At 48.2% G+C, this 142,360-nt stretch overlaps 2 protein-coding genes and 1 long non-coding RNA gene across 3 annotated transcripts in view; 2 read left to right on the forward strand and 1 right to left on the reverse strand.

The window, feature by feature from the left end:
• Positions 1 to 722, forward strand: part of NPM1 (nucleophosmin 1) — a 12,421-nt gene extending 11,699 nt beyond the window's left edge. The window contains exon 11 of the mRNA XM_063413544.1: positions 375 to 722. Within this exon, the coding sequence (XP_063269614.1) occupies positions 375 to 413 (39 nt within the window). The 3' untranslated portion in view covers positions 414 to 722. The remainder of the gene's footprint in view (positions 1 to 374) is intronic.
• A 10,315-nt stretch (positions 723 to 11,037) lies between these two features.
• Positions 11,038 to 77,689, forward strand: FGF18 (fibroblast growth factor 18). The gene is made up of 5 exons (XM_063413354.1): positions 11,038 to 11,291; positions 11,554 to 11,590; positions 33,907 to 34,087; positions 59,683 to 59,789; positions 74,995 to 77,689. Exons 1-5 carry the CDS (start codon positions 11,260 to 11,262, stop codon positions 75,259 to 75,261), a joined length of 624 nt encoding a protein of 207 aa, XP_063269424.1. The 5' UTR covers positions 11,038 to 11,259; the 3' UTR covers positions 75,262 to 77,689.
• Positions 77,690 to 130,013: 52,324 nt separating this feature from the next.
• Positions 130,014 to 137,883, reverse strand: LOC134559112 (uncharacterized). The gene is made up of 4 exons (XR_010082456.1): positions 137,762 to 137,883; positions 136,707 to 136,828; positions 135,649 to 135,784; positions 130,014 to 130,729 (listed from the first exon to the last, which is right to left on the reverse strand). It is a non-coding gene; the product is annotated as an uncharacterized LOC134559112 (long non-coding RNA).
• Positions 137,884 to 142,360: the final 4,477 nt, after the last annotated feature.

The raw sequence follows: 142,360 nt of genomic DNA on the forward strand, positions 1-142,360 counted from the left end.
TCAGTTGTTCAAAGTAAAGTAGTAAACTTGTCTGATGGACAAATTTACATGTTCCTGAAGGAGTGTTAAAAAGCAAAGGGCCTCAGCTACTGGAGCTGCTGTGGCATTAGCCAGGGTAGGCAGAGTTCAGCCAATGTCTGCCCCACTGGTCCACACCCATTCTTTTACCTTAACTGAAGTCTTACTATTTTGACCTAGTATGAATAACAGTCTGCTAGCAGAGGGACCTAGTGTCATCACTTGATTTTCTCTGAAAGGAATGTACTTCTGTTTTAATTTAATGTCAGTATTTTAAGGAATAAGCAGAGATAGTAAACTAAAAAATAATTCTAAAAAATGGATTTCAGTTTCTAACTTTTTGTGTACACTTCCAGGTCATTCAAGCTCTCTGGCAGTGGAGACAGACTCTGTAAGAAAAGAAAAGTTTAAACAGTTCGTTAAAATCTGCAGTCTTATTTCTGTAACCATTATTTGGCTGTTCTTTTTACAAATGCTGAAAGAGCTTTCCCTCCTGTGTCTGATAAATGTCATCCAGATTACCTTGCCAAGAATGTGTTGTCCAAAATGCCTGTTTAGTTTTTAAAGATGGAACTCCACCCTCAGCTTCATTTAAAGTATGTATGGAATGTTTTGATAAGGCATGGTGGTGGTCAGACAAATGGAAACAGTGGGGAGACTAAATGTATGTGGAAAAAAATAAAATTTAGTATTTTAATAAAGTACTATTGTTTCTTTTTTTTATGCATGGGGGGGAGTCAGCATACAGAACCCAGAGATAATGGGGCTTTAAAGTTCTCTGAGGAACTACCTTTCAGTATTTTAGCTACTTCTCTTTACCAAGTACACATAAACTATCCTTGTGTGTTGTCAGCTTCGAAAACAACTCCACTTTCATGAGCTTTAGAGCTGCTGAGCAGATGATTGGTGAGAAGGCAGGAGTGGCAAGCAGGGCTTTATTGTCTGAAAGTGACCACTAATTACATAATTGCCTAAAACAGCCCTTCCTGCATCTCAGTTTCTGACCTGCTTCATTGGCTTTGGTTTATGGTTTCTCTCTTAATTACTGGGTTTAGAGGGCCTGGAACTCCGCTTGTAAAATGCAATACTTTTGATTTGGGATTTGCTGGCTGTGCTGATCCTCTGAGGAGCTGCACAGTCTGAGGCTGCCTCTGATAATGACTCCTGTGAGGGTTTTGTGGAGAGAAGAATTAGCTTGAATGCTGTAGGGTGTGCCTGGAGAGCTCATTGAGTCCAGAGCCTGTGGATAAATTCCTGGGAATGCTGAGACTAATCTCCAGAAAATATAAAAGCTTAAATGAGCAGGACGTCCTCTCAGGTCCTCTGGCCTACACATGATGCTAAGAGTCAGAGTTAAAATTTTGGGCCATTCTTGTTACATGAAATAAAAACATCAAAGGCTGTAAGGGCTTTTAGGTGAAGGGAAGTATGGATGAGACTCCTTGTTGAGACTCCTCAAGTCTCCTGTCTCAGTGCTGTGTCATTTCCAACGCTTGACTGTTCCAGCCTGTGTCCAGTAACTGCAGCAACAGGATGGAATCTGAAAAAATACTCAGAAAACAAACAGTTGTGTGGTAACTATTAAACTCTGCTTTAATCCTTGCTGTGTTTGAGAATTAACGCAACTGATTTGTGTTCTCACAACAGGGAACCCCCTGAGTAAAGCAAGTTGAGGTTTTCCCCACTTGGACACTTTAGTCCTGCAGCAGGTGGCTTTGCAGGACATGTGAACACTGGGTTGTGCTGGTTGGGCATGGGGTCTGTTCTGAGCATTCTATACAAGATGTATTGGTAGGATGTGCAATTTGATCAGTAAAATTGCCACTGAATTTATTTTTTTATGTTTGCCATTATAAAATCCTTAGTTCCTATAGTTGAGATGCTGGGTGCAATGGAAAGCAGAGCAAGTCTCCAGAAACAAATAGTTCTTTCTGGGAAAACAAAGCCAAGTGAAGTGCATGTTAGAGAAGCAAAACGGTGCAAGTCTTGTGTCAAAGATTTGTTTAAGCTTGAGTATAATTGCAGCATGTGAAATGGCAGAGTATAAGGGTTTGAAATGCCTGTTTTGGTGGGGTTATGTCAATAGATGATGTCATATGTACAAGTGAGAGCAGATTTCCCTGGTGAAACAGGGCTAATGGCACAGACAGGCTTATTTAAGCAAAATTGCCCTCAATTTTGGCTGAAAGAAGTGAAAATTGTACAGTAATTTCAGAAAGAGACTTTCTAGGCAGTAAAATATTCTGATTATTAAAAGTTTCGAGAAAAGCTAGGGTGTTGTCTGTCTGTAGGTGACTGACCAAAGCAGCTCTGGGGTGCAGCTGCACTCAGCACAAGCATTGGAGGGGGAAGGTGAAGCCTGTATGGGCAGCTCTGAGTGAAATCATGGCTGCACTGCTGCTAAAGTGTAATCTAGGTCAAGTTGTTGTCAGGCTGCTGTTGAACCTCATGGGGCATCTTTGAGGCACCCTCATGGCATAAAAATAACTTCCCTTGGCCTTGGTTAGGTCCCCCACTGTTTTCTGCCAGTTTATGGAGTAGTGAGGGGTGGTCACTGCCCCCCTTCTGGCTGTAGGGCCTTGTCCCTAACTTTGCTGTTGTGTTGGTCATGTCTCTAAACCCTTGTTCCTTTTGGGACTGGCCATTTGATGACTGGATGCAGCTGTATCCTCCTGGATATTCACATGCAGCTGCCAGTTCTTTCACTTTGAATGGAGCCTCAAAGGTTGATTTAAAAAAAAAGCTCAGATGTGAAAATACCTATTGAAAAGAGAAGACAAATGCCAGATGTGGGTTGTTGAAGTACTGCTCTTGACTTTCTGCAGAGCTGAAACATGTTCTTGCAATGGTAATGATGGCAACAAAGCTGGAGTGTTTTGATAGCTGTGTTGAGGGTTCTAAGTCTCTGTGTGAAGCTGGTCCTTGAGGATGGCTTATCTCAGAGCATGGAGCTCCACAGCCAAATGCACTGATACTTCCTCACACTGATGGGAAAACAACTTCCTTTACAGGGTGGTGAAATGCCTCTCCAGGTAGTGGTGCCTTCGCCTTTCCTTTGGATGTGAATTTCCCCTACTGCTGCCTTTCCTGTTGCAGAACCCGTCATGGCTGTTTTCATGTGTCATTTCCGTCTGTGAGTGTTTCATTCCTTACAGTGTGCAGGGAACTGGTGTCACCCTGTGTGGGACAAAGGGAAGACCACCCAGTTGAGGGGGTGTGTGCAACCATGCAGGGTTGGCTGCTGATAGGAGCTGCTCCTTACGGATCTACTTTGTCTACAAGTCTCTGTTGGCATTTCACTGCAGTCTTCTGCAGTGATAACAGAAGGTGATAACAGAAGGACACCATCCTGTCTGTGCCTTATTCCTAGGGGTGTTCAAGAGAAGTGCTTGTGGCTGCCTTAGGTCTGTCCTGGGGTTCTGCTTGCTCCTATGATCCAGCAAATAGGCCAGAGTGGCTTTTCAGAGTCCAGGGGCTTGTGATGAAGGCGAGGCTCTTATTTTGCCTGTGCTCAGCAACTGTTGCAGCCTTTGGAGAGAAGCAACTAGAGCATGGCTGGCAGGAGGGTGGGAGTGTGTGTGGGCTGAGGTAATGGAAAACAGGGCCAGGATGGGTGGTGGTTCTGGGCTCCTTGCCACCCAGACGGTCCCTCAGGGGCTAAGTTCATGCTCCTACCCAGATACCCCAAACCATGTCCTGTCTCTTTTGCGTGTGCCATTACTGACTAGCAGCCAAACTCTCTCAACTTTTCCTTCCCCCTCTGTAGAACCAGCACCTAGATCCTTATTCTCCTTGCTGTTTTCCCAAAAGGGCGTTAAAGACTGGATCCTACTCAGAAATGTCAGAAAAAGCTGCAAAAGAATGGGGTGGTTTGGAGCTCAGTGTTGGATGGAGCCCAGCACCTTTATTCCTGCCCTTGGCTAGTGGGCAGTAGGTTCTGGCAAGCAGCAGCAAGTGCAATCAGTTGTGTTGAGTGGGGTTTGGAGGTTTTGTGATCTGGTATTTATTAAGGATTGCTTTGTCTGAGCCTGGTTCTCATTGTGAACAAGGAGAGCTGAGCATGTGTCATGGGGTACAAGGAGAAGTGATGCTGGACTTGCAGGTGTGCCTGAAGGGGCCTGAATTGTCCTCCCATTTTCAGGTAGCACAGGAAAACCCTGCTGGCTGCTTGCTGGTTTACCTGCATGGACACTTTTGGGAGCAATTCTGTGTTGTGTAAAATCAGCTCTCTAGTGGCTGGCCTTTGGATTGTCCTACGTTAATGGGTTTTAAACAGTGCCTAATTGGGACCAAATAAATCAATCAAATATATCAAATGTTGATTAGGATGTATGCTGTGTCCAGCTGTATGAAGATGACTTTTGCTCTTATCCTTTTTGAAAAACTTTCTTCTCTCTTTCCACCACTTCTGTCACCTCTCCCTGACCAAGCTATAAGAGCCTCTATGGGAAAAGGATCCTGGGAGAAAACAAGCAAGAAAGGGCAATGAATAAAAGAAGTGGGGAAAAGGTGGCCAAGGATCGAAAGGGAGAATGGGAAAAGCAAAGGCCCTGGGAGAGATGCTCAGCAGGGCACCTCTGACAGTGCCCACCCACACTGAACTGGCTGTGCCATTGCCCTGTGCTGCTGCCCAGAGCCTTCTCCAGGACAAGGGCGTGGCTGCCACCCTACTTGAACTGCAAGTGACAGAGGGAACAGAGCTAGGCCACTCAGAGTTAATGCACCTGATTCACCACAAGTGATTAGTTTATGCTGGTACTAGAAACACTCTGGTTTAATTGAAGGCAATTTTGTTAGAAGGGTCCTGCAGTCCCTTCTCAGGGACTTACTCAACCAATTGCTGAGCCTGAAGCCTGCTGAGCCCCATCCAATTCTATTACTTATGGTATTTAAGAGAAAATAGTTCTCTTGCCTGTTTTAAAATTAAGCCTTAGGTTTTAGATTAATTTTTTTGATTTTTTTTTTTTTTTTTTTGATTTTTTTTGTGTTTTTTTTTTTTTGGATGAATAATAATTGCAAAGAGAGTTGAAGTTGTATTGTAGTTGCTGAGGTATTTGGCATTTCATCACTGCAGCCACCTTTATCTGTATCTGTTCATGAAACTTTTCTCACTACTCCTTATATTTGTCCCAAAGCTTGTAATTGTACTATTTTCCCAGGAATGTCCTTGATGAAAGGTTCCTAGCAGCCCTTATCGTGCTATTTTGAGGCCATGAATGTTATCTGGGCACTGCTTGGAGTGATGTAAAGCTGTTCCCTGGGTATAAATGTGTGTGAGGACACCAACAACAGTGCACTGCTACAGCTAATGTGTAAAGCTTTCAGTTTAATAATAAGGCCACCTCTGGTACTTAGGACATTCTTCCCTGTTCCTTAAATATTTTTCCCATACTTTCAAGCCTTTCCTTCCAATTTTCTACATGGAAAATAGATTTTAACTAAATGGCTGTAGCTAAGGATATGTCATGGCACCACTACAGTGCAGGACCCAGCCAGTCCCTGTTATCTCCAGAGAGCACAGGACAGGGAGATTCAGGGATCTTGACTTGATTTTTAGGGTCTTGAATTAGGAGAGATGCTTCTACTTGTTCCCTCTAGCTTTATGGTTCCAAATAGTTCTTTCCAACTCCACATCTTGCCACAAACTTTTCCTTGCTTAGTCCTCCACTGCTCTTCAGACTTTTCAGTCTTCTGATCCTTTTCAGTTTCTCCTCCAGTCTTCCCTAGCCACTGCTTTTGGAGCAGCACAGCCTTTCCCTGGTCTCTAGGAAAAGCTTGGGCACCATTGCAAACGTGGTCTCCTGCATGAATCTGTCCCCTTTCTGGGTTGCTTGGCAGTGTCCCTGAGAGCGCAGCAATGGCTGGTGTCCTCATGGCCGTGGTGGAGAATGCTGATGAAAGCCCTGCTGCTTTACCTCTGAGGGGTGGAACTCTGCTTGTAGGAGATGCTTGTGCATGCCCCAGGAGAATAGGACTTCCAGAAATGTCTCCTTACTGATCTGTGACATTCATTTTCCAGAAAAATGCCATTTTCTGATATATTTTTGTGTAAATCGAGCTATATGATATTTTTTGGATTCTTGCTCTGATGCGAAGTGTGACTACAGTTCCTCTGCAAAAAGATTAGTGGAAACACAAGTTTTCCAGCGGTGTTTTCAGAAACTGTCCTGTATCCCAGCCCACCCTGAGTTCCTTCAGGGTCACTCATTCACTGGTGCCATCACTGAGGACAGTGACACAGGGCATTGAGAGGTCGGTGATGTCACTAGTCAGTGCCTGCGTCAGCTCTGAAGTGGCCCTGCAGTGGCACTGCCAGCTGTGGGGACAAGGGTGGTTGTGCAGGTTGTGTGATGTCCTGCCCTGAGCCAGCAGCTGGGGCAGAGGATGGGCCCAGCGTGGTGGTGTGGGAGGGATCGGTCATCCCAGACAGAGCTTGAGATGGTGACTTGCTGGAGACAGCTTAAATCAGGAGACTTAAGTCAAAGAGGTTTATGTTTAAGAGCTGTTGAGCTGAAAAGCTCCAAGTTAAGGAAATATCAAGTTTTGAAGCTTAACAGCTTGTGATTTTTTAAATTTTTTTTTTTTAGGGAAAAATGAAACCATAGAGGAATATAAATCCAAGGAGCCAAGCCTTAGGATTTAATGCAGTGCAAAAGGTGGAAAGTGGAATTTCCCACTGGTTTTTGTAGGGTTGTCTGCAGAGGTTGGCTTGTTCTTGCCTCCCTTCAGAAGCATTCTAGTAGCTGCCACGTGCTTTCAGAGGGGAGCTGCAGTGCTTCTGGGCACTGGGATCAAGGAAAGCCCATGTGTGTCTACCTTGTGCCAGACACTGGAACAGGGTGGCCAGGCTGGGGGACACAGGGTAGGGGCAGGCTCTGGCTGAAGGGCCCTGGGCACTGGAGAGGGGCTGGATACCCAGGAGAGCAGGGTACTAAACTGGTCTGCCCTTTAGCTTGAGATGTCCATAATTTTCAGGGATTTCATTTGCCTCATTGCTCTGCTGATAAAGCACTGGGATTTGTTTATGAGTAGGCTGGAGCTTTTAGAGGAATCTGAGGTTTCAGTCCCCAAATCCTACTGAAATCCAAGGGATGTTCCAGTGGAGTAAAACCTTTGGAAAATCTGAAACCCTGCCTGCTGAGTAATGCCTGTCTCTCTTGGGTTTCTTTTCTCTTGTAAAGTAATGATACACATCAGAATAAGGGCTGTAGCATGCTGGGTTCTCCCTCTGCAAGGAGCCACAAGGCATCCCTGTGGTCAAGAGCTGGAAGGGATGCTGCGGCTGCCTCTGTTCCCAAGAAGTCCAGGCTGTGATGGCTGAATCCAAGTCCTGACTATTCTTCACCATGTTTCTTCTGCAAGACTGTACCTGAATGTGGTGGAGCTGAGGTTGAAGTCTTGTCCTCCTGGACAGTGCAGGGTTGTTTTGAGGTGGCTCTTCTGTCAAATGGCAGTAAGTGCAAAGCATCCCTCCCTCCCTGTCTGTCCAGACTATGTGGCAGAAGTGTTCCTTACCTTGGGATGAAGTTGTCTTTTTGCGTGTAAATGGGATAAAGACCAAATGTGCTACCCGGTCAGTCTGAAAGCTGCCTTTCCTTTTACCAAGGCTTTCAAATTAAGAAAACCTCTTCAGTTGGATTTTTTTTTAAGAAAAGTTTGCTTATAGGAACAACCCAAGGCTGGAGATGCAGATGACAGGAGCAAACCACACATGGATTTGCTCACTGGCAGCAGGGCTGAGATGTAGAGCTGAACTTGGTCTTCGTAAAACATCAGCCCAGGCTTTTCATTTTAGTTTAAATCTTGGTGTGCCAGATGCAGCAGGGCTAGATCCTGACTATTCCTGCTGGCTTCTCTTTCACATTCCAAAGGGGTGTCTGGGGTGGGAAGGTTTCCCACTCAAGCATACTCTTAAGCCCTTGGCCCCATTGAATGGGCTCCATGCTCTGTGAAATGCCCACTCCTTGTGGGATATGGACCAGTGGAGCAGGGTGAGCGAAGCTCATTTCAGTGGGAGCACCTTCACTGCCCTGCAAGTGAAAGGTCAGGCTGCTCAGACTTTGATTTGAGCTGCTGAAGGGCGGTCACTAATCCAATAAGCCACTGGGGCACTGTAGGACACAACCTTAATTCAGGCATTTGCAAGGGTGAGTGGAAGATAGTAACCCCAGGAACTCACAGGGCATGCTGCTCTCAGGGCAGTGCATAAGCCTACCTGGCCCTGTCTTGCTTTATAAAGTGTTGAGAACATCAGGCTCTTGGGAATGTGCTGTGCCAGCCTTCACACCCTGAGCATGCTGTAGGAAAAAGAAACAGCCTTAAAGGTTTTTCCAGTGGGCATCGGCTGCTCTGGCTGGATTTGTGCTGGGAATCTGATCATACAAGAGCCTTCAGCAGTGGAACAACAGGTCTGAGTGTGGAGCTTCTGATATTAGATAGATAGATAGATAGATAGATAGATAGATAGATAGATAGATAGATAGATAGATAGATATGCATACACACACTCCCATATATTCATAACAGCATACAGCTAAATGATGTTTCTATTTTTTCAGAGACACATATGAGTTGCCTCTTCACTATTCTGTGCCCCATCTGTGTTCAAGACTGGTAGTGTGAGATTCACCCAGTATTGGTATTATTCTCCAGGTAACTATTTGGATATTAAAGATTAAGGGGTTTTACCAGACTACTGAGGCACAAAGAATGGATCTATTTTAAATAAAGAACTCGTGTGATTACAAATGAAATAACTGAAAGAAGAAAGCCCTCATGTGCCCTCTTTAAAACAACCCCTGGTGTTGCCCTGGCAGTTCTTGCTGTTTAAGGTGTCCAGGTCCTCCTGGCCTGTGTAGATCCAAGTCCTTTGGGTCATGGCTGTGGGGGCAGCTGTGCTGCCAGCACATGGCTCCTCAGCACGGTCTGGGCCAGAGTCACCTGGGATGAGTTTTTCCATGCGTAGCTCACAGCTCTGTTCTAGCTGCTGTAATTTTACCTCCTGTTGGGGCAATAAAAATGATAAATGTTAGCAGCAGCTTCACAAGTTCCTTTTCTAGCTGTTCTGCTTCCAGCCAGGTGCAGCAGCCCTGGGCTAGCTTGGGTGTTGGGCAGAGCCATCAGTTGCTGTCGGAGGAGCCTTTCTTGGAGGCAGGTGATGGGGCTGCCACAGTGAAAAGTCTGAGGAGCAGTCAAAGCTCACACCCACAGGTGACTGTGAGGGTTTTGGAGGAGTTAACTGCCTCTGGCTTTGCAGAATTCCTGTGTGCGTTGGGCAGCAGATACTGGACTTAACAAGGTGAGTGGCTGGTGCATGTGGAAATGCTGGCCATGACCCTGTGCTGTGGGTACCTTTCCTGTGGGACTGAGCAGCACTTACTAGCATCAGATGGCACAGGCTGGGCTTCTGCCACCCAAACCACTTCCAACAAATGAGGTATTGGTGATGATTAGGGATATATGGAATATTTTCACATCTCAGCTAAATACTGTGATCTTGTGAGTCCCCAGAATCTATATTGTTCCAGTGCTGGCATCTCGGTGAGCTCAACTTGTAGGGCTCAGGATGGTGGCTCTGATGTTCTTGGCCATGTGTGAAAACAGCTTTCAGCTGTGGCAAGGTGCCGTGACACTGCTGGGACAGGGATGCATGGGGCCTCTGATGTTGGTGACATCAGCACCTGACAGCAGTTTGGGTTTTTGGTTTTTTTAAACTTGTATAACCATAAGACCAGAAGTGTGAAATCTGTTAGATACATCACAGACATGTGCTAGTGCTGGAGGTTTTATAAGGACTTGCTTTGATCACTGTTTTAAAATTTAATGTTTTCTATGCCTCTTGGGCCTGAAACTATGGGGCAAAACCCCTGTGAATTGATACCTGAAGGCTCCCAGTGATGAACTCCAGGGATTAAAGAAGCTGCTTGATTTGTGGCTGAGAGTGCAGGGGGACAAGCACCTCGGTGCCTGCAGAGGTGGGAGCAGCTGGGCCCGACATGCTGCATTGATGTACGCTGTTATTCGAGTGAAGAACTTGGAAAGCTCAGAGTTCTGAGCTATAGTTATGTTCTTACTTAATAAGGTGTTAACTGAAGTTGGGTGCTCTTTGGAGAGTTTGGCTATGTGTGAAGGTTAACGGTTCCTGGCACTTTGTCTGCTACAAAGGTGCTTTCAGACAAGAGGAAGGAGTTACCACACACTATCCACGCGTGATTTTTTTTTTTTAAAGCAAACCCCCAAACAAACCGAAAACCTCCCTAAAGTTGAGGCGGAGAAATTGCGGGCTTTCCCCGGGGCTGCGGGAGGTGCGGGGCGGCGGAGCGGCCGCTGGAGGGCAGGCGAGCCGTGCGGAGCGGCGGCGGCGGCAGCGCCGGCAGCCCGGCGCTCTGACCCCGCCGTCCGCGTCCCGCCGGGGAGCGGTGCCGGGCCCATGGACCGGGCGGCCGTGGCTGTCCCGGCCCGCGAGGGGCCGCTCGGCTGCTGCCGGGCCCCGCTGCCGCCCGCCCGGTGCTCGGCGGGCACGGGACGTGCTCCTGCCCCGTCGGAGGTAAGGGCGCACCGGAGCCCGGGCAGCCGCACGTGTCGGGGGAACGGGGCAGCGGCCGCCGCGCCGGAGATTCCGAGCCCCTCGCGCCCCGGGCGAGCGGCGGCACAGCCCGCTCTGTCAGGCCGGGGAGGGCTCTGGGGAGCCCGACCCCCTCCCTCACTTTGTAAAAAACGCTTCTCCGGCCGGCGCTGCCCGCAGCCGGGCGGTGCCCCCTCCGCGCAGGCGGTGCCAGCCCCGGGCCCGCCCGGGCGGGTCCCGCCTCCCGCTCCGCGCCCCGCGCAGCGCTATGCCGCCCGCCCGGAGCGCGCAGCGCGGGGTGCGGAGCGCAGCCCCGAGCGGGGCGCGGCGGCGGCCGAGAGGCTCCATCCGCCCGGCGGGGCTGGCCCGGCCCGGGGGGACGCGGGGGGGCACTTGCTGATGATCGGAAGTTACTGACAATAAGCACCTTCATCCCCCCAAAGGCGGAGAGAGGGAGAGGAGGAGGAGAGACAGGGGGAGAGGAGAGCTGATGCCTGACGAGTCACTCGGCGGAGGCAGAGCGGGCGGTACCACAACTTCCCGGCTGCGCGGAGCGGCGCGGAGCAGCGCGGCGCGGATCGCAGCTCGCCGGCCGGATCGCTCCCATGTCAGCGCGGCGGCGGGGGACTGCGCTCCGCTAGCGACCAGCCGCCGGCCAACCCCCTCCTCGCCCAGCGATGTATTCACTGCTCTCAGCCTGCACTTGCCTGTAAGGATTATGGCATATTTCTATTTTTTTTTCTAATTTTTAAAAAATATTTTTAAAATTTTAAAAACTTTCATTCTGGAGGTTCTGCTTGCATTTTCCTTGCAGCCAGGTGGTAATGGGGACCTGAGCCTTTCTATAAGCAGAGCATCGCTCTGAGCCCTTTAAAAAATTGCAAGCAAAAACAAAGAAAAAAATCAACTTTAATAATTCTACCGCATCATTTGATCTTTTGTTGCCTTTTTTTTTTTTTTCTCCTCTCCAGATGTTTACATTTCCTGCTGCTGTGCTTTCAGGTACAGGTACGTGTCCTTTCTGTCTTCTCTCGCTTTTGGCTGTAAAATAGAAACAAAGGCGGCATGCTGACCTCGAGTGCCAGGCAGGTTTGGCTGGGGGTTTCACTTGTTTCCCTCTAGTTTTTATAGCTGTTTTAAACCGAACCCCCCACTAGATGCTGGAGTGTCATTTGCCCTGGACCGGGGCTTCCCCCTGTGCTCAGCTCCCGTTCCGTGCCCGGTTGTGCCCGGCCGCCGGTGCGGGCAGGGGTGCAGCCGGTGCGCTGGTAGCCTGCCGTAGCGGGATCCTCTGGAGCGCATTAGCCCGGCTAATGATGTGAGAGGGAGTGCTGGACTCTCCTTGCACAATGTTGATTGATGCACTTGCCTTGGGAGAGCAGGCACTCTCCTGTTCGCCCCTTTTTCCCTTTCTTTTTTGCTCCCCTCCTTTTCTTTTTTTGCTCCCCTCCTTTTTTTTTACTTTTTTTTCCCCTCTTCGGGAACTCACTCCCAAAAACTGATGCTTTGAAAAACACAAGTTTTCCCAGCCAAGAGAAGGAGGCTGCGAGCTCCCTCCCCATTATTCAGTAGAACGCCGTCCAAGTCAGCTCCAGCCTTTGATCCTGCCTCGGCAGGAATGAGGCCGTTGAAGCAACACCCTGAGCGCGGCTCTGCAGCCCCGGTGCCCGCGGGACGGGGATGGAGCTGCCCCCACTGCCACGGAGTTTAGCGGGGCAGGCGGGAGCGGACCCACCTGCGGGGCCCGGCAGAGCAGGTGCCGCTTCTCTGGTGGCTCCAGCCACCCTCCCGCAAGGACTGGGGGACGCTTGTGCCACCCTTGGCCCTGAGTTCTGCTTTGGCCGGGATTGCACCTGCTCACCCTCTCCAGATCTGCAACGGCAGCAGGGAATGGTCCTGGATGAGCAGAGCCTTGGAGGGGGGGTCCATCCCTCTGGCCAAGCTAAAACCTGAGCCCATCCCCTGCTCTCCCACCCATCCAAAAAATCCCCGATCACATTTTTTACCTCATCCCCTCCAAAAACTGCAGCTTGAACCCGACACCAGCAGAGCCTCCCCTGGTGGAGCAGCCTCCCCAGCAGGAGAGGATCCGCAGCTGTAAATTACGCTGCGGTTGGAAGGTGTTTGCTCTGTTTCTCTGGTGCCTGTTTTTTTCAGCCCGAGGAATCACAGGCTGCGCAGGGCTCGCAGCACCGGAACACTTTGCAGCGGGGAGAGGGTTTTTGCGCTTATGCGGTAACTGAAGTTAATCAGCCCTCCAGCCCCCTTCCTCTCCCCCTCCCTTCGGTGCTTTTAGTGAATCAGAAAAAGTTTGGCTGGCTGCCTGGAAAGCACTTGCTAAAATCTGATCTCTTACTTCAGCAGCCTTAAAACAAAGTTATTGGCATTTATACAGTTGGAACTTGCAGCCTTCCAAAGCAATAAAATAATAATAATAATAAAAAAAAAAAAAGGAAAAAAAGAAGAAAGCCCTGTGCTCTGGTGCTATTAGAACCATACTCGCTCCCTTTTGTGCTGATTTTGCAGCATTTTGGGGGCTGTGAGGTGGGATGGCTGCGCTGGGCTCTGCGGAGGTGTCTTGGCTGCAGCCGCAGGGGCGGCGGAGCTCGCCGGGTGTCACACGCAGAGCGGAGCTCCTTCGGCGATTGGTGTGGGGAGCCAAAACATTAGATTAGTCATACTCGAGGGCCTTCGAGTGAGTGTTTACAGTATTAATGGTAGATGAAAAGATGTGAATGCTGTAAGTTTTTATTGCCCATTTTGTTACACTTTCTTTCTGGATTTATTCACGGGATTACATGTTTTGAGCCTGAATGGGAGCGAGGGATTATAGGATTTCTTTAGTAATGATCAGTTTGGATAGGAGTTAGCCTTTGGTGAACTGGAGTAAATTAATGCATCACTTAGGTTTAATATTTATTTAGTCTAAAGGAAGTTGTTTAGTTTTGCTTAAAGGGCTCTGGGTTGTATTGGGGAGATTTAAGAGCTCCTGAAGTGGATTATATTCTAAGGCTGCCTTTCACCCTGCGTTCAGGCTATGATCTGCAGCTTGTCCTGTGTGCTGGTCTTAGAATTACCCTGCTCTGCTGCTGCCTGGTACCTGTGGTTCTGTGTTTAGAGGTAGAAATCCCTCCAGTGTGTGTGGGGCTGGAGGGATTCTGAGAAAAAACACCATGGTTTGGGCATGCTCTGTGTGTTCTGTTGGCTCCTCGCGTATGAGGGCTGTGGTACACTGATGTGTGAGCTGCTGCAGTTCTGTGGTGGGGGCTCAGCTTTGGCCTAGAGCTTTCTCATAGATCCCATGGCCACCCTGCAGCCACCAGTGGGGGACGGGACAGGTGTAGCATCTCCTGTGGGCAGGTTATGGCAGCACTGGGAGGTGTTCCTCAGCCCTGGCCACAGGGAGGTTGCAGGGTCGGGAGTTTCTAGGATTTAGACCCCTGGATGAGTCGGACTCCTCCAGGGCTTTGCCATCATGTGACAACTCCACCAAGGAGCACAGGGACTAACACATGGTGGGGCAGAGGGGAGCACTGCTGGAGCATGGGTGCAGCACAGCCCTGGGGTGGCCCAGAACCTCACAGGGCTGCCTGGAGGACAGGTCATTCACCAGTTCCTTTCCCTGTGACAGCAATGCCCCGTCTTGTTTTCTTCTCTTGCCTCTTAAGAAGAAGCTCTGATGTTTGGGGTTGCTGCAGTTCCAAAGCAGGGACACTGGATACCCTTGCAGATCCTGGAGACATTAATTTATTTATGCAGGTTGTTCCTAGGGATGCCCTTTCATTACTGAACTTAGGGGTGCCCTGATGGTTGCTGAACTCTCCCTCTATCACATCTTTAGCATTCTTCAGTGTATTCTCCTACCTTTTCACACTTGCAGGAGCAATTTTTCTTCCATGTTTTTTTTTGTTCTGTATGCCCCAGAGTGGTTTTGGATTTGGCTTTGAGGTTGATTTCTGCTCTTCAAGCAGGTGAGAAATCCCAGAAGCACATTTTGGGGTTGGAGGGGGGTTGCCCCATGCTGTGCTGGCCCTGGCAGCACCAGTGACCCCGAGGATAACAAGTTTGGGGACACAGGACTCGGAGGGCCCCCTTTGCCAGGGCAGGTGGGGGCTGGAGGCAGCTTCAGTATAAGTTGAGCAGTAGGATCTGAGGTTCCGAGTGCTGTCCTGGTTTGCAAAAACTTCCAGCTCTTCTGTCCTTAAGCCACCTTGAGCGCATGGGCAGGCAGAGCACGGGGCGATGCCGGCCTGTGCTGCCCTGGCTGTGCTGCAGATCAGAGGGTGGTCCTGCCTCAGCCTCTTCCCTGCCTGACAAACCTTGCCGTGTTCTCCTACACGGAGTGCATCTGTCTTAGATTATGAAGAGGTCCCTGATAGGGCCAAATCCTTTGTTTTTATGGCTCTTGTAGGTTAAGATCCAGCTTTGGAATCTGATCCAGAAGCAAACAGGAGGTCAGAGGAACGCACCAGGCAGCACTGGGCTATTTTCACATCTGCTGGTGTTGTGTAAGAGGAAGGCTGCTGTACGCCATGCCAATAGCAACTTATGTTTCTCCTAAGCTCCTGTGCAGCGACAGACAGTTATTGTTTGGGGCTTTGTAAAGTGAGACACAGAGAAGCGTTGCTTCCACACGTTCAGTGAGCCAGATCCTGTGGTCTGGCGAAGCCACACGCAGCACATGTCAGAGGCGTGAGCCTGCTGAGCAGCTCCCTCCCATCTCCCTGCCTGCTGCTCCATGGCCATCCTCCCTGGGACAAGCAGGACGGGTGGTGAGGGCTACCAAATGGCTCTGGGCATTCACTGTGGAGAAGCCAAGAGGTCCTTTGGGTGGTCACAGCCCGCCCAGCTTGCCTTGCCTGGCCACTCGTTCTGTGGGTGTGCAGCAGCTGTGGAGTCACAGCTCCCTGCCTGCCCTGCCCTTGCCCTCCTGGTGACAGCACCAAAGGCAGGGTGCTGGACTGCACATCACCAACAAGATTATTCTCATGTCTACTCTTCCTGCAGATGGGCACCCACCTGCCTTTGTCCTCTTTGGGTGGCACAATGTCTGTCTTGAGGCGATGCCAAGGCTGCTTGTGCTGCCAGGGATGGAGCATTGCTCCTGAAGTGCTGTGGGATGGGGCAGGTGGTGCCTCTGTGGGCTGCTCCCTCCTCGTGGTCAAGCCCTCTGTGCCAAGACTTGGTGGCACCCAGAGCCCTCCAGGCTGGCTGATCCCATGCCTGCCTTCTCTGCTTAGCCTGGATTAGGAACACCACATCCTCAGCCATCCTTGGGCCAGCACCTGCCTCCTGCTCCATGAGGGTGGAGAAGTCATGCTGAGAAGGACAGAACATGGCAGATGTGGTCTGTGAAAGGCTGGGCACCTCTCTGTTGATTTTTTGGATTGCACCTGCCTTGATTACTAGGCAGTGAGAAGATCAAAGAAACTGCGTGACCAAAGGCTGAGCTAACGAGCAGAGGAGCTCAGCAAAGTGGAAGTGCATGGCCCCATCATGGGCTGGAGTTGATGGGATGGTCCCTGGCTCTGGCTCCGTGCTGTGCTGGACTCATGGTGGTAGATGCAGCTCCTGATGGTGTGGCTCTGCTGGCCTGCAACCTGCAGGGCCGTGGTCCTCTTGCACAAGAAATCATTTGTTCCAGTTTCAAATGCCCTTGGCTCTCCAGGAAACAACCATGTGGCTTGCCACAAAGGATTTTTATTCCCTGCTGCTGACTCATTGTACCAGACTATGAAGTGTTGTGTCCTGAAGCTGCCCTGTGTATCCTGCTTCTGCCTCCTGAACTTTGGAGAGCTCAGGTTTGTGGAGGAAGAGGAGGCATGTTGGAGCAGGGAAGCTGAGTGGCAGTGGGCTGGTGCCTGGGCTGATGTGTACTGGGGTTCTCCTGTGGGAGAGGCGAGGCTCAGCTTAGCTCACGTGAGTGTAGGTGTGGGTCTTGCTCCTACACAGATGGGGATGTGCAGTCTGTGCCCCACCAGCAGCTCCGGGCTGCCTCCCTGGACACACCCTGCCTTTACTTCTCACTGAAGGTCCCCAGCCCTTCAGAGTGCTGGGACAGGTTCTCTGCCACAAAAATCCCTCAAAGACATTTAGCAGGAAGATTTGCAAAGCTGTTTCCAGATTCTTACGCCAGCGAGGCTGCCACAAACCTGAGCTGCTTCAGCGTTTGGGGGCTTGGCTTCCTGGATGTGCTGTGGCAATGGGCAGCAGAGCAGAGCTGCCTGGGGACTCTGCTCTGCACCCCTGCGTGAGGGCAGTTTGCTTTTCCAGAGCTCCAGAGATGTGTGAGGTGCTTCAGATGAACAGAGATGGACATGGGCGTTTTTGAGGAGAGTGCCTAGAAGGCCACCATGAGGTTCAGATTTTAATTGGATGCAGCATGGTGGTTGTATTGTATTTTGGTTTTGCTTTCCTTATTGTGCCTGGCAAGTACCAGGCTGGATGGAGGCGAGGGGTGCAGGGCTCGGAGTGGTGCAGGATTGGAAGTGGCGCAAGGTTCAGTGCAGGGTTCAGAGCAGTGTGGGATTCTGAGGGCTGCAGAGTTCTGAGAGGTGCTGGGTTTGGAGCAGTGCTGGGTTTGGAGTGGATCGGGATTCACAGGAGGAATTCCTGCTCAAACTCAGAATTAGGTTTTGCTTGTAGAGCAGCTTGGCTGTAGTGTACCAAGGTGGGAGAGAAAGGGGGCACTGCCTGAGCTCTGCAGGTGTGGCTGGGATGTGGGATACAGCTGGTGTGAGAGTAATTGCTGGGGGTTGCAGGAGGCTCAGGGAGGATGAGCAGCACTGGGGGGCTTGGAAAGCCACACTGAATATTTGATTTTCTGTAAGCTGATAGCACCAAGCTGGCCAGCTAGGCGAGTGGGTATCCCCCTGTGCTGTGGGAGGCTGAGCTCAAGAGAGAGACTCCCTGGGACTGAAAATCGTTATTTTGGATCTATAAAGCTACTTCCCAGATCCTTGGGAGTATTTTTATGTATCTTTTCATTTCCTTAGGACTCTGTTGTGCTCTCTCTTCTTCTCCCTTGCAGAGCTGCTTTTGTTTTGTTTTTCCACAGATTTGGATACTTTTTTTATGGTAAGTGCAGGTGCAAAATGTGTTCATGGAATGTGACTTAAAAAGAGAAAAGAGGAATGGCTGCTGCTGGTGCCTGGACAGGGATGGGGGTAGCTGCCTGGGGTGTGTGAGCTGCTCTGGCCCTGGGAAGCCTGGGGTGGGTTGTGCTGGGGGACTTGGGAGCTCTGGGCCCAGGGAGGCACCTAAATGCCCTCCTGCCTGTGAGATGCTCTGCTGCAGAGCATGGCCTTCCTGTGCTCTGATGCTGAGACAAGGGGGCTTCCACCTGGGTATTTGTGGCCTGGCAGGTCCAGACATGATTGTTTTTCTTTCCTTCCCTGAGTTTTTGTGTTTTGATCACATGCCATACCATAACAACAGGTAGAAGCAGAAATCATGCAGAGCTATGCAATGTGCTGCCTACCTAGCATGTCGCCTCTGTGTCCTGGTACCTCTCCAGATGTCCATGGAGGATTAGACATCCAGCAAAGCAGCTGGAAGGAAAGTAAGAAAAAAACCCCAAAATATAAAAGGCTGTCTGGCTCTGCCAAAGTATTTCCCTATTGCCATTCAGCCTCGGCATAGCATGAAGAGAAAAAAAAAGGGAACAGAGGAAGGAGGAGGCTTAGCCTGTCATGGTCTGTGTGTTTCCCTTTGTGCTACCTCCTCACAGCCCCAGGGGCTGCAGTGGGTGGGAACCAACGTGCCAGTCGTCCGCCTGCAGGGGCTGGGCTGTGGGTCTGTGCCCCTGGTGCTTCCATGTGGGGCTGCTTTCCTGGGCAGTGCTTCCTCAGCCCCCTGCCTGCTCTGCCCACACCAATAGCTGCATTTCAGGCTGAACTGCACGGCAGTGTCGTCCTAGTGACAGTGCATCCTCCCCTTTGCCAGGCTCTGCTCACACCCTGCTCACTGTGCTTGCTTTTTCATGGAGTTCCTGGCTTGGTTCTGCTGCAGCTGGGAGAGCCAGAATGCCTTTAACCTCAGAGCTCAGAGTGCAGAACAAGCCTCTGGTGATCTCCTGCACAAAGCTCCTGCCAGGGCTGGTGCTGCTCTGGCTGCAGGGCTGGAGCTGTGCTGGTGCTGCCGTGTTTGCTGCTGATGCTGCCAGATGTGAACATTGCTTTGGAGGCTGTGGGAGGAGAGAGGAAGATCTGAGGCTGTGGCACTGGGGTAAAAGGCCTCAAGTTACGCCAGGGAAGGTTTAGATGGGGTATTAGGAAAAATTTCTTCAACAAAAGTGTTGTCAAGCACTGGAAGTCACCATTCTGGAAGTGTTCAAAAAATGTGAGGATGTGGCACTCAGGCACATGGTTCAGCCATAGGCCTGGCAGTGCTGGGTGAACATGTGGATTGGTGATCTTTGAGAATTTTTCCAACCTAAATGATTCTGTCATAAGAAGTAGGCAGTGGGGAATGGCCCAGCACGTCTTGCTCACTGTTGTGTGGCTCGTGATGACACGAGATGGGGCAGAGTCTGCCCATGGGCTCACCCACCTGCAGATGGAAGCAGGGGCAGGCTGGGAGTGCTGGCCCTTGCCCCAGGCAGAGCCAGAGCCCCTGTGGTGGCCAGGCTGAGGGCCTGGATCTGGAAACAGCGAGGGGCTGGCACTGAGGAGAAGCAGGGTGGCGAGGGGCACAGTGTGCCCTGTGATTCCTCTGCTTATCTTTTAAAATCCAAAGGGGTGGATGCTAAACCTTGGTGAAGGTTCCAGAGAAGTGCATATTGTTCAGATACAAATGTTAGGATGAAGCAATTAATAACGTATTGCTCTTCCTACAAAGTATTCCCAGCTTTCCTTAGTCCTCCCCATTCCTTTTTCTCCTGCTACGTCTTTCAGATCCCTTTTCTCCTGCTGGAATACTATCTTTGGCATCATTTTGAAGGAGACCTTGTCAAAAAGCTTTTCTACCTTTTGGAATACCCTGAGCTGCTCTTGCATAGAAATCCAGAATTAACAGAAAAATGCAGGGAGCAGTAGTGAGCCTAGTCAATGACTGTGTTTGCTGGGTGTCTGTGGGCATGGCTGCTGGGATAGCAAGCCCTGGAAGTATAAATTAGAAAGTGGCGTGAAGATTTTTGATAGAAGGGCATTTTGCTACTTCTCTGATGCCTTTTATCCATTTGAGCAGAAGGGTGTCTGGAAAGCTGGCAGTGCTGTGACCACAGGGACCGGGATCACTTCCTTCCTGTCACACCCTGGGTATCTCCTCACCGTGTGGCTGCATTGCCTCTCCCGTTGGAGTGTCGGGTACAATCCTGATCAGATAACCGTATTTGCTTTCCCAAGCTGAATTCAAACCATAGCTGGAATTTGACTAGGTTGTAGGAATGTAGGAATGAACAGTGAGTGGAGTATGTGCTCCATTTCCAACCGTGTTCTCCAGCTCTAACATCCAGCTGCTTTTGCCCCCCTGCCTCTCCCAGGCCGCAAGGTTATGATCCCACACGAGCAGCCTCAGTCCCTGGGTGGGAGGCTGCACCGTAGGACTGCACAGGCAGTGCAGTATTGATTAGCTGTACAATAAATTATGATCTATATAGTGCAGGTTTCTGACCCCGTGGTCGCGACCTTGCGGTGATTGGGGAGAGTCCTGGCCAGCTGAGATCAGAGCAGCAGGCAGCCCCCAGCAATCGATAGAAAGCAGCAGCTCTGCTGCAGGGACAGCGCTGGGTGCTGCATACACGTGGCACCTTTGTCCCAGGGAGCAGGCACTGCTGCCAGCTTCCCCTGGAATTAAACCTGGAACTCTGTGTTGGGAGCTGGGCCTTGCCAGCCTGAGCCCAGGCTGTGGGGGCAGAAGGGACTCTGTGTGTGTTTCCATCAGGGTTCTGAAAGCTGGGACATCTCAGGCTGGAAGGGAGGAGTGAGGGCAGCTCTGGCCAGCACGGAGAGTCTGCCTGCTCATCACAGAACCAGAATGGTTTGGGTTGGGAGGGACCTTAAAGCCCATCTCGTTCACCCCCTGCCATGGGCAGGGCCACCTTCCACTGTCCCAGGCTGCTCCAAGCCCTGCCCAACCTGGCCTTGGGCACTGCCAGGGATGGAGCATCCCCGAGGCTGCAGAGCTCCAGGAGCATTTGGACAGCACTCCCAGGGATGGACAGCATGGGATTGTTGGGTTGTCTGTGCAGGGCCAGGGGCTGCACTGGGTGACCCTAGTGAATACCTTCCAATTCAAAATATTCTGTGATTCTCTGGGCAATCTGTGCCCATGCCTGACCACCTCTGAGGAAAGAATTTCTTCCTAACATCTAATCTAAATCCCTCTTCCTCTACTTTAAACTCATTCCCATTTGTCCTATAATAAATGGGAGCAGTCTGCCAGCAAGGCAGAAGGGCTTGCTTTGTGCTGTTTATGTTGAAAGAGTAGGTAATAGGTATTTAATTGCTATTTAAATGTAGCAAACAAGAAAATGGAATTTATTTGCTCAACTTTCATTCCTGGGAGCCTGATTTCCCCAGTGTGCACCATCACTGTGTGTGCCAAGACACTGAGCATCACCAAGGTTCAGCTGTGGGGCTTCACTTCCAAAGGAAATTTGTGCAAAGTCTGACCTGAGCTTAGCAAGGCTGAGCTGGCAGAGCTGCCCTGTGCTGGGTGGTGGCCCGGGTGGTGGCACCTGTGGGCGGGGCAGGCAGGGACCTGGGGATGCCTGGACGAGGCGTGGCAACTTACCTCCTCCCACTGCCGTGGGCGTGGATGCTGGTGGCTCAGAGGAAAGGCTCTTGGGGGATCCCCAGCTTTGTGCCACAAGGTCTCATGCCTGTGTCTGCCCTTGTCTGGCCTGGTGACTGGTGATGGATGGAACAACATGTGTGGGGTTCTCCCTGGTACCTCTGAGCTGTGCAGGGATGCAGCAGCCCAAACTTCAGTGATTTTAACACCACTTTATTTTTTCCCCTATTTGAAATATTTCAAAAATAGATTTATTTTCCAAAACTGTTGAGAATTGTTCCCTGAAAATGGGAAAACTCCAATCTAAATTAATTAATACCAAATGAGACTTCTCCCTAACTCAACAAAGCAGAAAGATAAGAAATCCTATTTGCCCAGCCTTTGCAGTGTAAATATTTCCAGGCAGAACCATGGCTAATAGAGATCAGAACAAATCTTCTATTAGAAAACAAACCCTGCTTTTCTTTTCTGGCCCTCGGCTCATGTTTGTTATATGGGCTCCTGAAGGCAGATTGACAGTTTGGTTTGGATTAAAGTCAACACATGGTTTATGCCATATTTTTGATAAGGCTCAGTAGTAATCTGATTTTTTTTCTGGGCTGTCTTTAGTACATAAGCAGCAGAATTGTCCATTCCTAGGAATATTTTTGCAGTGAAGCTATTGAGGAATTTATTTCTGGAGGGAAGATGAAATTACTTGTTTTAAAACCTCTTAAAATCCCAAGTAAAGTTGAAATCTATTAACTGCAAGCTGTAACTTGATGTCAGCAGGGGAAACTTCAAGCTATTTTATTAACTGATCTAGAGAATGTTTTCTCAAAATACCTTTGGAAAGGCATAGAGGAAGAGACTGGCTCATGCAGGGGGAGCAGAGCAGGTCCCTATGCTTTACCACCAGCACCCAGTTCTGACCAGCAGGAGTAAAAACTGCCACCATTTGCACCTGTACATGCTTGTGAGCTCAGGCTCCTTCATGGGAATAACTGGCATTGCATTGCCACTGGCTGCTGGTTCCCTCCTTGGTGTGTCCCAAAAATGGGCTTTGACTACCCTTGGCCCCTTGGGTACAAACAGCTGTGTATTTGTATGGTATAGATTTATTCTGTTTATAAATAGGCTTCACTCTCCAAGGTGAGTGTCCTATTTCTTAGAAAGAAAGTGGGGGAAAAAGTAGAAAAATTGGGAATGGAGAGGACCAAAGGCAGAATTGTTCTCTGCCTTTGAACTCTGTGCCTCAGCAGCTCTGTGCCTGGAAACCTGTCTGCAAAGCTCTGAGTCTGTCCTCACTGGAGGATCCAGAGAGCTGTTGTGGCTCATTCTGTGGCCACCTCTGTGTCTGATGCCACTGTGGAAACTTCCAGATGGCATTATTTTATCAGGGTGAGATGGATCCCAGAGTTGTCTTTGGTGCTTGAAGGTAACTGGTGCTGGCAGGACCCATTGGTGATTGTTCAGTGCTAGAACTGAACACTGGAAAAGCTCTGACTTGATGGTAATGCTGAACGCAACTGAGATACCTGTACCAGCTCTATATTAACTCCCTTGAAAATTGAATTAATGGAGCTGAACGTTGCCTGCACCTAAATTCATTTGAAGCTGCCCCCAGCAGCAGGTTTTGCCCAGCAAGGGGCTCAGGTGAGCTGTGCCCTGAATGACAGCTCCTGGGATGTGTCTGAGATCTGAGATCCTTGTCCCCCAGCAAGTGGAGTGAGTCCCCTGCATCCCTCCATGCTGGGTGAGTCGGAGAGCTCTGGCCTCAAATGGAAAATGTGTGTTTGCACCATTAGCGTGGCCCCTTCCTTCCCTGGGAGCAGAATGGTTTATTGATTTCTGTGGCCCACTCACCCCCACCCATTCAGAACAATGACCCTTCCACCCCAACTCTAAATCATCCCAGCCTGCCTCGCCCCTAAGCCCTCTAATCTTTTTGGGTTGTTGTTGGTATTTATGCTGGTGGAGGTTTATGATCTGTCGACACTGGCTGCTGAAATGCTTTATTTATCCATAGGCTGGGCCACACAGGGAGCGTCCTTATTCTGGTATCATGTTCAGGATGCTGTAGTTATGGGTTGTGTCAGCACTTTCATGCACAAACCTTGTTATTCAGGGGTTTTGCAAGTCCATGGAAAAGAAAACCAGGGACCTGGCACAGCGAGGGGAGGCTCCAAGGCACACATGAAAGCCCAACAACCCACTGGCCATTTAGGGTTTATTAGATGGGCAACCTCTTTCCTTGAGGAAAATAGCCAAAAACATCCCTCTCCCTTGGTTCGAATTAGTGCAAAGAAAACTCTCTTTTGTGTGCTTGTGTTGGAGTCGGGGAGAGCACAGTGAGGCAGGACACTGGCTGGGATCCTCTCTGGATGCTTAGGAAACAAACCTGTGGCTGGTGCAGAACAGAGCTGCCTTCTCCTCGGACCACGCGTGTGTGGAGGGCTCAGGAGCTGCTCCCGGGGTCCAGCCCCGGCCCACAGCCCTGGGAGCGGCAGGTGATGGGGTTCATAAATGTGATTGATGGCCCTGTTAGTGCAGGAGATTGCAGGCTTATAAATTATTTGGGGATTTCTTTATAATAGAGGGAATGTGGTATAAACAGGAGAGATAATAGGGCCTGAGAATGTGTTTCAAAGTGCTTTTGGGGAAGGAGAAGTTCTGTGACTGCTGGCAGATAAGGGCTGATCCTGGGTGTGCTGAAGGAAGACCAACCCAGCCTGGATATTTTTTGTTTCTCCCTCTTAAGGGTGATGGATTTTGTGGGTGCTCCATGGAACAGCCTGGAACAGAGTTTGTAACTTGCAGCAGAAATGCTTGGTCTGGGACAACAGGCTGGGGTTGGCATCGAGGGAGACTTGTGCAAGCAGAATTGATCAGTCCTCAGGCCAGGAGCAGGCAGTGGTGAAGCACTGAGGAAGCTGACAAAAAAGACGGAGAAACAATTTACAAGGTGATGTAGTGCCAGGACAAAAGGGAATGGCTTCACACTGCCAGATAATAGGTTTAGATGGGATATTAGGAAGGAATTGTTACCTTCGAGGGTGGTGAGACCCTGGCACAGAGTGCCCAGAGAAGCTGTGGCTGACCTTGGATCCCTGGCAGTGTCCAAGGCCAGGCTGGACAGGGCTTGGAGCAGCCTGGGACAGTGGAAGGTGTCCCTGCCCATGGCAGTGTTGGAACCAGGTGATTTTTAAGGTCCCTTCCAACCCAGGCCGTTCTATGATTCATCCTGTTGTTCCTCAGGAAGGAGCCTGTGGAAGCAGGGTTGTCACAGAGGGAAATCAGGATGCCAAACTGCTGCTCGATCCTTTTGTTAGCAGGTATGGGGCTGGTGTGACTGGCAGGGACTCCTGAGGAGGCCCCTTCCCCTTGGCACCATTCCCACAGAGGCTCACTGGGTGTTACCTTGTCAGGATGAGCAGGAGTGGAACTGACTGGCATAGTAAAAGATTTCCAGAGAGGACACTTGATAGAGGAAAGTGATGTGGGATAATTCAGTCAGGTCCCCAGGCATCTCTGCTGAATCAGCTTTTAGAGAAGCCACCTCTCACCTGAGGTTGGTGCTTGGGAGCTGCTGTGGGGACAGTTGTTGGCCAAGTCTCTGTTTTCTTTGCAAATGCAATGCAAAAAGGTATTTTGTGAGTCCTGCCCTGCCCTAGTGTGCACTGCTCGGCAGTTGCCGTGTTTTACCCTAGAGGGAGTTGCTTTTCTGCAGTGGGAGCAAGGATCTGTGTTCCTTGCAGGATGTCAGGGGACCAGAAGAAAGGAGCTCCCAGGATAAGCACTGCTTAGGTGGATCACTGCTGAGGTGCTGCCCCTGCAAATTCTCTTATGAAGAGGTTGGTCTTTGATGATCTTCCATCTCCTTCTGATGGCAGGGTTTTCCTGAGTATCCCTCGGGTTTTCTGTATCTTGTGCCTTTGCTCCTGTTTTTGTGGAGGTCTCAACTGGGCTCGTATCAAGCAGAAGAGCAGAGATGTCACCTTGAACCTGGCAGGCTCGTGCTTCAAACAGACATTTCAAGTCCTTGTGGTGAATCCAGGAGATGCTTGGCCAGATTCAGGGTAGTGGGCTTCTGTTCCCACTCTGTTCTGCTGCTGTGGCCAAACAGGTTTGCAGCCCGAGCATCTGCCCTGGAGACAGGAGAGAAAAGGTCAGGAGTGCTTTGAATCTGGCAGGTTTCTCAGTAATTGGACTGAGGTCTCACTTGAAGAGGTGAACAAATTGCTGGTAAAGTATTTTTAGTGGGATGCTGCAGCTTTTGTCCCAGGAACACCCTGCTGGGAACTCTGCCCTGGTCTCCACTGCAGCCCCACTGCTGTGGCCACCCAGGCTCCTCCAGCCCTGGGTGAGCTGGGTGAGCAGCAGAGGGCCATGGGGACAGCTCGTTGCTTGGCCAGCAGCACCCTGGGGTGGGGCAGGCAGCCCCTCAGCCCTGTGCTCACCTGTGCAGAGCCACCTGTGCTGGGTAAGGGTTTCATTCCTGCATAGTAGGTTATTTCAGCAGGAGTGCTTTCTCCATCGAGAAAAGAAGATTTTGCTTAAGGTACTGGAGGCAGTTGTAGCATGCCAAGCTCCCTGGTCCACGGTTTCACAGGGCTCGGTGGGGGCTGTTCTGCAAAGCCTGTTTCAGATTTCTTTGCAGCAATACCAGTGCTGTGAGGAGGGACAGGGGCATGAAATGACCTCTGAGAGATCTGTGTGTCCTCATGGGAGCAGTGAGGAGTGGTGGCAGCAGCACAGAGCCTCTCAGGGATGTGGGTCCAGTGTGGCCCATGTGAAGTGTGAAGGACATTGCCACTGGTCAACAGAGCATAGGGGACATGCTCTGATCATCATAGGGATGAACATGGAAACTGCCTCTGGAGCAGAAAGTGCGCCCCGTGGGGAGGTGAGGTGCCAAAGCTGGAGTGGGCACATCTGTGCGGCGTCAGGTCAGACCTGCCAGCTCTGGCCTCCCTGGCGAGCCCCAGGCAGCGGCTCGGGGAGGCAGCACTTGGCCAGGCGCAGGGAAAGTCAGAGGGACCACCCAGTTCCGATGAGGGCAATTTAGAAAGGAAGGGGAAGGTTGTGAAAAGAGGGGCAAAGGGGCACAAAGGGAAGAAAAAACCCACCCCACCGCCGAACAAAACTGAAGATCAAGACTGCTGTTAAACACACTGCCTGCGAGGGAGGTCTCACCATGCCTTTTCTAATCTAGAGCCAGCCAGGATTGTATTAACAGCTTCAACGCAATGGAACAAATTAATCCCTGATGTAATTGAAATCGGTGAGGTCTCACAATAGGTGAGTTTGACCCAGTGGGATAGAAATAGAACAAGTATTGGAATGAAGGAGTGAAACAAAGTCACACTGTTCAGCCATTGGTATTTCATTCCTAGAAACAAAGGCCAGACAAATGCAGAGAATACATGGCTCTGCTGGGCATGGTTGAAAGCTGCTCAATAATATCAAGCTTTGAAGGGATATTTCTGTGGGGAGAGGAAGTACATAGCAGAGATATAACAAGCATTAAAAAAGAAAAAAAGACAAAGAAAGGAAGAAAGAAAAAGCCCTGCTTGCTCCTTGCCTGATAGATAGCGAGGTAAAATAATACCAGCTGTTAACTAATAATAACAATAATCATCATCATAATGATATATCACAACTGGAGAAAAGTAAGAAAAAGAGTTAAGGTCTAAACTGTATTTCTGGAGAGTCAAATTGTCAAGAGCCCATGGCAAGCTGTGGCAACACACAGATCTCCCTCAGCTGAGGTGCATGGGGTTGGTTTGCTTTGGTCAACCAAGTAGCAGGAACTGGTCCCACTGGGAAAGAGCTGCCTTTGAGCACTGGGAGAGGGCTCAGTCTTGGCCCCTTTGGTGCTGCAGCACCAGGGCACAGCTCAGGGGCGTGGGGGACACTGGGGCTGCCTCATGCAGCAGCTGAGCTGGTGCTGCTCACGGCAACATTGTCATTAATGTGACCTGGGGGCTGCTGGCAGTGACGTGTTCTGAGCCGGTGAGAACAGGCAGGTGCAGGGGGAGATGAGAGGCTGGGGGTATTGGAGCCCCTCTGGCAGCTGAATTTCAACACCTCAGCAGCACTCTGGTGCTGGGCTGTGCCATGGGCAGCGCTGTCCTGCCTCCAGCTGGGCTTCCAAAAGTCATTCATCAAGGCTGAAACCCTGCTCTTCCCCAGGATTAACCATTTCCCAGGGTGCAACAAGTTTAGAATCTCACCATATCACAAATGGCGTGTTTTCACAGTTCTGGCTATGTCTCATTCCACCATCAAAAGGAGAAACTTAGTTTTCTTGAAGGTGGCGTCATCTTTCTCTAGAAAATGGTTAAATGCTGACTGATGGGCCATAAAACATCCATTTCCTCAAACTCTCAGGTTCCAGTTTTTTGGCACTCCCTCCAACCTCCCTCCTGCTTTCATACCAGGCTCAGTAACACTGTGCCTGCCATCCCAAGGCCGACAGATGCGTTGCTTTTGCAGTAGTGCATGGCTTGGACAGCTGGCGGGGGCTCGGAGCTGCTGGAAGTGTGGCTGAGTGATGGCTGCATTGCTCACAGGCCGTGTGTTCCAGCGGGGGCAGAGGTCTGACACTGCCCAGGGAGATTCAGTCTGCCTCTCCTAATGCACAAGGCAACTCTCTGGAGGAAGGGAGGCTTGCTTGCAGAGCAGCTTTTGGATCCAAGTATGTGTCACCTCACAGAGCTATGTCCCCTTTTCCAAGCCCTGCAAATGTGTTCTCTTTGGGTCTTATTTAACATTTCTGAAATCCAAAGGGATGGGCAGGCTTGACCCCCTCATCACCCCGCTTCCTTCTCCTTTTCCAGCTTTCTCACCAAAAAGCTTTTCAAGTGAAATAATTTGTAAGTGCCATTGGTAGAGTTTATTGTGGAATCTCATATCTGATCACTCTGAACAACCACTTCCACAGTGCTCCATGCCCTTTCTCACAGACCATCCCAAAGGGTGCACAGTCACCATCTGTGGTGACATCTCCCACAGCTTAGAGTACAGCTTAAACTTTTGGATATTTATTTTTCAAGAAAAGATATTTTTCCATGGGTATCAGGAAGAAAGAAAGACCAAAGCAAAGCTCTAAGTTCTCTAAGTTCTGTTATTTGGAAAGGCTCAGCTCCATTTGTGGAATTCTGGCACTGTTGCACCACGGCTTCTCTCCCATTGGATGTACAGCTCTTCACTCCAAAGTGCCCTCTCTGCATATCTGAGCATGGAGCTGCTTTTCCAAACGTGCTCCTAAACCCAAAGAAAGGAGCACACCCAAGCCATGCTCATCACTCCCTTCTGGCTCTGGACTAGGCTCTGTGACATGAGGGTAATAACACCCTGGTGATGGATTGGTGATGCAGTTAAATGGAGGAAAAAGGAGTGCATTGTGTTTCACTGTGTGCTGAGGGTGGCTGTCATGGGGACCTAGCAAATCTGCTGTGATTTGCATACAGGAATTTTGCCAAAGTCATGGAAGCAAAGTGGTTTGTTACTTGCCTTTGAGGGCTTGAGAGGGATCTGTCTTGGATATCCTCTTGTTGACCTTATTGAGTTAAATTTCATGTGTTTAGAAGGTCATAGAGAAAATCATTAATATTAGGTTGATTTGATGGCTGAAAGGTAATAAGTATTTCCTGCTTATCAGATAGGGTTTGAGAGGACTTTGAATAGCCTGATTTGTTTATCTTTTGCAATCGGTACGGCCCTTAGAGAGAGGGATTTTGTATTCCTGGTTCAGCTGGGGGAATGACATATGGTTTGCTCTCTTTTGAGTGCTCCGTAGCATAAATAGCAAAACACCAGGAAACTCTGAAGTCCAGCTCCCAGCTAAGTTGGCCATGCTGTGGGCCTTGGACATCTCATGCTGTAATGCTCTATGACATGAACAATAACAGATTAACATCCCCTGTTACTGGAAAGCTCAAAATAGAAAATCTGAAGTGTGTGGAGGTTGGTTGGGTGGAAAGCCAAATCCTGTAAACGTGGCTTGGCACAGCCAGGGTTTCATTGACCTTGGCGGGGCCAGGACTGCTCCATTCATAGGAGGCATCTGAGAGTGCAGAGATGGGGCACGAGCCTGTGCAGGGCTGACATCACAGTGCTGCTCTTGGAGGCTTTTGCCTTCCTAAGCTTTTCTTGGATTAATGCACAGTGAAACCTTAGGCTGCATCAGCAAAATGGTCTTTCCCTCACCCTCCATCTGGGATTTAACAAAGAGGAGAGTCATTCTATAAGCTGAAGGATCATTGTAAAGCCATTTAAAATGAAATCCACTCTTATTTGAGAAACATTTGGCAAAAAAGCACATGAAAGTATCTCATTGTGGACTCACTAGAAGACAGATGTTTCTGGTTCCTTTGGCTGTTGGGAAAGGAGGTAGGACTGAATGCTACACCTTGAATGATTGGGCAAGGATAACAGACAAGGCAGAGCAGCTTCTTTTCAGGAGTGAGGCATTTCTGTTGCTTCTGGGGCTTGAGGTGATGGTTGTGCTGTTTATCCACTTGCATAAACTCTGGATAGTTAACTGTATTTGTAGCTGTGTATTATCACTGAAAGGTGTAGTGATAAATAAATAATAAATGGATAAGAAACCAATGGTAAAGAAAAAGCAAGAGTGAAAATGAAACCAAATTAAATGCTCTGATTTAACAAGTGAGGTTTTGCAGGTTATAAATTGTTGCCAAAGAATGAGATGGAGTCATGTGAAACCACTTTCCTGAGATGCTGGAATCAGCATGCACAGACAGCGGCCCGTACCAGTCAGACAGATGCCAGACAGACAATAATACTACTCCAAATCCCTGGAGGAGTCCTGTCTCCTATGTCCCACAGTGCTGCTCAGGAGCTAGGAAGTGCAAGCAGCCCTTCCCTTCAGGGACCTGTTCTGTGGAGCTCTGGACCCAGGATCTGTTTTGCTACCTACATGGAGATGTGGATGATCAGACTGAAAGGAAAAAAAGGCTCTCACTTTGTGTATGACATGTTTATGTGCAGCAATAGCATTTCTATAGTGAAAACAAAAAAGGAAAACTTGCTTGAGTGAACAGGAGGGAAAGCCCTTCAGTTTAAGGGATTTAAAGACATTTTTGCATTCAAGTGTATTTGGGGTGGATGTACTTGGTTTCAGGTGACCTCCCTGACTGTTGGCGATCAGTTGCCAAAGGAGACATATGTTACTAATTTTTATGAGATTTATAGAAGAGTCTCTCTTATGGTATATATACATGGGTTTCCTTATCTCAGAGACGTTTGCTGCTTGAGGGAGTGCACCCTGTAGGGAAGGGGTCCTGTGAGAGTGGATTTTAGCAATTATCAAACAGGTTTTATCTCATGAAATCAACACTGCATGAAATTTTATTTCTGGGTATTGATATTGTCTGCTGCAGGCCAGATGCAGCCCAGGCTGGTATGGTTAATTCCCTTTGGCCACCCTCCAGCAGAGCATCCTGTTTCCACAGGGAGGTTAAGTGTGAGCTTATCTTTAAGCAGGCGGCTAAATCCAGGTGGTTTCACTGCTTCTCTGCCCATGGCTTCTGGCCAGGGGACAGCTCAGCTGCAAGGGGAACCTGTAGTGTGTTCCTCCTTCAGGATTTTTGCCCTGGGTGAGTACTGGGCACTTCCTAGGGAAGTGGTGGAGGGATACACACTGGGCTGACTCTGCTTTAGGGTCAGCATCACCTGCTGATTCCTGCATCAGCTACTTCAGGGCTTGATGGAGGGTGATGCCAGCCAGCTCCTTGGATGGGGGAGGAGGACATGTCACCCCCTGTGCTGCTGGTGCCCTCCTCACAAAGGGAAGGGGCACTGAATTAGCTAATCTTAGGCAGGACAGTGGTGAGACAAAGGTACACAGGTGTGTTGGTGACATGTTGGAGCTAAGCACTGTGCAGGATGCTCTGTAGATGCTCCTGAGCTCATAAAGGCACTGCAGCTACAGGCTGGGGCCTTGGCAGTGTGAGTGCTCCAGAGACAATTAGAAGAGAATTAAAACATGTTTTGGAAAACAGATTGCATTTTCTGTTGGGAGTTTCCAAAAAAGCAAAGCAACCTGCCCTTCCCCCCACTTCAAATCCCACCTGTTTTGTTTTTTCCCTAGAAAAATGTGAAATTCATTAACATGTGGTGAAAGCAATGTAACAATGTCATCTTGATTTAAAATCTGTTTTAAATCTTAAAATGATGGAGCTAGAATTTTAGCTGTGAATAGCCTGCTTTGTGGGCACAAGGCAGACTGACAGCATGACTGGAACATCTCTGGGTTTGGTAGTTTAGCATCCTTTGTAACAATGGCATTTGAAAAGAAAGCAATATAAGACGTAACAAGGAGAAAAACAAATTAATATAATTTCTTTCAAAAGCCAAGTCTTGTTTGCTGTGGTCAGGTGTATCTGTGCTGCCTGGGGAGCACTGGGCAAGCAGAGCCCAGGTCTGTGTGGCCAGAGCTCTGTCAGCATCCTGCTATGGCACCCTGCCATACTGTCTGGCCAGGAGTGCTCCTCCCCTCACATCCCCAGCACTGGGTCACAGCTCCTGGCTGCACTGTTTTCTGAGAGTGGGAAATATTGTGACGCCTGTCTGTCACCTCTGACATCGCTGTGAATGTCCCAGCACTGCCCTGACCCTCCCTTGCCCAGCCTGTGCCTTCAGCTCCCTGTGGGCTTCTGACAGCAAAATCAGAGCTAAATCAGTTTCTCCTCAAAATGACAAATACCAAAGTCCCAGCTTTTAGTAACAGCACTGAAAGCAATCCCTGCAGCATCATGGGGCAGCTCATTGCTGTTGCTGCTGTGCTGAGCTTGGGCTTTGGCTCAGAGTGCTTTCTGAAGGTCTGCTGCTCAGCAGCACTGCCTGCCTGAGGTGTTCTTCCTGCTGCAGGCCTAGGTGTCCCCTAGATAACTGGGAATGCTGCAAAGTTCTATTGAGGTTTGACTTTCAGGCTTCACAGTATTTGCTGGTGATGAGGTGATGTGCGGGAGGCTGAAGTGGGGCTATTTCGTGTGTTGTGGCCACTTTACGTATGTGTTTTAGTCTGGAGTGGATCTGAACAAGGATTTATTGACTTTTTTCATTTTCATTGCCAGTTCCCTCCCCACACTGATACATCAGAACACTTTTACTTGCAGACCAGGTTTCTAAGTCATTTATTGTCCTGTAAAGTGAGTCTGACACCAAAATGTTGCCCATCTGTGAGTTTGGAGTGGACAGTGTGGATGTTGTGCTGCAAATGCTCCACAGATCACAGATGGACAGATCGTGGAGCAATTTTTGGACTTTCCTATTGTTTGGCTGTGAAGAGCTTTTTGAGTGCATGCTGCCCAGTCTCCCCCTTGGGAGGCCATCTTGAGAACTTAGGTGCTGTTGAGTCCTCTGACCTTGGGCAAGTCAGGGCAAGTCTTTGGAAGGAAAAGTGGGACTCCTGTTTTGATATTTCTTGGGAACACTTAAAATAGGAAACAAAATTAAAAGTTTATGGTAATGTTTTAAGCTGTAGTGAACTAAGGTTAACTTACTCCCTTGGCCAGAACAAACAGATGAGCTGGCTGAGGCTGTCAGATCCCTGCTGATCACAGCCACTGGTGGAAAAGCTGGTTTGATTCCCACCACTCCTTGTGATCTCTCCCCAAGAGAGATCTCCCGTGGCCCTGTTGAAGTGGACAGAAACACATCCATGGATGGTGACCATGAGGTGGCTTCACTGCAGAGCAGAGCTGGCCAAACAATTAAGCTGAAGAGTGTACAAGTGACACTTCTGTTGTAGTGGATTTTATGCCAGTGTGAAGTTCAAGTCCAATCTGCTAAAGGCAGCACAAAGAGTTTTTCTCTTGACTTCTCCCTGCAGTTAACTCAGAGAATCAGTGCAGCTGCTGAAGGTGATGCACCAAATCTCTGAGAAGGGTTGGCTGTCCCCACTCTCCAGTTTGTGCCCATGTAACCTGGTAGAGGCCGTGCATATGCAGTGGAGAGTCTAATTTATGGTCAGTGTGGCTGCCTAGGTTTAAATCAAAGCAGGGACTGTTGCTGTTTGCCACGCTGAAATGACCACACGGACACTTGGAAAGTTGAGAGAAAGATGAGCCGGGGCGGAAAAGGCCTGATTGTTTATTTCATCCTATTATTTACTTTTAGAAACATGACCATGGATTGGAGGGTGGAATTCCCACGTCTCAACCACATTGGTCAAAATGACTGTCAACCAACACTCTCCTCTCCTCAAGAAGAGTGCAAAAACAATGACAGTATTTACAAAAACAATCTCTTGTTTACATGAACAGAGCGTGAGAAGTAAGAACTTCTACATTAATATGAATGCTCAGAAAACTAGGAAAACTCATGGTGACAAGGGATGAGAAGAAGTTTTTATTCAAAACCCCCCAGTTTGATTGTAACCCCCCAGGTTTGGTTTGCTGTGGAGAGCCAGCTCTGGGTGGAATTACACGAGTGCTTGACAGTGCTGCCAAGTGAAGGGCAGCCAAACATGAGTTCCCCAGTGCCAGTGCCCTTGGCAGGCTGGTGTGCAGCCCCTCTGCCCCAGAGCCTTGTGTTCACAGTTTCTTCTGTCCTCTCTCTCCGCCCCCCACCCATCTCAGATGTTTGCTGCTGAGGAGAATGTGGATTTTCGGATACACGTGGAGAACCAGACGCGGGCGAGGGACGATGTGAGCAGGAAGCAGCTCCGGCTCTACCAGCTCTACAGCAGGACGAGCGGGAAGCACATCCAAGTGCTCGGCAGGAGGATCAGTGCCAAAGGAGAAGATGGAGATAAATATGGTAAGAGTATTTACTGGGATCCCCCAGACTTCAGGTCAAAGGCTTGATTCTAGGATGTTGTGCTAAGAACCTCTTGGGAGAAAAATAATAAGAGCAATAAAAACCAAAATAAAAGGATAAAAACTCTTTCCAGGTTAAGAACATGAGATTTGTTTTGCTGGCGCTGCCTCCCAGCTGCAGGCAGTTTCCACAGTACTGCCATGACCCAATTTATTAATATATGGTTGAAGAGAAGAACGTCTTTCTGCCCAAGCCATGAGCTCACAGTGTGTTTACTGCAATTCATAAATGATACCTAAATTGGTGGTTGGGGAGTCCTTTCCCCATGAACTCTTGGGCTCATATTTGGGTGAGTCCAGTGTTTGAATCTAATCTTTTCAGGTGGTGGGATATTTGGTTTGAATTGAAAGTAGACTTTGAGAGTGCCCCAGAGCTCAAGCTGAATCTCTGAGTGTGTCAATCTAGCAGGAAAAACAATACTTACCCTGTGCTAGCAGCACATTCAACTATTCTTGTTGTGATCTGCACACAAGCAACATACTGGAAATGCTGCTAGAGGCTGGGCTATGAAAAATGCTGTAATTCTGGTTCATTTTGAGATGGTTCATTTTGAGATGCTTCCATTCTCGTTGGCTGTTGGAAAAATTTTAAGGCTGCTGAGAACACTGGTGTTCGTGTTTGGGATGTGCAGCCCCGCGCGTTCCTGAGCTGCTGCAGAGGTGTGTGTGAGAGTTTGCTGGCTCAGCCATTCGTGTGGGATTGTCTGGTGCAGCACTGGTGAGGTGGAGCTGAGCTACGAGGAGGGCAGGTCAAAATCTGGGAGCGGTTGTTCCCTCAGGAAGCTTCAGGACGGATGAGGCACGTGCTGAGCACTGAGGGCAGCTGCTGCCACTGCCGGCGCGGGTGCAGGAGCAGCGTGAGCTGTGCCACGGGGAGCGAGAGCCAGAGAGCACCTGGCAGGTAGGAAGTGACCCCCTAAGGCACTTGTGTGGGGTCAGCCCCTCTCTGAGAAAGCCCTGCCCTGAGGTCTCATCAGCCTTGTCCTTTGTCATTCCCAAATTTCTAGATATTACAGGAGTGAGAAGTGCCACTTGGCTGCTAATTATTGTGTCATTTTATGGCATTCATCCTCCTGAGCTCTGATGTGTAAACGAGTCTCTGCGCGCTGCCGCCGCCGCCCGGGGACGGCTCCTGCCCGCGGTGGCTGTCAGGTGCCGTGGCGGAGTTTTCGTCTCGGTGAAAGAAGGCGGCATTTACAGTGGGTGCAGCAGGGAGGTGTTCCCCGGAGCAGCTGACAAGTGCTAATTTATGTGTCAAAGCCCATCTTGTCCCCTTCATACATATGCAATCGTGTCTGAACAACAAACCCGCGCGTGCGGGAGCGTGCTCGTGGCCGAGGGCGGTGCTGCCACGGCAGAACCCGAGATCCCGGCCGGGAGCTCCCGCAGCCCTGCCTGCCTCCAACCCCGCTCCCTGCCCTGCCTGCCTCCAGCCCTGCTTCCGCAGCCCTGCCTGCCTCCAACCCCGCTCCCTGCCCTGCCTGCCTCCAGCCCTGCTTCCGCAGCCCTGCCTGCCTCCAACCCCGCTCCCTGCCCTGCCTGCCTCCAGCCCCGCTCCCTGCCCTGCCTGCCTCCAACCCCGCTCCCTGCCCTGCCTGCCTCCAACCCCGCTCCTGCAGCCCTGCCTGCCTCCAACCCCGCTCCCTGCCCTGCCTGCCTCCAACCCCGCTCCCGCAGCCCTGCCTGCCTCCAGCCCTGCTCCTGCAGCCCTGCCTGCCTCTAACCCCGCTCCCGCAGCCCTGCCTGCCTCCAACCCCGCTCCCGCAGCCCTGCCTGCCTCTAACCCCGCTCCCGCAGCGCTGCCTGCCTCCAACCCCGCTCCCGCAGCCCTGCCTGCCTCCAACCCCGCTCCCTGCCCTGCCTGTCTCCAACCCCGCTCCCTGCCCTGCCTGCCTCCAGCCCTGCTCCCGCAGCCCTGCCTGCCTCCAGCCCTGCTCCCGCAGCCCTGCCTGCCTGCAGCTCCTGCTCCCGGCTGCCGGAGTGCTCCGGCCGTGGGTTGTTTGCCTGCACCCCCAGACCCGGCTCCGTCCGGAGCCTCCTCAGCGAACGCACCGAGGCTGCGGAGCCTTCTCAACCCCAGCCCTGTGAAAGGTTATGGAAATCTGCTCTTGGTCCTTGGCACGGAGCACTCGGAGCATGATAATCGGGGAGACAGTGAGGTGGGGCACAGTGGGCCGGGATGGGACTGCAAAGCTCCTGTCTGGGATAACGGAGGGGGGAGAGATGTCGGAGTTACTGGAGTGAGAACCATCTGTGTTACAGCCCAACCTGGACACAAAGGCAATGACACAGGGTTCATTATGTGCCAGGAACCCCTCCCCCTGAGGCATTATTATGGAGTAACCTTTGATCAAGACCAGAGAGAAGCTTAAACGGGGTCTGGGGAGCTCAACAGTTGCAAACTTTTGATCCACATCTCTTGCCAGTCAGGTCTGCATCTAGAGGAGGACACCTCTCCTCCCACGCAGCAGACTCAGACTCAGCACAGGGCTGAGTGTCCCCCTGCTCTTTCCCTCTCCTGCCCTCCCGGCTGCCTCCCTGTCCGTGCTGGCACGGAGTGACAGAGCCGAGCTGCGCTGGCTTCAGGGCTGTGCCACCCCCGCGGATGGCACCGGCTCCTGCCCCGGCCCTGGTGCGGGAGCACACGGCCAGGAGGATGTGGGTTGATGGCCTAAGGATTGCGGCTTGGGAAAGGCTTTGGGAGAACAAGCACGTCTGAGAAATGTCTGAGAAAAGGCAAGAGACTTGGGGAAAGGTGCCGGTGAGCTGGCTCCAGACGGGAATTATCTCAACAGCCCGGTCCAGTTAGGAGAAGGTGACATCAGGCAAGGGCCACGCCTGCTCTAGGCTCTGTCAGGGCGAAGGTCCCAGGTGCTCATCACCAGCCCATTAGCATCAGCCCATTTTCAGGATAGCGCAGCAAAAAATGTTTTAGCATCTCTTTCCCGTCTTCCCTTACATTCACAACAGTGTCCAGATGCTTCTTTTTTTTTTTTTTTTTTTTTTTTTTTTTTTTTTTTTTTTTTTTCCCCACATATCCAGCTTCCAAATGGGAGGGTTGTCCTGCCTTTGAAGGGAAGTTACTTTTATTGCAAGGTTTATTGACTTCTGTAAAACTTCTCACCTCTTGGTTGCAGAGAATGCCCAGAACAGAGGGGAGGTGGCAGATGTCAGGCAGGGACCTGCTGCTTTCCAAGCAGCCACCCCAAGTTCAGCAGAATAAGCAGCCAGCCCAGGCTCAGGGAGGAACGATGCTGCAGGGCTGGGGGGTCCGGCCAGAGGAATCTCCCTTGATTGTTTTATCCAGGTGTGCAAATGCCATGCGCGAGGCAAAATGTGTGCTCTGCAATGCATAATTCTGCTGTCATAATAATTCTGGTGTGTAATTTTTAGTTTATGCATTCTTTGGGGCCAAGATCTGGCCCCGTGTGTCAGATTATTAAATGGCAAATTAAGTCAGTTAATAGAATTAATTGAGTCGATGTAATCCTTTTAATCAGATGGATTTGATCCCTTCTCAGATGAATTAGAATCCATTAACAGATAAGTCAATTATTGGACTAAATTAAATCTACTAATAATGCCTGCTGCTCACAGCAACACTAATTAATCTAAATACACTTACCTATCTCCCAAGGTTTTTTTTTTTTAAGGCTTAATTGATGTTCTTAAAGTGCTCTGAGATCTTTAGATAACAGATGATCTATGTGAGCAAAATATTATCTCTTAACAGACTATAAACTAATTAAAGGACTGATCTATTTACAAATTGCATTTTTACTTTAATCTCCTTAACCTATTGAAAAAGAATTTGCACTGGCCCAGAAAAACAATATTCCTATTATAAGCTTATTATTACTTTACAGGTTCCTAAGTGGTCCTTTGGTCCTTTCATTCAGAAAATGAAAGGGTGAAGGAAAAAAAACAACCATTAAAGTGCTGACCAAAAAAAAAAAAAAAAAAAGAAAAAAAAAAAAAGAAAAGGATCTGGAACCTTTATATTCTACCTCCGATAAATGGTGCAGATAGGGAAGAGAGGGATCAGTGACCTGAAACCTTAGATCCTTTCATTTATTTTCATTTCACAAAAGGCAGAAGACATTCTATCCTGTTTGTTCACGATCTGTGTATCCGGCACAGTTGGGCAGAAAGAGCTCTCTTGGTTGGGTGAAGGCATTTTTTGCCTCATTTGTATTTCACAGCCGTGGGGTTTTTGGTTTAATCTGTCCCCAGCTACTGCTGTCCTGCGGGGCACTAAGCAGTGATAGCCATCAGTGCGGAGGTGTGAGAGCCCTTTGCCCCTCTCGGTGGAGGGAACTTTAATTTTCGGAGTGTTTGGGTGTCCCGAAGGCTGGGCTGTGGTTCGTTCCAGGTGGTGTTTTGTCCATGGATCTATTCCATCACAGTTTCAAAAACACTCTCAGGTCCCTCAGGAGGCTATAAACCCTGTGTTTTATAAACCTTCCCACTGATAAGCTCTCTAGCCTACGGCGTGGAGGCTTTACCTGGGGACACCCTGTGCAAGGGGCAGGGCCCAGGTGGGACATCAGCACCCCAGCACTGGGGCAGTGCCAGCCTCTTGAGGCTCCCCCAAGTTCAGTGGGATTAGCTCAGAACTCTCGTGTGAGGAGGCTTGGGGGCTTAGCAGAGCTTGGATTTGTCAGTGGGGAGGGGAAGGGAAGGGAAGGGAAGGGAAGGGAAGGGAAGGGAAGGGAAGGGAAGGGAAGGGAAGGGAAGGGAAGGGAAGGGAAGGGAAGGGAAGGGAAGGGAAGGGAAGGGAAGGGAAGGGAAGGGAAGGGAAGGGAAGGGAAGGGAAGGGAAGGGAAGGGAAGGGAAGGGAAGGGAAGGGAAGGGAAGGGAAGGGAAGGGAAGGGAAGGGAAGGGAAGGGAAGGGAAGGGAAGGGGTGCACACGATGCCGGGTGTGACCTCCACATGCCACGGCTATTCTGGGCGCAGACATCACACCCCATACAGATGTGCTTCTTTGCGTGGTATGGAGACTGCAAGGAGCTGAGGCAAACGGGTGTCAATTCCTGGGCCATTCCAGCCTGGGTGCTGAGCCCTGCAGCCCCCACCTCCTGCTCGAGCTGGAGCTGGCCTGAGATGCCAGCGGAGCTGCCCACGGAGAGCACATTACAGCTGTCTAGACATCAGCCACACTCCATCCTGCCAGAGATTTCGTTTGTGGTAGAAGTGGGCTCTGTTCCATGAAGAGGTGTAATACGTGTGGAAAATATTATTATAGCAAAATAGCCTCCTTTAATTGACTCTAAATTTTGCAGGATTTCTTCCTAGGTTTGGGTAGTCCGGCGCTCTTCAGAATTAATGGCTGACATAGCACTTCTTCGGGCTTGGCAGCCTGACAGCTAATTTAGAACTCCCTAAACTCATTTCACTAATGACTCCCATTTGTTCTCTCTGAAAGCCTGGAAACAAATGCAAAATACCAGTGCCATTGTCCCATCTTTAGCAAGTCATTCTTCCCCCTCAGTATTTCTGGCACCTTAACAGCAAGCTGCCTTGGGAAATCTGATTAACCCTTTCCTTTCCTGGAATAGTTTAAATCAATTTTGATCCCTCTCCTGGGAAGAACAGGAGTAACAAACTAAACTCATTGTGGATGGAAGGCTCAGAATTTATTTGCAAGAAAGATAAGAGAGATAGTCCAAACAGCAATTTGGATTCGTGAAATATCGCTGTATTTCCACCCTTTTCCATGTATATTTCCAAGCTACTTTTCTTGCCAGGAACAGGTGTGTGCAAGGGTTTGTCTGCCGGTGCAGCTCAGCCCCAAATCCCGCATGAGCTGGGATCTATTTTGTAATTTATTGTGCTGACCCATCAGGATGGCTGTTTCCCATTTAAACGACGTATCGCTGCCTCTAGTCTCTTCCCATTATAGTTTTGACATCACGACAAGACAAATAAATTTTTTAAAAGACCTTTAATCTTCTAAATCATTTATTTTCACTTACTTAGCCCGGGGGCAGAGCTGACCTCAGCGTGGGGGATGATCATTCACCATGGCAGCTGTACAGTGATATTGGTCCTCGGGACTGGCCTGAGCTGGAGCAGCCCTCACCCTCCAGCTGCGTGTTGAGGCTTTGGGCTTTTCCCTGCTTGCCCAGCTATCCCCGAGGGCTGGTGGTTGTTTTTTGTTTGCTCGTTTGTTTGGGTTTTTTTTTTTTTTTTTTTTTTTGGGGGGGGGGTGTTTGGTTTTTGGTGGTGGTTTGGTTTGGTTGTTTGGTTGGGTTTTTTTGTTCCTTCAAACGTCATCTTTTTCATCTGCAGACGGGCAGTGGTGAAGCTGTTCCTTGAAAGCAGATGAGGGGATGGGCTGAAGCTTCAGGCAGGGATTTGCTGATCATGCATGAGGCAGGAGCCTGGGCTGGGGCTGAGGATGGAGCTGGGGCTGGGGCAGGAACTGAGGCTGGGGCTTGCTCTGGGCAGCGAGGGCTCTTGGCTGCCCTCACCTTCCTGGTAGCTCTGAAAGGTTCTGTTTGAAATACACTGTAAACATCTTATACAAACCATCTGTACCTTGAAGACATTTCCAGTTTTTATTCTGTGCCTGTGCCAGGGTAGGGAAAAGCCTTGCTTAGGCAGGATTAGAAGTTTAGGAAAAATCCAAGCCTTTTTGATTCATGACAAACCTATTTTGAATAATGATTTTGTTGCCAATTTCCTTTACTTTTGATGTTCATAGGTGTTCTCCTGAGCTCCTGCTCCAACCAGCATCACACCTGAAGTCCAGTCTCTCTGCAGCAGCCCTTGTTTTGTAGCTGCACTAACAGCAAAACCTTTTGTTTATTTTCCTTCTGACACCACACTGATTTTGGATTCCCCTACTCTGGGATCTGGAGATACCTTAAAGAACCTTGACTTTCATGAGGGAAAAAAAAGAGAATCTCCTTTTAACTCTATGTCCAAACTTCAGGTCTCCACAAGCACTGGTCAGGGTTTGGAAAGCATAGGCCTGTCAGCAAATATTAGGGACCCAGAAATAATGAGGAGAGGTAATTTAGAGATCTACTGATAATTTGTAATTTTTAATTTCTGTGTGGAGTAGGAAGTGGGCTACAAAGTGAAAAATCTTTATTTTCATGTAAGTCATAAAAGGGTTTTTGTTAACAGTTTGTGTGTGTGTATATAATTCTGCACTGTGATTTAAGTGTTCCCATTAGAAATGCAGAATAGGAAATAGGATCCCATCTGTGAGCAATTTAAGAGGAAGTGAGACAATGGAGTCGATTGCTGCTTCAGTTTAGATAATCAATACAAATATTATTAGTATAGTGATTTATCTTCTTAGACCCTTTATGAAAATGTGAATGCCAGCCCCTGAAGACAGGTCAATATGATGTTATCTGTTCCTGCCTTGCTGTGTTTATGTTGCTTTCCCATGAAGGTCAAGCAGCTGCTTTGTTAAATGCTCTTCCCTGGCTCTGATGAACTAACACAGGGACAAACTTAAGGCTTTCCTTTCTCCTCCATGGCTCTGGAAATGCACTGTACTTGTCAGTATAATGATTACTTCTGTCTTAAATCTGTACTGAGGACTGCTGAGGGGACAGCGGGAGGTGATCTTTAGGGTCCCTTCCAACCTAAACCATTCTGTGATGAAGTTCTGGAAGAAGTTTGCCTAATTTTAAATATATTTCTAGGTCAGGAGCAACTCTGTGCACAAATGCTGAGAGCTCCTTTGGGTTTCTTGCAGTTATTCTGTGTTGGTGTATGTTAGCAAACCTTGTTTTGTGCCCTCTGAGGTTTTCCCATGTCTAAGCATTTGGCCAGGCATTGATGAATTCAAGCTGGTTCTTGGGGAGCAATTAAAAGTACCCTACAAATAGGCTAGTCTGCATTTCCAAAAGAGTTTTTAATTGCTTTTACTTTAGAGAGGAAGGAAGGAAAGGAAGGAAAGGAAACGAAGGGAAGGAAGGGAGGAAGGGAGGAAGGGAGGAAGGGAGGAAGGGAGGAAGGGAGGAAGGAAGGAAGGAAGGAAGGAAGGAAGGAAGGAAGGGAAGGAAGGAAGGAAGGAAGGAAGGAAGGAAGGAAGGAAGGAAGGAAGGAAGGAAGGAAGGAAGGAAGGAAGGAAGGAAGGAAGGAAGGAAGGAAGGAAGGAAGGAAGGAAGGAAGGAAGGAAGGAAGGAAGGAAGGAAGGAAGGAAGGAAGGAAGGAAGGAAGGAAGGAAGGAAGGAAGGAAGGAAGGAAGGAAGGAAAACACTGTCAACAAATGCTCTTGTACATTTTGCTTTGGGTGAACATTCCCATACATGATATGAAGTGGCCAAAGAGATTTTTTCCATCACAAGAAACATTTGGAAAAAATGAGAAATGTCAATAACCAGATTAAGAACTGCCTAACTAAAGACAGGATGGGAAGTACGAAACTTGATGCGAAGATTACTTCTCCTTGAAGGCACTGTGGACCCTTACTTGGCTGTTGTTTTGAGACTCCTAAAGTCAGATTCCTGGAGACTCATGGTGGTGTTGGCATTGGCCTCACCACTCACCTGGAGCAACTCCTGCTTCACTTGCCTGAGCTGGGGTGGTGGGACACTGGGGCTGGACCCTCCAGACACTGGACACAGAAGGAACTTTGTTCCTCACATGTAATGAAGTGGCATGAATTTCATGATGCTGGTGTCCTCATGTGTCCCTCCCTCAGCCCAGAACCCCCTCACCTTGTGCTGCGCCAGAAGGATGAAAGCTTTGCAGATGGAGAGATGCTAAGGAGACAGTGCTAATGGAGCCCACACTGGTAGCCTGGTTAGGAGTAGTTATCTGGTGCTTTGAGATGCTGTGAGACCATTCCTGTTTTCAGGTTGGGGTTTCCTCAAGAAAGGTGTTAAATATATAAAAAAAATAAGGACTTCAGTCATTCAGATTTCACCTCAGCTCTTTGAAAAACCAGATAGTCAGGAATTTCCGCAGCTGCAAGCTGGAGCACAGCAAACATTTACAACACCAGTAGCGCTGCGTGGCCGTCTGCAAGAACAGGGAAGTGCCCAGGTCCTACAGAGCTGCACTGAGCCCCCGGCTCGGCAGAAAGGTGAAAAATAACCAAGCTGTGAAGAAGAGAAACTGCTGATGCGTGACGCTTGGAAAGCTGGAAGAGTCCAAAAAGGGAGCTGAAAATACCCCCCAAAAATTACTATCTGTGGCTTGAACGAAATACTGTCCGATCAGCATTCAGAAACCGCTGAATCCAGGCCGCTCCAATACTGGCATTTTCCAGACTGCTTGCCAGTCGGATGCAGAGGAGAACACGTGTGAAACGTCTGCGGTTGTAGCGCTCGCAAGAAGTGGAAGGCGAGCTGGATGTAAAGGCACTGAGAAGTCCCAGTAAAAATGAAAAAACACCTACTTTTTCTTCCAGTGAGGAAGAGTTGGGGGTATTTGGGTCCAAGGGAGATGGGCATGTGGCTGCACTTGTGAGCATCTGTGTTAATGAGCAGGCCCAGAGGCCTTCTCCTCTTCTGCATTCACAGCCAAAAAAAGGTGCCTTTCTTCCCAAAGCAATACGAACAAAACCCAGCCACCCGCTGTGACCCCGCTTCTTTCAGCTTTGATGAGTTTTGGAGTTTTGGGTGTTCTTCAGCAGCGACAGCAGCTGTTCTGGCTGGAAGGATCTGGCCCCAGGTAGCACTGTGGAGAGGTGTCCTTGTTCTCCACTGCTCAGCTACTCTGGCCTCATCCCAAGGCTGGGCTGGTGGGGCAGAGAAGGAGCAGACGCTGCTCCTGAGCGGCTCGATGGTGATGCGACTTTTTGGTGTTTGACCACATGGTGGGTGACATGCTTGGGATCCTGGCTTCGAGCTGGTGTGGTTTGCTTTACACCTGATGTTCTCAAGTGCTTTTGGAAGGACAAGCAGGAGAGGAAAGGACTATGGGAATGTGAGAGGGGAGCTGTAGCATCAGGGAATGTCGCCCACAGCATCTGGAGGCTGTGAGGACCTTAGGGTAGAGAAGCAGCAGGGAAGGGCTAGGAGTAGGATGGAATGTAAGCACCAGATAAATCTAAAAAATATTGTCCAGGTGTCCCCAGTGCTTGGCCAGGGACAGCTGCAAGGCTCACAGTTTGCAGGGGTGAGTGCTGAAGCAGACTGGGGGATGCTTTGGTCTCCTGGTTTCAAATCACATATTGGGTTGAGTTAGAGGGCGAAAACCGCAGCTCCCAAAAGCTGGTCTTGTCCTCTTGGGATCAGTGATGTAGGCCCAGGTTCTGGTGCCGAAGGAACTTGCCTAAAGGTACTTCAGCATAAATCCCCACTTAGGTCTCTGCTGGTTGCATGGAGGGATCACAGGGCTGGATCTCTGTTACAGCCAAGGCTTGATTATCCTTTTTCCTACACTCCTGAAACTCCACCGACTTCAACAGAGCCGTTCCTGGAGCTCCTGTGTGAGACTGAAAGGAGATTAAGTGCCCAGCAGTGCCTCCCATTCCTCCTGTGTCTTGCACCTTTGTTCAGACCTTGCATTTCAAACCATTTTAGCCGGTGGGAGGCAAATCAAAGCTGTTAGGTTTGAGCCGGTGACAATGGCCTGGTGCTGTGTGGTGTGCCCAACCCCTTGCCTTTGTGCGACGTTTGTGATTCTTGCCTTTATTTCATTTGCTTCGGCATCTGCATTTGTAACCGTTTTTTTTTAAGTGAAGTTTCTGACTGGTGACTCATTAGGAGTAAATAGGCAAAAGGATATTGACTTTACACCTACTAATTTGGGGGTGCTAACAAGCATATGTAAGAGCTTTATAGTCACCGGTAAATTGTCCCACCTGGGGGGGCTGGAGGAGGGGAGATAAAAAGCATTACAAAGAAACAGCACTTTTGTTTCTAGCTTCTAGCCTTGGCTGTTCCTGCTGCTACTGGAGCTGGTGTGGACGTTTGATGGTCACCATTGCTGGAGCCTGTTCTGAGCTTCCTCATGATTTTCCAGCACCATTCGACCTGTGTGGGCGCAGGACTAAAATCCTAAAGATTAGGATGCTAAATGTGTTTGCTCAGAAACGAGGTGCCCCTTACACCAGCTGGGGGAACAAACCCTCCTTCCTGTGGAGTGAGTCAGGGCGTGCTGTGCTTGGGAGGGCAGTTGGAGATACAACGTGGCTTGAACACAGCCCGTGGAGGTTCTGCCAGCAGCAGTCCAGCAGTGTGGCATGGGTGCCTGCTGGCAAATGTCACTCCCTGTGGCTGCGAGGGCACCAGAGGCTTGTGGTCGTGCCAGGGGCAGCTCACTCTGCCAGGGTCAGTGCTCAGTTCTGCTGGTGCTGGGGCCCCAGTCAACTGCAGATGTGTCTGCCCCTCTCCAGTCACGCCTGTGGCACAGTAATGCCACCCTTAGGTGGGCTTAGATCAGGATGTCACTGGCTCACAGAGTGACCTGTTGCAGGGCAGCTGGAGCACAGCTGAGAAGCAATGCTCCTCTAGCCCTGGTGGTCCTGCTCAAAGCAGAAGGTTGAGCTGGGTCACCTCTTGAAAGCCTTCTCAGCCTAAATTATTGCTTTGATGAGTGTCTTTCAGCACTGATTGTCAGAACAGAACTGGCAGGTAAAGCCATTAGTGATCCCTTGCTCTGAAGGCAGTGATTTTCATTTGGATGTATTCAGTGGGACCCTTGGGAAGTGACTTTTGTGGTTTGTCCCCATTTGTGATTTTTATATTGAGATTTTTAAAAATTTGTATTACTTAAAAATTTGAGATAGGAAAAGTTTTCTTTCTCCCCTTTTGTTCCTTCTGCCCTTTTGCTCAGCTTGGGGTGACTCGCTTGTGTGGAAGGGATGATACCATCTGCACAAGGGTGTGGAAGCTGTGGTTTATCTCAGAAGGTGTGTGCTGGGGAGGGGAGAGGCACGCTGTGTACCAGGGTAAGAACCAGCTGTCATCTCTGCTCCTCTCTGGACATGAGTCTGGTGTGCTGTGTCACTGCCACAGAAGGAAGCCGTCACCACTGGCTGTATGCAATGTCAGGCTCTCACTCTGTGGCTGTGACTTCAGCCTCACCCCTTCTCCTCCTCTGTGTCTGACCTGGCTGCAGCCAATATCTGTCTCTCAGCAGGAGGAATCTGAGGAAATGCAGCAAACTTCAGCTCCTGGGGCTAAATTGTTGTGCTCTCTAACAGCAAACTGTGTTGAACTAATTGACAACCAGCTTTAAACGTACCCCAGTCAAGCAAACGCATTGATTTATTTTTTCCTCTCTTGCTGAGCACTAAGCAGCTTCCAGCTTGGTTTCCTCCCCAACAAGTAGATAACTCATCTATTGTGTAGTAAAACTGATGGGCAGTGTTGACTTCTATACAATCCTTTCAGTATGCTTTAGGGAGGAAGGAGTTCTTATGCTTCTATGAATGTTTGACCACTTAAAAAAAGACAAAACAAAAAAAAGCCCAACCCAAAACCACACACGACAACAAAAGATGATCCATTTTCTCTGGATGTCTTTGAAAGAAGCTTAGTTTAGAGACAGACTGGAGAGAAAGGCTATTGATTTTGTTTGACCTCCAAAGAGACTGCGGTCAGTATATTTTCCCTGTGGGAAGTGGTTCAGGGCTCTGAATTTCCGTGTCAGCGTTTGTATCCTGAAACGCACTGAAGCTTTTGCTGCTTCTTCAATAAATAGCAAGCTGTAGGGAAAGGTAATGCTGGAGTAAATTTATTTCCCTCTAGATCTGCCCTTTCTTTCTTTTTCTTTCCTATGTAGCTTGGTTGTATTTCTGATAAAGCATTTGCAGCCTTTGTCATTGAATGCTGTGTAGGTTCATGGGTTAAGCTGAGACTATAAGCATAGTTTTGTAATCCTTTTTGCTTAGTCTCCTGAAGAGAAACAGATTATTCTGTTTGGGGCCTTGGTTGTACTGGAAATGCTATGCTTGGCACAGGTCTGTGTAGTTTTGTAGATGTTCTTGTAAAATGGCTCACAACTGGTGTGCCCTTTCTCTGGCAGCCACCTACCAAGAGATGGCAATACCTGTGGGATAAGTCAGTTGTCAGGTCTAAAGGAGCTTCTTGGAGATCCCTGTGAGATGAGCAGTGCCAGTAGGCACCTCTCCATGCCGAGGTGTCAACTGTGTTATCTCCTCCTCATTTAACAAAACGCCCTCATGTGGTGTGGTTTTGGGGTGTGTGCTTCTGCCTGCATGGCCACAAGTTCATCACAGCCAGTTTGCTGCTGTCAGCACATCAAAGGGCAGCCTGATAAAGCTGCCACAGTGTAATCAACTCATGCTAGAGAGTTGCTGATGTTGGGTACCAGCTGCTGAGCTCCACTGTTGGCTTTGCCAGCATGAGCTTAATTTCTAACCCGTGTGAACAGAGCTTCTACTTGGAATCCCCTCTTCAGAGGAAGAGTTGGTCTCCCTGCCACTGCCAGCCTCACCTCTGCTTCTGGCTGTGTTCTGGGTCAGGGTGGAAGCTGCTGTTGGTGGTGTGTGAGCCCTGCAGTGTGTGTGGGCTGCTGACAACTGCACAGCACCAGTTTCTACCTTAAGCACTCCATTTCCCAGAGAGCAATGGCCCAGTGCATCCCTAAAAAACAGTGAATGGCTGAGGGTCTCTTTGTGCAGTCTGTGCCAAGCCAGGCTGAGGCTGCAGCCCGTATTGCATGTGTAACTCTGCTGAGTCCCCAGAGCAGGAGGATTCCCCAGAACCTTTCACTGCTGTCTTTAGCCCAGACGCCCCTCTCCCCACATCTGAATATTCAACTACATTAACCCCTTGCAAATAACTCAGCAGTCACCTCCGGGAGTGGTGAGAAGAGAGAGCTGGACCTGTTAAGCCTCTGCACAAACAGGGAGGCAAGGAGCTGATGGGAAGAGCTTGTGGGAGGGGGTGGATTTGCAAGTGGTGTCCTCCGATTTGCATTGCACCACTGGGTAGGATAGGCAATGCAGAGTGGCTGCCATGGGACAATTTATTAATATTTATTAATATTTATTAATATTTATTAATATTTATTAATATTTATTAATATTTATTACTAAATTAATACAAAACTTATTCTAATGATTGCCTCAATTTGTAATTATTACTTATAATAATATCTACAAATAAATACAATCATTATTATTAAATTAATTCAACGTTCACTGCTTGCTTTGGGAGTAAGTAATCCTGAGCCTGTGGTCTGAGCACAGACTGGACTGTTAGGTATCGCCTGCCTCAAGGTCATCATGAAGCTTTGTTAATTATATAAGCAGGAAGTTTTGCCAGAGCTCTGAGCAGCAAGTGATGGGCCAGCTGATGTTTCTGGAAGGACAGGTAATCACAAGGAAAGCAGCAATGCCCTGTGTTACCCTGCTGGCTTCCAGCAGGTGGTCAGCAAGACATTGCGATGATGGATCAGAAATATGACAATTGTTTGTTAATGATCAACATCAAAAACCAAGAATATGTTGAAAAGCAAAGACGTTGTGTCTTTAATGCCTGTAATCTCCTTCTCAGAGCTGGGTACCAGAATATCTTTTTGATTCTTAAAGGTAATTGCACCTCTTACTTAGCTGTAGAAAAAAATTCCCGCAGCCTGAGATCCTGCTATATAAATTATAATTAACCCCTTGGCAATGGAAGTTGAGATTTCCTGCCCTGGAGCACAAGTGCAAAATGCATTAGCAGCACTTGATGTCAGGCCCCGCGTGGCCCAGGGGTCAGGCTGCTATCCCAAAATCAGGCTGCGCTTCCCAGAGCAGTGGGGAAATGGCAAGGAAGCCACAGGAATCCAAGGGGAAGCTCTAAATACAGCATTTGAGGGGGCTTGACCTGCTTTCTTTTCAGAGCTGCTAATGTCCCAACAAGAAGGACAACACAGAAAAAACCAAACCCTATCCCGGGGAAGAGCTGGGAGAGAGGAGTGGATTTGTGAGGCGACATGGCTGGGTGCCCCGCCGTGAGAACGGCGCTGGCGCTGCCGCCCCAAGCACCTCCAGCCCAGGCATTGTCTGGTGCCAGACACACTTGGCTGTGCCTGTTATGTGCAGGGCTGGGCCACCCACTGCTGTCATTCACCAGCATCCTGCTTTTTTGTCTCCTTTTCATTGCGCCTGCTGGGGGATGAGCGTTAACTCCTCACACCGGAGGTGACCTGTGGTGAAGTGCCAGGCTGGCAGCTGGCAGCAGGGAGGTGACAGCGTGGCTGGGGCTGGGGGGTGGGGGCTGCCCCGAGCCTGTCAGCACCAGTGACACTTCCCTGCCCACTCCCCTGTGACCTCGGCAGAGGGCCAGGCCTGCCGAGCACCTGGAAAGCCACTCCACAGTCACAGAATGCTTCGGTTTGGAAGGGATCTTAAAGGTCAGGTAGTTCCCCACCAGGAGCTTGTACTGAAGCTCCTTAGCCTGTGTTAGCTGGTTCTTTTACTCTTTTGGGGTCCTGGATGGAGAGGTGGCTCCCTTTTGGCATATGTCAGGCTGCAGCTTTGTGCTGGGCTGTAAAGCCCTTGGAGAAGGTGTTGGCCAGGGACTGTCTCTTGTCCCACCACTGTGGTGTGTCCTTGAGTTCCTCTGCGCTGGTGGTGCTGGCCATAAGTGTCCCAGCAGTGGTTGCTGAGCTGAGGTGGTGGCAGCAAACGTTGAGAGACTTGGTCACCTTGGCAGGGCTCTAAAGGGGCTTTGTCCTCCCATTCCAGCAGTGGGACCAGCCAGTCCTCGGGCTTGGCACACAGATGTGGCCAGCAGGGCTGCCTGCAAATATTCAGGTCTATGTAGGGGTGGGCAATTCCCTGGGCACTCCGAAGGCTGGAGGGAGATAAAAAGAGGGGAGTCAGAAGGTGTCTTGGCAGGGAGGAGGGATATGCTCTCTGGCATGGGGCAGCAAGTGTTGGAAGGAGGGTTTGGCTTGGGGTTTGTCCTCTGTCAGTATGTCTGCAGATCCTTGGAGTGAATTCCGTGCTGATTGCAGAGCTGATGACAGAGTCCTCCAGGCTAAGTGAGCTCTGTCAATCCCAGTTTGGATGGGTGTGGGCTGCACACCTACAGCAGAGATGCCCCCTTCCAATGTGACACCCACCACCTCCAGGGATCTTTTGCCATGCAGGTTCTTGGGGCCACCCCTTCAAGGTGGGGAGAGGAGGGCAGGATGGTCCATCCCAGCAAGGACAGAAAGGATGGAGAGTATTTTGGATGGAGACATGGGGCTGAGTCAGAGCATTAAAGGTGGCCTGGGCCTCTAGATAAACTGAGATAAATAGCAAATGATATAATATAATACAGATTTTCTGCTGTCAGTGCTTTAAACTAAGAATGCCCCTCCAGCTATTGGGGATACCTCTTTGCTGCTCTTTATAATGCCACAGAGGAGGACTGGCTTAGTTCTGTACTTGATTTATTTTTTTATATTAAAATTTAACATGGGATCTGCTTTTCTTAATCCAAACACTTATGGTTTGAATGCAGAATTATATTTAAGATTTTTAAAGTACCTTTATTAAAACGTAAAACTAATTTTACAGTTCTGACAGGTCTTATTTAAATACCCAGTGCCAGATGCCTTTTGTCCCAAATGACTTCAGGAAAGGAAAAAAAAGACTTTTAAAACTTCTCATGCAATTAAAATGCAGTAAAAGGGAACTATATAGTCTTACATATGCTGAAGACTAGGGGTAACAGTTTAAGAGAAGTCCCGTGGTAAATGTTTCCAAAAATAAATATGTGAAACCAAAGGTGCTAAAGGGAGAGTTAATGTGATACCTGATTTTGATGGTTGTTGCATTATTTCTGTTGCTTTTGCCCTGAGAACAGTTGTAAGAATTGTGCTGTGTCTGTAGGGAGAAACCTCTTCATAGGGGCTGGTGCAGAGGACTTTTCTCCAAGGTTGTTCCTGAGGCACTCTTCAGGGTGCAGCTGGTTCCAGATGTCGCCAGGGGCTGTAGAAGATCAGTCCTTGCCCATGTCTTTTAACCCTTACTCCAAAATAGTCACACTCTTTTACATCCTCTGACCCAAGAGTGATGATTTTCTGTACTTCATTTAATAATAAGTTATCTTTTACGTGGCAAAAGGGAGCTTCAGCAGCACAAGCATTAAGAAGTCAGGTATCTTTGAAACTGTGTTTGTGACCACATCTAAGAGCAAATCCTGCTTAAAATCTTAAAACATAGAGGGATATTCTCCATGTGCCAGAACATTTTCTTCTGGTAAGTTGTGCTGCTGCCTCTGTTCCTTTGGGTTCCAGAGCCACAAGAATCCCACTGAAAACACCAGACCATCCTGCAACTTTATTTACAGCATATTTTTCACTTGCTGGAAGAAGGGAATGTTACAGTGAGTCCCTTTGAGAAAATACATAAACACACTTATATTCTGATCCATAAAATTAATTATCCTAATTTCAGCTTTTACTGGTGCAGAATAAGAACCCTGCTTGGTAGAACTTAACATCTTTGTGTATCGGGCACGTCTGATATTCTTAATTCAGCCTATGCTGCAGATGCTTTACACATTTCTCCCAATCAGCCTCCTTTTGGAACACTCACAAACACAACAGTGGAGCCTGGACAGGCTGACTTCTGGAGTGTGTGAAACCATCTCGGTGTTGGGATGTGGGAGAGATTTATGTGTTTGAGACTCTTTGGAAAGAGGAGATGGTGGTGCTGACATCACTCCTACTTCATCCCCAGGGATGAGCAGGCAGCCAGCAGCTGCCCAAGGGAGGAGGGCAGTGCTGCAGCATCCCTGGGCTCTGTCCTGAGCTCCTGGGCACAAACGGAGCAGCTCTGCAGAGACACGAGCACAGGCTTCCTGGGCTGCTCATTCTCTCCTTACTGTTATTTTTGTGTACATCAGTGTTTTTATTTGGTCCAGCTGAGACTGGGAACAAGAGAGTCAAAATAACTTCACTGGGGTTTGTTCTTGCAGTAATTCTAACCCTCTGCAGGGATGGGAAAGGTTCACACTCTCTTCAGACCCGAGAGACTCCGGCGCTTTGGATGCGTTTCAGCGAGGAGCTCAGGCCATGTTCTGAAGTCGTTGTCTGTTGGGCTTGACTGTGTCAGTAGGAGTTTATTCAAATGAGAATGATCAAAGACATCAGGGCTTGGCCCTTTATTTTTCATTTTATATGCTTTTTCAAGCATAACAGATCTTCTGAACTTTTTTGAGGCTCATCCTTCAGTAATTCCAGACTCAGAGCCTGGCAGCTTGTCAGGCAGTTTTCCTGCCTCTGTAGGAATACTGTCCACTTAGCTGTGCTTGGAGGCAGCAGGACACCCTGGTGAGATAGAGGAATTTCTGTGCTAACATTCTGAACGTTTCCCTTTCCAGGCTTTTTTCTTAGTCATGGCAAGTTTGCAGGTGGTAAAGTTCAGGGCAGAATTTGTTCACAGCTGTCCCCACCCAGGCATTTCTAAAGCACACAACCTACCTGCCTCCGCTTTTACTGAATCTTGTCTAGATAAGCTTATTCACCATCATTGAACTGCCAAAATATTTTTAATGTCTCTTATGGTGAATTATGTATAGAACATTTGCAAGAGGTCAAGTCTGATTTCCCACTGTTTAATCCTGTTTTCTTAGATGCACAAAAAGGTGCAAATGGCTCCATGCTGGAATGGCAGTATTTTACATTCATTTTTCACATGGCTAAGGGACAACCAGCCTCTGGGTAGTGCCAGCTTGGGCCAGGAATAAGGTGCTTATAGCTCATATGGGAGGGACTTGGGAGGGTTCTGTGTAAGTTTTGTTGGTTGGTTTGTTTTTCACAGAACTACAGATTCAGGTATCTACTAAAGTTTTATTTATGTTGGACAAAAATCTCTTAGACGTACCTTGGTATTTATTCGGGTCTGATTCTGGTCTTACACCTGCTGAACTCTCAAACAATTTTCATTTTTGTAGGTTAATAAAAGACCTCAAATTAGCACATTTTCATTTAAGCTTCTCCGAAGATGTGGTGACTAAAGTGAGTTTGTTGGGACTATGCTTGGAAGCTTTGTCAATATACAGGAGCCTGGGCAGTTTGGGGAAGAGGGCTTTTATGTTTTAGAACTTCCTTTTTACCTTGATAGTGCTGTTCTGGCATAAAGAACACATCCCTATAGGGTGGGTAGGCAGAATCTGCCTGAGATGGTCCCTGAGCTGCTTGGGGAACACCAGCTCAGCATTGTCCCCTGGGTGTGTTTTGTTAGCCACTGCTAAAGTGGTAGGGAAATTTTTTGGGTGGGTATCCCTACAGGTAAGAACTCTGTAATGGTCCAGGCCAGGTTGGACAGGGCTTAGAGCAACTTGGTCTAGTGGAAGTGGAATCCCCTGTCCCTGCCCAGGGGATTGGGACTGGCTGAGCTTGAAAACATCTTCAACCCAACCATTCTGTGATTTCATGTTTCTAGGAATGGTGTGTCAGGCTTAAATGGAGAGTGATATTAAATAGTGTGAGAGTGCTCCTAAATAGTGGAGAGTGATACTAAACAGCGCGAGAGTGAATTTTCTGTCCTGACCATCCTGGGCTGTGCACCCTGTGGGTTAACTGCAGCACAGCTGGCCTGCCTGCACAGCTGGCCTGGGCTGGGCACTCGGGCTGGTGTGCTTGGCACCAGCGCTGAGATTTCTGCATGTCTTGGCCCTGCGTGCTGCAGACAAGCCCGGGGAGCGCCAAGGGATAGCTCAGAGTGCTGGATGTGGGACAGGAGCCTCCCTGGTGTGAGGTGGTGCTTTGAGAGCGGGAGAGCCCGAAAGCATCGCCCGGAGCCTGCAGCTCCCCCCGGCTCCTGCAGAGCGAAAGCCCGAGGGAGGCGTGTCCGGAGCGGATCCTGCACCTTTCCCCGTCCCGCTGCCCGGGGCGGTGCGGGTGGGCAGGGAGCAGCACGCAGCCCTCGGGGAAAGCTGTCCGCAAAGGCTGTCCCAGGCTGTGCTCCCACCCTGCAGGCGCTGCCAGGGGCGGGACCCTGAAGCCGTGTAGGGTCTTTATCAGCACTCGAGGCACTTCCGATGTGTGTGAAGTCCTTTGTGTGGAAGTATTTACAGGATCAGGTTGCTGTAGTGGAAGTGCCTTTGAGGTCTTTGCTGCATTATAGATTTTCTTCTGATGTCTCTCATGCAAATATTTAACCTGTCTGGTTCCTGAGAGCTACCGAGGGTGTTCTGCGGGTGTCAGGTTGTGTCTGCAGCCTGTCCTTTGTTCACACAGAGACCTCGCTCCTGCTTCCCTTCCCACCCCATGTTGGGGCAGGAAAACGCGCCTGGGGACTTGGCACTCGGTATGTTTTGATGCCCTGAGGGCCTAACACCCCAAAAAGTCTATGTCCCCGGGTGCAACAGTTAGGGTGCTGACCGAGTGAAAGCTACAGCGTTTAACAGAAATCCTCATTTAGAGTAAGAGCATCTTTCAAACCCTGGGTCAGGACTGGGAGCGGCTCCCTGGGCAGCCTCTGTGCTGACACCGAGCACTTCTCTGCTCGTGCAGCGCGGTGGCTGAAAACAGAAAATATCTGGAGTCTGGGCCTCAGAGCTGCTCTTCGTCTTCCTCCCCACATCCCTTTTAATAATTTGATGTGTATATGCTGTGCTCAGGACAGACAAGATGAGCTCAGGGCAGTGGTATGTGGGTCAGAGCTCTGACCTTCTGAGCACCAGCCTCACTGATTGGGGTGGTTACTCCTAATTTGCACCTGAATATTTGAGAAGGGAGTTGGGTTCTGTGGATTATAACTATTAAATACCATTCAGTTTGCAGGACTGTGCAAGTGTGCAGACAAAACTTAGGGATGCAGCCTTGATTCCCTCACTGGGCCACAGCCTGCAGGCTTCATTAGAGTCTCCAGACTTTGCCTAATTTTGGTGTTATTCCCTCATCATTACATCATGGCTGTGGAGACAGAGTCATTCTGTCCTATGTTGTGGTCATGGAAGGGATTCATGTGGTCTTGGTAGGGGTAGGCAGTGTTTGAACAGATTTCAACTATTTTAAGCACTGTTGCCTGTGCTGGGAGTGTCAGGAGAAGATGCAGCCTCAGCAGGGAGTGGATTTTATTCTCCCATCAGATGTGATCTATGCACTGTGAACGATGGAAATGTCCTGGTTCACAGCACCAGGGTAACAAACTGGGAAATCTGCCCTCCATCCCAGATGCTGTGCTCCCACCTCAGTGTGTCAGTGCGTCCTCTTCACTTGCTGGAAATTATTCCGAGAAATGGTTTCCCTGACTCAGAAAAAGAAGTGCAACCAAAGCAACACAATCTTGGTCCCTTCTGAGGTCCCTTTCTGAGGTCCAGGGAAATCTATTGTATCTGGCTGGCTGCAAGGTGCCTGGGGACAGTATAAGCAGCTGTGTTCCTTCTCCTTTTGGCTCCCTTTGCGGGAGGTTCACCTGCAAAAAACCCCAAACCATTGGATAGACTTGAAGCATCCAGTCCTGCACCCTTCTTGTGTTTTCCCCTTTATCTCTTTCTTTATCTGGACCTGAGGATTTTGTGATTGGTACTTGTAAACATGACACTTCTCAGGTGCCCTCTTCTCCTCCCTTTCCCTGTGCTTTTCTGGCTCCTATCCTCCCACTCCCAGGAAATATCTGAAAGATAATTTGGCATATTTTCTGCCACCTTCACATATCTCCCTGACTTTGTTTTCTTAGCTGGTAGATAGCTTTTCAACGTATATATGTATGTGTAATCCTTTTCACCTAGACTTGTGAGGAATTCCAGTCTCTTCCAGTGGGAGTTTTCAGGAAGGTTTAGGTTAAATGGGCCAATAAGGCAAAACATGTAACAGAACATCTCACCCTCTAAAGACATCTTTTCTCCTTCACTCTTTTTTTTTATTCCCCTGGAAAATATATCAGAATATCTAGCTGTCGAAGAATTTAAACAATAACACCTGATCTGAGAATTGGAGCACAGGGCCTTTGAAAATAAAGATTATAATCTCTGTGTGGTGTGTCCAGAGACAGATGCAGCTGGAAATCAGGTATGCTGAGCAGCAGAGTGCTGTGAGGATGCTGCTCTAGCATGGTGGCACTCATTTTACCTGAGCTCTCCTGCACATTCTCTTGGATTTTCCCTGGCACTTCCATTGTGCCATGGCATATTTATCACAGGACAGGGCAGCATTCCCAGTCCAGTTTGAATTAATGCAATATGTGTTGGTGGTGGCTGAGCTTTTCTCCTGCTGTGTGTGAGTGGAGTGGGAGACACAAGCAGCCCTTCGTGCTGGGTCAGCCTCCACTCCCCAGGAACTCTGGTAACTCTGGCTGCATACTTCAGGGCTGGCATTCATCCCAGAGGATTTTAGATGTGTTGTCTAAGGTGCCTGTCCCTGCTCTTGAGAGAACCTGGGGAGATGCCTGTTGCACAAGGAAGCATCAGCTGTCAGGGGTGCTGCAGACCGGGAGCTGGCTGGGTTGTAACCCACCCTAAAGCTGCACGTAGAAAAGGGGCCAGAGGTCTCTAGAAATAAGCAGATGTTTCCAACATCTTAAGACTCAAATTTTGCAGAAGTGGGACCCTCTGTGAGGCCTTGGCCTGTCCTAGGGCAGCTCAGGTCAGAGCAGAGCTCAGACATCCTCTGCTGAACCTCCTGCCCTGTGCTCACTCCTCGGCATGGTGCAGGATGGTCCTGGGGGGTTGGGCTGTCCCTGGGATGGATGCTGCTGTGTTTGCCAGCACACGTCTCACTGGATGCCTGCTTCTTCTCTGCTGCTCGGGCTGTGCCATGGCACTTGCTGGGGAGGGATCTCAGTGCCACTGTAACCTCTGCAGTCCGCAGGAAAGGTGACTTCCATCTAGTTCTAAATTATGACATTATTTTATTAGATCTTTAAACTTTAGTTAAATTTTTTATTTAAAAAGGGGGAGGAAGGTATCATATTTTAATTAGTAGCAGTGCCAAAGGAGTCCTAGATTAATTATTTGAAATCACTCCATCCAGATGGTTTTAATTTTCACAGCAGGGAACCGGCATCTTTTTAAGGTGATATTTTTCAAATTAAAATCAGCTTGAATATTACTCATACTGGCTGCAGAGTGAGGGGGTGGGGAACACAAGCCAGTGTGCCCCATGTTTGTCCATCTGAGCATGGGCTGCCAGGGGGACCTGTGTCAGAGGGGTGGGAGCTGCTGGCTGTCCTGTGGGACCACAGCTCACAGCTCTCGTGGTAGAGGGTTTTGTCAGTGTTAGCTCCTCTTTTGGCTGGCCAGAGCCTGAATCTGATGTTCAGAGTCACTCTCAGCAGCTTTTTACTCTCAGGCTGGAGGGGACAGGGAATGCCTCACAGCTCAGAGGGAGCTCTGCTGTCCTGTTCTCACCGGACCCCAGTGCTGGGTGGCCCTGCACCAGGTGTTCATGCCTGGGTGGCTTGGCCACTGGACATCTGTGAGCAGCTCCTTGGTGCTCTGGGTGTCAGCCGTGACTCCTGGACCAGGCTTTGCTGGCTCCACAACCTTCACTTGTGTTCTGGCTGCTGGTCTGCCTCTCTGAGGCTCCATCCTCTGACCTCCATCCTCTGCTCATGTGAGGAGAAGTCCTTTCAGAGTCACCTCTTTAAAGGCACACAGTCCCACCTTTGCTGTTCCCTTGTCTGTTAGTACTGCATTGCACCTGAGCAGCCTCCCTGAGCTTCCTGGAGCAGTGGGCACTCAGCAGGTTCCAACCATGCTGCTCAGCCTGCCCTGGAGGAGCTGTCCTTGGCCCTGTGCCATCACCCTGCTCCTGGTTGGCTCACTTTGAGGGGTTGTTTCTGGCTTGGGGTCCTTCCTCACAGAACTGGTCACAAGTTTGATACTGCACTGGCAAGTGAGGGAACAAAGTGGGCAGCACCCAGCTATTGCTTCATGCTGCTCTCCATCACAGGTACCTAAACCCATGAGGTGTTTCTGAAAAACTTCCATAAATATCCATATCTATGCATGATTGCAAGTAATATCCTGCTGTAATACAGACATTATCCCACTTGCTGTCAGAAAAAAGTTATAATTTAAATATCCCCTGTGATAACAGATTTAACAAATATATCTAAATAAGTGTAAGCAGCTAGTAACTGGAAACCCCTGAACTTAGGGGATGTGACTGAGCTGTGAGAGGAAAATTGTTTAGGGCCCTTGTGAGTTAAAGGTTTGTGATATTTGCACTGCTGCAGAAGCCAAAAGCTGACTTTACAAGTGGGAAAAATATTAATGTGTTTAAATGAAACAAACTCCTATTTCTATCCCCATGGTAAATCCTTACAATGAACATATTTGCTCTTAGAGGGCTTTAAAGTTTGAAATATGAATGCCAAAAAAGAATGTGCCTTTTTGCAGCACAGATCAAACATTTTCCAGAGTTTGGCAAAAGCTGTATTTCTACAGTGGGGCTCAGAACTTACAGGCGTGAGTATTTCCAGAGCAGGAGTATGGAGCTGCACTTGCTGACACTCACACATTCTTGCATTGTGTTTCAACCATGTCTCCTTTCTCCTCCTCCATGTTGGAGATGGATCTGAACCAAAATGTCCAGTCTGCCTGTTCCTGCCTCTCCGGGGAAATTCCTGGAATCCAAGTCTTGAGCATGACTGGAATTTTTGTTTAGATTAGAGATGGAATAAAAGTCTTGATTTGGATCTGTCTGGGTATTTGAGATGATGATTATGGTGGCATGCCGCTCATCTGGGTGGCAGTTTGGCCCCTTCTGCAGGTACAGCTGTGGCAGAGCAGGGGGTTTATGGAGATGCAGCAGAAATCTGTCCTCTGCCCTGGCTCCCGCTGCAAACCAGCTCTGGCATCAATACCCTGGAAGACACTGAGATTGGCCACATTTCTCCCAGCTAGAGCCAGAGACCTGGGCCTGGACTGCCAGAAAGAAATTTGGGACCTCCTGGAAGCACAGCCAGGCATGGAGGACATGTGCAGGATGGGTGTTCATCAGACAGAACAAGCAGTGCCAAATTTCTCCCTGCTAGCTGGTGTGGTGACCTTTGGGAGATCACTGTGAAGTTTGGCACTGAAGTGTGTGCCTGAACCACTTCTGTGCAGTGTTTGAGGGCTGCTGGCTGCGGGGAAAGGATTTTCTTTCTTGTCATGCTATTCTTTGATCTTCATGAGAATAAAATCTATGTTCTTACCCTCCAAAGACCCTCCTGCAGCGTGAAGGAGAGCACTGTCATTGGAACAGGCTGCCCAGGGCAGGGGTGGCATCACCGTCCCTGGAGGTGTTTAAAAGCCACGTAGATGTGACCCGGGGGACGGGGTGTAGTGGTGGCCACAACAGTGAGGGGGAAACAGTCAGACTCAATGATGTCAGAGATTTTTTCCAACATAAGCAATTCTCTGGTTCTATTAACACTGAGTTGATATCCCTGATAAGGTGGTGGGGTTGATGTGACAGAGCCCACACGTGTATTGGTTATTCTGTGGTAAACCAGCCCCAAATCCAGGGTATCTGTGTGGGAGTGAGTGGAGAGCTGTCAGTCCTGCGCCTCACCAAGCCATGAGCTCGGCCACTGGTTGGTCCCTGGGGTTGTCCACTGCAGAGCACCCTGGTGTGGTATGGTTCAGTGGGACAGTCCCCTGGGGAGCTCTGCACCCTGTGGCTTGTGGGACCACATTGGTAAATGCTTTCTTTTTTTCTTCCTTTCCAAGCCCAGCTTCTAGTGGAAACAGACACTTTTGGCAGTCAAGTCCGGATCAAAGGGAAGGAGACAGATTTCTACCTTTGCATGAACAGGAAAGGCAAGCTAGTGGGGAAGGTAAGTGTTTCCTATTAATTCATTTGTAACCTGAGTGTTACCTTGAGCAGCCTCCTCAAGGCTGTAATGATGTGTTTGAGCCTCATCTGTCAGCCTCAAATGAGAAGCAGGACAGGGGATGTGGGGTTTGCAGGGCAGCTCTCGCTGTCCCAGGTGCTCTCCTGATGCTCTGTCGAGGCCTCTCAGTCTGTAAAACGAGCCCTGCAGCCTCACGGGGCTCTCCAGTGCTGCTGCAGGTGTGCACAGGCTCGTGCCTCACATGAGATGTCCCCTCAGCATCCCAGTGCCATGGCCATCTCCACAGCACCTTCCTCACCTGATCTTTCTTTGGGACACATTCAAATGTGAATTTCCCCCAGAATTTCTTTTGGGAGAAATTCAGAGTAGAAGGGCAAGCAGAGCACTGTGCTGGTGCCGGGCAACAGAAAGCCCCTTTCTGCCAGCCAGGAGGCAGGGACTGGCATGGCACAGCCAGGGCTGGAATCTGAGCTTTGGGGTATGCCCCCGCAATGGAAGCATGTAACAGATTACAACTTGTTCTTCCCTTCAGCCCAACTTGTATGCTGAAAATAGTATTTTTTGTGTATTAACTTGTTTTTGTAATTCACATAGTCCTTCTATATTGTTGGAAAAGCTGGAGGCTTGCTAAACAGGCAGAGCCTTGTGCAAAGCTAAAGTACCACCAAAAAATAAATGTCAAATAAAATATTCCAGCCTTCAAACCTCTGCTGCCCTCATTTTGCACCACCCAGAGTTCAAATCTAGCATCTTTGCAGCTGTGAAACAGGGAAGCTGAGTTTTGTTTTGAGTCAAGGCAGTGAAAGCCATGCTCCCAAACAAAAACCAAATGGCTCTGATGAAAAATTATTTACTGTTGTGGTCCCAGGAGTGACACCTGTGGGACACTGATGTCCCTGGAGGATTCTTCCCTCTTCCACTTCTGTTTCCTTGGGGAGCAGTTGCTCTGTGGAGGCTCACCCCAGGTTATTTGCTGCCAGTCAGGGCCCTGTGCCTGACCTGCTTTGGAGCTGCCTGTTGAGGCAGGAGGTGTCCAGGGCACTGCTTAAAATCAGGGAGAAGTGGAAATCAGCACTCTGAGAGGGCTGGGGCAAGCAGCCGATTCTCTCTGCATCCTGCCACTTGTGTTACCACCCTGCATGAGACCCCATTGTTTGGTCTTGGACAGGGAAATTATTTTAACTGGATTTATACCACTTTGGATGCTTTTGAAGGTTGCATTGGACACAAACCTACCTTAGATTTTTCTGTGCCTTCATATTCCCTCCTTTAAATGTGATCAAAGCATTTTCCCCTGAAATGTTACATGGATAATGTTGCTAATGTTTATGAGGTGCTGATACCAGTCATGGAGACCTCAGAAGCACTCAGGTGGGGTAAACTGAGCACAAAATCTTATCTTTTTCTTCAGTAGTCCAGGTGGGTCAGCAGTGGCACAGGGCAGCCCACAGCCTTCCCTGTTCTGCACAGGAGCATCCTGGCGCGGTTAGCATCGGTGTTTCCAAACATACCATATATTTGTATGGAGTGTGTATTTAAGGCTCATCACTTGATTTGGGCACTGAGGCAGGACAGTTCTTTAGCTTGTCACCTTTTAGGCAGCTGAACCCTTTTTTTCCCCAGATGTGCTTTTCATGGTGTTAAGCTGGCAAATGTTTTGTTACAAAGAATAAATAAGTCTGTTCTTGTAAATACTGCTGCCCTCCCACCCCAGCCCATGACAAGTTCGCAAAGAAGCCGACCTGGGCTGGAGGGAACACAAAGGAAAGTGTTTCAGACGTGTTGCCCACATTAACAGCTCCTCACGAGCAACAAAAGAAAACAATTGCATGTCTTCTTGATACCAAAGAGTGTGGTTTTAATTAGTGTCATGGTTTCAGCTCCCTTTGTGGCAAGAGTTTGAGGGAATGCTTTTTAGCCTGAATGCTCTAAACAGCCAGTAAACACCAAGGAAAACATGAGCTAAAAGGTATGCCTGGGCTTATACAAATATTTAAGTTCAGTCTGGGGGTGGAGGGGAATGAAGCCCGCGAAGTGATTGTTCCATGGTTGTCCTGCTATGTTCCTCTGGCAGGAGAGGAGCCGCGGGACCAAGCTGGGCCTTTCCTCTGCTCCTTTCCTACTGCCTTACACTGCACAATCCCCAACCAGACCAGCACATGCCACCTGACTTTGTTCTCCTCACTCAGCAGCTTTGGATCCCCCTCAGCTGAAAACCTGCTTTGAATTTACCCCCTTTTGTGTCCCATAATCACCTACAAAGAGTGTCACAGTCAGCAGATTGTTGTTGTTGTTCTGAGCTGGAACTGGTGATGAACACAAGAGCTGCAGAGGTGGACAGGGCTTTTCCTCAGGGCTGGCTGTGTTGCAGGGAAGCAGATTAACCCTCCGGGGGTAAGGAGAGCAGCCTTTGTGTTCCTATTTCTGATAACTGTACCTCCACCAGAGTTTCCCAACACAGCCCTCTGATGGAGCCCGCTCAGGAGCCCCAAACCAAGTGGGTTTTGCCTGTCTCATGTGTTGCTGTGTGTGTGTTCACAGCCAGCTGTGACCAAAGGGCTCGGAGCTGTTTTGGGCAGGCTCCTGGCTGTAACAGCAGCTGCTGAGGTCACTGGCACTCTGTGATGCTTTGGAAAATGAGACAGGGGATGTGTTGTACAGCAGTGACTTCTCCAGTACAGGTGAGCAGCACCTGGGCATAACAAACTGGAGTGTGATTTTGTGGATTCTTGGTGCTGTTTTTGAGAAGGCCCAAGAAACATTTGATTTTATTTCTTTTTACTTCTGCCCATATGTTTCTTTGCTTTATGGGGTTTTTGGTGCTGCATGAAAATTGTAGGTCCTGAGTGTTCTGGTCTTCCTGAGGTTTTCTGTGGACCATTTATTTTATTATAAAATCACAGAATTTTGGGGATTGGAAGGGACCTTACAGCTCATCTCATTCCACCCCCTGCCATGGCAGGGACACCTTCCACTATCCCGGGGTGCTCCAAGCCCTGTCCAACCTGGCTTTGGACACTTTCAGGAATGGGACAGCCACAGCTTCTCCGGGCACCCTGTGCCAGTGCCCTCAAAGTAAAGAATTTCTTTTTTATATCTGATATAAATTTATCTTCTTTTAGTTAAAGCCATTACTACTTGTCCTATTGCAACAGGTCCTGCTAAAAGGTTGGTCCCCATCTTTCTTTAACCTTTCTTAAGTACTGAAAGGCTGCAATAAGATCTTCCTAGAGCCCTCTCTTCTACAGGCTTCATGGTAAAATCATACTACAAGGAAAGACATGAAAATAGGAAAATTCAGAACAAGAATGCCAGCTGCTTTTCTGAGAAATGTGTTTGTCTTTTTAAAAAAAATATTAAACCCATTTATTTATCTCAGGCTTCTTAAAAACATGGGGGGAAGAGGACTGAAAGGAGAGGTATGATGAAACTTATCCACTTGTGACAAGGTGACAAGTCATCTAGAACACAACTACTCTGAATATTGGCAGTAATTCAGTGCTAGAGGCAAAGAGGAGCTGATGATCTCTTTGGAGGAGCTCTTGAGCTTTTAACTGGTTCTCCTCAGGATTCCTTCTATGATTTTTCTCTGTGCCTCAGCTTCTTTCATCTCTTGCATTGAAATAAGGTCATCACTAGAGTGGGGATTTCATGTTTGCTGAAGGCTGGCAAGGTTAAGTCTTTGAAGTCACCCAGAGCCAGAAGCAGCCTGAGCTGAGCTGGTGGCTCTTACCTGAGCAGGGCTCCAGCTGCTCTTGCTGAGCATGTCCCTCAGCACATCCAGCTCTCTAGAGCTGCAGGATGCTGCAGAGATTGCCTTTCCCTGCCCTGTGCCATCCTCTGGCAGGAGAGCATTTGCAGTCAGGGATCTGTGTGAAGCTTGAATCATCAAAGGATGGCCAGAGCCTGCCCTTCCTTTGGGTATGGCCAGAGCTGGTGGCTGCTGCACAGGGAGCAGAGCAGAGCATCTCCTGACCCTCAGCACTGTCTCCAGGGAATTCCTTGTGACTCTCTGACATCCCCCTGTGGGATGAGGCAGTCTGGTCAATGCTGGTGCTCAGGCTGCAGCAGGTATCTGTGGGGAGGGTATTTCACACTTCCACCTTCTTTCAAAGATCCACAGTGATCTGGTGTCCACACACTCTCAAAATCATTGTAGTATAGGGGCATTATTTTTGTAAAAGCAATTTAATAAGTTTGGTTTTATTCTTCCGTTCTCTGAGCTGAATGTGAGCAGAGGGAAAAAGCTGTTTGGTGAAGGGTAGGAAGCTGTGGGCAGCTGGGTGGCTGAGGCAGAGCTCTAGGCTGGTGACAGATAATTTTGGTTCCTCCTGGGGATGTGTCCCTTGACATCACATCTGCAGCACTGGAGCCCTCCCAGCACTCACAACAACCAACACTGAGCTTTGGTCCCCAGGCACAGTCCAGCTTCTGAACAAAAGCTGTGCCAGCCAAAGCCTGGCTGTGCCAGGGGCATTTCATTGGTACAGAGGACAGGAGGTGGCACGGCTGTGCTGGCCACCAGTGCCTCTTCCAGCCCTGACCAGGACTACTGTGCTGGTGCCACTCACAGCACAGACCTGCCTCTCAGACACAGCATTTTTTCTGGTGTGATAACTGCTTTCCAAGCCAATATATTTCTTAATGTTACCAGAAAGTTGCTAATACCATATGGCAAGGCTCTCTGTATTTTTGCAGGACAACAAACAAATTGTTGCTAGATGCCAGACTGCTCTGGCAGAGCTTTATCACTGATGCCTGCCAGCAGTGGCCTTTAGGGGATAGTAATAATTTGGGGTTGTTTACATTACAGCTTTAAAATAGGGGATTTCTTGAGGCATGTGTGTGTTTAGTCAGGAAAGTTGGCTAAAAAACCTGACAGCATCAAAGAGTGAAGGTGCCCACCGTGGCCTGTAAATGTGCTCTTGGCCACTGAAACTCCTCTGGCCCCATGAGAGAAGGAGCTGTGGGGGCTTCAGCAGGAGCCTTCTGTTGTAGGGAAGGAGACTCCCTTGGGTGGGAGACACCAGGGGATTCTCCAAAGCCTTCTTGTTGTACCTTGGAGCAGGTTTTCATCAGTTGGCTTTGGTTGAGAATGAGGTTAAGCTTTCTTGAAAAGCTGTCTTTGAAAAGCTGCTGGTGGATACCCAGTTCCTCACTGCCGGGCCAGGGGCTGAGGCAAGGACACTCTGGGATGAACCCCAGCCTGGTGCCCTCCACATGCCCCAGTTCTGTGTGGCATTTGGGTGCCAGTGCTCCTGGTACCCGCCATCCCAGGGCCATCCTGACACCTAGGGGTGCTGCAAAGGTGCCAGGAGGTGTTTGGAGAGGGCAGGGGCACCCTGGGATTGCAGTTTGGAACTCTGGTGCAGTACAGGAGGTGTTTGCCCTCCTCAGCTTGTATCTTTAAAACCACACTTAAATGCATCTTGGATTTGGAGCAGAACTCTAAGTTTCACAGGGGTTTGATGCTTATCCAGATTTTTTCCAGGAGTTGTACAGTATTCAGGTTCCTTGAAAGAGGCTTGTAAAACCTAACAATTTCTGAATGCTGAATTTGTGACATAAACATGAGCAGGATTTGTGGGGTGTCAGGTTTAATAGCATGCGTTTTGTGGATCTCTCTGTGACATGCTCAGCCATAAACTGTTCTGAACTGGCATCTCATGGGAAAGCAAAACTTGATATGGCTTTTGCTGGACCTCACTCAGATCTCGTTTGGAACTGCAGTTTGGTCTTCACTCTCCTGTGAGTTTGTTTTAGTTTAAGTCATCTAAATAAACACATGCACTGGACCCTGAAGCCAAGCAACTTTGGACATTGCCATACTTTGGACAGGGAGATCTGATCCAGAACTGCCTCAAGTGTCTCAAAATCTGGAATCAGAGCCTGCAGGATTGCAAAGATCTTAAAATCAATGAGATGACAAAACAATTATTTTGGTTGGGCTATCAGAATCTTTTGCATTTACCTGATCAGGCTTTTTTCCTGCAACCTGTGGGGGAAAAAAAAATTCTGAAAATTTAGAAGCTGAGATTCTCATGAAATTAAAAATGGAAGTGGAAGCTAAACCATCTGCCTCCTGTTCTCAGACCCCAAACATTGTTGAGAATCTGGAGAGGAGCTGGAGGAAGGGTCCATGGCCAGTTGGATCTGGAGTCAGCAGTGCGCTGGAACCAGGAGGGATGTCCCTGTCCTGGGGACATCAGGGGCAAGGGAGGGATTGTCCAGCTGTGCTCTGGGCTCAGCAGCCTCACCTCTAGTCCTGGGGCAGTTTGGGGTGCCACAGTAGAACAAAGTAACCTTATAGCTATATCGGAACATCTCCAGTTAACTTAAGCTTCGCAGCACAGACGTAATTCTTCAAGTGTTTGCTCTGAAGTAAAACAAGTGGTCCTTCTGTTTAAAAAAGAAATATTCTTCATTATATTATTTTTATGATAAGGACTCACAGGTGCTCTGCTGGGGATTTGGGGGTTGTGTGTCCTGGCTGTGTCAGGTCACCAGAGAACTGGTAACACATTTAGAGATTTATTGTGATTCCTTTTTAGGAAATGTCATGTTTCCTTTGGATATTTCTAAGAAGCCCCAGTTCTCTCTCAGAGCGAGCTTTGCAAAGTCAAGGTTCACTTGCAGACCAAGCTTGTAAGCCTTGACTTCTGAATCTTTTCCTTATCCTGTGGCTGGAAGATGTCTATCCCCTTCCAGGGAAGAAAACCATCTTCTTGAAAGCTGTGTGATAATTTAATTTAATCCTTGCTGTGTTCAGGAAGCAAGTGTCACCATAAAGCTGCTGACCTCCTGTCCCCTGTGTTTCGTGCTGGCTGCAGCTGTGTGTCCTGTTGGACTATTTCAGGCCTAAGGTTTAATGTTAATTAAAATTACTGATGGGGATCCCTGAGCCCTGGTCATGCCTTGTCTTGTCTGGGTGGAGAGGGTGTGCTGCTGAATGCATCTTGTGCTGACAATTATCAAGTTGGATTTAACTGCCTTCCTCAGAGCATCTCATCTCCTAAGTGCAATTTTTTGTTGGTCTTGAGCATCTCTTAAGATAAGGATGATGTTTCTTCTAAGCACTTTAGCATATACACTGATGTATTTTACTGCAAGAAGGAACTAAGCAGTGCAGCCTTGTTCTCTCAAATGGGTGTAGCTGAGATCATGTTTAGGGAACTCCTGCTCCTCAAGGACTGTTTCTCTTTGGCTTGCAGTTTATACTTAAGTGACGTTACTTTTAAGTTTTGTTAAGTTTAAGCTCTAGGTTTTGGAGAGGAGGTGAGAAAACAGAGGCTATTTCTGCAGTGGAGAGTAAAACCTGTACTCCAACAGTACCAAAATGAAATCTATTTGATATGGCACTCACAGAACTATATTTAAGGTCAAAGAAAAGTAGATCCTGCTTAAATACATTTTTGTTCTTGAAAGTCTCTTTCCTTGTCTTTTGGATACCCAAAGATATCCTGAGTTTCCTGAGGGAGGACAAGTCTCAAGGCTTGCATTTGTTGCATAGGGATGGAAGTTGGTCACTCACTGGCTGGAACAAATCTGGATGATCATTTTTTATGGATAGCACTTGATTTGATGATGGATTTCTCTCTTTTCTTAGTCATATCACTTGACATGAAGAGAACGAATGAGATCCTGCACACAAGCAATGACCTTTCTTGGTTCTCCCATTAAATTCCCCCCATTTAAGCTTGCCCCAGGGAAAGTGGTGTCACTACTGGAATCTTGGCTGGATGAGATTGCATTTGTTTGAAATGATAACATTCAGTCAGTGTGCATGTTTGTTTAATGTAAATAAATCTGGGACAGGCCCAGCACTTGCTATGAGGTCAGCAACTGTTCTAGTCTCATTATGCTGTTCCACTCATCATCTACACCTGATGTTTTAAACAATTTTTTAAGAAACCATTTCCTATAGTGGCACAACTCTCAGTATCACAGAATCACTGAGGTTGGAAAAGCCCTCCTAGACCATGGAGTCCTAGCTGTGCCCAATGCCCACCTTGTCATCAGCGCAGAGTACTGAGTGCCACGTCCAGGCCTTCCTTGGGCACTTCCAGGGTTGGGGACTCCATCTCCAGGGGTAGCCCCTTCCTATGTTTAACAAATTCCCCCTGATGTCCAGCCTGAATTGTCCCCAAGCCTGAGTCTCTGTCCTCTTGTCCTGTCTCTTGTTCCCAGGGAGAAAGGCGACCCTCACCTTGCTACAATTATGTATTGAATTTAAGCCTACATGAAATATGCTACTGTTCTTAGATGGCTTTTACAGAAAGTTCAGGACTGGCATATGGAGGCTAGAAATGACTGCTGGAAAAGAGCTCCCAGCAAAGCCCAGAGTAGGCCTTCAGCAGCAGGTTGTGCTTTGTATAGAGGAGTAAAATCACTTTCCCATCCCTTACCATGTGCAGCCCCTCTCAGCTTCCATGTAACTGGACCTAGTGGGTGCAGGTAACGGGAGATGTCATAGATCTGCTCAGATATCACATCTGAAACCTGTCTGGGGATTTGGATCTCCTGAAGAGCAGTAGCTTCCTCCTCTAGGAAACCTGCAGTTTTGACTTAAGTTTCCTAAATTTTCTTTTAGGTTTAATAAAGTTCGTTAAAAAGGCAGTTGGTATTTCCCCTCAATAACAGTAAGTACATGCAGCTCTCTGAGATGCAGTTAGGAATGTCTGTCAAGCAAATATGCATCTTTCCAGCTGAAGCCACCTGGTTTGCCCTAATTCGGGCCATGGCCACCCTGCTGCAGTGTTGGCAGGAGCTGTGGCAGGGACGGAAGGAGCAGGTGAGGAGGCCTGTCCTGGTGTAACCCCAGCCTTGCCTGGTTCAACCTACAGAGACTCCTTTCATCTGTGTCCTGTTTATCCTGTGACAGAGAGTTCTCCCAGGGCAATGTGAAGGTCTACTGAACTTAGGTAGAAAAGGGTAATTTTGAAATAGAAGGCAGAGGGAAATAAAAAACTTTGAACTGTTCTCTTCCTTCCTTGGTTCCTGCAGCTTGTGTCTGGCACAGACTGGCACAGGGCTCTGACAAGCCTGGATGTCCTGACCCACGTGTACAGGACCATGCCCTTTTTCGCCTGTTTTTGGGAGGGATGGAGTGTTCCCAGTGTGTGGGGGCAGCTAGGGGCAAACGTGGGCAGGGCTGCCTTGAAACGGGGCCTCTGGAGAGAGATGTGCCCTCCACGGAGCATCTCCTCCGCGTGGTTTTTTGTTACTTCCCTGCCTGGTGAATGCACTTAGATGTCCTGTATACATAATTAACCTCTCCGCTGTGCTGGCAGACACTTTTATTGAACTGCCCATCACGACTCCTAAGTATTTTCCTCAGAGGATTGTGCAGGTTCAGAGGGCAGAGAGCTGGAGGAAACGCGCATGAGGCTGAGTGACTCTTGGCAGTTATGGATGCAGCTTCCCTGATTTACAGCCTGCTCTAGGAGCAGGAATGTGCATTTGGGTCAAGAGGTGTCTCTGTGGTCAGGATGCCTTGTCATAAATCCAGGATGCTGAGCATCAGGATACTGCTGACAGATCTGTCCCAATAATGCCCATAAAGTGCAGGGGATGGTTGAGCACTGAGGCTCACTGCTGTGAGCAGGTTCTGCCACCCCAGCACTGCAGGCTTTGGCAGGGCTGTGCTCACCTCCCCATCATGTTTTCTGACCTGCCTTTAGAAGGCGTGTGTATCAAGGGGAAGAGGGACAGTGCTAAAAGCTGTGACATTAACACAGCTCCTGTATTGACTCCTTCTAGCTGGGATTCTCCAAGCCATGTGGAGCGAGTCCAGAGGAGGCTCCAAGCACTGCCCCTCTGCCTTTGAGCTGAATTTGTGCAAAACTGCAGAGAAGGAACTTCCTGAAAGCCACATGTCGCTGGACACTGCTAGGGGAACAGCTCTGGGGCTGTTAGGAGTTATCAGTGGTGCTTGGGGCACCAGCCCTGGGTCCTCAGCTAGGTGTCCTTCAGGAGCAGCTCATGGAGACTGCTGAGCCATGCTGCTCCTGGAAACCCAAGCCTTCCCTGCTGTCACTGCTGTGAAATTTAGGAGACATGGGGTGGAATTTCTTCTGTGTAATGCAGTGGGTGAATCTAAGAGTGTCAGTGTCCAAGAGAATTTTCAGCAGCCCTTTGAAATGATTGCTGAGCTCAGTGGATGTGCCTCATACCTGGGGGTGGTGTAAAACCCAGCACTGTGGAGTGCCAGTGATTAGGAACTCCTCTGTCTGTCTGTCTGTGGAGGGGGAGAGAAGGATGGGTGCAGGAAGGGTCCATTTTCAGCAGTTTTCCTTGTAAAAGCCTGGGTGTGTGCAGCTCTTGGAAACCTTTTGCTTGAGTGGTAGCTTTCCCTGCTCCAGGATTTTTGGGAGGTGAGGGTTTGCTTGCCTCACTGAGGAAGATGCTCTCCATTGTACAGAGGGCTGGTGTCAGCACAGTTTGACTTCGAGCCAGGGGGCTGAGCTGGCAGAAAGGTGATAATTAGACAGATACTCAGCCCCCTCTCACTCGGAGTGCTGAGGCTCGCTGTGGCCTGTGCCAAGCCGGCATTCCTGGCTTGTCACAGACGTGTTTGGTGGCGTTTGGGGTTTGTTGTTATTTGCAGCACATCACCAGTCGCTCACCCAGAGAGCTCCTAATTGCAGCAGTGCTTGAGGAGGGGAAGTGTTTTAACTTAAACTTAGCTAACAACAGCTTAATTTGTGCCCTGATCTTTGCAAACAGAGAAACTTTTCCGTCCTGGTGGCTTCTCTCCCTGCTCGGTGGTGTTACCTGAGCTGCTGGCACGAGCTCATTGTTGCTGTGAAAGCTGAGGGAAGTTTGTATTTTCCGGTGCCCACTATGCCAGATTTGTGAAGCGTAAATGAGAAAACCTGCCCTGGCCTCCCTGTGCCGTAAAGAGCTGCTCAGGTGGCTCAGCATGGCAGGCTGCGGGGGGAAGGTGGAGGCGGCTGCTGCACCTGCTGATGCTTTGGCTCGGGCTGGTGGCACAGAGCAGCCGCGAACTCCCCCTGAGCTGCAAGCTGTTCATGGCAGGAATGCCTTGCTCCGAGGAGCACTCCTGCTATGACAACAAAGAGCTCTTTGATCCTTTCCATTTGGAGAACTTAAAACGAGAAAGCCAAACTACAATAAGACCAAGTTGGGTCATAAAAAGGAGAGCAGGAGCACCAAAGCGCTCTGGAGTGTAATTGTAGAAGCAGCAAATGCTTTGGCACTTAATTCTGCTTTAGTGTCAGTTCAACATGTTTCACGTTTAAGACTGGAGAGCCCCTCGCCAAATGCTCTGCACAAACAATGCGAGGCTGCTCTTGGTGAGCCCCTGGCTCAGCATGGCCCCTCTGCTCGGCTGCCCTCATCTGCAAGCAGGGTGGAGCCAGTTCACGGTGCAGAAACTCCTCAAACCCTTGGTTGCTGCTGCTCTAACCCTGCTCTGTAAAAGCTCTGGCACTGCTCAGGTTCCTGCCTGGCACTGGGCACTGACCCACTGCCAGCAGGGCTGCTCCCCAGCCCTTTTTCCAGGACATGCTCTGCTGGAGCCAGCCCTTGGTGCTGCTCAGGCTGTGCTTTCCCTTCTCTGCACAGACTTGGGCCACGCCCCAGAGCTTTCCCTGGAAGGTGGCATTTAGATGATGCATTTTATAAAGCATTTTTCAGAAATTTAGCTAACAGATACCACATCTTCCCAAAGCTGTTGGGGCATGTTTAAGCAAAAACGTGCTCTGAATGATTTCTTTCCAAAGAACTGACCTGCAAGGTGGCACGGCCTTGTTGCATGGCCAGGCAGCAACCCCTGGGCCAACACAAACAATTTTGTCTTCTTGCAGAGACCTTTGCAGGGTCATGGTTGTGCCTCTGCTCTGTCCTGCTCTGAGCAGGGAGCATGGCTGGAGCTCCTGCCGGTGGGATGGTGAGGCCAAAAGGCAGGAGCACCCAGTGGAGCACACATGGGGCACCCCTCATTTCTGCCATGGAGGGGACAAGGGATGTGGGGCTGGGTGTGGGACCTCCTCTGTCATGTGGCCAGACCATCACACTGTGCCAGATGGCCCTATGCAGCTCTGGGGCTTTCAAGAACTTCTTTATTGTCAAGAATCAGTTGAAAAAAACAAAGCTTGGTATTTTGGAGGGTGAGTGCTCTGCAGGGCGCATCCCTACCAGTTTAGTGTGTGTGAAATGTGGCTTGGCAGCAGCTCCCAGCTGGCGCTGGTGATGGAGGGTGCAGCCCTGGGTCAGTTGCACCAGGAGCTCCTGGGGAAGGGTGAGCCCATGGCTGGAGCAGGGAGTGATGCTTGGCCAAAGCTCTCTCCCTCTTCTCTTTCAGCCCCCTCTCTTTGGAGGAGTGAGGGGATGGCTGACAGACCCAAGGAGTGATTTGCTATGGCTTAAATAGGGAACTGTTGGGCACCTGATGCTTAAAATTTACTGAAAACCTTCACAAATTGATTTTTCCCCTAATAGATTGCTGTGGAAACAGCTCTTCGTGGTGTAGGTAACTTGTGTGAATGATTTATCCTGTTGAGGATCATAAAAGAAACTGTAAAATTATCTTGTCAGTATTTGAAAATCATTTGTGTGTCTGTGACGTGTCTTAGCACATACAGGAATGCTCTGTTTGGGGAAGTGAGGTCCTTATCCTGATTTATCTCTAGGTACTTGTAAATGTTGCTGTAATTTTATGTTATCAAACCATTTAGCTCTTCCTCTTCTCATGCACCTTGTTTACTTCAAATTAGCCCTGAGGTTGGCCTGAAGTTGCACCTTGTTATTCCTTCACCTCCTGTCTCTGTCTTAGATTCTGTTGGCAAATTTGAAGGTATAAGTAAATTCTCTTTTGTTATTAATAGAATAAGTTCCCCCGCCTACACACGTGTTTTCTTTTCATTCCAGTCTTTATTTTCTGTGAAAAACTGACATTGCAGTACAAGCGGAAACCTCCCAAATTGCATGAAAAACCCTTAATTCTCCTAGCAACAAGGTCAGCACTCAAATCCAGTCCCTTTCCACAAGCATGGGGGGAACGACCCTTCCAATTACCTGCTCCCCCTGTGGTATGAATCCGGCCGGTTCACAAGCACCTGGATTTGGGTGGATTTGAATCCCAGCCATGGTATTGTTTTAAAATTCTCCACTCACTGGGGAAGGGTTTGTAGTGGGCTGAGCCCTGAGAAACCTGGAGCTGGTTTTATGGCTTCCCATTGAAATCTGGTGGAACCCTGTGGTGTTGACTGATTTCCCCCTTCGCCACTCATGTGGCTTTGATCAAACCCAGGACTTGGAGAACGACACCCCCAGGAACTGGAACCACTGAGCTTTGTCCAGTTCTGCTGTTCATTAAAGCATTTGTGAGCTTCCAGTTTTGGATGGTAAAATGAGGATCTTTGTGCCTATCCAGGATGGAGACTGCTGATCCTAAGGCAGAGCCCCGGTGCAGGCCCTGGATTAGCAGAATTGTTGCAAAAGTTGCCAGAATTTGCCCTCTTAATGAGACCTTCCCTGGTGCTGAAAGCCTTGAGGCAGGAGGGTGCAGTGCTGGCTTCAGGGTAAACATCACCTTCTGTCACACAGATGGAACCAAATGCTAAAGGCATTGAGTCCTGGAGGAATGGCTGGTCCTGGGGGCTTGTGATGACCAGCCATGCTGACTGTCCTCTTGCTGCCTCCAGCCTGGGTCATGGTGCCTGATGGTTCCTGTGTCGTGGCTATTTGGGGTGCAGGGAGACCTGTGCAGAGTGGCTGAGAAGAGTTCCCTCCTGTTCCATGATCCCCTGCCCTTCCCACAAACTGCAGCAAACTCCACAGGGACTGTGCACCATGTATTAGGATGACTCCCCTGGAAGGGCACCCTGAGCTGTCCTTAGGGAAGGGATGGTGACCACGCAGGGCTTGGCTCCTCACCCCAGCCTTGTGCCCAGAGGAACCTCTGAGCAGAGTTGGGGCTAGGGGCTGAGCAGCTCAGGCTGCTGTGGCTTCCCTGCCCCCTCAGGATGTGATGGCTAAAGACTGAGAGGGTCTGACAGTGTTTAGTTTGGGTGTTAGCAGGGTTTAATACCAAATGTAGGCATGCAGTTCTGAAAAACTCATTGGATTTCAGTAAGAACCTGAATTGGGCTGTGATGGAAATCCTTCCTTTGGCTTTGACGAGCATTAAATGAAGTCCCGTGCGATGGTTTATATCTACTTATCCTGTGTCTACTCCTGAATATCTGCTGATGCATAAATCAAAGTGCAGATGCACTTGACGTGGCATTCTAGGTACAGCACCAGTAACTCAGCAATTTAAGGACAAAATGTTTTCTGGCAGAAGGTTATGGGTGAGAAGAATTTCCTTTGTGCTTAAGGACTTGAAGATGCAGTTGTGTGATGCTATCTCCCTCCAGTGCTGCCTGTGCTCTGTGAGAGTCCTGAATGGCGAGATCAGTGTTCTGCCATCTTCAAAGCCCAGTTCTGTGTCTGGTAGTCTTGATCTCCAGGCTGAGCTAAGCCCAGTTTGGCTTCAGGGCTCTCCAGGTTCCAGGGACTGGAGTGGGGCTGGAGACCCCAATGGCTCCAGCACTCCTGGGGCACCATGTGTGGTCCATCTGCCAGGGGTTGCCCTAGGATCACATGGGGGAGAGTTTTCAAACTGCTGTGCAGACTTAGACTGAGACTTGTAATAATTTTAGTGGGATTTGGGTAGTTGTGGGTGAAAACCCATAAGGTGTTTCAGAAAACATCAGAAGTGAGGAGTAGAAGGCGAAATGCTGTTGTTTGGGCCAGATGATATTCTGGGGTTTGGGTTTTTTCTGCCTAAGTATGATGTTTCCCTGGCATGAGTTCAATTCATCCTCTCTCCCTTATGGAAAAAAGCAAAGCTGGATGTTTTGCTTTGCTTGCAGTTGAAGGCACTGGACTGGATAAACTTAACTGTTGTCTTTGAAAAAATTTTTCTCCCCTTGGATAAGAGCATTTTAAAAAAAGAAATTATGACCTTATGCTTTCATGCTTTAAAAAAAAATCTGTTTCAGCTGATGCCTGTTATGGCTCTTAATCACAATGTTTGAACAAAAAAAGAGGTCCAGATGTGATGTTTTTATTTATGCCAAATTGGGTTTTGGTCACTGAGCTTGCATTTGCGTTATTTATTTTTTCTTTTCTTTTCTTTTCTTTTTTTTTTTTTTTCTTTTTTTTTTTTTTCCTTTTTCAGCCTGATGGCACCAGTAAGGAGTGTGTCTTCATTGAAAAAGTCCTAGAAAACAACTACACGGCACTGATGTCTGCAAAATATTCAGGCTGGTATGTTGGATTCACCAAAAAAGGGAGGCCACGGAAAGGGCCCAAGACCCGGGAAAACCAGCAAGATGTACACTTTATGAAGAGATACCCAAAGGGGCAAATGGAAATACAGAAACCTTTCAAGTACACAACAGTCACCAAGAGGACTAAGAGAATACGACCCACCAACCCCAGCTAAAAATAGACAAAAATAGTGTCACAATAAGAAACCACAAAAAGAAAAAAAAAAAAACACTGCACCAGAGGAATATTTTTACATTAAAAATAAGGAAGAAGCTCTATTTTTGTACATTGTGTTTAAAAAAATAAAAATAAAAAAAATTAATAAAAGACTAGATGGCAAATGCTGGGGAAAGCTGTTCGGAATTTATTGTGACTTGAAAAATGAAATGAACTGCTCTATTTAAACTGACTTCTTGTTGTTGATGACACACAGGTGCTTATTTTGCTTTTTTTGGAAAGGACAACTTCTCAAGCATATCCCCAGAGGGGAGGAAAAAAAAAGATAATTATTAAAAATAAATAAATAAAACCAAAGAAAACCAAAGTTCTTTCCCAAAGTTACTGAGACCCTGCCCCGCCAAGTGCCGGTTGGCAGTAATCTATTTATTGCCTGCTGCCCACCGGCCAGGACAGGCGGTGGGAGCTGCAGGGATGAGGCCCGTGGAGCTCTCGGCGCACCGATCCTCTGTAACCCTCCTGACGACATAGGGAGTCACGGCTCCGTGATCCTGCATCCTGCTCACTTCTGGAGAATGCTGCTAACTACATTCAAATGACTACAAGATGACCTAGTACACCAATGATAAGGGAATATTTTAAAACCAGCTATATTATATATATTATATATATATAAGCTATTTATTTCACCTCTCTGTATATTGCAGTTCCATGAACCAAGTATTACTGCCTCAACAATTAAAAAATTATTTAAAATGTATGTACATTTTTGCTGTTCACACTTCTTTCCCCTCCCTGAGTAGTGGTTTTTTAATGCATATTTATCCTTTATGCAAGGCCAGCAGGAAATGTTCGGGGCAGTTTCCCCACTATAAACTTCATTGCTGATTCTGTAGTTCCTCCTGTTCCTTAATACTATCTTCCTCTTCCTCCCTGGTTGTTGCCACAAGGAAGAGTCTCAGTGGGATGGTGGAGGGCTGAGTGTGAGGGAATCCACGCCGTCATTTTTCAAGAGCAGCACATTTGATATTTTTCATTCCAAGGAATATTTTCTAAAGCTGTGACCAAGCAGAAAGTCAACTGGAAAATGAGTATCTGACTGTATTAACACATACTTACGTATGTGTTAATACATACCCTTGTGTTTCCTTCGTTACAGCTTTTAGAGGGGCTCTTGCTTTCAGCTGTTTAATTCAAAACTGTGCCTTTTAAAACTTGCCCTCAGCCAGACAAATCCCTCTGCCTTGTCATGCATGGTTCACCCAGCTCATCCAGAGACTTGTTTCCCCAGTCAGTCCAGCCAGCTTTCCTTCCAGGAATTCTGCACGGGATAGGGGTGATATAAAGTGCCCCACAAACAGAAAGTGGAGAAATGAAGCAAGATGAAATATCTGACCTCAGATTCAGCTGGAATGGCAATGGAGCCCAAGTGGAGTTTTAAGGAGAAGCTCACTTGGCTTTTCCTTCTCTCTGTGTGCAGACATGGCTACATGCCCTGGTTACAGCCAGGGCTGGAAATGCTCAAAGCCACTAAGAAAGCTTTTTCTTGTTAATCAGGAGAATGACTCTCCCCAGAACAAGCTTTCCCAAGATAACTTTGAGAGCTGCAGCCAAATCCTGCAGATCAAAGCTGTTTGGGAGATGGTGCAGATAAGCATGCAAGCTTGAGGATGCTTATCTGAACCAATCTCCAAACCTTGCAAGCCTAGAGAAAAATGAGCAGTGCTAAGCAGGGTAACTCCACACTGCTCCAGGAGGAGCTGGGCAGCTGTACAGGTGATGCCTCATGCCAGCTAAGCAGGGGAGGTCACTCAACAGTCCCAGGGGATTACTGGGAGCTGCTCTCCTGAGGTACCTGGAGACAAGCACCGGAGCAGGATCCAATGGTGGAATTGGTTAGTGGGAGCTGGAAGGCTTTGCCAGCTTTGTCTGCAGATTGATTCATGTGGGAAGGATTTGGGGAAAGTTCAGAGGAGTGCTGGGGTGGAGGATTTGGAGCAGCTGGAGATTTGCTGTGTTAGTACCTTCAAGAGAAGACACCCAGTTGATTTCTAGAGTGAGAAAGGTTTTATGAGTGCCTTTTTTCCTCCTTGAAATATTGCCATGGCCCTGATGGTTTCACTGTTAGAACAACAGGATTTGTTTGCCATTGGAGAAATTCAAAGGGATGAGTGCAGTAAAGGCTAGAGAAGTCTAGGCAGAAGGGATCTCCTCTTCCAGACTGAGGCTGGGAGCAACCAGGGAGGGTCTGCTCCCTGTCCCACAATGGGAGATGGGAGTGAGGGGCCATACAACTGGAATGCAATTGGGACCTCTGTCCCTCATGTCATCAGAGTACAGGATTATTTCCTGCACAGCAGTGGGACAGGTTCCTCAGGCTGTGGAAAGGCAGGGTAGTGAGGAGATGGATGCTCACCTGGATTAGGTGATGCTGGAGGGATTTGTTGGCTGATGGTGCACATTAACTGTTTGTATTTGAACATCTGCTTTCAGGCTTTATTAACAACAAAAGCAGGGGCAAAGGTGACAAGAATTCACACCAGGTTCCTTTCAGAGGACCTTCACATTGGACAGAAGGGTATTCTGGGTGGGAGACATTCAAGGACTGAACAGAAATAGGGGAAATCCATCCTGTGCCCAGTGAGGGACAGCCCTGTGCGTGGAGCACATGGTATTCCTGCCCCGGGTTGGGCTTGGGGCTTGGGGTAGGAGCTGGTTAGAGGTGGACAGCCTGCTGGACAGGTCCCTCTCTGACCTCCAGAGCAGTGAAGTAGCTTGTCTGTGGTGTTTAACTTCTTTTTGTCCTTTCAGAAAATCTTCAGTCACTCGGCATGTGAGCTGAGATTTCCCATGAAGGCTTTGCATTTGATTTACTTTATAATTGAATATTGTTAATGAGGCTTTAATTGCTATTCTGGGATTCTCCTCAAGAGCAAGGGATGTAACATTCTGTGATGGCATTAATGTGTGTGGAGCTCTGAGCAGGCATACTTTAACCAGTACTCTGCTTAATTGGCTTTAATAAAAGCGTATTGGAGCTACTGCCTCAGAAGCACTGCTGGATTTGTCACACTGTTTTGATCAGCTGAGATCAGAGAGAGGCATAAGGTGATAATGCTGGGCTGGCTTTGTCAGCATCAGGAGCCACTGAGCCCGAGAGGGAAACTCTGTGGGTCCAAGGAAGTTTTTTGAGCATGTTGCACAAAACCAGAGCTGTTTGATGAGACCTGGGTGGGTGGTGGATTTCCGGTGCTGTCCTGTGAGGGTGAAGGGTCAGTGGTCACAGCTCAGCTAGTCAGTGTCTGGTCCAGGCAGGGCAAACCCTTTATCACAATGGTGTTGTGCCCTGCTGGGGGCTTATCACTGGCCAAGAGGACAAAGTGTCCTGGTCCCTGGGCAAGGTGTCTTCCAGCCCCCTGCCAACCTGCCCTGGCCCACAGAGCTGTCAGTGGATAACTGAGTTCACATCCCTGCAGCTGGAGGTCTGAAGGTGGTATGGTCTTTCCTGCTCAGCAGCAGAGTTGTTTTGTTCTGTGTCTGCCTTGTTGATATAAATGCAGGTGCCATGGCAGGCTCTGACCTGGAGCGCCCCAACAGAGCCTGATCTGCCCCTCTTGGCCAGCAACTGGCTTTTGGCAACAATCCCTTGGGAGCACAGGCATGGAAAACCTGTGTTTGTTTCCTTGTGCTGTCCTTGCAGTCTTTAGCTAAGGATCACCCCCATGGTGATCGGTCACACAGACAGTTTGGATGAACTTTTCGCAGATGTGAAGCAGCGGGGAAGCTCAGGAGCATGTTTGCAGTTTTAGCCCTGCCCTTTTGCACCTGCCCAGGTGTAGCCGACCTGTGACAGGAACTGCATCTCTTGCACATCAGCATATGTGATACCTGTGCAGCTGTAATTATAACATCTTCTGGGACCATGGCTGATCCATCCTCCAATAAATGTCATGAGGTGGGACAAGGGGAGAAGAAAGCAGTCAAGTCAAAAATAATGACATTTTGGGAAGGGGTCCTGCCCTAGTAGTTCAGTGACAAGAAGACCCAATTTCTGTGTCCCTGGCTACTGGATTTAAGGCCATAGTCTAGACAGGCTAGATGCTCTCAAGCCTGTGAGCCCTGTGTGTCTGTAGGTGGGTGTTGGAGTGGGGTAGAGCTTGGGGAGGACCCTGAAAGCACCATGAGGCTTGAGCTCAGCCCAGCCCTGCCTGCTGTACCACCTCAGTCTTTGCAGCAGCTTATTTACCTGGGTTCATGGAAACATGGCAGAGTGGAAGTTAGGTCTGGCTTAGGCAAACAACCAGCATAGGCCAGCTCTTGGAGGAAGGCTTGACAGGCACACGTGTAACCATAGGGGTGGTGTTCTGCACCATGTGCCTGGTGATATCCATCAGCTTTCTCTGATTGTCTGCTCAATTGGTTGTACTATACTCAATATGTACTTTCACAAAAGTAGTGGAACAGGATTTCAGCCATGATTTTAGACTCCAGCTGGATAAGATGGTCTTTGTATTATCTAGGAGAGTTTGTCCACCAAGGAAGATCTGATCTTAGCAATTGGAATCAGCTCTAGGTGAGACAGATTGGGTAACAGAAAACATGGGTTACTCTGGCTCCCAGAGCACGCTGTGTTACCATGCCTACCTTTGAGAAATAAGGTTGGAATAGGTAAAAATGTGTGTGTGTAGTGGTGATTGGGCTTTTTTAGGCCACTGGATTGCTGTACAACACAAGTATCTGCTGATGCAGGAGGAAGAGGAACTCTGTGTGTGTGGGGGTCTGTGCGTTCCCCCAAGCCCTGCTCAGTCACACTCATCCAACAGAGGGAAGGGAGTCACATAAAGCAGGGGGTCCTGCAGCAGCTTTTCTCTGCTGTCCACTCTCAAGGTATTAAACACCATGGGTTGTGTCTGTTGCGAGGCAGAGCAGGTATATTCCTATGCAGAATTTCCTGGTCCTGTGCCAAAGGGTGGAAGTTTATACTTAAGATTCACAACAGCTGTTTAAAGTGCCTATGTCTCGTGCCAGCCATACCACCTGAATGGCCAAGGGATATATATAAAACTTCAATTATTTTTTGAATGTTTGTTGTTATTCATTTGGAGACAGATGAGAGGAGATTCCTCACAAATGATGTAACCTATGTAGACTGTTATTTCCAACAGTGTGAGCTGAAAAATTAGGGAGGAAAAACCAGGTCAAACTGAAACTTTTCTTTTTTTTCTTTTTAAGTGAGATAAAGTACTGAGTGGAGTGATTGGAGTTTACCGAGACATTCAATTCACTCTATTAAGGATTTCTTTAATTTCTTTAAATGCATGTGATTTCATAGGGGAAAAAAAATAGAAGTTTCAAAAGTAGAAAACAATTATGTGATGTGTAAAAAAGTCTCCCCTGACTATTTGTCTGTTGAAACTGATTTGAGCCCCCCACTGAACTTTCAATCCTGTGCAGTTTTCTGTTGCTTTAGCAAATGCTGCCTCTCTCCCCTTGCTGAAACCTTGGATGGAATCTTTTCTGGACCTCATGGATGGGTGCAGAGCCCAGACTTTTTCCCTGTCCCACCCATTCCTGCTGCCCTTCTTCTGTCTCCCCTTTTATCAGGGGCTGAATCCTGGCTGATGGGACCAAAGGTCAGAATGCTGTTTCCTTTCTCTCATGGCATTTTATTCTTGCAGTGCCTCTGTTAAGGTGCCAACCCAAGGAGATCTACACTGTGAACTTCCTCAACAGAGTTCTCATCCCTCAGCAGGGTCTGGCACATACTGGGGGCTCCGTGGCCATCAAGACATGTGAATTTAGTGATTCCTGATACAGACAAGCCAAGCTGTGAGCTCCAGGCTGGTGGTGACCAGTCCCTGAGTTTGTTGTGGGTGGGACTCGTTTCTACTCAGAAAATTATGGAAAGCTTAGTCCAACCAGTGCAGCATGAAGGTGGCTGACACCTGCCTGGGCAGAGATTAATTCCCAGCCTTGGAGCAGACTAAAGGGTAACTGTCTGCACATCCCAGTAGCTGCTAGGCTGGAGGACCCGTGGCTGAGCTACAGGAAGCATAATTGAGTTATGCTGGGCTTGGAAAACAACCAGTTTAGTTTCCCAAGCCACATCAAACCCATCTAAAGAGAGATGAATTGATCTTCTCAGGCCTAAAGGATAGAAAACACTGCCTTTGTTTTGAAAAAAACAACTGCAGCGGCCAGGAATAACAGAAGACGTAACCGCACCAAAGCCTCCGATGGGAGTTTCCCCCTGGGTTAAGCAGCGCAGGCATCCCGAGGTTCACGATGTGTTTTGAGGGATGTCCTGAATAGAGGACAGTGTGGCCCAGCTGGGGGAAGCACTGCAGGTGATGCTGACATTTCCCTTCCCAGCTGAGGGCTTGTTCCTCCCTTTGGACATGTTTTCAGCAGCTTGTGCAATCCCAGTCTTGGAAGGGCCAATTTTTTCTGCCGAAGAGGAAATTCTGAATCTGCTTTTGTCCTGAGTGAATGCAACAAGCTATGGCAATCATGGGACAAATTTATAATTGAGAAGTTTCAACCCAAAACTTTGCAGCTTGAGGATCCAGAGACGTGCCCATTTTGGGGTATACCATTATGACTATCCAGGAGAGAGATGCCACCAGAAACTCTCGCGTGGGTGGAGCAGTGAGGGTGCAGGGAAAGGCTGTCCCAGTGTGATGTGAGACTGTGCAAAATCAGCAGCCCCGGTGGTAGCCGGTTTGGAGCTGGCTGGGAGCAGAGCCCACTGTGACCAGCTGGGAGGTGACCATGGCCAGCTGGGAGGTGACCGTGGCCAGCTGGGAGGTGACCACAGTATAGGCCTGGAGCTGCTGCCAGCCAGAGGGGTTTGTGTGTGAGACTGGAGAGAGCAGCCAGGAACCAGAGGGAAGGCAATGGTGTGTGAGGTTTGAGCCATGGCCCAGCCAGCAGGGTCTGAGTTCCTGGGAGGTAGCACATGTTACTTTGATCAGATGATGGGATTTGCATGAATCAGAATGTAGAAATCTTGGCTGGGGTTTACAAAGGAGTCTAGAGAAATGAGCTGCCTCTTTATCTGCGTATCTGACATGAGCACAGAGTGAAAACCCTTCCACTCCTTGGTGGGACCATTTTCCAAGGAGAGACAGCTATGTGGAGCTTAGATGTTGTTTACAGCCATGTTTACAGCCAGGCTTTCAGGCTGTGATCATCTCTGCTCAAAAGCTTTCAAAATGATAAAATGAGCCTCCTATTATAAGGACTGAAAATAATCCTAAATGAATAACACACATGCAGCTTTCACAGGCACACATTTCTGAGCCATTGGAAATGTTGGCACATGCAAACAAACAAAAACACATGTCCCAGGCCTCTGGTTTTCATAGATTTTTGCATGCCATGACATTTGGAGGGGTGGCATTGCCAAGAGCTAACGAACCAGATTCCCAGGTTTGACTTGCAGAGCTGGCTCGGGGATGCAGGGACAGAGAGGGGAGGCCTTTGGGCTGGGGACAGGCTCTGGGGACCACAGCGCTGGAGGAGAGCCTGCATGAGGTGCTTGCCCATGGGTTGACAGGGCAGCAGGGAAGGCTGATCCCCATGGGGCAAGTTGGGCAGTGGGGAGGCTGCAGAGAAAGGTGTGCAATGGGGGGCCTCTCTAGAAGCAACCTGAGACCAGGAATCTGAGACTCAACTCCTCTGGAAGGCGAAGGAGTGATGGAGAGCAATTGCGTGGAAACCCACAGCTGACAGCAGTGCCTAAAGCACTGTGGAGAGAAAGTCTGGGTGAGCTGCCTATGTGTGACTCCATCTGATCTTAAAGTTGCCATGACAGTGACAGTGGCAATCACCATCAGAGCCAGCACCAGCCTCTGAGGACCCTGAGGGTGAGAGATTGGGACCCTGCATCTGCCCAGAGCTGGCAGAGAGCTGGACTTATGCAGGCTGTGCCCCACAGAGCAGCTGGGTGCTCACACAGCTCGTGTGCACCATCCGTCTGCCTGCCTGCCTGTCTGGATTCCTTGGGAAAGGTAAAACACCATTTCCTGCAGGGTCAGATATTTTGGAGGGGGAAGAAAGCAATTTGTGGCTGTGTTGTCTGCCTGATCAAAAGTGTTACCGGACTGAGCTACACAATGTGCACTCTTTAAACAGGTCCCAATTAGCCCTTCTTGCTAATGCTGCGTTTCATTCCTGGGAGACTGCACTGGGAGAGCTGTTATGACTTTGTGATTGTGCACATACCTTTATGTGCTTTCATTCTTAATCCCCTTTTTGCAGAAGCCAAAAGGTCTTCCAGCCAAAAAGGAAATCAAAACCTTTTGTTGGCTGCTTCATAAGAATTAAGGGTGGGATGAAGGTTGTAGCAGGATCTTAATTAGCCATTGTAAATAACGAGAGCGGCAGTGCCTGCAACCATATACCACCTTGGGTTGAGATATTGTCAGACCACACAAAGCTAGGTGAATGGGCAGCACAATGGCAGATAAAATTCACCCCTGATAACTGCAAGGCAAGGCGTGGCGAGGAATAATTCAAGCTGCGCCTGCACTCTGTCAAGTTCCACGTTAATTGTAATAATTTACACTCACAAAACAAGCACAATCACAGCCACTCTGTGGTCTTTTTTTCCTCTTTGCTGTTGTGAGAGTAAAACAAAATATGAGGATGGTTAAAGAGATGGATGCAAAACATTCCCTAATTCCTGTCTGCTCACGGGATAGGTCTGGAGGAGACCCTTGCTAACATGCCAAGCTTCTCTCTGGATATCTGATCTCAAAAGGGGATATAGTGGAAATAATAAGCGTTCAGAGGCTGACAATGAAAATACTTAGAGGCCTGGTGAGGGAATGCTTTATGTAGGTATTGAAAGGACTGTGCCTGCTTCATTTAGAGACAGGAAAGTAATGAATAGTCTAGACTGCAGAGAAAGTAAATTGGGATCTCCCACTCACCTGCTCTCCCAACACAGAGAAATTCAGTGAAAGGCAGCAAATGTCAAAACTGCTGAAAGAGAGGGGTTCTTGACTTGGGGAAAATTAACATGTAGCATGGAAATTAGCTTTGGGCTCAGACAGTGGGAGCCTGGAGAGCAGCCTCAGAGGGGCAGGGTGTTGGGCAGCACACCCCTGTACAGACTGGTGCTTTACCCATCCTGCCCAGTGAAAACCTCTGGGGTTCAACCTTGTTTCATCCATGTTAAATAGCTCTGGAGAAAGAATGAAATATCTCCACATGTGCTCTGAGTCCTGTGTCGCAGAGGCCTGCTATTCTCACACTACTGTGCTGGCTGAAGGAGAAGCAAAGGTGCTCCATGACAGCCTTGCAGGACACTTGATAGGGTCCATCCTCAGTCTTTTACCTTTCCATCTCCACAAGAAGCTCCACAGGCACCTCTTTCCAAGGAGACCTTTCCCTATGTGGCAACCCTGGTTGCAAAATCTATCTTGCCTTTTCCCTTGGTGCTTTTTAGATTCCAAGGCACTTCCTGTGTCACAGAGGGACCATCTGATTTGCTCACCATCAAGACAGCGCCAGTGTGGGATGTGGTAGGGATGTATGGTGTGTTGCAAGGAGATGGAGAAGAGAACTGTCCTACCCCTTCACAGGGTGACACAGACTTGCCTAGCCCTCACTGCCTTTCACATCAGCCACCCAGACAACTAAGCACAAGTGGTTCCATTCTGGAGGTGGAGAAGTTGGGATTACTTGTCTGTTCTTGAACATGGCAAGTTTTGCCCTTCGTGTTTCACAGCCTGATCCTAAAAGCTCCTCGCACATATTCAGGCTGAGATCTTCTGTGGCCTGCGGGTTTTGGGTGCTCAAGTCCCATTAATTTGGCACCTTGAAGCCAGATTTATCCTATGGTGTCAGAAGGAGATCCATGCACAGGACAGGCCCTTTGCCCCAGAGATCTAAATTGCTGCATGGCATGGTTTGGTGGGAAGCATCACAAACAACTGCTGGGCAGGAGCAAGTCTGCCTGCAGAGCTATGGGCCCTGCCATGGCTGGGTGTCTTCTCCAGGGGCAGCAGGGGCTGGGCTGGGCAGCCCAGCTGTGGGCCCAGTCTGGCTGTGGGCCCAGCCCGCCGGTGGGCTCAGCTGTGGGTGCTGTGGGCCCAGCCCAGCTGTGGGTGCTGTGAGCTCGGCTGTGGGTGCTGTGGGCCCAGCTGTGGGTGCTGTGAACTCGGCTGTGGGTGCTGTGGGCCCGGCTGTGGGTGCTGTGGGCTCGGCTGTGGGTGCTGTGAACTCGGCTGTGGGTGCTGTGGGCTCGGCTGTGGGTGCTGTGGGCCCAGCCTGGCTGTGGGTGCTGTGGGCTCGGCTGTGGGTGCTGTGGGCTCGGCTGTGGGTGCTGTGGACCCGGCTGTGGGTGCTGTGGGCCTTGCCCAGCTGTGGGTGCTGTGGGCCCGGCTGTGGGTGCTGCTGGCAGATGCTGCTGTGGGTGGTCTGAACACGGCCCAAGGTGCCCTAATCTCTGATCTGCTGCAGCAGCCAAGTGATTCAGGGCTGTATGTTTGCTTTGTACCCGTGCAAGGTGTGAACCCAGCTTGCGGCCTGCTCATGAGAGAACACAGTGAGGGCAGACCTTCACTCTTTCCAGGTGGCTCCTCCAAACACAGGGTGGCTTCACTCATGTGCTGGGACCACTTGCCACCAGCTGAGCCACAAGGCCAGCAAAGCCCTTCTCCCTTTCAGGGTATCACTCCCCAAGTGATAGAGTAAGCCAGATCCCACAGACAGCTCCCAGCTGCCTCGGGAGGCAGGGATCACCTTCAGGAAGTGATTGACCTGGCAAATAACCCAAAACCCTGCCCTTGAGTGGAATTCATGACATGTAAATTTATAGATGACTTCTGTGTAGCGAGGGAGCAGTGATGGAGTGAATGCCTTACAGTTGTGTTTCATTTAACACCTTTCCACCTGAGCCAAGAGGTTCCTACACCAGAGCAGCAATCAAAGCCTCTCCTGGCTGCCTCACAGCCATGGGGAAAAGGGCCACACTGCCCCTGGGACACAGACAACAACCTCCAGGGTGGGTTTGGCAGTGAGCAAAGGGCAGCAATGACACCTGAAACAGCCCTGCTGGTGGGAGTCTGTGCTGCTCAAAGAGGCCAGAAAATCATTGCTCAAGGAGAAATTATCCCAAGTCCTTGAAAACGGCAGAAAAAATGGATCAAAGGAGTGTGCAGGATAAAAGATTAAAAGTCATTTGGTTTCTAGAGAAGTCATGGTGGGTGCAGATGAAAATGTGACTGTGGCTGGAGATTAGAGAATCAGGGGAGGGCTGTACCTCTGTCTGCTGGCAAATATCTGAACTGGAGCATTTTGTTGCATTATCTCCTTTTGGGGGTGCATTATCAGCTTCACATCTGCCATGCAACTTCTCTGCTGTTTCAAAGGTGTAGCTGGTTCCTGAGCAGGAAGTGCTTCATCCTGGAGGGCACAGGGACACCCGCTCGAGATGCTGCATGTGCTGGGATTATGGAGGGGATAATACGAGCACCCACCTACATGTGGAGAATGCAGAGCCTCCGATGGGGTCCCCTGCTCTGCTGGATCTCAAACACATGCATTTGGTGTCCTGCAGGATATCAGGGGTAAATTTAGTCAATTATCTCCCACCATCTCTGTTGAAAGTGGTACTTAATCCTTACCTTTAAACCTTTTATCTGACATTAAATGGTCATTAGTTTAAAAGAAAAAAGTTAAGCTGACTCACTTTCCAGCTGGAAAAACCTTTATAATTGCAATAAAAATGCACTGAGGGCATGTACTGATAACATTGTTTTAGGGAACAAACAAAAAACACTACCAGTTTTTATTCATTCTTTTTCTGGGCAAATGAATTAAACAAACAGGATCACTGGTTTGTAAGTTATGGGCACATTATTGTGTTTACTATTAGATCTTCCTGGAAATTTCCCGAGTTAGAAGAAACGTTTAAATTATAACCAACTACACATTTCTGGTGAGAATCTTTCCCAGTCATAAATAATAAGGAAGTTTTTAGGCTGATGAGGAGGAATTCAGATTTATCTCCCCAATGTTTGTAGTCAAACCCAGGAACCCAAGACCCTGCTGCTCTGAGAGTGAGCAAGGATGCTGCTGGGGATCCAGGGATCGTTGCTCAGGCTGTGGGTGCAATGGTGAAAGCAGGAGACCTGAGTCACCTGCCTGTCCTGCTCCATGGACTCATCAGCTGTTTGCATCATTAAGTAACAAGTCTTTGCTTACCTACACCTACACTGACACCGACAGCAACACCGATACCTACACTGTACCACCCTGGAGGAGCTCAGGTTTTCTCCCAAGGCTTCTATGGCTGGGATGTGTCACAGAATAACAGACTGGTTCAGTTATTAAAGCCCATCCAGTCCTACCCCTTGCCATGGCAGGGACACCTCCCACTGTCCTAGACTGCTCCAAGCCACATCCAGCATGGTCTTGGACACTTCCAGGGATCCAGGAGCAGCCACAGCTTCTCTGGGCACCCTGTGCCAGGGCCTGGGAAGCAATCACTTCCAGGAACCAATCCTGCTCCTTGTTTAATTTATTACTAAATTATAGGTTATGTGGTCCATGATCCACTGCTTTGGTGCTGCTGAATTTACATGGGACAGGTGAAGTTCCTGCAGTGAAACCTCTCCTGTGGCTGTGGGAGCTCAACTGTGCCCATCAGTCCCTGCTGATTCCAGGGAAAATTTGTCACCAGGTAAGTGGGAACTGACTCCAACCTCTAGGCCTGTTTTTATACATGGACACTTTACTAATAAGCCACACACCCCAGCTGTGGCTGCCCTGTTAACGTTGGGTGAGTGGGTTCTTTGCACTTGTTCGAGCATTTTGCTTGTGCTGGCAGGGATCTCTCCCTCCCTTGCTACCTGCCCTGCTGCGTTTGCCATAGCCAGGGAGCTGGCAGGACCAAAGGCTCGCAGAGCTCTATGTACATCCCAGGAACTCAGTCCTGCCAGGGTTTTGTGGCAGTAACAGCAATAAAGCAGAACAGCCATGGGCAGGAGCAGCCCCCATTGCTGCTGCTGCTGCTGCTGCTGCTGCTACTGCCCGTGGCTGCCAAGCTCTCCTCATCAGACCGGGGTTTATTGAGACTGTGCTTTTTGAAGCTGGAGGTTTGTCTAGCATTTCACACAGGGGGCTTTGCATGAGAAAAGTCGTGGTAACTAAAGGGCAGGACAAAGCACGACAGAAATAACAAGGAGCAGGAGCCCCTTCCCTGTGCATAAGAGCTGCTGTGAGAGGCTTCTGTTTGCATAATGAAGAGCTCGGCTTTTGCTGTCTGCCTGACTCATTTATGCTTTTCTGCAGCTCCAAGCCCCAATCCAGCCAGACTTGACATTAGCAGATGCCAAATGAATATTTGCACAAATGTTCACCAGCGAGTTTTTGTGCCGCTCCCTCCCTCAAGGTGGCAAGTGTGGGTGTGGAGAGCTGCCCTGCCCCTGTTTGCGAACATGTCCCTTTGAACTCCCTGGCGGGGAGGGTGAAAGAGAGGGGAAAAGGTTTTCCAAGCAAGAAAATAAAAATAATTAATTTAAAAAGTCATCTGAACAGGTTCCAGCCTGTGTTATTGTGTTGCTAACCCAGAAACTTACGGATACTGAAATCTGGGCAAGGAGCAGAGGAATGGAAACGGCCTCAGCAAGAGTGGGAATGTGGTGAGAAAGAAAGCAAAGCTGAAAAAGCCTCAAATAATAACTTTGCTTTGTTGATATGAAAATTAGACACATACAAATTAGCTAGGAAATTTCCTGTTTCGTTGGGGAGGATAAGGTATTAAACTTAGAAAGGGAGCTCTCTGGCCACCCCAGGGAAGGTGGGAAGTAAGTGTTGGGTGATGTGTTGACTTTAATGCAGGGAAGGAGCCTGCTGCCAGGAGCAGCACTAATCCTGCATCTGCCTTTTGGGCTGCACTTGTTGACATCCTCCTTTGTCTCCTGGATGCAAGGGTCCCATTCCAGGGGGTGCCCACACACTGTCCTGGGCACACGGGAGGGCAGAACGGGCCAGCTGGGGAGGGGTTTGCAGCTGAGGAACCCAAACCAGCTCACCTGGAGGCTGTCTGTGCTGGGCACAGCAGCGGGTGCTTTGCCACACACAGGGAATTGCAGGGATTTGGTGGTGGCTACCACGGGAGCAGGACAGACCCTTCCCACAGCCCCTCAGAGGCTCAGGTGGGAGAAAGGATCCAGCCACCTTTCCCAGACCTCCTGAGTCTCCAGCTGGGTTTGCCACCAGCCTGGGAGTGGGAGTGGCAGCAAAACGCCTGAGGATGGAAGAGTTAAGAACATCCTGGCAGCGCTCCCCTGCCTTCCCTCCCCAAGCTCATCTAGCAGATGGGGGAAATACTAATTATCCCCTAGCGAGTGGTAGCTGTGTGGTGAGGGTGATGCTGTCCTGGAGCTGTGCCACGCTGCTCAGCATGAGGCTGTGCTGTGGAGGGAGTGGGGTGAGCCTATCTGGGGTGACCCAGAGGGACATGGTGGCACCAGCCTGGCAAGAGGATGCTGCAGCAAACCCCGTGTTCAGGAGTCAAAGCAAGGGCTGGAAATAGGGCTTGGCTTTTCCCATCTTGCCATACTCTTGCTCTGGGCACACTGATATCCCTAATTCCTCCCAGGAATTCCCAAAAGAACAAGTAGTTTTTAACCAATGCAGTTCATCTTTGCAGGTATCTGGAAAGCTGCTCTGGCAGAGACTGTTTTCTTAAAAAACAAGCAAAGAAACAAAAATCCAGGGATTTAGCATGTCTGAGATGCCAAAGGTGCCTTGTCAGCAGGCAGCTCGTCCCTGGGGCTTGCAGGGTAGAGAGACAGGTTCCAGTTCTGTCTTTTGAGTGAGGGTCTGTGTGTCTGCCTCTCCCTTCTCCCCCAGCTCCCTGCCACCGCTCCGGGCTCTGCAGATGAAAGCTGCGTTCCAAACAAAGCATTATTGATTATTATCCCCTCGAATTTCAGAATGGGCTTGCATTTCATGTACACGCCACAGTCCATGGGCTTGCTGGAATAAGTAACACATGGGAGCTTGTTCGTATGCCGAGTCAATAGGGAGCTGTCGGCTTTCATGCGATTTCACACATTTTTTCAGCTAGCTCAGCAATCCAAATGCAAAAATCCAGCAAACAGGGACATCATGTTTATTTCTGACAATCCCTGGAGAGGGCTGTATCCGTAAACCAATGAATGGATTACACTCATCCATAGATGATGGAGTTTTTTCCATCTGTGACAGATATTATATGGAAAATCTTCATTTAATATCTGATCCAAGAATAATTCAATACAAGTGAGTAATATAAGTTAAAAATGCTGTAAATTCTGCTTAACTCCTTCAGGGTGGGAGGCAGCAGCTGGTGGAATGGAATTTGTGCATCATATCTCCACTCAGAGACCTGACATCCATACAGCTCTGAGGAGCACAGCCTGTGACCAAGTGATTGGGTTTGGACCCTTCTGAAGGACATCCTAAAAGCCTGACTGGGAAATGAACGACAGATCTGAAAGGCAGAGGTTGCAGGTGGATCTCAGTCAGTGTTGTCATGATAGTCTTCTGGACTAGTCCAGAGTCCTGGAATCAGAGAATTACAAAATTACTTGAGCTGGAAAGGGCCTTAAATATCACCTCGTTCCAATCCCCTGCCATGGGCCGGGCCACCCCCCACTATCCCAGGCTGCTCCAAGCCCCGCCTTGAACATTTCCACGGATCCAGGGGCAGCCACAGCTGCTCTGGGCACCCTGTGCCAGGGCCTCCCCACACTCCCAGGTAACCATTCCTTCCCATTATCCCACCTATCCCTGCCCTCTGGGGGAAGCCATTCCCTGTGTCCTGTCCCTCCAGCCCTTGGCAGTTGTCTCTCTCCATGTTTCTGCAGCTCCTTCAGGCCCTGCAAGGCCACCCTGAGCTCACCCCAAAGCTTCTCCTGTGCAGGTGAACAATCCCAGCTCTCCCAGCCGTTCCTCCCAGCGGAGCTGCTCCATCCCTCTGCTCATCCTGGTGCCTCCTCTGGCCTGGCTCCAGCAGCTCCAGCTCCTTGCTGTGCTGGGCCCCGGGGCTGGGGCAGCTCTGCAGGTGGGCTCTGACCTGAGCACAAGGGCAGAATCCCCCATCCCCTGCTGCCCACACTGCTTTTGATGCATGACATAGATACAGATGATATAGACCGATACAGAAATATATACATACACATGCCTATATGTCACACATACACATATAGCCACACAGACAGCCACAGACAGCCAAACACTCGTTATACACACACACACGCGCATACACACACACACACACACACATATACACACACACACATACATAGACACACATACACATGCACATACACACACATACACATACACACACACATACACATACACACACACACATACACATACACACATATACGCACACACATACACACATATACACACACACACATACATACACACATACACACATACACACACACATATGCACACAAGTACACACACATACACACACACATACACACATACACACATATACACACACACATACACACATATACACACACACATACACACACATACACACACACATATGCACACAAGTACACACACATACACACACACATACACATACACACACATACACACAAATACACACATACACACACATACACGTACACACATACACACACACATACACACATAAACACACACATACACATACACACACATACACACACACACACACACATGCACACATACACACACACATACACATGCACTCACACATACACATACACACATATTCACACAAATACACACACATACACATACACACACAAATACAAATACACACACATACACACATATGCACACAAATACACACACATACACACATACACATACACATACACATACACATACACATACACATACACATACACATACACATACACATACACATATGTGTGTGCCTCTCTCTGTATTCAGTGGTACCCTCCCAGCATCCCAAAGCTTTTGTCCTTGACCCAGTGACGAGCAGGAGAGGAAAGGCAGCAGATGGGTGCAGACAGAGAGCGAGCACAGGGAGAGCTGAGCCAATATTGCTCACTGTGATAGACAGTGGTCTTAGCACACCAGCAGCCTAATGCAATATTTCTTGCTGTCAATTTTTTGGTAGATATGCTGGCAACAGATGGATTTAAGGAGGAATGTGAAGCGGCAGAGCTTGCTGCTGTTTGCAGGGATCCTCCTGGTGCAGAGGAGGCCATCAGTGGGGTCAGTGGAAGCACTGGGGCCCATCAGTGTCAGTGGAAAGGAGCAGGCACAATGATTTATTGCTGAAAGTCCAGCTGAATTCAATGTATGTTTTATCTGCCTGGAGACTGGTTCTCCTTCAGATAAATTCCCTGGGAATGAGACCTGGGGCTGGCTGTGGGCACAAACAAGGAGAGGAAAAAAAAAGGTTTTGCTGCTATGATCAAATTTCATATGGGATAAATTCTGGGTAACATTTCCCCTTTTCATCATGCCCCTCTGCATTCTGATATCCCTGAGCACCCCATCTTGCCAGCCATGGACTCCAAATGACTGCGCAGAATTCAGGAATATTTTGGAACATATGTTCCCCCACCTCTCTGGGGCCAAATATTTCTCTTTCTCTCTCTTTTTTTTTTTTTTCCCTTCAAATACAAGAGAGGAAGTAGCTGATTAACACATTCATTACTCATTTCTGGTACAGCACAGTCTAAACATCTCAGGTATAGCCTCTGATTTTTGTGGTGAGCACATTATACACTCCCTGAGCAGCAGCTGTAGAGCACTTGGTTCTTGAGAAATGAATTCAATTTTGTGTCTTCTCAGTAAGCAAGAATTATATTGTCATTATTGTGGAGTAGATTTGGCTAAACCTGCTGCCTTGAAGATGCTTGTTTATGATTAGAGCCCTGCCAGCTCTGGTGTTGAGGTTTATGGAGCTGTATAATGTTTGTGTGTGTCCCCATGCCTTTACTGTTCGATCAGTGAGCAAAGAAAGAGGAAATCAGATTTGTTAGCAATAAAGTAGTGTACAATAGCTATTAAAATAGGGTAATTACATAATTAGCACAGTAGTGGTAACTCACCCAGCATGAACAACAATAAAACAGGCCCTTGCTTCCCTTGGTCCAGCGTGAGCAGAGACTGTAACAAAACTTCCAAAATGGTTATTTAGTAGAAACACACACGAAAAACTTAAAAGCCATCATAAAACTGAGAAGGGAGGTCCAAAAAACCACAGGGAAGCCAAACACTTTCAAAGAAACAATAGTAAATTAGGTGTTAAAGATATAAAAGCCTGTTCCCTAACAATTTAATTAGGTAGCATGTCTGTTACAGACATTATGCTGCTAGTTTTGGAACCCATGGCAGGGCCTCACAACTCTCAATTCTCACTAACCCCCAAGAGAGGAGTTTGTTATGAAGGACTGATGTTTTTGCTCTACAGAAAAGTGTGATGGTAATCAAGTGAAAATGGCAGGTAGCACAAGAAATTACTATTTTTCTTTGAAACTTTCCTTGACATATATTTACAGTAATTAAAAGCCCAGTTTGAAGAATAGTCCTGGTTTTAATTAGCACCTGCTTCAGTTTCATCTGAGCTCATTCCCTTGCAGAAGGATCAAAACAACAACACTTTCCTGGAATGGGCTTGAGTTTGAGCAGTGCGAGATAAGGCTGCCCCAGCTCCTGTCCTGCCTGCAGGAACGGAGCTCAGCCCTGGCCTGGCTCAGCCTTGCCTGAGGTCTCCTTTAGCTCCTCCTGCAGCCGCACAGCATCTCTCCTACTTGAGACTGAACCTCTTCTTGCCTATCTGAAATCTGGCTGGTGGGATTCTGGCTCCACCCAAAAACAATGGGAATCCTAGTGGCTTTCATAGAGTCATAGTTTTGCCTAGGCTGAGCCCACTGTTAGCAACTTTTAAGATTCAGTTTGTGAGGTGGAAGTGGAGACAGGAGTGCCAAGGGAGGGAAGGGTTTTGCTTGTTAAGTGGCTGCTGTTAAATGGAAGGGAGAGTCCAAGTGCCTCAATATTGCTCAAAAAGTCACCCCATCACTGGACACTGTAATAAAGCCTCTGCTTTTACCTCTGAGGCTCTAAAGATGTTTTTTCCTCTTGATGGTGAGGAGGGTTGCAGTTAACAACTGCTGTAGAAAGATGAGGATCTTGTGGGAAGACTCTCCCTGACCTCTTCTCAAAGGTAGGACACTGAGCAGTAATTCCTGCTGTGCTCAGGGCAATTTTCTGGGATAAAGTTTCCATCAGAGTGTTGCTTGATGATTTGTTCTTCCATCACCTCCCAGGAGTGTTTATACCCAGGAATGGAAAGTCCATCACAAGCTGAGGTGTCATTTATTTTTAGTGGAGTTTCTTTGCTTAAAAATGATGGCATGTCCCTGATGGAGTTAACCAAAGCAAGTGAAGAGGTTCTCTCTTAAACTCTCTGTTGGTTTGCAGGCTTTACCTGAACCCTCACTCTGATTTTATGTCATCTAAAGGGGAATGTGCTGCCCTGCCCTCAGCATACTACCTTTGTGCTGCACTGCATCCCCTCAGTGCTGCCTCTAATCCAGTAGATCTCAAATAAGTGACATCACCAAATGAGGCCAAGCCCGTTGGAGAACTGTCTCTGTTCCCTGCAGAAATGAGACTCTTCAACCACAGGTCAATATTTGTCCACTCCAGGAGGCAAACGTGCAGGTCCACTCCAGCACTCGCAGCTGGAGAAGTCAGATCTTCTTTCAGAGCCTGCACAGGGAAGTGCAGGAGCTGCTGGGCTCAGTGCACTCCAGAGAGGGGTGACAGCTCTTCTGTACCAATTTTTGAGGCATCTAAGCCTTACTTATTCCTTTACACTTCCAGATCTCTAATGCTGTGCTCAGCTGGGAAAGGGAGGAGCACTTCAAAACAGGACAGGTCTGCTTCAAGCACCTCTTTGTTTCTGAAGGCAGGATATGGGGGGAAAGCAGCTCCCTTGAGGAAGAGCTGCTCCCCACAGTTCATGCACAGTCCCTGTGTTTTGGGAACACGCACCCCCTTGCTTTGTCTGTACAGAATGAGCCTGGGCTAGAGTGCCTCTGCTCGAGAAAGGCACTGCAGGGCTGGGGCTGCTCCAATGGAGCTGTGAGAGCTGGTGCAGGCAGAGCTGGATTTCGGTGGCAGTGACCAGCAGGGTTGGATGGATGGGCTCCTCTCACCCCATTGGCTGCCCAGCTGAGCTGCAATGTCCAGACAGCAAAGATCCAGTGACTTCTCTTACTCTGGTATCCGTGTCCAAAATTTCTCCCCAGGCCACCAAGATTCCACTTCTCCTCCCAAAGTAGCTGGCAGCAGCTCCCCTCTCCAGGGAGCAGAGAATCCTGCATTTCCATGTTGTTGTGTGTGTTGTTTGCAAAGAGCTTTGGAGTGAAATCTTTCTCACAAGGCTTTTTTTTTATTAGCACTTCATTGTTTTTTCAGGGCTGGAAACATAAGCTCAGCCATTCTGATGCTATTTTGGACCTAACACCTCCACTTGACCTAAGAAAACTAAGGACAGCTGCAAAAATACAAACAAACAAATAACTTAGAGCATTGGATATGCTTTAAACCGCTAATGAGCTGAGCCTAACAACCCCTCTAGGAGGCATATGTTAATTTATATGTTTTCATGAAGTCTAGTCTTCAGCTTCCCAATTTGCCTGTGCAGTGTGGCAGGGTCTGCAGTCAGCAAGGGAGACAGTGCTGGGACTGGAACTTTGGAGAGAGCTGGAGATCAGAGCATTTTCTGCTATTAAACATCTGCTGAAAAGGATAGTGTCAGTGTTAGGGTGGTGTGATGGGAGGTTCTGGTCACTGCATGTGCACAGTCATCAAGCAAAGAGGTGAAAGAATGCCCGTAATGGTGCCTGTTGGGGAGGAGGATTGCACAGATCTGCAGGACCTGCCTCAGCCTTCAGTGGGACTCGGGGCCGGGGTGGGACTCCTTCCTGCCAGAGCTGCAAACCCCTGCCCGTCTCACTCCACCTTCCAGCTGAGCTCAGATTTCCCACAGACAAGCACTGAAATTGGGGGGAAATCAACCACCGGAGAAGGGGACAGTTATGTTCTCCCTCATTGCTTTTTAGTGTTACTGGATGTCAGCAGTTCTGACATAAACAGCTTGTTCCTCCTTCCTAGCTCTATTTTCCAGCTCGGCTCGTTCCTGTGGAGCAGCAGTTATTCCTGACTTCACTCCAGATCTATTGCTCTGGGATTTGGGAAGTGCTGCCACTCCCTCAGCCCAAATCGCTGCAGTGGGGTGGGGAGAAGGAGAAATGGGGAACAAACAGAGCTGTCACCTTGCACAAAGTGGCAGATGGAGCTGCCTGCACTGCCCAGCCCAGCTGCAGCCCCGAGATGGGAGCCAGGGCTGTGACCAGGGCCAGGACATGCAGGAGCTGAAGGAAACCATTGCCTCCATGTACAAATAGCAGCATGAAATCCTCACGTAGCAGCTGAGATAGGAAAGCACTGGACACATCCATGCCCTGCAGCTCCTCCTCCATAATTCCTGGAGGTTAATGCTGTGTGTTGGGTGGTGCAGCAGAAGGGTTGGAGAGGCTGGTGAGGCTGCTGCAGCCTATTTGTGCTTGCTCTGGGCTGTTTGATCCCTGGGAAATCCAACTTGCTTCTCTTACACAGTGCAGATGCAGCCACTGGGATTCAGGACTGAGTGGTCTGACCTGTGGAGGCAACGTATGTGACCAGGAGGGAGTTGAGATCATCAGGGGTGTGTTGAGATGATCAGGGGGTATACTGATAGAGAGGGGAGCCAACAGTGCTCATTGTCCAGCCCCACTCCAGACATCAGTGCTGTCGTGACAGGCAGCAGAACAGAATCCACTGACCCCAAATGTCTCTTAGATTGGAGAACTGAGATGGGTAAAAATAGCAACTTACTGCTGAGAAAAACTGCTACCTGTCTGGGCCTGATTTCATCGCCCAGGCCAGTGCAGCTGTGAAACCATAGCCTGGCTCTGTCACTTCACTCTCTCCATGTACATGGCTACTCCACTCTAATCACTGCATTTCAGAGGGGCCACTGGTCCCGAGGGCTCTGCTTTAGGAGAGCCAGCCCCAAATATTTGAGGCTCCACATCAGTCACATTTGAAATATAGTATTTCTTTATTTGCACTGAGGTTGCCCTGAGAGGTTTCCTTGTTCTGCTAGGAGCTCCCACCCTGTTTTACTTATGATCTAACCTTGTAGTTCATAACCCTCTGGCTGGGGGTGGGCACTCGTGAGAGGGAAAACTCACTGCCCCTGTTTTGTGTTGGGAGTGTTGTCATTTCGCGACTGGACTCAGCTCCAGTTGGATGACCACGGGAAAAGTCTAGAGGGAAGTGTAGAGAAGAGCAAGTCACAGACTGTACACGTTCCTCTTGAATGGGATCCAAAGGCTGTAGCCATCTTACGTGCAACAGAATGCTGGTGGGTGTAGGAGAAAAGGCTGAGAGAACTGGAACCATTTGGTCAAGATCAACCTGGAACTAGCTGATTCTTTAAATTGTCTTACAGGCCAGGTTCCTCACCCGCTAGGACTGGAACCCTTGGTTTGCCTTGCAGAGGTGAAGCAGTTTTCTGGGTTATCTTAGAAACTGCCCCTGGAACAGGATTGAAACCTTTTCAAAGGCAAACATTTCCCTAGGTGCTACTGGATTTCTGGTATGGCTCCTCTAGAGAAGTGTGGAACCATTGGTTTGGGTCATGTCTCATCCTCCCAGCTCATGCTCCTCTGTCTTTCTGCAGATGACTGTCACCTCATGGTGCCACAGCCTGTATGGTCACCCATCCTCTGCTTCCTGCCCTGCCAGGTTATCACCAAACACACAGTGAGGAGCTGCAGCATCTGAAACAGGGCTCAGGCAGGTGGCAGATGAGCTCCAGCAGTCACAGGGTACCTTCAGAAACAATGGAACATTCCTGTCCCAAGAGTTCTGCTCTGGAAGAGGGGAGTGGTTGAATCTCACCCAGATCTGATGCTCTGCACTGAGCAGACTCGTGTTTCACAAGCACTTGTGTTGTGACTTACACCAGCATGTGTTTCCTCTCTTTTTGCAGGTATCTCATGTGGGTTCTAGCTCCTCAGCCTGTGGAGAGGCTGCCTGTTCAGTGTCATATGGTGTTGTTACTTTGGTGGCCAGAGTTTCTTCACATTTATGTGTCATCTCCCTCATTTCTGGTCAAACTGAGTTCAAATTTTCTTTTCTTCTTCCCATCTTAGGAGTAAAATAACTCTGAGGATTTGTTCCACTACAATCCCTCTTCCCAGAACAGTAGATAAATATTTCAAGCTGTGTCTGATTTGATTTAAGATCTTATTTCTGTTGCTGAGGTACATTTTCCTTGCACAGAGGACAGGCTCCATCAGAGCTGTGATGATTCACAAAGGGCTGATTTGCCAGTGGTGTTCTCCAGTTGTTGCTGGGCTTGGGAAGCAAATCTACCCTGGACCTTCCCACAGATCCAAGGGTTGCAGCTGGGTCAGGCTGGATGTTAATGTGAGCTGCTCAGAAGGTGGAATTTCCTCTGTAGGAGAAGCTCTGACACTCCCCGGTTCCTTGTGTTATTGAATCAAGATAAAAAGGTGAAATTTGGAAGTTTCCCACAAAATGTAAATTTAGGAACTGTTCAGAAAAGAAAGCCTTATTTAAATTATTTGTTCCTACTTTCCTATTATACAAAATCAGGAAAAACGAAGACATTAGGCAGTGGAAAATCTAAAATCTCTAGAAGGTTTGAGTCAATATTCAGCTATGTACAGCAGTGGAAGCAAAAAGACCAGAATGAAATGAAGCACGTCAATGCCATTGAGAAGAACCAGTGCAGTGGTGATGAAACACCGTGTTTTGACATTCTCCTGGTGTAAAATTTCATTGAAATTGACAAACTGCCGAGAAATATTTTGATTTTTAAATAGACTTTACTGGATGAGAAATTGCTCTGTTGAAAAATTTTCAGCTGGCTCTATTGCAAACTGAGTCAACAGCTGATGAGCAGACCATGTCACTGCTGGGGAGGGCTGGAGACACATGAGAGTCAAGCCCCTGGTGCTTGAGCAGCCTTTCATCAAATACAATTTGCCTGGAGCAGGAAGCTGGGCTGGACAAGAACGGCAGTGTTTGGCACCTCGGGAGTGTCCAGATGGCCCCGCCTCAGGCGCTGGCTCTGGAGAGTGGACACAACCCAAGTTGTTATCAAGGGTCCTCGCAGCAGCCATTGCAGAGACTGACAAGTCAGGACATCTTCGCCAGGAGCCAGCGTCAGGTCCTAAATCAGCCTCTAAATTCCAAGCAGATGTAAGATGTGGAAGCAGGAGGAAGATAATGAGAGGAGCTGTTCTCTGGAACAGACTTCCTGTAATATGTGCTTGTGTCTTCTGCTGGATGGGCCTCTGCCAAGGGAGAGCATCAGATCTGAGGAACTGCTGGTTCAAACCGACACTTGATCTCCTCTACGGTGGTTTCACGTGCATCCATGGCACATGGATCTCAACTATCTGCTAAGTCTGAAAGCCCACTGTGTTCTGTGGTCAGCTTCAGAGTGAGAGAAACAAACATGCTGAATTCCACAACTGCTTCACTTCCAGTAATTCCTTGGAACTAGTCATATTATATACCTGAAGTGCTAAAAAATAATAACTATGTAACACTTAAGAAGAGCTGTCAGTCAGAAAAATGTGTGCCTGGTTTTTGTGCACATTACCATGTGCTCCTGTGTCTCTAGGAGGAAAACTCAGCCAGACTCAGCCCAACCTGAGGAGCTGCAGCTGCCACAGGTGCCCAAGTGCATGGTCCAGTCTGGCTACGGCTATACAGGGAAAATATAGGAAGACAACAGGTGCAGATCATCCTCCTCCCCGTGGTTTCCTCAAGTGTTGTGCATTTGGACTATTACATGACAGGAGGATTTGTCTGAAGAGTTTCACAGCTGGAAGATGTGTGTGATAGATTCATGGTAGGAGATAAGACCTTTTGTGAATGCCTGAAGAAGGTAGACTACAACTCTGCAATGACACAAGCTGTGCTCATTTGTTCATTTGTTAACCCTCATGCTCTGGAGTGCTGTGAGCCCAGGGAGGTCAGGGTGTGTTTCTGCTGGAGTTTGGCCACACTGTGGGGTGGGACACAGGGGATCAGCACCTGCAGAGGGGGAGATGAAAGCTGTTACCTGCCAGACACAGCCCTTGGACACAGACAGGGAACAAAGGCATCCCAGCACATGTGGGGACACTGCTGGCACAGAACAAAGCTCTGGTTTGCAGTGAAGTTCTGTTGTTTACTTCTGCTGACCCTTAGGGAGCTCTCAATAAACAGGTGGGGTTTTAAATTATTTTTAAAATTTTTTTTTAAAAAAATTATTTTTATGCTAATTTGCTGGGAACATCTTGGATAACTTCTTCTGATTGCCTTTTGATGGGGATTGAAGGTTAGAGTTGGGCAGACAAACAACTAATGGGCTAAAAAGGAGATTTTGCTGCACATGTGACAAATGCCAGGTCAGGAGGCCTCACCATCAGCCTCATCTGGCTTGATACCCAAGGGCTGCTTTTAGTGACCCTTCCCTTCTCTCTGAGGTGACCCTAACTTTTCCACAGCTCCTCAGGTATACAAAAGGCATCACTGGTAGCAAGAAATATGTGGGTAATTTGTAATGAATAATCTAAATAGCAATGCTGGGTTTTTTTTCCAGTATCTGAACTGTCTGTATGAAAAGGTTCAGTTTTTCTTTATGAAACTTGTTTTTTTGGAAGGTGTTTTTAAAAGTAATCTCGGAAAAGAAAGGAAATCTTGGTCTGGAACTTATTAGTGAGTAGTTTGTTGTTAGTGTTTGATAGTCCAAGTCCAGGCTGTCCTGCATGCATGCACACAGCTCTCATGGGCCTGATTAAATCCCTCTAAAACCCAGGGAACTTTCCTGCTGGCACTGCTAGGCCCTGGAAGGTCCATGGAGAGGACCTCCTCATCTGAAAGCGACAGGAATACTCCAGAATAGGTTTCTCCATGTTTGCACCTGGCTATAGATTTTCATCATGCTTGCTGAGACTTTACAATATTGGCTCAACATTTGTCAGTTCAGCGAACAAACCTGTCCAGTAACTCCTCTGGCAACAAGCCTGACTGAGCTTTGGGCAGTGTCTTTGTAAGCTCAGAATTTAGCAAGGGATTTTTAACAGTTTTTTTGAAAATAACTTCTTGGGCAGAGGAGAGAAGCCAGCCTGATATTTAAAGTGCTTGAATTATGTGGGATGAATTTTCTAAAAGTGCCTTTCCAGTTTCCAAGCCAAATTCCCACTTTCTTTTCATTCTCTTGTGTTGGTTTGCCCACTCTAGCTCTCATTGCTGGCTCTGTTCCTGAGTCCTAAACCCTGGCAATACCCAGCTGCCCATCTCTCCCCCAGAGCCACCACAGGTCTGGGTGGGCCACGTGTGCCACCTGTGACTGTGAGGTGCTGGGGGTGGAGCTCCTGGGACATCCAGTCCTGTGGTGCTGCCATTGGTTTCCAGGCCTAGAAACCCATTTATAAACTCCCACCTGGAGCTTTCTGGTATCTTCAGGGACCTACGAAAACCTGGTTCTGTAATGTGAATTCCTTCAGCTGTCCCCAGAGGCACTTCAACTCTTTGAAAATCTCCCTCATTCCCTGTTCTTTGCCTGCTGGGGCTTTGGCTGATGGAGTATGTCAGGCTCCTTGGAGCCCACAGCCCAACTGCAGCAACATTTGATGTCTTCTTAGAGCATGGAAATGCTGAACAAGAGCAAGAGTGCTCGAGGCTGCTTCTTGAAACAGAGTAAGTACCAAAAGGACAAACTGCTCTCTGAGGGGGAAAAGGGCGTCTCTTGCAACGCAAGAAGATTCAGTGGCTCGTTCAATGAGTTGCACAGATCTCTTCTGTCTCCAGATCTTTGTGCCACCTCTGAGGCTTGTCTGTGAGTCTGGTCCCCACCACAGTCACGCTTCCTGACTCTTTCAGGAGTCTCCCAGTTTGCCCTCAGGATGCAAACTCTGCCACAGCTGCTGCACCCACTCAGCTTTCTCCAGCAAAGCCTGTCCCTTGCTCCCCAGAACGCTACACCCTCTCCCTCTGCACAGTGTGGTCCCAGCTGGCCTGGAGCACAGGACAAGGTCTGCTGCCCTACCACAGCCCTGTCCACCGTGGAGCACATCCATGAACAAGATCTGAACAAGAGAGATGTGTTCCAGCCTTTGCCTGACAGCAGGCTGAGGGTTCGCCCTGCTTCCCTCAGCACCTCCTGGGATCCAGACCCACACCCATGCCTACTGTACCACTGTCAAACTCCTGCAGAGCTCAGCTTTTGTCCCCTTTTGTCTAGAGCAGAGAAGGGGTGAAGAGGAGGTAGAATGGGTGATGTCTTCTAAACTGGAAAGGGGTGATATTTTCTTGGTGGAGTCAGTGCACACATATCCAAGGAGGGACTGAAAAATGGGAAAGGAACAGAGCCCAGCTTCTATAGCTGTGCAGATAGCCAGGGGTTGGCCAGCACGGAGCAGGAGCACTGTGCCATGACAGGAGGCTGGCGTGGGATCATCTCAGATTATTAGTGCCTCTTGCTTTATAAGCAAGGTTCTGGGGGAGGAAATATGTAGTGAAGTGAACCTGGTGATTGCACAGGCACGCCGGCGATTAGGGCTGCAGTGGGTGGGCAGTCCGTGGGGGCTGCTGTGTTAACTCCAGCCAAGGAGAGGCACATGCTTTCCAATCTATGCTATCTCAGTTTCAGCGCTGCAGACAGCCCATCAGGGTGTCATTAACAAGCAGTTACTCTGCTCTCATTGCTGTGCTTTAAGGAAATATGTCAAAGGCATTTCTGGTGAGCGAGGGCTCGGTGCGATCAGATTGCTCCAGCCTTCGCACAGCATTCCATTCAGATTATAATACACAATAGTTCAGACCCTGCTGTGTCCCATTACTCAATTATGAAATTGCTTTAGAAGTTGGAGCTTACTGATTGGCTCCCAATGATTTCATACCCATCATATTTCTGTGTTTGTACTCTTGGGCTGACTGCTCTGTCTGGTTGGTTCGAGCCATTTCACTTCTCTGTTTCATGCACTTGCATATATTTTATACCTGTCTGTATCACTAACTAACTCCCTCAATATGCTTTGCAACTTCAAACTAGGCTGTGAAAGTGCATATTACCTTTGAGGACTGCTGTTGGGCGTATGGAGCCTTCATGTTATTGGCTCAGGGCTGAGAGAGGTGGGAAGATGTAGTGAACCCAAGCACAGCCCCATGGTGCAGAGCTCCTCTGCCTCCCCTGCCTGGAAGATGTGCAGCTGCCCACAAGGGAGCAAAATGGGGAAAGAATGATGGGGTGGCAACTGAATTTATTTGTGCAGCTTCTGCCAGTCAGACTGAATCCTAAAGCACTTGTCCTCCAAGCATCACAACCGTTTAATCTGCTACCCATCACAACCAGCCTCTATAAAATTTAACTTTGTTCATCAATTAGTCACAAGAGGCAAGGAAAATGTGATATTGATAGTTGGTGAGACCTGTCTTCATGTGTCAGGTCTTGATACAGCTCTTTGCCCTCATGGAATAAACCTTTCTCATTGGTGGAAGATTTTCTGGAGAGAGACACTGCTGCCTTATGTTAAAACAGAGACTTTACACCTGTTGGAAATAAATCCCAGGAAATGGATGTGGTTTGATTCCACAGAATGATCCAATTTATCCTATCCTATAAAAGGAGAATGAAAAAGAATGAAGTCAGGAGGATTCAGCTTGTGCATCTGAGATGGTCAGTCTTGTTTGAACCCAGTCATGCAAGAACTGAAGCAGGGTCCTGTTCTAAATTGAAACAGTGTTATGTGATCTAGATTAGAGAGCCAAAATAAACTTGGGCTTTGCACTTTTCTAAAAGGACTGCAAGTATCACTTTGAGCACCTATTGTTAATAGCAGTGTTAATTTTCAGTAACATTTTGTACCATCCAAAGCAAAAAAGCTGAGGCTGATAAACTGATGGTACTGTGCATTGCCAGAGCCTATTAGAATCAAATTGTTGACATCTTCTAGGGAGATGCTGAGATTACAAAAAAATTCAGTGCAAAAATGTCCTTGGTATGCAATTAATATTTTGCCTCCTCTGTCAATAAAAGAATGTGATTCAGAGTCAGAGGGAACTGCTCAGGGGGTTGGATGTCTTTGGGAGCTGTGGATATGGAGCAATTGGATGCTATTGGCCTCCTGCTCAAGCCCTCAATCTGCTGTTCAAGGGGGAGAGATTTCTTAGTAAACCTCTGGACTCTGGTGGTCCCTCAAGAGCTTCCCTTGGATCAAATCCTGAAATCCTCTGTAGGTTAAGCCCTCGCTGGAGACATTTAGATACATGCACAAACTAAGATGAATCCAGGACACTGGATCTGTCCGGCATGTTTTTAAGGAATAGCTTCTTTCCCAGAATCAGTGTTTAGCATTTTTTTTTCCCTCCAGTTCAGATTAGACCACCAGCAGGTTTATTTCACCCTCTAGGTGTAATCAGGGAATTACTGGAAAGCAGCATGACTTTCTATACCTTTGAAGCTGTTAAAATGACATTCTGCCTACACAGGGATGTAACGAGGTCTTTAAAAGGTTTCAGCTTATGGTTCCAAGATGAGTTAAAGCTTTGGCAACGGCAACAGGATCCTCTCACCTGCCAGCAGATAAGGATCATCATAAATGTTCACCATTCTGGGTTATTCTGTTCAGTCAATTGAATACTCAAAAAATATCCAGCATTGTGCCATATACATTTTTCCCTTTCAGGATGTGATCCCGATCCATTTGTGATGTGATGTGATCCATTTTCCCTGGATGTGATCATTCTGACAACCTGCCACACCACTAGGTGCTTATCTTGCAAAGTAATTTCATGTATTTATTAACTCATTGTGTTTACTTATTTAAATATTCTCTGCAGATGAGACATATGGCAATTGCTGGCCAGCTTAGTCTCAGCTGCTCCTCAGATCCAGCTGCTAATATCATTTCATAACTTGGCTCATGCAGTTCAGATCTGTACCAAAAGACTCTGTTTTGAATTACCATTATATTTGATATTAATACTAAGCAAACTCACAGCTGTCCTACATTGCTGTTTCCACCCTCCCTGGAATTCAGCTCTCAGACGGAGGACATAACACTCTTGTATGTCTGTCTCTCAAGCTTTCAGATCTGTCCTGGACTCATCTTGTCTACAGCAGAGATGTGGTAATTGCCACTGCAGCATTCTCAGCTTGAGAGTTCCATGGCTTTTTCAAGGACAGGCCTAAGTCAAACCTGACCTGGAAAGTTCTTCCAGAAAAGCCAGACTTTCAACTGGGCAGCTCAGGAAAGACTTACATGCAGAATATCCAAGTCTCTGAGGGTGTTTGGGATGGGATTTCAGAAGTATTTAGTCACCTAAAGATGAGGAATGGTATCTAGCAGGATTTTCCAAACCACACTGGGCCCAGATCCTCAGTAGGGTTGTGTGTCTGTCTCAGGAAGTCAGTGGAATTAAGCTGTGAAGCACACTGGGTCTCCATGCCCTGGATACATCTGCACATCTGCAGGAGCACCAGCACCTTTTGGAGTCTGATGATGGGGAACCCCAGCCTGGAAGCTGAGCACACATCTTACCCAGCTCTGGGGAATGGTCTCACCTGCAGAATAAAACCTCCCAGCTCACCTGCACTCAGCTGCTGTCTGGGGCTCAGATGGGATGGGTGCCCAGAACAGGCATTTTCAGCTTGCTCCATCACTGAGACTGCACAAACAGCCCTCATCTGTGGGAATGACATTTCAGTCAGCTGTGTGATCCAAATATTTTCTTTTTTCCCACAGGGGCAAAGTAGTTAGGGAGAGGGAAAATATCAAACAGTTGGATTTTTTGTGTCTCTGAGTCCTGGATGAGCAATGCTCACAGCCACCTTTCAGTCCACAGCTGCTGATGTGCTCAGGGGCCAATTTCTTTAGTACAAGGGGGGAATGTGGCCTTCTGCTTGTGAACAGCTCAGCTCTTTCCAGAGGGGCAGGGTTTTGTGCCCATACTCACTGAAATCTGGATGTTTCTGTTGGTGGCAAGCTAACTGGTCACCTTTTATAGATGAAAATAAAGAAAAGATGTGAATCCACTGATAATCCCCCCCTCAGCAGTCCCCTGGGACAAAAGGCTAGAAGGCATCTCAGGTGACTTTGGGGTGTGCAGCAGGCTGGCAGCTGTGGCACAAGCACACTGTTGCCAACAGGCACAAGCCTGGCCCCACAGATGTGGGTTTGAGATGCAACTCACCTGGGAGTTTTCCAAGGTATACCAGGATCATGCTGTGCAGCTGAGAGCCAGCTCCTCGCCCTCCATCTTCTGCTTTCTCCTCAGAGAGGATTCAAGTTTATTTAATCTCAGATTTCTTGCTGAAAAACGCTCAGTGAGCATGAAATTCCTTTGAACTCCAGGAGTTTTGCTACTGCCTGCAACAAGGCTGGGAGCAGGAGACGGCCGCTCCTGCAGCCATGGCAAACACCTCTGTTCCACAGGGACAGGAGCACGGGGATCCCTCCATGCCCCTGCACACTTCGGGAGCACGTTTGGAAGCATGGGGGGCACGGGGTGTGCCCCTCGTGCCCTGCACCCTGCCCGCACATGGCACATGACGGGGACACGCCGAGCTCCATATGAAAGTATTTCCAGCCCAGACAACAAACAGCTGCGAGGGACTTGGAATCCATTAGAAAGTGGATAGCCAGGAAACCCTTTCCATGAAGAGAAGAGGGGATTTAGTTGCTGAGTGCTGCAAAGATGCATACATTTTCCTAAAAAAACATTCGCAGTGCCAACGTGAAGATTCAGTGCATTGTCAAAACAAGCCAAGATTCTTATTAAAACCAATTGCTTTGGGTTGTTAGGCTACTTTGCTGTAGTGCCTCTAAGACAGCAGATGTATTGGGATTTAGGAGAGCTGCTGCAGCCAAACCTGAGGTGGCTGGAAATGACTGTGAGCTGAGCAGATGCAGGGGATCCTTTGCCACAGGTCCCTGTGCCACGGTCCCTGGGACATGGTGTGGCAGATGCCGGCTGGCACTGGGAGCAGAGGGGCTCCTGATGAGGCTGCACACTGGAGGAGGCACAGGAAATTCTCTGGGAATCCTTGGTGCCCTCCACCAGCAGACACAGTAATGAAACAGAAGAAAATAAGACAAAACCCCACGTTCTGTTTATTGTAATATTCTTTTCATTTGACTGGATGTCATGAATAACAAAGACCATTTTGAAGAGAGAGGTCATGGCTTTTATTAGGCTAACTGTGATGATACCAGCAAAGCAGAAGAAGCCCTTGTGCACTTGAAAGCTTGTCTGTTTCTCAGCTGGATTGGGCTAACAAAAGCCTCTCATGCTCCAGCAGTACCACTGTTAGCTTAAGCAATGAATGTGATGCTTCTGATGTGCTGTGCTCTTCATGGCAGCAGGGTTGTTCCACCCAGGCTCATGAAGACAGATAGGGAAAATGAAACTGGAATCAGGTCTGACACGTCTCTGGTGGATGTACTAATGTAAGTATTCATTTACTCCCTCAGCAAACAAAGAATCCTCTTCAAAAATCTATTGAATTTGTATTTGAAGCTAGAATTATTAATATTTACTTTATTCAGACTATAGCACTGGAATTAACAGCACAAGCCAAACAAAGGGTAGAGCTTCTAGTGAGATGGGTTGAGATGGCAATTCTGATAGTAAATGCATCAAAAATCAGGAAGCTGAGAAATAGGAATTCTTAATTTCCTGCTTCCTTATTGAGCCTTTTAGTTCCTCCCAGCTCATATCTCTCTGGAGTCAGTGCTGATGTGCTCCTTTAGATGCTGTTTCCATCTCCCAGCTGATACTGGGAAAGCTGCTGCTCTCGTAATGGCACACAGAAGGAAATCTGAAAGCTCCTGCTTGGAGAAGAGTCTGGTGAAAGCAGAATGGTTTCAAACCAAAGATGTACTGGGTTGCCACAGATGTGATGGTCTGTGCTGGTGACTGGCTGGAGCCTCTCGGCGCTGTGCCATGGTGAACACTTCGGGAGTATTTCATTTTCAGGTGTTCTGAAGTGGACCTGAGAATCCCAAGGGGAAGATGTGTTTTGTATCAGGAAAGCATTTGCCGATGGCTGAATAGTGACTCTGTGCTTGGTGTCCTGGAAGTGCTGCTGGACATGAGACCTGCCACCAATCCTGTGATGGTCTCCCTCTCTGGGGAGCACTGGAGCTCAGTCCCTACCCTTCCATGGGCTGCTGAGGGACACTCAACCTTTTAAAAGCAAGCACATCCAGGAAGGCCAAGATTCTCATGATCTGAGCAAAACCTCAGATTCAGCCTGCCTTCTGTGAGCGTTATTCTCTCATCTGAGCTTTAAGGCAAGCTCCCAGCCTATCAGACTCTTGGCAATAATTTCCACACCAGTTTGTTATATTTGGACTTGAGATTCCCCCTTGACCCCAAAAGTCACACTAAAATGCTAAAAGTATTTTCTTTACTTGCTAAAGAAAACACAGAGGGCTTTATTTAGTTATTCAGAACTCCTTAGCCATTCTTGAGTCACTTCATGATTTCCAGAGATGGTATCTGTGCTGTTGTCTCCCAGCTCAGGCTGCTCGGAGCAGCCCAGAGGGGAAGGAAAGCTGTTACATTTCATTGTCCTCAAAAGAGAGGAGAAAAATCCGACTCGTGCTCCCAACCCAAACAACTCTGCTGCCTTGTGCATTCTTGACAGCCAAGAAGGCTCCCTTGAAACCGTCTGCAGCCTTTAACTCCCTTCTAACAAGCTGGCCATTTCCATAGAGAAGATGTTTTCTCCACTGATTTATGAGCTTTAATTTATATGCAAGCCTGGAATACTTGCTTTGGGAAGAGTTCTACCTCAAGCCAAGCAAGGGCTGAGATGCAGAGCACTTTGCATGATATGTTCGGTATTTCCACGGTGCACTCTGCAGCAGCCCCAAACACCCCAATTTTGGAGCTAGCCTGGTTGTAGGTGCACTCTCCTTCGAAGCCTGGCTGGGCCAAGAAGTTGCATTACTGAACTGGGTGGATTTAAGAGCTTTGGGAAGCCTCTGTGTGACCCAGGCAGGCACAGCCTGTAAGTGCAGAGGCACTGCAGCAGCCTGGGCTCCCATGCAGTCCCTGCGTGATCTGGGACATTGTTTGACCAGGTTTCCATGGGTGGTAATGGGATTTTCCAATCTATAGCTGACTCACCAGAGCCTGGGTGTAGGTAGGATTGTGCTGACTCTGCTGTTTTCTTTGGAAATGATGGAGAACATTTGGTCTTTTTCTGCATCAGGACAGGAGTTCCTGATTGGCTTATGGTGCCTGGTGATCTGCACTGAGGCCTGGTACCATCCCAAATTGATTCTGGGAGGATCCAGATTGCTGCTACTGCAGCTCAGCTGAAAGGTGGTACCTTCTACCTGAAGGGCAGTGGATTTTATCAACACATTCCAATTTCATCATAAGCAGTGTAGGAGCAACATGCTTTTCATTCACTAGTTTGTTATCACCACTTGTGCTGTTTTACACATCCACGTGAGGGCATTGGCTCCTGGGTCCTTAAAACCTCAGCAGCCATGCTGAAACATCTGGAGTTTGGTGGAACCTTCAGAGGCTTCAAATTTGACTTGACTTGGAAGGAGGCACATGAAGCCCCATAGGTTGGATTCACTGATTTAGCTCTGGATGGAGATGCTTGCACATCCTGGGCTGGTGAGACTGTTGGCTTGGTGGCTCGCTCACCCACCCAGAGCTGTGAGCTTGCAGCATCAGTGTTTACACCATTCTTGTGTCTTTACCACCACCATCCATTCACACCAGCTCCTGGACAAGACTCAAAATGCTTCAGCTTGCACATTAGGGTCAGGGTGTTGCTACCAACTGTTACCCACTGCCAGATCCATATGGGAAGAAAAAGACAGTGCTTTAAAGCAGACTCTGCTTTGGATGAAACCAGGAGGGGTTGGGGAAGGTGGGGAGAGCTGTTGTCTGCACAGATGGAATGGTGAGGAGCTCAGCAGTTTGGTTCTTGGCAGCAGGTTTGGTCTGCTGAATGCCCAACAACTGGTCCTTGCCTGGGTCACCACCATTGCTAGGTGATGGAATTAATTATTGATCGGCAACTGGAGCTGAAGTCTCCAGCTGGATCCTCCAGAAAGGATCCTGCTACACCTGAGGAACTCCTTTCATCTGTTGGACAGCTTCTCTGACTAGCTCACAGCAGCCCATGGGGTTACCACTGACTGTAGCAGGCCTCTGAATACTGAGAAGGTCTCCCATGGAAAGTGGTGTAGGGTTCATGGAACAGCCCCTGTTGGGGATATGCTAATCCTGAGGATGCATGTAGGTCTGAATGGAGTAACATGATGGACATCCCGGGAGGCTGGGAGTGTGGATTTGGATCCAGTCACCAAAACTTACTCATACCCTTGTGATAAGCCAGCCTGCGGGAGAGGCATGGTGTTATTTATCTGTTTGGCTGCAGACAAGGCAGTAAAAGGTGATCTTTTAGAAAGCTCAGAATAAGGAAACCTGAGTCAGAGACAGCCTCAGCCTCCTTCTCTGCTATCTGTCCTGCACTAAACAGGATAATTCATCACTCTCTCCGGCTTATATAAAATTGCACTCTTGGATGTGACCTCCCTCACGGGACCCACTCCACCCACCAGTACCTCCCTGACCTCATCTCCCCTCTCCTTTCTCCACCCAGCATCTCCCCTGTAATGCCTCTGCTCCCCTCCTGTCCTGCTGGCAGCTCCTCACCATTGGGGCCGATGCTGAGCTCACTCTTGCCAAGTCTGGCTCCTGCCTGGGTTTTCATTTCCACCTGGGAGTCCCCTCCCCTACCTGCCTCTCCCCTACAGCTTTCCCTCTCCACCACTTCCTGATCCTCTCTCTAAATGCAGGTTGTGTGGTTTGGGAGTTGCCAAACAAAGAAACAAACAAAAAACAGTGGAAGGTTATGGTTTCTGCTGATTTTCTCTTGCTTACCTCGAGTGAAAATCCACCTTGCACACAAAGTCATGACACAGCCCTAAGCCAGAGAAGCACCAGCAGGGGTTGGATCAGCCATGGAGGGAGCAGCTGGTAAATCAGCTGGTTTACATGGATCAGTCATGTAAAGCCTCGGCTTCCCACCCTTCTGAGTTACTGTGCTACATCAGCTCTGTTACTGGTTACTGTTACTCGTGTTACTGGTAAGGAAAACAAAGCCCAGAGGTGGTCATCTGAGAGGCTTCTTGTGTGGAACATTGTTCTCCACCAACTAAATCAGCATGGGATGGATTGATCTGGGTTGCTGCTGGGAAGCAGTTGAAATGTTCCTTGAAATGCCAAGGAATTCAAGCTGTCTTTAGGCGTGATACCTCCAGTATTTGATCAACAGCTCTCTGGGGAAAAGGTCTCAGAAGAAACAGCAGCAACAAAATCTGAACATATTAGTATGTATATAAATATATGTATATTATGTCTGGGGAATATAACTTGTCTGATATTAAAATCACAATGGGCAGGGGAAAAAGAACCCCAAATTTTAAAGACACAGTGTCTTACATAGATGTCCTCTAGACCCCAAGGCTTGTCAGGTTGTTCTCATCTGCATCAGTTTGCCTGATAAAATATGCTACCTTTATCTGTGCAAATTTCCTTTCTAGAAAGGAAACTGCACAATATCTATGAATCCTATGGATTAAGAGATTAATGCAGCAATCACTGGCCTTTGATTTGAGGGAAACGAACAAGGTTTTGCAACACCTTTTGTTATGTCCTTGGTGTTGCAGGGATGGACACTGCTCTGTAAGCTGTACATCATCCTCCTTGTCTGTATTCCTTCTTTGCAGCTCCTCAATTCACAGAGCTGCATGTCCTGGATTTTTTTGCTTTTTGCAGTGTGAACAAAAAACCCCAAAGGCTCCATTCAAGAACGCTGTGTCAATGCCTTCCTTCGTCTTGGCATCAGGGCTCTGATTTCCCACTCTGCCATGAGAGCTGTGTCAGTGACAGAAGCAGCCCTGTGAGCTGATAGTTATTGCTCAGTATTTATGGTGCATTTCACATGAAATGCCAAAAGCAGAGATTAGAGAATGACAGAAAAAGTGAAGAGCTGGGTCAGGATTTTTCTGTTCTTGATATCTAGCACAAACCTGGTTATCCAGAATTATTTTTATATTATCACTTCCACTGAGATGGGCAAAATATAAGCCAGGATTGTCCCCAGGTTAAATTCTGCCCTTAGGTACAAAGTAACAGGGATAATTTGCAATGAGTTTGCCAATGTTTAATGCCTTTATTTAGCTCTGAACTGTACTGGCTTTACATCCCAATGGTGATTGATAATGAAAAGTATTGAGCTAGAAACTGGTTGCTTTTCTACGAAACAGGAATGTACTGGAGCATCCGCATGATAGTTATGTTGTGCTGGAATGTCCTGAATGATTCTTGGCTTTGAGGAGCTTGTTGGCATACATGGTTAAAGCAAATTTGGGGGTTTTGTGCAATACATTGTCATGTTTTTAGCCCTTGGAGATGATGCTGTGTTTCAGAGCTGGCAGCAGCACTGGTATACTACCATAACTGTGTAAATACAGGGCAAGGGAAACATAAAAAGAAACTTTCCGTGTTTCAGAGAGTAGAAATATAGAATGAAAAATGCAAGACAAACTGGGAAAGAAAAGGGTTAGCCATTTAAAGGATTGAGTCAAACAAAATATATCTGTGCAAGAGCCTCCCCAGGGAAGTCAGTGATACCACGTTGCTTGGATCATTTAAAATTGGACTGTACAAAGCAATAGAGGAAATTCTGCAGGGAACAATCCTTCACTGGCAGGTGGGATGGACTCAATGACCTAATAAGCCTTTTCCATTGCTAAGTCCACAAGATGAGCCTGTAACTACTGCAATATGGTTTTGCCCAGAGTTCCTGTGTGTTGGCTGCGAGCAGAGCCAAGCTGCACCAAACTATGTTGTGTTTGAGTTAACTATTTCTGTAGTTCTTTGGCTGCACTCTGGTTCCTTTTTTTTGGAAAATTCCTCTCCAGACAGATTACTCTTTTACACTCCCTCCATTTTTTGGTATGTAAACATGTTAAAGCACATACTGTCATATATTGTCTTCAAAATAGAACAAGAAGGTAGGAAAAGAGACACCCAGCACCAGTAATGATGGCCCTTGCCAATGGCCATGGAAGCAAGTACAGAAGCAAGCCTTCATGAGGAGTAACCTAGTGGGCTGGAGGAGGCTGTGCGCTGTTTTGGGGCTACAAAACCATTCTTGCACCACAAATGAACCCTTTGGATGCTTCAAGTTCACATTTTGGGGCAGTGCCACAACCTGCATCACCTGAGTTCCAAGGCTGTGGGATCCTTGCTCCACCAGGGGTATTTTCCTACCACGAGGCTTTTAAGGGATGCCAAGGCTGTTGCTATCTGTGCCCAACCCTTGGAGAAAGCCATTATCCTTGATCTTTTAGGCTTTAGTAAATACACAGTGGAAACCTGGTAAGGATAAAGGGGTTGGTGTTACCCAGTTGGCCAAACATCTTTGTTTTCTACCTGATCCAGGCTGTGTGCTGTGGAGAGGGATGCAGCCTCTCCACCCACCCAGTCTGAAGCCCAGCGCTGGGACAGAGGTGACTCGGCTGCCCCTGTACTGAGTGGTATCTCCCTGGTGGCTGCTGCACTGCTCTTGGGCTTTAAGAAGCAAAACTTCCACCCTCTCCTTATTGTTGCGGGTTTTTTTTTCAGGTTTCATGAGAGGAAAAACTCCCCTCCCATCTGGAGGCAGAGCTAAGAGGGAGGGATTGCAGTGACTGGAGCACACAGAGCACCAGCAGCACACCCAGGAACAGGCCAGTGTTTGGAAAGCATCAGTAACAACATGAAGAAATTCTGATTTGTACCAAAATCTCCATGTCCTGTCTCCATACTCCATCTCATGCCATGATTGCAAAAACTGTGTGAAGTGTCTCCAACATGAGTCATTCATGGCAGCTCTGTCCTGCACAGAGCACGCGAGGCACAGGTCTCTGCTAGGAAAGAAAATTTCCCTTCACAGCCTTTTAGACCTTTTAAATATTTGTTGTGATTGCTGTACTAATTAAATTCAGCTGTTGCAGGTAATATAACTCCTGACAGCTTTTTTTTTTTTAAGTTATTTTCTCCCTTTTAGAGGGCAAGTGAGCAGCACTTAAAGGTATATGGTCAGTCCACTGGGATGGCTGCTGGCAGAAATGCAGAGCTTTGGTTGAACTCTGAAGTCAGGTTAAACTCTGCCAGTTTGCCTTTGCCCCAAAGGGGGAGAGACGCAGCCACAGGGCCCTGATGAGGGGGCACAGACCACCATCTGCCTGGATTTTTCCTTCCAATCTGAGAGACTGCACAGCCAGTGCATGAGATGGGAAGGGACAGTGTCCATCAGCTGAGCCTTTCCCTAGCTTGCTTTGTCTCTTTCTGGCCTCAGCACACTAGGTTCTGCAGTTGCTGAAGCAGGCTGTGCAGAGCAGAGCTCCCTTGCCACCTCCTCTCCTCCAGAGGGGTTATCCAACATCTAAACCTTCCGCAACGTGGTTCAGATTTGCTGGCAAATTGTGGAGATGTAGTGTCTTACAAGAAAACTGCATTTTTGTGGTCTTGTTCTGATGCTGTGCTGCACCGTGTGTGGGGTTCAGGGCTTCTCAGCGCTCACCTTTCAGGTTGTCAAGGAGAATTTCTGCTTGTCAAAAATGATTCGAAACGCCCTCCCTGTGTGTCCTCCAATGTTTTGAATTTTAAAAGAGTAGCCCCGGGGCAGTATATTTAAAACGTGATCTCAGGGAAACTGGTTCATTGCATTTGGGAGCCTAAAGAGCGAGAATGACAACGATAAATAGACATCAGGGTTTGCGGAGTCACGCCGAGGTCAGTCGCTCCCCCATGATTTGGGCAGGCCTTGCCTTTCCTGGGTAAGCCCAGCCCGTGTCCGGCGATGCCATCGCTCCTCTCCGCCGGGGCTGCCCCGCTGCGGGGCGCTGGGCACCGGGCTGCATTCACCCGGCACAAACGCCTTCATCTTCAGAGGCCTGGAGCACCTGCAAACCCCACCGCTGCCCCTGGGACCTGCGAGCGCTCCCCAGCCTTTGAAAAAACAACCCACTGCGCTAGAGACGCGAGATGGGGGTGATAGCGGGTGATTGAGTTATTGCAATTTAATGAGCTGCTGCTCATCTGCCAAGCCGCAGCAGCCCTGTGTGTGTGTATGCACGCACGCTCCCATTCATCCAGCCCCAGGATCTGAGCTAACACAGTTCCTGCGGATTTGCACTGGCTTGGCAGCGATCCTCAGACCAGCAACCAGGCACTGCTGGTGCGTCGCAGCCATTTGAGCTTGAACATCTCCCCTCCAAAGACTGCCGCGTATTTTGTGCTCCCAGAGCTCAGATGGGGGAATGGGGAGGGGATGAAGCTCCTTTATTTATTAGGTAATCTGGCTCCTGGTTTATTCTGAGTTTTGGAGTACAGCAATGAGTTTGGAGAGAGGCAGAGCTCCTCCGGAAATGCGAGTGGAGCTACATTTGCATTAACTAAAGTGCAAAACCATCCTAGCAAATGCCACTGAGTATTTGAACGGCCGCTAATTGCAACCTCCAGGCTTCCTTCAGGTGCTCCCAAAGCCTAGGTTTGCCCTCAGGGTGTTAATTACACTAACAAAGAGTGGAAGGACTTTTGTGAGAGCTGGTCCTGGCTCCTTATTCCATTTTTCCTTCAATATGGCTCTTAGCTTTTGGTTAAAGCCCATCCACTAGTGAAACGAGAAGGAAAAAAGCCTTCTGGACTTACTTTTAGGTCTCTGCAGTACTTGGCTCTCCACTGAGGTCTGTGACTGAACCATCACCCAAAGAGTCAGTGACAGCAGAACCTGCCTGGGCAATGAGCCATCGGTTTGTCCCATGCTTCAAAGAAGTCTTCTGTGTGCTGAAGAGGCCAAATGATATTTTTTCCCCCACAATTTTTTTAACTTTGGGCACCTTTGCAAATGACTTCTGGCAGGGATGGAGCCCCTGAGTGCCAGAACACCACGGGAAGAGGCTGCTCTGTGATACTGCCAGCCTGAGGAGGAGGAGGAGGAAGCGCTGGAAATCCCCTAAGCACGCCTGTTTTCTCGAGACTCCCAACTCAATTTTGCAAACTCAGAAGATTTTATATAACTTGGTTTAGTCAGTTCAGAGGTTTAAGGCACTTGGCTATGCATCTGGATTGCATCTTGGGGGTGGGTTATCCAAAAAAGAGCTCAGGCAGAGCAGTTGTAAATTCAGCCATTTCTAGCAAAACCAAAGGAAAACAAGATCATGGGAAAGGAGTTTCTTCTTTGCTATTTGGTGTCCTGGTCTCTGGATTTAAACCAATGATCTATCTCAGTACTTGTCAGAGCCATCAGGTGGTGGAGGAAAGGCAGGGAGTACGTCAGGCAGCTGGATGTGCCACAGGCCACTGTCACCTAACCCGTGCCAGTGAAGGGAGCTTAAACACTCTCTGCATTGAACTGTCTGTGCCACCCGAGCATCTTTAGAGTAAGAAAAACAAATTGATGTATAATTCCTGAATGTGCAAATTAGTCTCCCATCAGCGCTGCAGACAGAACAAGCACAGCTTTCTGCCCTGGTGATTTCTGCACTACTGCCCAAGGGCTCCACTCAGCCTTCCCAGTCTGCAAATCTTGGCCTTAAAAAGCCCTGAAATTAAATATTTCGAGTTGAAAAGTCCAAGTCAGTTCAAAATAGAAACAAAGAAAGTTAATTTTAAGAGTCCTTTAATTTTTAGCCCATAAAAGCCAAGAAAGTTGTGTATTGATGAGACAGCGCCTCGAGACAATTGAAACCCAGCTCAGCACCCTGCTGTGGTGTTGACTATCCTTAGGTGTTCAAGAGCTGATAGAGATCAGCACCTCCAAGGTCTAAACCTTTAACCATTTGCCATGTTTTGCCTCACAGGCAGCTGCAATTCAGCAGTGGGTGAAACGATTCCTCTTTGAAAGGGCAAATTCTCCCCTTTAGATATTTGTGCTCACCTCCCATTAACTTTGGTATGAGCTGAGCTCATGCTTCCAAGAGCAAAATTTGGCTTATAATTTCTGCATGCTTGGGGTTCCTCTGGGTACCATATAAATGTAAGATACTGTGATTCAGTGCTAAAGAGCAGAGAAAATGCAAACCCCCAGGAGACACCGTCAGAGAGAACCGTATAGAACTAGTGTTTAAAACAAAAATGAAAAAAAGGAGAAAGCTTAAGAAAAACAATTGAGATTCATTCCAGAGGTGGTTTTACTGCAAGCCAAGGACGAGAGCGCACATCTCTTCTGCGATGGCTGTCCCGACTCCAGCGCGTTCTGGGCCGTCAGCTCAGGGGAAGTTTGGGAGCATTATTGAAAATGCCTCACCTCCTGTATTTTCTGGGCTTTAATCAAACTCACTGTGCTGCCAGAGGTGTTTCATTTACCAGGAGAGGGGTCACCGAGGCAACCCTGAGCAGCAGGAAATAGCAACTGCAGAACTGTTCCTCCATGCTTGGAAGCTCTCTGAGGGCAAGCAGTGCTTGGATGCTCATTATTGCCTTCCCTGCACCCCGAACAGATCAGGGGCACCCTGCTGTCTCCCCTGGGGGCCAGTGGGGCATGAGGGGGCAATCAAAGGTTGCTGGGTTTGGGAGTTTTAGTTATCGCCTTTCAATTTCACCAACCAGCTCTGTGCCAGTGAAAAGAGCTAACAATGCATGTATTTTATAATTCTGTTTTCTATCTGCTGCCATTTTAGAGTTTCTTGGCTTGTTACAACTGTCATAAAATTACTTTATTATATTCTCCCATCTGTTACATTTTCCCCTCTTTACAGGGGGACATTGCATGATGCACATGGGCTAATTTAGCTTTAAAATAATTGTATGACTGTTGTTTATGGAAAACGAATGCTGTGTTTGTGGAACAACATGTAACTTCTCCATAGCACCAAGAAGAATGTCTGAAGTCTGTAAACCCAAATGTCAGCAAATGGACAGGGCTGCCCCCTCCTCTCCTACCCCAGCCTTTTGCCTTAATTTGTAACCTCATCTACCTGAGTTAGAGAGCTGCAATTGCTCAGTACTTCTCCCTGCATCCCCTCTGCATTCCCACTGCCAGGCTGAGGGATGGATTCTCCACTGGAGCAGTGCACTGCCTTTGGTGGTGAAGCCATTCAAGCTCTGGGTGCAAACTCAGCCATAGGAGATGTGATTTCACACACACACACACTTAAAAACATGAATTACCAGGTGGATCTGCTCTTCCTTCCTTGCCTTTCTTCTCGTCTTTGATTCTTTTGATTCTTCTGTTCAGCTCAGTCAAAGCCTCTTGATTTGACTCTTTCTCATAGCAAGTGTCTATTGGGAACTGTGAGTTGTCCCCAGTCTTCTGCTCCCAGCACAAAATCTGGGCTGTGACACCATGGTCTGGGAAGCAGGCAGGCCTGAGGATGCTCTGAGTACACAGTGGGGCCTTAACAAGGCTTTCTGAAACTCCTTCTCTGGGTATTTTTTGCTTTTTAACTCCCACTTTTTACTGCAATTTACACAGCCACTGATGGCACCATCATCCTGTATTTTTCAGTATTTATGAGATGTATATTAAAGACCTGGTACTGTTAAATTATGCTTATTATTAGATAAAATGAGTGTTTGCACTGGGAGTTTGGTGATCCCAAGTGGTTTCTGAATACACAAAATCTTGTTTTAAGAAAAAAATTTGATAATTTAATTTCAGAGTCCCATTATGTAAAATTCACCCCCTTCTCCCCTTCACCTGTCCTTCCTGCCCCCAGGTGTAATTCATTGACTTTTAAAATATAATTTTATCTACAAAAGAGGAACCAGTGACTACTCCAAAGAGTGTGCAGAGGGAGCCCGTTCCCATCACACCAGTGACCACTGGTGTCACTGGAAGGCAAGAGAGCATTTATGGAGGGATCAGGTTTGCACTGAGCGACTCCAAGCAGTGATGTGGCCATCCTGTCTCTGTCAAGATCTGTGAACAGTGTGGAATACCCTTTGTGTGGGATTCAATACCAGACTCTGAAATGCAGGGGTGTAACTGTTAGCTGTGCTCTTTTCACAGCTGATTGGGAAGTCTGGGTGCATTTTCAATCTCTACAATGACCCAAGAGATTGATGGCAACAGATTCAGAAAAGGAACTCCAGATTTCCTATTTAGAATATTTTTCATCTGTTGATTGCGGTAAAAAGGTTAAAAACCAGAAGAGGGGATATGTCAATACTCCACCTGACCAGGGCAGCTCCAGGTGCCTCTGTTGCCTCTCCTTTCCTCTGGCACTAGATGCCTCTCTGGTGAATGCTCTCCTGCAGCCTGAGCAAAGGGAATGAAAAATTACACACAAAACCATGGCTTGTGAAACCGTGGCTTGAGATTTAGCTTGATGAAGACCTCAGACTGAACTGGCAAGTGGGTTTTATTTGAACCCTGCAGCCCCCATGCTCAATTCTTTATTAACTTTTTCAATATGTTCTATTGCAGTCAGGCAACAATATGGGAGCTATCTTGCAGCTAATTTAACACCTGTAAATTCCCATGGCTAGTAATGAAACCTTGTATAGGCTAGTGGGTGAAGCATTTGCTTCATATATCAAAGGTCATTAGTTCAGTATTTGTTAACACTGTAGCTTTTATTAAACTTTTTCCTGATTTTTTTGCATCAATGTGCTTACAGCCTGATTAATTCTTCTCCTTCCCAAAGCTAAATAGGTTAAAATGAGTATCACCTAACCTAGAAATTCCTTGTTGAAATCTGAAGTAGTCTGCTAGAAATCGTACTTCCAAAGCTCCTCACCCATTCAGGGACAAGTAGATTGGGAGGCTGTGTGAGAAAGGGGAAAGAGGAGGCAAGCTCCTTGCAAGCAGGGAGCAAAGGCTTTGGGTGACTTTTGTGCCTCCCAACATTTAAATTAATCTTTGTGGCATATACAACAACTGGATACCTCTCTACTACCATGGATATATTTTTATTTTCTGGCTTTCCCATTGTTGCTTGTTTTTTGTTAAAGTAGTTTACAGTTTTGGACTATTTGGAGTCAATCTTCTCCTTGCAAGACAGAAGATGGTGAAGAGGAGACACAACCCACCACAACCAAACTAAATAACCTGCCAGTAAGAGATGCCCTCCCTCAGTGTCCTTTGGACACACTGCTTGGTGCTGGATGGGGTCTGAAAGACCCTGATTTAGGGTTGGTCTCCAGCAGTGACCCCTTTGCTCAGGCTGGCTGGTCACAGTCACACAAGGCTCATCACAGCCCTGCCCAGTGCTGCTGGTGGAAGTGCTCCTTCCCTGTGCTGAGCAGGCTGTGTCACTCCTGCTGCATTGTCTGTGCTAAAAACAACTGACTGGGAGCTCTAAGCCCCACAGCTGCTTTTTCTGGATGTTTTGTATCTAAACTAACCCCTTCTCAACCCTATCATGGGTTGGGTCCATCACAGTAGCCAATTTTTCAAAACATAACTAGCACAAAGCAATGTTATAATGAAAGCAAGCAGCTTCTGGAGATGAAATCACAGGGATTCTGCATCCAAATAGGATGCTGCAGCTCCTGGGAAGTGCTGAGCGTGTGCTTTTTCACCTGGGAAGGTCCTGGCATGGATGCTGTTTATCAAAACACCAACTCATTGAAACACAGCTGGAAGTGCTGTCAGAAGCATTGCTGTCTCCAGACTGCAGTGTCTCTGCTGGCTTTTCCACAGAAGGGAAATCAGTGGGCTCAGAATGAGCCCTGAACACAGAACTCACCCAGTGGTGTCTGACTCTCTCAAGAACCTGCAGCCAGCGCTGTCCAACCATCACAGACCCTCTAGAGTGGCATCTTCCCCTCCAGCCAGGCTGGAGTGATTCTGGACCCTGCACCTGATAGAAGGTGCCACATGTCACAGCTCTCCTCCTTGAACCTGCTGCTAATGATCCTGGTTATCAGCAAAGAGAAGAGATCCTGGATGCATTCTTCAGACTCCCTATTAATTTAATCTAAAATAAGATGAGCTTTTTTATTAACCTCTTTATGCTGCAGCATTTTATAGAATATCAGGTTCTTTTAAGGCACACATTGCTGGTTTTTATTCATATCTGTGTCAGCCTCAGAGCTGGCTTTGTGATTCAATTCATTAATTCACAACTGAAATAGCTTTCTCATTCTACAACATTTAGATGCCAGATATTTTCTACAAAGCCTAATAAAATATGTTTTGTACTTCATCACTCACTGTACTACCAAGAAGCCTCATGGATATATTCCACAGGAATATTCAGCTTGCAGAATAAGAACACCACCCCCTGAGGCACATATCTCTTTTAGACAATGGAAAAGATAATTGGTAGCAAGTCAGAGGTGGTCCAAAGTCATTAGCAGCTTCTGTCTGTATTCTGAATAATGTAAATATCATTTGCTATAGTTCATACACACAGATAATGTCAGACAATTCATCTATGCTCAAATGATAAACATCATTCGAGGAACATGACATCAACAGACCCACTCTCATGCTAAATAGCAGCAAAGCCTGAGAAGGGCTCAGATTTTCAGTGATGGGGCTGCTGCACCCATTGGCTTGGGAAGAGCTGCCCTGGGACACCATGTGCTAATGCCTCCACCTGTGCCAGTGCCATCCTTGCTGGGGTCAGATGTGGCAGTAGTTGCACTGGCAGCCTCAGCAACCTCGATTGTTGCAACAGCAGCTGTGCAGGGACTGACACCATAACCAAAGCCCAGCTGCAGAAGGAGTTTGAGTGTCCAGGCATATCCTGCCCTGCCCTCTGTGGGGCATGGGAAGGGCAGTAGTAAGAGGGGTGTGTGTGTGTGTGTGTGTGTGGGCATGTGCCAGAGGATGCTCAGGGTGGACAGCAGCAGGAATTTCTCCATGGAAAGGGTGGTCAGGCACTGGAACTGCCCAGGGAGGTTTGGAGTCCCCATCCCTGGAGGTGTCCAGGGAAGGGCTGGAGGTGGCACTCAGTGCTCTGGGCTGGGGACAAGGTGGGAATGGAGTGCAGCTGGGACTCGGTGGGCTGGGAGGATTTTTTCCAACTCTAGTGATTCTATGTTTCAATGATTCCATGTGTACACATGTGTGTACGTGTGTGTGAACACACCTGGCCCAGGTGGCCCGGAAACACCAGCGGAGAACAGGGCTTTTTCCCTCTGAGCTGGGCACAGAGTAGAACCAAGAGCCGAGGACTCCCCTGCCCTGGCAGCCCCAGGCCTGGGTGCCAGGCAAGGCCCATGGCCACATGCTCCACATAGATCCACAAGGATCACCTCCAATCCTGCCTGGCCCTGAGCACATCTCACTTTACCCATTCTCCCAGCCCTTCCCACTGCTGCCACATGAGGAAAGGATGCTGGATCCACCACTGGTTAGAACCCGGATTATTGACTTGACCAGCCCACGCCAACTCACCTCTAGGGCAGCAGGACCAGGCTTTTCCAACAACAGCCACAGTGAATGTTGGTTGGAAGTTCCTTCTAATTAGGGAATTTAATGGTTTTAACTTAACAAAAGCTTGTCTTTGTTGCAATTTTCCCATATGTGTTTTAAGAAGGCCTGAAATGATGCAGGCCAGCCCTGCCACCTCTCCACTGGCAGAGCTAGTGCTGTGCCAGGGCTGGCCCGAGCATCCCTCTGGGTTCAGACAGTGCCTCCCCCTGCAATGCTTTGATGTGCACTTCTCAAAGCATTTAAACCAAGATAGAAAACTCATGTTTGACAGTGTTTCTGTCTGTTTGATTGAACTCCTCAAGTCTCTCCATTTCTCTTCAGATGTAGAGAGCCCATGAGCAAAAAGCCAAGCTTTTTCCACAGCTTATGTTCTTGTAAAAACAGCTCCAAGTACACACATTCTGCTCCTCGCTCCAGTCAGGCTCTGCATGCCAAGTCAAGTATTTATTTTCATTACTTTTGAGACCACCAAAATTAATGTATCTTTCAGACAGGAAGAATTTTATTTATTATGGTGGATTTGAATCCGAGAGATGAAAGAGGAGCACCGTGCATCTCGAAAGCAACCAAGCCTGGGAGCAGGAGGAGACAGCCCGACCTGAGCTCCCCTCCCTCCCTGGCAGCAGCCCCCTCCAGCCCTGATATGTTTCCATACAGATGGAACAGAGCTCCATGAAACCCTCCAAAACAACACCATAAATCCTGCCCCAGTTACAGTAGCAAGGGCAGGTGTCAATGCTTTAATGAATTCCCCATTTTCCTGAGTCGCTGGTGTAGCTCCTGGTTGATGGCACAGGTTGGGTGGAATGTGAGGCTTCGGGAGGGAATCTGCTCATCCCTGGGGAGCATCATCCAGAGAGAAAACAGATTAATTTTTTCCTTTTTCATGCTCTGATCCCTGAACTCCGGCTACACATTGAGTGATGACACCTGTATTATGCTGTTTGTCACAGTATTGTCATTTTTCTCTCCTTCTGAAACCCACCCCAACACTGCAGCACTGGAACTGCTTGGTGTAAAAGAGCTGGAAGCTGTGTCCTTGAGCCAGTACTGTGCTCTGCAGTGCATCTTCATCAGGAAGTCCAGACCCAACAGGATTTTGCCTCTGTTTTCTTATGGAACCCATCATGAGCTTCTTTGAAAGTGAAGAAATGAAATCCCAACTTGTTAAAGGAAAAAAATGCTGCTTCTGTTCCTTTCCAATGTGGCTGGAGTTCCACCAAAACATTGCCAAAGTCATTTTGCCCATTAGGCAGAAAATGGATTACAACTCTATAACAACTTCAGAAAACACCACTTCACTTTTAGACCAGAGCCAGTCACAAGATGGATTGGGCTGGTCATTGACACTGGTAATTTTTAGGTAAAAATATCCTACTGAGAAATGTCATTAATGCCACTGCACTTGAGGCTCTTCCACACAGAAAGGCAGCTGGGTTGTGTCATAGGGATGAGAGGAAACTGTGGTGGGACTGAGAGGAGGACAAAATCCATGAGAAATTAGTCTGGGAAGTTTAACATATCATACAACAACTTGCAGCTACTTCCTGAAACTCACTGAAGTTTCAGACAAGCCCTAGATGCCTAACAAGGCACCTGGCCCCAGATGTCCTGCTTGAAATAATGCCAGCTTGCAAGTCCTCGAGACAAGGGCATCAGCTCCCTCTCAGGCTGTGTTTGATATGATTTCTCTTTGCAAAACTTTCAGTGGAACTATGATGTTTAGTTGCTTTCATCATCTCTCATAACACCTCAAGCCTGGTCCCAGTTCTTTAAGAGAGTGAAGAAAAAGAGCAGTGTATTGGACATCCAGTAAAGGGGAATTTCTAGTATCCACAGTTAGTTTGAATTCAACTTAATTGTTTATTACTCTGAGGTCTCTGACGGATAAAGAATATGGAATAAAATATTTCTATCACCTCAGCCTTTTTCAAAACATTCTGTTAAACGCTGTTAAACACTAGGGTCACTAACTTTGACATGATCACAGAATTTGATTTCGTTATATTTTAATTGCAAATGATATATTGCAGGGCTCACCGAGAGTGAGAAGGTGGGACCAGGCAACATTAAACCCCTGCTTTTTTTCAATTCTCCAGCCAGATGTACTGCAGGCAGGTGCAACACAAACTCCCAAATACCCTGCTAACGTAAGGAGAGCTTGACCTAGAGGAACTGATGTGAATGGGCTTTTCAGCCAGCATACTTATTCAGTGCTGGCTGTGGAAAGGCTGCCAGCCCCAGCACACGGTGCCAGAAGCGTGGTGGTTTTTTTAATGCAAAGTTGCAAAACCACAAAACTCATTTTTACTAGTGACCTTTTTACCACTAATTGTCAGGGTATTAAAAAAAAAAAAAAAAAAAAAAGAAAAAAAAAAGAAAAAAAAAAGAAAAAAAAGAAGCTACTTTGGTCAGGACTGAATTGATATCCCAGAGATGCTGTCCCAGCAGCTGCTCCCACACCCCACGGCTGCTTTCCCAGTGTTTGCATCCAAACTCAACTGGGTCCTGCCTGGATGAGTCAGACAGCTTTCTGCGTTGTTTGATTTTTTTTTTTTTTCTTGCAAAGCAGCTCTCAATTGTGAAATAAATCACCAAAATATAGCTGAAGTGTTGGACAGAGGGAGCAGAGTTGAAGTGGGGCTGCAGTCAAGCAGGGCCCAGGGCTTTGTCTGCACCAATTGCTGTGTGAAGGTGGCTGCTTTCCCCCCTTGCCTTCACTCTCTCTTTCTCTCTGAGAACACACAGGCCTATTTTGCCCGATTTCTAAAGTTTTTTTACACATGGCTACTCAGTAGCTACAGCTGGACTCACTGTCCCTTTGAGAGTTCAACCAGGTTTTGAACTCCTTTGCCCAACTTTTACTTCTGATTCATTCTCTGATTCCATTAGAACTGGCAACATGTAAGAGGTGTGTTTGTGAGCAGAGCCTGGCCTACTTTTTCCACCTCCTCTGCCGAGCATTCTACAGAGGGACTGAGCCAAGGCTCAGCTGGGGGCAGAGGCACTCTCAGCCAGGTGACCTTTCAAGCCCATCGAGTTCCACACTCTCCACACACTTTCACGGAGAATCCCAATTTCAAATGAAAAAAGGAGACCAGTCTATGTTGACAAGTTCCAACAAATTAAGACAACTCAATGTTCTTGGCCTGCTTTATTTTTAATTTTTGCCATGTTGCAGTTTTATTGAATTATAAGGGTTGGAAGGGATCTTAAACATCATCTTGTTCCACCCCTGCCATGTGCAGGGACACCTTCCATTATCCCAGGTTGCTCCAAGCCCAAGGTCCAACCTGGCCTTGGGCACTGCCAGGGATCCAGGGGCAGCCACAGCTGCTCTGGGCACCCTGTGCCAGGGCCTGCCCACCCTCCCAGGGAACAATTCCTGCCCAATATCCCATCTAACCCTGCCCTGTGGCAGTGGAAGCTATTCCCTGTGTCCTGTCCCTCCAGCCCTTGTCCCCAGTCCCTCTCCAGCTCTCCCGGAGCGCCTTTAGGCCCTGGAAGAGGCTCTGAGGTCTCGCTGGAGCTTCTCCTCTCCACGCTGAACACCCTAAACTCTCTCAGCCTGGCTTCTTCCCACCACTGTCCAAGAGCCCAGATTATCTCACTGGGTAACTGTTGTCACTTTTACAGACAGAAAATAGAGAAATTTCCAGCTTAAATGAGAAAGAACAAGAATTTACAATAAAGGACTTGATGACTAATGGCTTTAGGATTGTGCTCAGTCATATTCATGTGGTGAGGAATCTCTTTTCTAGAAAGGAATTTGTTATTGCTTGGTCTGTTTGTTATTTTTAGCCATTGTCTCCCAAATTTTTCCTGTGGTTCAGAAGTCCTCAGGTGATTTCCTCTTCCATTCCAAAGTCACATCTTCCCTGAGTCCAGAAACTCTGCAGGACAGCTTGTTTCTAAACTCAGGGTGGAAGCACTTTCCTCTGCTTTTCTTTCTGTCAGCACATCCCAAACTTTTTGTTTGTTTGTGGGTTTTTTGGGATTTTTGTTGTTGTTGTTTTTTGTGGGTTTTTTGTTGTTGTGGTGGTTTTTTGTTGTTTTTTGTTTGTTTGTGGGTTTTTTGTTTGGTTGGTTTTTTGTTTTGTTTTGTTTTTTTGTTTTTTGGTTTTTGTTTTTTGTTTTTCACTTCCCAATATTTATCTCCAGATAATCCTCTCAGCCTCTCACTTGCCCAGGCTGGTTTATAGCAGTGCTAAATGCTCAAAACCATCTCTCTGGATTGGCTGGTGGCAGCTCCAGCCTGGCCAAGCCCAGCAGGACAGGGTTTCATGGAGCACAAAATCTCCCACCAGAGCAGCTGCTGAGGGAGCACTGGGCTGAATGGGAAAGGCTGGAGGGGGAGGACTGGCCCTGGAGGGGCAGGACCAGCCCTGCATGCATGCCCACCTCTTGCCTGGCATCCCCTCCATGCACATCACATGGTGCTGCATCTTCACACACTTGCTCTTGAGAGCTCTTTGCTTTTGGAAACATAATTTCAGCAATAAACAGTTTATGGGGTTATTTACAGCTCAATTTACTGAGCATCCTACCACACCACCAAGGGAATGCTGTGGTGTGTTGTCTGTTGAGTGTGGTCAGTAGCAGAGAAGAATTCCCAGAGTTTTTAATGTATTTTGGACCCCTTTTCTTCCTCCCCTCCCCAGCCATCTCACCAGTACCAGTACAAGTCTTACACTGGGAACACTGCAGCTAGAAAATTACAGGAACCTTGTCCAGAAAGGCAATGAAAGAAAATAAAAATGAGTCTAGAATCACAGAATTCTATGGGGTAACCTGTAATTTTCATAATTTTTAGGTGGTGTTTTTTTTTTTTTTTTTTTTTTTTTTTTTTTTTATAATTATCCCAAAGGATCTGTACTTGAGATCTGCCAGCAGCCTGGGTAGCTGGGCAACATGGCAGGAGAAAAATTCTGTGCCACCACTGCTGAGGTCAGAGGGAGTTGTCAACAGGGCAGGTTCCACACCCCACACCAGCTGCTGCTTTTTCTTGGACTGGATTTTGAATTCCACTTCTATTACCTTCGAGCCTGACATTTTTCAAGCAAGCCCCCCAAAATCATTGAAACTTTGCTCTCATTTGAAGGCAGGGGAAGTCTTGCCCTCAACTGAAGTGAGGGCAGAAACAAGAGAGCTCAAGGCTGTTTGGAAACATGGAGCTGAGATGTCCTATGATCTCTGCCTCAGAATGGGACTGCTCAGAATTTCCTGGAGAACTCTGGTCATCTGAGGCTTAATTTGTTAATGTTGAGTTGTGTTGTTCCTTAACTGAAAGCATCTAGGACAGTGCAGAGTGCTCTGCCACAACGAAATACCAGTTCTGTCACAGTGAAGATGGAGATGGCCTTCCAGGGAACAGCTCTAAAGATCAATTCTCCAAAGCTGCAACAGTGTCATGGTGGTTTGGGGTTCCTCAGGGAGCCAGTTCCTCCAAAGACCCTGCAGTGACCCCAGGAAAGGGACTGCTGTGCCATGGAGACACCAGGCACAGAGCTGCCCCTCCAAAGCACCAGTGAGTTGTCTCAGACCTCAGACCTGGTTGAACAGAGGTTCTCTAGATGATGTGAAAGGCCTCACAAATTACATGCCAGACAGGTATGGCTGGACTGGGTGAGTTTGCAAGGAAGAGTCCTTAGGGCAGGATGCAAGGCCAGGGCTGGCTGCAGAGCAGTGGGACAGCCATGTGCCAGCCCCTGCTCCACACACCAGGCACGGCTCAGGCTTGGCAGGGACAGGCACGATGCTGGCACAGCAGCTGAGCAGCAGCGACAGCAGCCAAATGTCTGAACTCTCCAGGCACCCTGGAGCCACAGCTGCCCTGGCTCTGCTGGCCCTGGAGGGGACAGGTGACTCCAAACCCATCTGGCTGTTCATTTCAGCTGTGGCTGTGCCCAGCTCTGCCTGGCACCACAACACACCCCTGGCACCAGGGAACCCGGCACCCCTGCATGAACAGTCCAGCCCAGCCCATCCAGCTACTCCACAGGCACGCTCCTGCCAAGCTCCGAGATGAGTGCCGAGACTGTCCTGGGTGAGCCATCCCTGCTCCAGAGCCAGGCCCAACCCCAGAGCCAGGCCCAACCCCAGAGCCAGGCCCAACCTCAGAGCCAGGCTCACCCACCCCAGCCAGGCTCACCCACCCCAGCCAGGCTCACCCGCCCCAGCCAGGCTCACCCGCCCCAGCCAGGCTCACCCGCCCCAGCCAGGCTCACCCGCCCCAGCCAGGTTCACCTGCCCCAGCCAGGCTCATCCACCCCAGCCAGGCTCACCCGCCCCAGCCAGGCTCATCCACCCCAGCCAGGTTCACCTGCCCCAGCCAGGCTCATCCACCCCAGCCAGGCTCACCCGCCCCAGCCAGGCTCATCCACCCCAGCCAGGTTCACCTGCCCCAGCCAGGCTCACCCGCCCCAGCCAGGCTCACCCGCCCCAGCCAGGCTCACCCGCCCCAGCCAGGCTCACCCGCCCCAGCCAGGCTCCCCCAGTCCTCTCCCCAGCCGGGCCAGGACCACACGTGGCTGGCAGTGCCCTGGCTCACGCTCTGCCAGCTGTGGATGCTGCCCACAGCTGTTGGACGTGACCGCTCCTCCCTGCACCATCTGAGCTTGCTGGGCTTGGAGCAAGCATGGACTCAGATAAACAAAACCAGATACAGGAGGAGAGGAACCTGTTTGAGGTTTGAGATGACAATTCTGCCCTCAGTTACACTTTCTTGAACTAGAGCAGATTTGCTTAGTAACAAGATACAGACCTAATTGTGATTATTTTTACACCAGCAAGGCAAATGACTGTGGGAGAAGGAGCAATGCTTTACACTGGCACTGGTGCAACACCAACCGCCGCTGCTGTTCAGTGCCCTGGATATTTTCTCTGCAAGATGGTTTCAAATGCTTGTGAGAGCTGAAAACAAAGAAATGAAATACCAGCCTCGTGCAGACTTTAAAATGAAAAGTAAAATGTCCAGGAAATCCCTGCAAGGTTTTGGACTGAACAGGAAGATACATTACAGAACTTTTTCAACCTTTTTTGATTTTTTCAACTTCCAAGCAGCAGAATGCCAAAATGCTAACAGGCAGGGCAAATTGAGCAAAAATAAAATATTTTGTGGACTGGGTTAGAGAGTAAGACAGTGTTTATTTTTTTATGCTTTACACTTTGGCCAGCATTTATCCCGAATGAAGGCAGCAAATGTTATTAGATTTCATGGAATGTAAATAAACAGTTATTGGTAAATACATTTTGGTGGTCTGCTTGTTACACTGCATGTCAGGAAAACTATAGGGAACTGGCAGGAGTTCAGACGTCTTCAAGGAACACAGAAAACAGACATATTTTACTAATTATAGCTAACAAAAACACTCTGAGATTACAGTTAAATTACATTAAAACATAACTTGTTGGCAAAGGCTGTAAGCGTAATGCTTTGCCTATATCTTTCTGTATAATGTTTCATCGGAACAGAGCAGGAACATCGGGAAACCCTGGCACAGCCCACACCGCCGTGGCCCTCAGGGCTGGGCCAGCTGGGCACCCTGCATCCTGTAAGAGCTCCTGGAGGTCCAGGGGGGTTCCTAGGAGGGCCATGACCTGGATTTGTCTGCAGCAGAGACTGCAGAGGGCTGACCCCACACCTCCATCTGCACCTTCAAAAGTGGGAAGAACAAAGCAGCACCTGCTGAGCAGCCCTGGAGAAGGCTGGGGGGTCAGGAACAGTGGGAGGTGGGGGACAGGAGCAGTGGGAATTGAGGGCATGGCTGGAACTCCCAGTAGGAGCTTTAGTCACCACATCAGCGTGTCTGGAGGGTCTGAGCTGCCTCCAGCCAAGTCCTCACCGGGCTGTGAGCTGGGTGCCAAGGCTGCTCCACAGCAATGCTCCTTGCACCTCTGGATCTGCTCTGCAGCATCTCTGGGATGAGAAAGACAGAAAGAATGGCTCTGGTATGGAGCAGCAGTGGGCACAGGGACATGCTTTGGATATGTCAGGGCACAGGGACCTCCAGCAGCTGATTGCAAAGTTAAAATCCGAAACATGTCTCCACCCAAGCCCAGAATTCCCATTCAACAGGTACCCCCATTTCAGTGAAGGATTTCCCTCCTTACAGGAAGGGAACTGGGCTGGCTGTCCCCATGCCCACAATGCCCAGGAGCTGTTTGGGGCATGGCTCTGAGGGGCTCTGAAGCCCTGATCATGCCTGGGGAGGGTCTTTGGCTGAGCACCCCCTTTACTGCTCCCCAGCTCCCCTCCCACTGCCAGACCTGGCCCGTGGCACTCCTGCTCCATCACTAGTACAAACCATCCCTACAGAGGCAGATCCCAGCAGGGAAGGGAGGTCTTTCTGCAGAAATCATTAGGTTTGAATGACACTCAGGGTTTTCAGGACAAATAGGCTGCAGTGGGTGCTGTCCCCCACCCATTGCAGCACTGCGAGGTGCACACATGGAGATCACTGCAGGGGTCCTTGCATTACACTGAGTTAGAGTACAAACCATTCACTTTGTGTTTGAAGCAGTTTGTGTGAAATAACTGAATTAAGAGAGATGCTCAGAAACATTGCATGTAAGCAGCATTTGGGGCACAAACCCCCAGATGCAATATCTGTTCTTTTCTCCCATGGCTGCACATCAGGAGATGACATTATTGTTACTTTACAGAAAGTCTCTAAGCTAGAAAAAATTCCTTCCTTCAGCTGGTGGGATGTTAAGACTGACTGGTCCCTGGCAGGGTGGTGCAGCACGGCTGAAGTCTCGACTGGGCCACAATGATGATCCGCTTTAAACCCAGGTGAATCAAGGTGGTCATTGATCTGATCCCAGTTTATGAGGAAGACATGAATCATTTTGTCTGCCAATTAAATGGAAGGGGAATGCACAGGCTAATCTGCCTAGAATATTAATAACTCTCGTGCCACTGTGCACCACTCCAGAAACACACAGTTCCCGGGGACTGGGTTATTCTTGCATCCATGCCCATGTGTAAAGAAATCCTGCAATGAAATCATGCTTCACCATTGCCCTATGGTAATCTCTTCACTTAGACTGTCTTTATGTCACATTTGTGGCCTGTTCTTTGCTGGGAAGATTTTTACAGGGAATCTGAAGTTTAAAAGAAGACAGATGACAAGCTGTGATCACGAGGAAGAGAGGCTCACCATATGGAAATAGAAAGCCCTGGCTCCCTTCCCCATCCCTCCTCCCCCTCCCCTGCCGAGTTTCTCTACTTCACATGATGCTATTGGGATTTGAAGATCAGAATACAAATTAAATTATTAAATGAGGAAAAAAAAAAAAGAAACAAAAAAAACCCCCAAAAAAACCCCGAAAACCCAAAACTTGGGCCTTTCCTCTTCATCCTTCCATGTGATCCATAATTAAAAATCAAAGTGGGGAAAACAATGCCACTGGAAGTTGGCATTTGGGATCCAGCTCGATTGCCAAGAGAAGGATGTAATGCTCAGGCGACATGTCTGTGCCTTTGCATGCAATGGGGGTTCATGCATGAACTGCTTCTAGAGCTGAGGCATTATTTTAATGGAAGGCTTTTTATGGGGCATATTTATTGCATTATTTATTATTTACTTACTGGGAAATGCAGGAGCACCACTCCTCAGTCCAGTACGTGTCTCCAACACTGGACTCTTTGTCACCATAAAGCACTCAGTGACCTCAAAACAAGAAGAGCTGAACCCCCATCAGATGCTTTTTAGCCTTTAATCCCTACAACCTGAATGCATGGCAGCAACCCCTTAAAGCCCGGGCAGCAAAAGAAAAAGGATTGAATCTATTTCAGATGGACAGAACTTGAGCTGTGGCAGTTTTCAGGTTTGCTTTGACTGGGCAATTGTAAAGGAGCTGCTGATGTGGCCAGAGTCACCCATGGAGGGTGCCCAGCACAGGTAAGGGACAAGGCCTGTCCTGGGACAGAACACTCTGCTCCAGGGGCACTCCCTGTCCCTGGGTCAGCTCTCAGCCCTCCCACCTGCATCCCCTGGGAGCTAGTGGGGATTTTGCATTTTTTAAAAACCCTAAGCACACACAGAAGGCCCTGAATTTGTAAAATCTGGCCCCATTTTCAACACTAGCTTTGCAAGACTTGGGCTCAGCTGTTGGCCTCGGTGGCCAGACTCACAGAATAAGCACTTGGTCCCCTTAGTGCAGGTTTGGGCTATGGACATCCCATTTATGCACCCATGTTTAAACACTGCTTCCTTGCAGCCAAAATAAATAACTGAATCAATGCTACACAGAGCTTAATCTAAACAGGTCATGGACTCCAGCTCAGATATTCCCTGTATTCCATCAGCAGGTCCTGGAGATGGCAAATTGAAGCCTGCTTTTATAGTGTGCCAGCTCAGGGACCTGTTCCCAATTTGCAGATTTGGCCTGTTGCATTCTAAAAGATGTTTAATACACTCGATGCCTGTTTGTGTTAATGTTTACCATTGAAGTTTTTCATTATTTGATGTTATATTTGGCCATAGCATTAAAATTCCATTGGACCGACTGAAATCTAGTGTCTAATCAAAGCCAAAGAAGCATCTTTGTGAAAGACTTTCAGCTTTCATCCAAACACTTTAAAAAACAAAAATCAGTTGTAGGTGTTTGTAGCTTTTCTTCCTTTTGCCAGAGAAACAGCAAACACTTTATTTATGAGCTGTTTTTTTATATCCACAGCTCTGGAATCACTGAGCCCAAAGCTGTGGACCAGCAAAGAAGCACAAGCTGCTCTGCCAGGAGGGGACAGCTCCATCACTGCCAGGCTCAGGAGGGAATGGGGATGGCTAAGAGCCCCCTGAGCGCTTCTCCAGCCTCCAGCATTTGGGATAATAGCATTGCCTCCAGCCTTTCACACCTAAACCCCGATGGCGCTGGGGCACAGCTAATGGACAGCACAGCTCTGCTGTGTGGAAATGGCCTGTTGTCCTTGGGTCATAGAATCACAGAATCCCAGAATGGATGCGTTGGAAGGGACCCTAAAGCCCACCCAGCCACCCCCTGCCAATGCAGGGACACCTCCCACTGTCCCAGGCTGCTCCAAGCCCCAATGTCCAGCCTGGCCTTGTGCACTGCCAGGGATCCAGGGGCAGCCACAGCTGCTCTGGGCACCCTGTGGCAGGGCTGAGGGCAGGATTTTTCCATGGGAACTCAGTGATAAAGGATCAGGAGTCTATCCCAACGTGCCCAAGGCAGTCACAGCCGTTGGAGGATGCTGAGGACCCTGGGCTCTCACAGAGCTGGAGCCTGTAAATCACACACAGCTCACAAAGCCCCTGGCATGGCTCAGCAAGGCCACAGCAAACATAAAGGGAGATTTGCCTAAGTCCATATGATCCTGAACTCAAAGAAAAATATGATGGCCTGGATTAAAAACTGGAGATCAGCATTTAGATATACAGCTAGCAGGGTAGGTTTGAGGAACAGTCAGTGGATATTCTCCTGGCCAGTTAAAAGGGGAGCTCTGTGAAAAGTCCCTTCTGCAGCTCACCAAAAAACTGCCAAAGTGAACAAGGATGTTTCAAACACTGTCTCCTCTCCAGAATATTTCCTCAAAATTTTTAATCAAAATTAACATACTTTGCATTTCCATGAACTCTTTTTTTTCAAGATGGTGTGGGTTTTTTAATAATAATAAAATAAATTCTATAACTGTAGTCTCATTTCATAGATTTCTTTTGACATTATTAATTGGCATATTTTGATTAACAAAGTGTTCCCACTTTGTTCCAAACTGGATTTCTTTCTGAAATGGGAAAAATGCCTGCAAAACTTTTCTCAGCTTTAGTTAAATGCCGAGAAACCAAGAAAAAAAGATCTACAGCATTATAGTGAAGTAAGAATTTTATACTCCTAACGGTAAGCTGGGGATGGGGACAGAAGACTTCTTTAGTTCTAGCAAACAGCCTTGGCCACCCCTAACTGTGACACCTTCTGCATCCTGAGCTGGACAGCCTATCTCCCATCCAGGTCTGACTCCCAGAGCTGTTCCCTGCTTGATGCAGGCAAGAAGGGAAGGGTCTGTGCAGCTTTACGTATACTAGAAACTTTCCCCCACTTCCTCTAAAACAACTACTGACCTTACAGGGGGTTGAAGCAACTTCTAGCTTAAGTCAATTAAAAAAAAAAAAAAAAAAAAAAAAAGAAAGAAAAAAAATCATTAAGAGACCTCCCAGACCATGAAGCCCAGCCTGTGAATCATGCCCACCTTGTCACCCAGCCCAGAGCACTGAGTGCCACCTCCAGCCCTTCCTGGGACACCTCCAGGGCTGGGCACTCCAAACCTCCCTGGGCAGTTCCAATCCCTGAGCTCCCTTTCCATGGAGAAATTCCTGCTGCTGTCCACCCTGAGCCTCCCCTGGCCCAGCCTGAGGCTGTTCCCTCTCCTCCTGTCCCTGTTCTTGGGAGCAGAGCCCGACCCCCCTGGCTGTCCCTTCCTTTAGGTAGGTGTAGGAGGTGCTGTGGTCTCCCCTGAGCCTCCTCTGAGGAAGACCGAAGGGCTTGAACCTTTCCCACAGCTGGGCCAGGCTCTTCTGTGTAAATTGGATTGTTCCATTGGCCCCACTGAGCAAACCCCATTTTTATTAGCAGAGGATCCCGATATCAACACTTGCTGAGCTATCCCAAGATGTATCACTGACAAATCTGGCCTACAGACACATTTATCACATCTGCCACTTCCAAATAAAAGGGGCTGGTTGTATCAATGAAATGGCATCAGAGGAAACTTAGAGCTGAGACAATATGTTAAACATTAGCCACAATGCTCACAGGCCTAGGAAGGCCTGATAAGCCATGATTAAACTTAATTATGGATTATTTTATATTACCTACCTCCAAGCACTGTGGAAAATTGCTTCCTTTTAACTGCCTTGGCGGCTGTCTCTGACGGTGCACATTCTGGAGGAGATTTTCCCATGATTGATGTATTTGTTTACTGAGCTCCCTGCTCAAACACAGCCGATCCTCCCTTTAATCAGAGGTGTGAATACCTTAATAGTTGTCAGAGCCCACATTAACCTCTTGATTAAAAGACATCCTCACACTTACCATTAAAGAAATGCATGAAACAAATTAAATTTGTATTCTCATTATAAACACTGCAATGGGCAAATAATAATTTTGTGTTCATGTACTTGGCTCGTTGGTATTTCATCAAGTTGTACCTTAAAAGAGAAATGGGTTTTTTCTATTTTTCCCCTTTTACCAGTGAGAGGGAAAGGGTTTGGTGGGCTGGGTTTTATTTTTGCCTTTGCCTAAGGGGAAAAAGTTCCATGAACATAATTTTTCACTCAGCTTCCTTTGCCTGCTTATCTATCCTGGCTATTACTCTTGTTGGCTACAGCAATATTACCAATAAAATAAACATGTCAAAATTCAGAAGCACAAACAAGTTCATCTGTGACACTAATTTTGCCTGGCAAATAATTCTCCTTGTTTCTGTAAGGGCTTCAATTTCTTGTGGATTCAAAGCAAATTCATCTTAAATTTGATGCCTCAGTCTTATTTTTCTTTCCCAATCTCATTAGAGTAAAAATAGCAAGGATATCCATATGATTAAAGACTTCATGTGCAAGAAAGCAATCTGGCCATAGTGCTCCTTAGCTTTATGTACTTCTTTCTATTTGACAACATTAATTTGCCATCTGTCAGCTCAGTTACAGAGTTTACTTACTGCTTGCTTGGCATTCACCTCCCCCTTTTACGTTGTCAGCTGTTTTTAATAGTTTGGCCTCCTTGAGTGGGCCATTTATGCAGATTTGAAACAGGATAAATCCTAAAAACTGACCATATGGGAACCTACTTTATACTCCGCAGGCTGGCATAACCATGCACAGACCTCCTCCCCTTCTAGGCACCCCCAGCACTTAAAAAATCCAATTTTTCCATACCTCCATGCATCTTCCATCTGGGGGACTCCGGATCATCACACCACAGATACAAACAGATGAATTTCGCTCTCTTGTACTGGTCAGCTGAATTGTCCAAGATTTCCTGGGAGCTGCATTCAGCCCTGAACATGCAACCAGATAAAGGTAAAAATGGAGCACTCTTCCTTTTTCTTGGAAAAGCCCTGGTTTTTAGGACAGGAGGCTTTTGGAACAGAGCATCTGGGACAAGGGACTGACGTGGGGGTGAGGCTGGCTATCAGACTGACAGGATCCCATCAGCACAGGCCTTTTTTTCCAGATCCCAAATATTTAAACCTCTAAAACTCATATATGAAGTTAAGAGTTATTCTTATGAGAAAAGAAATATCAGCTGATATATCTGAAATCCCACCCATTTATTTGAATATGTAAGAAAAAATATTCTGTCCATTGTTTTTTCCATGTCATTTTCCTGCCAGTTGAAGAGATTCAGGATCCTCATGGGCACTGAAGGGAACTTTTCTCCTGAGAAAAGCCAACATGAAGACTGGTTATTGCTTCATTCTAAAGGAAGAACAGAGCTGTGCACTGGCCAGGGCTCCATGGCTCATTTGTGGTGGGGAGTGTAAGCACTGTAAGCTCTGCCCATTGCCCTCAGGGTGGCCCAAGCTCCTGCTTCTCTGTCTGACTTGAGAGAGGGGAGCTGCACTTAAAAGAGTTTTAATGCTCAGGAGCAGTGAAATCACTTGCAAAGAAGTGAATTAAATGTTTTGTGTTAGCATGAAAATTCCTTAGTTTGCTTTGCTTATGTCCCATTGCAAGAAAAGGTCACATTGGTTTGCACTGTGGGTTTGCTGTCTTCTTTCCTCATTGCCTTTCCAAAAACTCATTTTGGAGTGATAGAGAAAAAGGTAAAAGCTCAAAACCTTTTCAACTGAAAAGCTAGTAGCAGCTGTAGAACAGTATCTCAGATCTACAGAGTTTAGTTTCTGTTGAAAGGGCCAGGGTTTGTCTTCACACCTGTGCAGGGAGGTCACAAGGAGTGGGAGATGTTGGTCTGGGGGACCTTTACCTACTTTAAGCTCCTTTGCTGAGATCAGCCCAGCAATCCAGCACGAGGGCTGGACAAGGTCAGCAGAGGTGTCTGGCCTCAGAGGGCACCTGGAGCTCAGCTGAGAGTATTTTTGCTGGTTTGGATCCACACCCTGGGCAGAAAAAGAGCCACTGTTGAGGCAGATCCTGTCAAGGAATCCTGAAGAGAGCTCTGGGTGATGTGGGTGATGGGGACGCCACCTGGGCCAGGCTAGTCAGTGAGACAGTCGCCACCAGGAATTCAGGCATGGAAGCTGACAACACTTTACATCAGCACTGGTATTTCCAGCGAAGGGAAGATATAAAAGGTTTCCAAAGCTCTGACAACCCAAGCCCAGCTTGAGCAGCCATGAGAAGATTGCCCCAGAAAGGGAATTCTGACTGAGACAGAGCCAGAGCAACATGTCCAGCCCCACTGCCCCAGTGGGAACCCAGCCAGATGTGTGCCTGCCTCTGGGGCTGGAGCAGCCCTGTAATTTATTACAGTCTCCAGGCTGCTCTCATTTACGTGGGGGCCAGTGCTCAGCTCATTCAGAGTTCAAAGGCTGTCCCGAGCAGCTCTGTAGATGGGGTGGCCACCAGCCAGGCCCAGGCCAGCACCTGGCCCTGTCCACTCGCCACACCCCGATCCACCCGTGGCTGTCTTGCACAAAGAGGGCTGGTGGGCAGCTGACAACTCTAACAGGCTACCAAAGGTCCATCCCACCCCCTCCAGTGCCTGGCAAGCTCTGCCCTTCATCACCTCTCTGTAATGCACAGATACACCCAGATTGATGTAGGGTACAAAAAATGCAGCCCACAAAGATACTTCACCAGGGTGTGATGGTGACAAAGCTCATCCCATCATTGCCTGCCAAAAACACCACTTAAACTTGGTACCAAAGGCAGCATTTCATAATTCTGAAATGTAATCCCTGCTCCAAACATTTCCAGTACCAGCACATGTTGGATTCAGGTATCCCAATATTTAAGAGTATCTTTTGGGGCACCATTGGCCAAATCCTGCCTTGTGTAGCCAGTGTGCGCTTAGAGATGACAGAACTTATAATGGCAGAACAAATCCATCAATGTTTTGACCAAAACAGAAATACTGGGGAAAAAAGAACATCAACATGGTGTTGTTGGCAAAATGTGGCTGAAATGTTCAGTTTAAGGAAGCTGAGCCATTTTTATTTGTAATAACGCCTGACAGCTTTCAGCACATACTGTCTTTACAGAGACTGGATTCATTCTGGAAGCTCATTCACTTGCACAGGGGTTTAGTGAACCAACCAGAGTTCCTCCTTCTCTTCTCTGGGAAGACTCATTAGCTGCAGGGAACTCAGTGTGAATGGGAGGTGTGTGTGAGGTACGGGTAATTACACCAGCACCTCTGAAATAAGTCACCAGCCTATTGTTGATATGACTGCAAACCTGGAACAGATCCGCATTTTGGGCTGGGAGAGGGTCTTTAGCAACACTCTATAAACTACAAAGAAAAGAAAAGGAAATTGACTTTAAAAGCAACATTTTAATAATACTGAGGTGTTGACAAAGTCCTCAGAGAGCAAAGGAGCTCCATCATACAGGATGGACTCACTGCTTGGGAAGTGGCTCCTGGCATCTTCTTGAAGCTTTGCTGGGGACAGGAGTTCACTGGCTGAGGGACTGCTGCTGTCCCTTCTGCCTAGAAGAGATGCTGGGGTGGCAAACAGGCTGCAGGGGTGTATAAACTGGTACTGGCTGTGGCACTGACTGTCCAAGTGCTCTGATCCCTTAAAAGTCTGTGGTCCAGTAAAAGACATAAGCAGTGTTCCACACTTGCACATCGTGTGTAACACCATATGTGCCTCTGCTCCTCTCTCTGCAGCTGTGACCACCCCAGGACAGCACAGGACACCTTCCAGTCCCTCTCCCTACCTGGGCAACAGCCACACCTCCAGGACTCACTTTGTTTTAACTGCAAGGATAAAAAACCCTGCACTTTCACACATTTTGGTCATGCCCTGCTATTTCAACCTACTAAAAGGGAAATTAAAACCCTCTGAGTTTTACAGGCTTTCCTGCCCTGAACTTGTGCTGCTTTCCTGGGTCACCTGCAGAGCAAGGTCCTGGCTGGGACTGCAGGACAGAGACAGCTGAGTCCAGCCCTGCTGCTGTGCTCTGCTCCTCCTTGCCTGCCTTCACTCCCCTTGTCTCCCTCTCAGCTTTCCTTTCCTTTAACACTTGGAAGCTTCTTTTGCATCATGGTTGGTTTTCAGATGTGCCATAAAAATGCACGTGCTGGGAATGCTGTGGTTAAGACATGAGAATGCAAACATTGTGGAAATAACTTGGCCTTTGTTTTTCTTTTCCTTCCCCTTTTTTTCTTTCTATAAACCAACTTTTCCACTTCTTCAATATGTTGGCACTTAAAGCTTGCTTGGCCTGTTAATAGAAACAAGGACTGAAGGGGGTCACAGAAATGATCTATTTAGAGAAGTGAGCAGAGGCTGTTGCAAGGCCTCAGCCAGGACTCCAGCAGGTAATTCCATGTGGAAGGACCTGCACATGCAAGTGTTCAGCTCTTGGGAGCTCAGTGGCTGTGACTTGTGACCCAGCTGGCACTGCCTTCATGCCTTCATGTTCTTTATGGACATTTCTGAAGAAAGGTGTCAGATGCTGGTGAGTGCAGCCATCCAGAGACATCAAATCATGGACTCAGAAAGGTTTGGGTTGGAAGGGATCCCAAAGCCCATCCCACTCCACCCCTGCCATGGCAGGGACACCTTCCACTATCCCAGGCTGCTCCAAGCCCTGTCCAACCTGGCTTTGGACACTGCCAGGGATCCAGAGGCAGCCACAGCTTCTCTGGGCACCCTGTGCCAGGGCCTCACAGAAGACAATTTCTTCCCAATATCCCATCTAATTCTGCCCTCTGTCACTTAAAGGCATTCCCTGTGTCCTGTCCCTCCATGCCTTGTCCCAAGTCCCTCTCCAGTGCTCCTGGAGCTGCTTTAGACTCTGGAAGGGGCTCTGAGGTGCTCCCAGAGTCCTCCCTTCTCCAGGAGGAGCAGCCACAACTCTCCCACCCTGGTGCCAGAGCAGAAGGCTCCAGCTGCTCTTCAGATTTTCACTTTTCATCAGTGTTTTGGGGACATTTTTATGCTGTTCCTGCAGTGCTTTGGACACTGATGGCTGTTCCAAAACTCTTCTCAAAAGCATAATAACACCAGGCGATTTGAGCTCCTTTATTCCAGCCTGTTGCAAAGTGCCTGGGGAAGTGCTGTTGTAGGCAGATCATAATTAATAATTAGCATTATTTATAGAGGGGCCTGCAGTACAGAATTGAAAGTGTCATCAGATTTTACATCCAAAATATTGTTTCAGTCAGTCCTTTCTAATTCCCAGGCATTGCTGTGGGAAGATACAATTGCACATGTGAGTACTTTCCCATGCCTCCTCTCCATGTGCCTATTTCCATGTGTAAAGCATCTGGGAATGCTCATAGGGCCTCGTTGGAAATGCAGTGTGTGTGTGTAAATTGTTGCTTGTCTACATCTGTGTATCTAATTGCATGTGAAAATCACTACTTGAGTTGCATCAATGAAATACAACTTTTTGAAAATACAGCTTGCATGTGTTTCTCATTCATTTTAGTGAGGCACAAGATGATCCAGTTGAAAAACAGTAGCTAAGACCAGATGTTCTTCTGCTCCTACAGCGTGAGAGAAGCAGCTCAGCCTTAAGAAACTCAAAGCTGCTCAGCTTATGATACTTGCAGTATCATGGGAGAGAAAGATCATCTCCTCCAGTGGCCTCCCTTCCCAAGGACCAACTGCCAAGGGAAAATGGCAGGAATTTAGAATCAAGCACCAAGGCTTCTTCAAGTGCCAGTAGGCAATGGCTGGAGATGTGCTCTGGTCATTTAGTGGGTTTAGAGGCAACCAGGGGACACTCCTGAGGACACTGCTGGCCAGTTAAGACCAGACATATGGCAAAGGTTTAATAAAATATATGATGGGAAGGGTAACTTACACAGCTTTGCCAAAATGTCATTTTTAAACTATGTGCCTAATTTCTAAACAATTGAGTTTTAAAGATTTTGTAACTCCTTGAATTTTTCCACAGCTCTGCTGCTACTGTGGTCATATTTCCAAATTCAATGTACCTCTTACTCCTCCACTTAGAACATTCACTTTTCATTTAGACCTGCAGGAAAAACAAAATCTGGATTACTTTCAAATTATTGGCCAAGCTCAAAGAGACATCCCAGCCCTTTATAGGATGCAGATAAAAGAGCTCAGAGTCCCTACTCTGCCAGGAAAAATGTTCACTTTCTGTGAAATGCATTAAGAAATCAAATGAAGCGCTTATTAAACTTTTAGATGCAAGGATCTGTGAATTGGACAATGATGTGTGTCTATGTCTGACCCTTGAGATGAGATGGAGCCTGTCATAAACTGCTGCTGGATGCATAAATGAGGCTCCCTGTGCCCTCCCCCAGCTGCAGAGTATTGAAGAAGGAGCTGGAGCTGAAAGTGCTCTTTGTGAGGATCAGCTCCAAACCCCTCTCTTTATTTACCAGCTTGCTGAGACTGACAAAGCAGCTTGGTATCTTGGAG

Source organism: Prinia subflava, chromosome 16 (genome assembly GCF_021018805.1).
Source record: "Prinia subflava isolate CZ2003 ecotype Zambia chromosome 16, Cam_Psub_1.2, whole genome shotgun sequence".
Lineage (NCBI taxonomy): Eukaryota > Metazoa > Chordata > Aves > Passeriformes > Cisticolidae > Prinia > Prinia subflava.

Excerpts from the sequence above, each read along its gene's own strand:
- FGF18 (XM_063413354.1), top strand. The coding sequence starts at position 11,260 with ATGTATTCACTGCTCTCAGCCTGCACTTGCCT. Across the intron at positions 11,292-11,553 it reads CTCTCAGCCTGCACTTGCCT|ATGTTTACATTTCCTGCTGC; the intron begins GTAAGGATTATG and ends TCTCCTCTCCAG. Across the intron at positions 59,790-74,994 it reads AAGGCAAGCTAGTGGGGAAG|CCTGATGGCACCAGTAAGGA; the intron begins GTAAGTGTTTCC and ends TTCCTTTTTCAG.